The sequence below is a fragment of the Erithacus rubecula genome, assembly GCF_903797595.1.
Source record: "Erithacus rubecula genome assembly, chromosome: 8".
NCBI classification, from domain to species: domain Eukaryota; kingdom Metazoa; phylum Chordata; class Aves; order Passeriformes; family Muscicapidae; genus Erithacus; species Erithacus rubecula.
In genome coordinates, this window is record NC_136659.1 from 6,541,094 (window position 1) to 6,655,537 (window position 114,444).

At 36.7% G+C, this 114,444-nt stretch overlaps 1 long non-coding RNA gene across 2 annotated transcripts; it reads left to right on the top strand.

Annotated features, from left to right (window-relative positions):
• The first annotated feature begins 31,471 nt into the window (after positions 1 to 31,471).
• Positions 31,472 to 113,956, top strand: LOC306804326. Of its 2 annotated transcripts, XR_013774852.1 has the most exons (5): positions 31,472 to 31,520; positions 106,201 to 106,254; positions 106,987 to 107,045; positions 107,326 to 107,453; positions 113,903 to 113,956. It is a non-coding gene; the product is annotated as an uncharacterized lncRNA (long non-coding RNA). The 2 variants fall into 2 exon arrangements; XR_013774853.1 differs by lacking the exon at positions 113,903 to 113,956 and having other exon boundaries at positions 107,326 to 107,622.
• The last annotated feature ends 488 nt before the right edge of the window (positions 113,957 to 114,444 follow it).

The window sequence follows — 114,444 nt, forward strand, 5'->3', positions numbered from 1 at the left end:
CAGGTGTTAGTGCTCATTAGAGCATGTTGTTCATACAAAGCCTGGCTCTGGGTGTTGCAAGGCACTGACTGTGCTCACCACTTTGAATTCTGGAGCCTTACACTCAGCAAACACTTCATGACCTTGGCAATTATTTTCCAAAACTCTAGTATGGATATTGTTTATGTAAAACGTTCTTGATATTTGGCATCCTGGTTTAAAGTATTTCTACCTTTTTTATATTTTGTCAGAGGTGTCTTTTAATCTCTGTATTTACTACAGTAAATCAGTATCAGTGTATCTGTTGCTGAAAATGGGACTAAGATTTGTAAAATGTTACAGCTTATGCAATATAATAAAAATTTGAAAAAGGTCTCAATGCCTGAAGTTTTGAGTATCTTTAAAGCCATATGTTGCTTAGGGATATCTCTTAACACTTTCTTTCTAAGTATCATTAAATGTTTTTCTGTCATCACCATAATTCCCATGACAAAAGAATGTCATCCTCCTTCAGGTTACCAAATCTAATACAGTCACATTTTCTGGTCTGTTTCTTGTGAAGAAAAATTCCTTGTAGTGTTCAACTGGACCTTGGAGACAATTTCCTTGCAAACAAACAAAAGCACATCAACAGAGTAAGGGGCTAAGTTAAAAAGTTTTTAACCCTTTGTGATAAAATAATAGCTAAATTATTTATTTGGAAAAGGACAATCCAAATGCACACTACAGAATCATTTGGAGATGTATTGCACTAAAAGCAAGTTTTAAAACATCTGCTTTGTTTGCCATGGATGTTTGTTTAAAAAGCATATCTTGTCTATTCTTGGTAAAGTTGATGCCAAAAAGATTTTTGTTTTTTATACATTTTTCATAAATTTGTAGCTCTGTAGACTACAATTATATACTTATATAGTTCCCTAACTAACTCAAGTGCTTTTCCTACCCTTTCTCTTAGATTTTAGAACAGAAAGCTAACCTTCCTGGGATCTTACTTAGTCTTTCCTCTAGAGTGAACCAAGGACGTTTTGGTTTTTTTCCTGATATTGTGGAGCTAGAAGTGAGGGGGGGAGAACCACAAAGAGGGGAGGGGGGTTACTTAATTAACTGTTCCTCTAATTGGATCATTTCTGTTAAGTATGCTAATTTGTTCAACCTTTAAATATTCAGAGTCCTGTATCGTGTGCATTTTGCCACACTTGCACCTGAAGGACTTTCATTGAAGAGAGCCACATTTTATAATTTAATATTGTTTGGCTTGTGATTTTAGGCATCACAGTTACTTACAATAAGGCATAGAACTAAGTGACAAGCTATATGATATACTCAAATAGAGTAATAATAGAGTAATAGTAGACTCAAAGACTGTCAAAATACTGATTTAAAATATTTATTATTACAGAGATTTCCAAGGTGGTTCAGTCTTGTTTTCTCTGTTGCATTCACAAGTTGTTTAGTTTCTAAATTCTATTAGAATGAGAATAAGAAGTGCTCATTTTTCTCTGTAAAGTGGACACTTCACTGCAGAGCCATTCTCCAGTTAATCTTGGTGGTGTGCCCAAAGTTTTATGCATTAAATGTGAGCATTACCACAGATGTATCTGCAGAAAATGAATTCCAATTTCTGTTGTCTCTTCAAAAATAAGAAAAATCACATAGCAATACTAAACAGTCTTCCCTTTTGTTTTTTCCTTCTTCCTCTCCACCCACATTTTAGCTCCTAAGATTGCCACATTTTCCCAGACTGCAAAAGGGCTGTAACAACTGTCAGGTATTTTTCCTTGTGTATTTATTCTACCATTAAAAGTGCAGCAAGTCAGAGAAGAAATTTTATGCCTACCCTGTACTAAGGCAGCTGAAACATTTTCCTTAATAACACCTGACATATGGGACAAACATCCTCTTCATCAATTTCTCCCTGACCAATGCATCTGTCATTCTCTTCCTTGCAAGAGTCTTCAATTGCCAAAGTATTGATTATATGAGAGAAGCTGAGTAATCTTACTATAGCAAATTGTTTAACAAATTTCACTTTTTAAAAACGCCTCGCACCGCCCGGCCCTCTGCCCCCGCCGCTCCTGGAGCTTGAAATAGACGCGTTTTACTGACACACTACTGCTATTGAAACACGCCTGCTTTGTGAAGGCTGACAGCTCCAAAACAGCCAGCGCGGTTCCTGCTCTGCGCCGAGGGCGCTAGGGGGAGATGCTGCACTCCCTCCAGCCTCAAAAATGACATTATCGACCCTCTCCGGTGAATGTTTCTGACGGTTCTTCGAACAGGTGGCAGTTACGAGTCTTTGTAACAGAAGAGTAACTGATGTAGTTTTTACTGCATATGGTGTTTGTGTGTATAAATGCACATACATATATACGTATGTAACCTATAATAACAGTATATATAATATATAGTATACATTATAAAATATAAAATCTATAATATTTGTGGACATCATCTATTATATATAATGTTGGGAAAAGCCTCTCTCCTGTGAGGGCAGTGAGGCCCTGGCACAGGCTGCCCCATCCCTGGAATGGTCCAAGGCCAGGCTGGATGAGACTTGGCCCAACCTGGGATAGCAGAAGGTGTCCCTGCCCATGGCAGGGGGTTGGAACTCCATGGCCTTTAAGGTCAAACCAACCCAAACTATTCTATGGTAATGTGGTAATGGAGGTTTCACTCCCATGTGTGTTTTTTAAGATGTAAGAAATTCCTCCTGCCCTGTGCTTGGCTTCTCTGAAGTGCCTTTTTGTTTCAGAAGGGACTGAGTCCAGGTGGAACATGACTGAGATGGAGCTGAGCTCCCAGACAGGCAGGAAGGGTCAGGGATGCCAGGGGAGGTGGGATGAGGTCCTGGGACTGTCACTGTGCCCACCTGAATGGACAAAACCCTTCCTGTGCCAAACGGTGAAGGAAAAGTGATGAGGAGAGACTGATCAAGCTGCAGAATCCAGATCAGTACAGAGGTGAGAACAAAGCTTAGACAGAAAGTTTTTTGAGTACTTGACTCATGGAATAAACAGAGGGAGAGCTGTTGTGTGAAAGGCACTGACTGCACAGGGATTGGATACAGCCACAACAGGGAACAACTCAGGTGAGCTTGTCACAGCTGTGACTCGAGTCAGATCATCTAACTGGAACCATTCAAGTGGCTGCTTCTAAGTTGTGTATTGAATAGTCCTCAGAGTTAATTATTTCATCTAATTTTAAATAATCTTTAGACTAAACCTGCCAGCAGAATGAGGATAAAGGGAAGGGAGCTAGAAAAAGATCAGTAGACAACATCTTTAGGTGCAACATTCTTAAGCAAAATTGAGCTAGGTATCACAGACTTCTTGAAAAATCTCCTGGATCAGCTTGTTTATGTTCTTTTCCTTGTCTTTCACCACAGTGTCATCTCTCCTGAATCATGTTTTAGTAAATAAGAAATTATTTTTCACTTTTATTTATATTTCACTTTTATTTCCCTGCTAGATATGAGATGTTAGAGAGTTAACAGTCATGCAGAAATGTTTTGCACCTGCTGTGCAGGAAGAGGAATCCTAAGAGTGGATAAAATCAATCCATGATCTTGTGATTTATACAATTCTTAATCCTAGGTTTGAGTATGATACATAACAATGCTTGTACCTTGCAAAACTTTTGAAGCATGGAATTACAAATACTTTTAAAGGATTAAGTTACAAATTATTTTGAACTTCTTTACAGAAAGAGCTTTAGAGAAGATGCTGTTGCAGTAAATTTTACAGATTAACAGCTGTGTTGAGTATATTTTGGGCATGTTTTTTCCAGGTGATTGTATAGGGAGCCCTTTTAGTGAGAACCCAGGTAATGTTGTTCTATTTGTTTATTATATGTAACACATGACAAACAGTTACAAAATTACATGATGTGACACAGCATACATCACTTACAAACTGCCTCTTGAACTATTCCTGTACCAGAGCTGGTCTGGTATTTATTCACTTTTTGTTCTGTCTGGCTTTAGTGGCCTCAGAGAACAAGTGTTTTTAACCCTCAGTTCCTTGCAACATTACAGAATTTGAAATTGCTCTGGTTTATTCCCTATTAGAACAGATCAGCCTGTGTTGATTTTTGCTAGCAAAAATTGAGTATTCCAAATATGCACACCCCCATGCTTTGTCTCAGGATCCACTTGCATTAGTGATCTTTAGAAATAACTGTGTGTAAAAGTAATAACTGTTGTAGGTTTTGTCCTAATGTTTTGGGTTTTTTGTTGTTTTTGGTGGTTTTTTTTTGGTTTTTTTTGGGTTTTTTTTGTTTTTATTTTTGTTAAATGGCATGTGCTTCTTAATGTGTTTTATTACATTTTAAAACTTCATCTTCAATGTCACTGCACAAAAGCTTCCTGAACCCCTAGGGTTTGCTGCCGCTGTGAAATGTACAGCTGAGTGACAATAGCTGTCTGTGTTCATCTCTCTTAATTGGTACCATGAAGTGTTCAGGTAACAGTGGATTATTTTGTCCTCGTGGAATGCAATTTTCAATACTGTGGGATGCCAATTCTGAATTTCATTTTGAAATAGAAAGGAGGAAAAAAAAATCAGTTCCCACCTCTGTGGAAGGTCAAATCTCTATTTTCTGTATACTTGGGAAGTCCCTGATTTCCAGAACTTAAACTGTGTGAAATAATACAGGAAATGGAACTTTGGCCCCTCTCTTATCACCTTGTCAAGATTTATTGAGTCAGGGAGCAGAAAGATGACATTTTTACCTTGCTACTTTATATATCAGTCTGTGAACACTTGGACTTTTTTTGAGAAAGTCTATAGTAAACAAAATACGAGCAAGTAAAATCCAGATATATAATCCTAGTATTTCTGAAATCTCCTGCAACAATGGAAACAGAAGATACAACTCCTGTCAGAGATAGTAACTTAGTGGTGAAAAAACATAAGTATTGTGAGATTTAAAAAGCAAGATGACCTTGTGGTAGACCAGGACTAGGGAGAAGCTTTTCCTGGTTCTTTTATAGGCTTCCTGAGGGACCTTGAGCAAAATAGTTGAGTGCCTCAGTTCTTCTCTCAGGAGTGTTTCCTTTCTCCTCTCCCCTGCCTTGTCTGATAGACTGATCCCCCCTCTCAAGGAGGGGGAGTTCAGGGCTCTCAGTTCATATTGGCAGTGACACAGTGGAGGTCTGATCAGCTACTTCCTGCTCTACTAACAATCACTAAGCAATGGTCCTAAGTTTGGGATTTGGATTTGTCCAATAGAACACTGAGCTCCTGAAACTGGGCAGTAGTTTCTGAGCAAAGCCACGTGGGTGCAGGTCTCTGGCTGACATCAACCAGCTGCATTCTTTCCACATCATTTCAGAAGCTATAAATATAAGAAAAAAACCCAACAAAGACCCCATATCAGGAAAACAGACTTCTCCCTTTCCCCTCTACCAGAAATGTGAAGCTTGCATTGTGCCAGAGACCTGGAACAGAGTACAGCTTTGATAAATTGGGGCAGATTTGCAGTGGAACGTTGTGTGTTCGGTCCTGCTAATAAACTTGCCTGGATGTTATTTTAAAATAGATTTTTAAATAATATGGAGAATAATATTTACTCTTGCTTACATTCTTATATAGACACCATCAGAATGATCTCCAGTGCAATTTCATGACTCCTAAATTAATCAATCATTATTTAAGAGAACAAATGTCCTGAGTGTGAAACAAGATTTTCTTATATACTGTGTATTAATGCTGTTAAAGGGGCAACAAAAACCCACAGCAGATGAAAATCTTTTCTATGAAAAGATTGTGAAGCATTTCTGTTGCTGATGCTTCACCTGACATCTGCAGATTTGGTTGTTTTTGTTTTTTTTTTTTCTTTCAGTGATCTAAACTGAGCAATAGGGATTATACTTTTTTTCTCTTTTTTCCCCCTTGTATTCATCTCCAGTTGTATTAACTAGAAGTGTTCCCCAATTATGTCAGTGAAGATACTGAGAAGTTTCTTTTGAGTGGGTGTTGCCACAACCACAAAGTGAGCACATTAAAAGGAAGAATTGAGTTTCCTGGATCTCTGCTCATAATCTTTTCCTTGCATTTGTTATTAGTGTCTTGTTTGTTTTGTTTTTTCAACTATCATATAAAAATTCCAAGTGATTTTTTTTTTCTTGTATAACTTCTGTGTTTGTGCTGTTCAACTATTTTTGTGACTATATAGTAAAAGGTAAACCACATAGGTGTTTTATCCTTGTAAAACTGCATGATTCATATTACAAAATGTATATATTAGTGATGCCTACAGTACCTGGCAGGGCAGTAAGAACATATACTCTAACACTAGGCTTAAAATATATTTCTTATTATGCATGGGGTTTTTGTGGGGGTCATCCCATGATCTTTGCTGCAGTTCATCTAGAAAGCTTTGCAGAAAAACAAAACCCCCGAATGAACTGTTTAGTGGGAAAAGTTGTATATAATGTTTTCTACAGTACATGACCTTTAAAGCTTGACTTCAGAAAAGAGCCAGAGAAATAATCATGAAGAGCAGTTTATTTTGGCTCTGTAAAATGAAGCAGTCTTGATACTACTGACTACTGAGTGATATGTACTTAAGTTTAATGTGTGCTGTGCAGTTCTTCCTCTCCACTTTTACTTCAGTTCACTTTGTACAAATGACATTTTCTAGCAGGGACTCAGATTTGCAAAAGTATGTTTTTAATGACATTTCAGAAAGATTAGTACTGACAGGTTTTTTATATATATTTCCTATGTGGGGCCAACTCTTCCAGCCCATTTCCTTCAGTGATATCTGGAGAGGATCTGATAAGCTTTATACTGCTTTTCACAGTTCAAAGGGCATTGTCTTCCCCTTCACTCCAGCTGACAACAACAAAGCCAGACATGTGTTATCACCATCACAGAGGAAGCTGTGAGCCTGCTTGTGCTCAGCAAAGTACAAATGCAGGAAGAGCGTCAGGTTGGTTAAAAGCTGAGGGAGCTGTGCTAAGGTGCCATTGAGCTACTAGTCCCATAACCCAGCAGTCCCATGCTGTGTGCTGGGGGTGTTTCTGTTCAAGGGAGGGTGGTTAGCTATTGCTGACTGGTTTAATATTATTGTAACATAACTATAGGTGTCAATTTAAAACCTTTTACAGGTGGGATCATCTCCAGTGGGGGGACCACATTAGAAGAATAATTAGTTAGTAAAGAGCAAAGCTGCAGTGGGATTGAGTGGTAAAGAATTGAACATGAAGTTCTTCTGATCAGACACAATCTCACTGTCAATTAACAAGCAAGATGTAAGGTGCCTTACATTTGTTCTGAATTTTCTAATTCTAGCATACAGTGTGTTGTGTATCAAGATTAAAATGATTTACAATATATTAGCAAGCTAATCTAATGAAATGCTGTGGGTCATGACATCACAGTTCTGGGAAAAGTGCATTTTCCACCTCTCTGTAATTCTGGAATTTGAAAGGTGGCTTAAAAGAACCTTTATATTCCAGCACAGATATCCAGTATTTTGGAACCACAGTCATTAGTGCTAAATTTGGATCTGTTTGCAGCTTCTCTTGTGCTTCCGGTACATTGTTTACTGCTTCAGGAAAGTCTTCCCAATACATTATATTAACTCCTATCCTCTGGCTCTTGCTCAACACAGAACAAATCAGGTCAGCACACTGAGTTCCAGCTCCTGTCTCTAAGGACCACTTCAAGCTCTGCTACCTGGAATTTCTGGGCCACACCATGAATAACATACAGAGATATCTGTGGGAATAGAGTGCTGCAGAAGTAGAGTTATGGTGACTTCTTGTCCATGCCTTCAGGGGAGCCAGGAGTGGGGTCTTTGGTCTCACAGTGCCAGTGAGTGCCTTACTGCAATTTGTCCCATCTCTCTACTTGTTATACCTCTGTTTTCACACCATCTCTGGCTATGCTAAGAGCTTAACATACTTTCAGAAGGGCATTAAAATGGTTTGCTTCCTCTCTTGAGATCATTAGATTACTTTGAATGAGAAACCAGCACTTGAGCTTTTTCCATGCAGAAGTATAGATCCTGCTTCCAGTGTCCATCTCCTGCCACTTTGGAGTGCTGTGTGGATGGAAACAGCAAGCAGCTGTGGAAGTCTGGTGAAGAGGTGCAATAGATGAGTACATAGGATTGTGTTTTGACTTAAACACAACCATCTGCATTCCTAAGCTGCCTGTATATATAGAAATGGTGTATTGACAGAACCAGAAGCTCAGAGACACTGCTGGTAAAGCTCATCTCACACAAGGGATGGCAGCAGCTGGGCTCAGAGGTTGTCCCTAAAGACTAAAGGCATTAAGTACTGCTTAGGTCACTGCTCTGAGGTGGAGAATGAGGGTAACAATAATACTTGAGCATTTATTCCTGAAATGGACCATTGTGGCAACTCTTGCTGTTCCACTATGAAGTTGCTACTATGAATATAAACTGGCCATTGTCACATCTTGCTGTAATCCTGTCAGTCTCTTCTATTGTACTTGAAAGTGCTTGAATGATTTCACATTATTTTATATTAAGGTCTGTATCAATACTGCAGACTTTGTGTATGTATAAATGTCTGGGTTTATATCTCATCAGAAAGGTTTTTCAGGATTTTGTTGGGGGAAAAGAAGTGGGAGAGGAAGTAGATTGTTAATAGATGGAATATTTTCTACCAGCTGGAAGAGATATGTAACCACATGACATTACAGAGCTTGAGGCTGTGTAGACAATGATTAGAGATGCACCTGTACCAATGACAAGCATGGCTAGAGGTTGGCCAAGGGCAGGCTACAGAACTGAAGATAGGGTATTGAATGAAAAATTAAATGGCACTTACAGCTTTAGCCAAGCTTATTGCCATGTCATTATAGATCTGCTTTAAACTTGATTTAGAGCAATACATTTTCCATGACTTCAAACTGAATTATCCATTGCTAGAGCAATCTGTAAGTCATGCTTGGCATCCCTTTGTCTTAACTACAATCCAAGTGCTGAAAAACCTGTGCTCACTGATAGGGTAAAAGATAAAAGGTGTTAATGAGGAAATGACCAGAATTAAATAGAGAGTGAAACTAGAGAAACAAGAGAGGAGGCTGAGGGAAACCTTTTAGTGAATTGGCATTTAAACTGCCTATTTAGAGCAGGTACTTGGAGGACTATGCTTGTGGTTCTACAAGAAACATGATTGATAAAATTTTTCTCCTGCTGTCTTTGAATTTTTTTTGTGTGGTTAGTCTTTGAGCAAAGCCAGTCAATGGAGTAATTTCAGTTGAAGTGCTGGTACTTTAGTTTCAATATAGTCTGAGGTGAGTAGGTAGCCTGTTTTTATGTAGAACTGATCATCTTAATTAATCTGAAACTTTTGATCTTTGTCTATCTGCAGTTCACAGAAATGGCATTAAGCAATTCCAGTTCCAATATTCCAGAAGAATGATTCTTAGCAATTCTCTTCAAAGTTTTGTGCAGCTTAATAGAGGGCTCTGTAGTCTTCAGTGAAACTACTGAGATGCTCTGAACTACAGAGGGTTTTCAAACATATCTGTTGACTGCACTTCCCTGACTGTGCATTTTGGAAATTACTAAGAGTGCTTTCCTGCCTTCTAAGGGATGTATCTTTGTTATGAAGGATTATATTGGTAACTTTGGAATACCATCAGTGTTTGAGGGAGTGGCTCAGAGCATTTGTATTTGGAAAATTTTTAGAAAGTGATTTGCACTTTAAGTGTTGCTGTGCATTTGGATGCAATGGACTCTTGCCCAGTTATGCTCAGTAGAAGGTTTATTAGCTTGGACCATCATGTCTGTACAGAGTTGTCAGCTCAACACAGTTCTGATCATTGGTCATATTCAGGACCCCAAATGCTTCTTCAAGTCTGCACAGCAGAGACAAAACCCTTCTCTGCATCTGCAGAAATGTATTTTACCTACCTGTGGGTAAAATCCTGCACTATTATACAGGAAGGGTCAATTCAATCCTTTTGAACCATTAAGTTAACAATTAACCCTATGCTTGGGATCCTGCCTGAGTCCTGGAAGTTATTAGCTTTTTCATTGCTTCATTTGTAGAGTCCAGTCAGTGTAGTGTACCCTGATATTCTCTTCACTGAACTGTAATTTCTGAGATACAAAGTCTCCCAGTAGTTTTATGTATATATATCTAGACAGATGCATATACAGAGATACTTCAGACAGGTCAAAAATTACTGGGTATTTTGCCATGTGTTCTTGTCTTGTTCTTTGCCCTTTTGCCAACCATGTTCATGAAGAATTTATCCTAAAAGTGCTCTGATTAAAGAGAATTTGCTAATGCTGTGGTCCCAAAAGCTGTGCTTGTTTTGCATCACTGGAACAAGGTGTTATACCAAAATTAATTTTCATATTCAGTAGGCTTGACAGCTCTTAAGTGACAGAGGTGGAAGAAATTTGTGCTGGTTGGTAAAAAGAGCCTTCTTGTTCTTACTTGGTGCAATTTTATCTGAATTTTACCTTTCTACCTAAGTTAAGACAGAGAGGATTGCGGCTACAGGAAGCCAAATTATCTCCTTCCAGCCTCACAATCTTTTGAAAGGAATTGTATTGGGATGGAAGCAGCTTCAAACTGTGCAGTGTCACACGATGAAACTGTGCTTGTCTTCTGATGGTTTGTCACAAGAGGGGGCTGGAGTTCTTTGCAATGTCTAAAAGCTGATCCATTTTAACTGAGCATGTCCTAGTTGGTTGGTTGATTTTTTTTTTTTTTTTTTTTTTTTTTTTTTTTTTTTTTTGTGAGGATGAAGGAAGTCCTCATATGGGGTTTTTTGTTGCATTGTACTTTTTGTCAAGAATGGACTCAAAAATGATTGAAAAGCTGAAATAAAAATGGCACTCGCTAAGAAACCAGTTGTTCTATTCCAGTTTTTATTTTGTACCCTTATGCCAAATACATAATTGCAAAAATAATGATGTAAAAAGGATTCTTGGGCATGGTCATACTGTCTGGCAGTGCAACTCATAGAATAGGAGCTGTGAAAAGAATCTCTGTGAGAAACTGTACTTCTTTAGGGAACCACCAAGAGGTAAAACCCAAACTATGAACTATTCAAGCTGAAGTAAATGAAGTAATGATGTTTTGTCCACTTGAGACACTATCCCTGTTCTTACTGGTATTTTTAGCATGCTAGCATCCTTTTCAAAGGCTCTGTCCTTTCTTCGTAATGGGGTGATAAATATCATTGTTCTATTTTGGAGTGCTGTGAGCCAGTTTTGGAAAAAGTAATAGTAGAGCTCTAGATCCATTTTATTTGGTGAATAATCTCTGAAGGATCTGCAAGTTTGGAGGAGTCTATAAATCCTTGCCTCCTTCATTCCCATTTTAGCATGCAGACCTGGAAGGAGGAGTATATTTCATAACACACAGTGTGTGAATGGCTGGGAGAATGGCTGAGTCCCTACTTTTCTCAATGGAGCAGGATGATGTGACTGAGGAGGTGGTGTCATTTGCATCTAATGAATAAAAGGTCTGGAAGGGTATAATCTCCAGCTTTACAGGAGAGAAAAATAAACTTGTCTAAAATGGTAAATGATTGCAAAGTCTTTGTTTGCTCAGAAATGAATTATTATGATGCACGAAAGTAATGTAGAAGTCCTGTTACTGTCTGTGAGGAAATCTAAACTTTCTTGTTCTATCCAATTCTGGGAAGAGCTTGGCAATTTCTCTTTGGAATATTGGTTTACATATCCTTAATTCTTAGAAAACCATTCTCATTCATATCTGCATTAGACCCATTCTGAGTTTCTATTGTGTTGTATTAAATGCCTGTAAACATCACGAGGGTTGGACCTTTCTCTAGAAAATATCACCCTGAAGCAATAAACTGATTTCATATCTTGCACATCTGGCAGCAATTCAAGTGTTTTAAAACACCAACAATGCTCCTGGAAGATCTCTGTACAAAGCTGAGTGGCTTTGCAGGGTGGGGGCAGTGGCTTTTTAATTTCATGACTTAATGTTTTCAGTGCCTGAGAATGTTTATTGTGTGAGTTTTCCTAGAACTAAAATAATAGAATACAAAAAAATGCAGAAATTTTAGGAGAGAAGTGGTTTTCAAGGTAGTAGCATGTATGATTTGAGAAACGCTATTTTAATGAATGCAAAATGATGAAGATTAATTTTAAACACTGTTAACACATGAGAAAGATACTCCCTGCATCTCTTGTGAGGATCAGCAATATGGAGGGCCATTTTTTGTTCCTGAAGGAGAATACAACTTTTCCTTTTCAAATTTGTTTAGTCCATTTTGATATTCTGTTGAGAATTGCAACCAAAGAAGGAAAAATGAGGGAAGGGAAAAATATTCAAGGAAAAAAAATTAGAGGAAAAAAAAGAATAACGAAAAAAATCTCTTGGGCATTACACTGGTAAATAAAATAGCTCACACTTAAGTGGGTTTTGTCTTAGAATTACTGAAGAATTGAAGAGGGGTTATATCCTCACTGTTTTCTGCTGTTGTTATTGAATACAGAAGAGTTCACAAATCAAATTGAGGGCACCATAAATAATTGCCACAGTGTGAGCTGTGATTTGCTGTGTATTTACTCTTGGGAACTTTGAACAAAGGTCAGCACTAGTTTCATTGCCCTCCTATTTGTATTTTCCCACACTTTTCTTTTTCCCACAGCTGAAGGAATCTATCTGGTGCTCGATTATGTCCATGGTGTTGTTTCATGTTTGAAATGTGACACATAATATTAATGAACTGGAGTTTTATGAGATACTGTCATTAATTCTGTCATGTTTCTGTCAGTAAAATGAGGGCTCTTTCCTCCTCTTGTTTTCAAGTCAGAAATACCTTTTCTTTCGTTTGCAATCAATTATCTTCTGTAGAATTTTTTCCCCCCGACAGTGTTTTTTTATTTAGAACAGAGACTGGATGTGAAGATTTTTTTCAGCACTACTACATTGTGACCAAGAATTCAAAATATCTACCCCTAAGGCACTGGCTGTCCACCATGAATTGTAGAGTATACCCCATTTACCTCCTCCTGGCTTATTGTTTGTGTTTGTTCCTAGCTAAAAGGTGTGAAAAAGACTAAAAACCCTTTGTTTTTTTTGGTGGGGATTATTGCTGTTAAGAATAAGATCCATGGGGACAAAAAGAAAAGATATTTTGTTAATTTTTGGTTTTAATTTCTCTTCAAAGCATCAGGTAGAGACTTTGTGTTTTTCACTTCACTAAGTAAGAAATTCCTAGTTCTTTGTTATATGTGATAGAGTTTCAAATTGATAAAGCTTTTAAAAACAGCTGGCAATAGAGAAGATTCTTGTAGGTCAAGGTCTTCCCATCATAGTCTTTGCACTGCTCTTCAGCTGTTCAAATAAACATACCTCTGCTTCTTGCCTTCCTGCTGAGAAATTAATACATGAGTCCAAAGAAACAGGTGTCATACTACACTACCAAACAGAATAGCTTTTGTTTGGGAGACCTTTCTACTGATGCCATTCGTTCACTTTTTGTCTTCAATATTAAATACATCAAGTTTTAAAGAGCCTTAAAGGGTAAAAGTTAACAGTGAAACTTACTGGATTTGTGTATCTTTAAAGACAGATATATATATTTGCTGACACAGTTATTTCTGTTGACCGTGGTTTGAGCAGGAGGTTTCCATCCAGTTTGGATCCAGTTTATTCTATGCTGATGACAATTACTCCATGGTATGAGTAATCCTTTCATCCTAGACAGGTAAACCTGATAAAACACCAAATGGGCCTGTCAGCTGTGGCTCCTTTTGTGGAGTTATGGTTTTCATGTTGCCTTTTTGTTGTCTGCAGACAGAAAAACTGTCTCAGACAGTTTTTCTCAGGTACAATTCATCTACAGTCTGAGCAATGAACACCTAGAGTGACAGTGGCACAATTAAGTGTTCAGCTCTTATTCTAATGAATTTACATTGACACCAAAGCAATTTTACCCTGTAGTCTTGAATATCCTGTGGGAGAAACAATCTAAGCTGCTCTGGAATATAATACAAATAGCATTTAAAATATGAATTGTGCACTCCAGAGTGTGTATTTGAGAAAGTCCATTCAAAGAATATGCAGAAAAAGGCTGAGCTTTCTGAATTGTGCAGTTAGCTGCTAACTCAGTTTATAGCTGAACTCATTGTTGGCTCTTGGTCAATAATGGATATCCTCTCATATGCAAGAGATCAGACAAAACAAAGCTAGTTTTATTGTATCCTGTTCTGCTAAATAAACTTCTTTGCTCATTCTCAGCACAGCTGAGATGCCATTATAATAGCTCTAGTATTTTCCTAAGTAAAAATACATTCAGAAGGAAGGGTAAAAATAATCTCTGAAATATATTTTAGTGCTAAGATGAAAAAAGAAAAATCAGCAAGAAAAGCTGTCTATTGTTGCCCTGAAGCTTTTTAGATCACTATTCTTCTGACAGCCAAAAGTAATAAAAAAAAGTCTTCTCTGTGAAAAACATCATAGAAATTGGGCACTTCAGGCTTGGGGATTTGCTTTGGGTGGGCAGGGAGAGGGGGAAATCAATCAAGTCTTCTCAACCTCAATTTTAATGATAATAAAAATTAGTACTTTCTGAAGAAGAGCACTTAATAAAAATTTCCTGACCGTCTTTAGTTCCAGTTATTTTATTTGATATTGCTTGTAATACTGCAAAAGGATTCTCTGGGAAAAGAACAGGAAATTCATGACTGATTTGTCTGCTGACATTTATTAGCTGTGGGAAAGTCACCTTTTGGTAATTATAGTTTGCAAATGTAATTCCAGTAGCATAAAGATGGGAAGCACTGAGGTTTCTATAATTAAGGTTACCTTCACTTGCTCTTTATTGAATTAGATATATTTTTCTATTATAAGGGTGGTATTTCCAGTATTCTGTTCCCATGGGAAATTTTATTTATCAAGCCTCATCAGATGCCTTGTTATGAAAATGTATACCCAGCTCTTTGCTAAGTTAGCTGATTAGTTTGTATCAAATATCACCATCTGTTCTTATTATCTGACAGAAATGCAGATGACCAGGCTAGAGGTGCCAGTGTGAGTTGAAAGTTCAGATGTTAGATACACTGGCATCAGCTGTATCTTCCTTCCTACCATAGAATTTGAGTGAGAAAAGGATTTGAGGTGCTGCTTCTGTGGTTTGTTCCTGTTTCTTTGGGAAGGCACGCCCTCAGAATGTGGGAAAGCAGTGTCTTTCTCCTGAGTGCAGATTTGAGTGCTGTGGTTATCTTTGTTCCACCTGTAGGCTGTTTGCTTGCTGCAAACATGTGCTGTGTGCACATTGTGGGCCATAGTGAGAGTTAAAATCTGGGAGAAGAGCCTCTGCTGCTGCTCAGTTTCCCTTTTACTTGGCAGAGCTTTGTATGGAGCTATAAATCAGGTAGCCATAAAAAGAAGAATCGTCACAGAAGGAAGTGGAATATGATAAACCTCTGTTTACAGCCCAAGTGACTTCCTTTGGAGCTCTCTTCTTTTAGGAAAAGGAAATATCACCCCAAGCTATTTGGTGAATTAATGCCTATTGAATATATTCAATACATATTAATTCCTCTTGTGATGGAGAACAGACACTTGAGTTGGAGACTTGGGCTCTTTGTGCTGGGCACTGTCCAAGTGCATATTGAATAGACTGAGCTGGCTCTAAAGGTTTTACATACACAGGCAGGGAAAGCAAGAGCTTTATTTTTCCTCCCTCCTCCTCCAACTGTAGGATATTTGATGCATGTTTGTAATTCTAGCTAGATGCTTTTCTTGGTGGAGAACAATTTCAGAATGGCTATTCTGACTGCAAATGGACTTTCAGTAAAACTTGTAGGTAGTTGCTGCGCTTCATAAAAATACTAAAACTCTGCACAGCTTTTAAATCAATGCACAATGTGTTACATTCAAGGTGGACTGTAATATTCAGTTTGACCTTGTTCTGTCATTCATTCCAAGCTACGCTGATGCAGTTTGTTCATCAGGAAGCTACAGTTCAACTAATGACTGCCAGTTCTATTTCATGGTGTTATTGTAGTGCTTAGGACCTTGGCTCTTGGGCCCAGCATGCATTGTGCCATGCAGAATAACAAAAAAATCCAAGTGATTGGTCCTGTGTTAATAAGGTAAATTTACAGGCAAGGGAAAAAATTAGAGACACTAACATATAAGGAATTAAACAAATGCTCAAGATGACTGCTGAAAAATATCCTGTAAGAGCACATTTTTTTCCTGAATCCTAGAATGTCTTTTATTCCATTTTCCCAGGAACAGAAAACTGGTTAGCTACAGCATTTCAGTAAAACAAATTACTTAAAACCACTGAATCAGTCATTCAGAATCCAATATTTGAAAGTTTCTCATGGCCAGCCAAGAGTAAGCTTGATGATTCCATGTGATTTCTTACAGGTTTAGGGCTCTCTGCTTAACCACAGTATTAGAGAAGATGAAGGACTGAGTGGAGTTCTTATTGAGTTTTCTGCTTAGTCTTCAAATTATAGTCAGACCCCTGCCTAATGCTGTGAAAAGATGTGAGAAATGTTCAATGTTTTAATCATGTCTTGTCTACAGAGAATACAGGTTTTTTTTCATTCTCCCAAGCTGCTGTGTCTGCCCCTGTAAATTATGTTATTCTGACTAATAGAAACACATCACATTTTCCTTTATTAATAGTGCCCAGTGTTAGATGTGATAATAAAATACACATCTTTATTTGTAGCTTGGATTTTGGAAATCCCCATAGACCAATTGAGGAAGTGTAAAGAGACCAACCCGAAATGTCCTGGGAGAATTTCCAAAAAAAGCAAAGCAGCAAGAAATAGAAATCAAAATAATGTCTTTAATTTTTTATGCCCTAAAATCTTAGAACACAACTACTGTTTCACCTCTCTGGCAAAATCACAGTGTTATGATTTTGATATTTTGCAGCTACTGTAGACTGAAAATATTTAAGGCTGTAGTTAGTGATGTTCTCTGTTCCTGCCTCCTCAGCCCCTGTCCCCAGCTCTTTAATTCTGAATGCCTGTGTTCAGCTCACCTGGACAATAGGTCTGAAAACTGAGAAATTAAATATATGCAGCCAGCTGGAGCCTCCTTACTTTCCTTCCCAGTTCTGTGGAGTACTGGGACCTGTGCAGATTTGTTTGGATAGGGCTTGGTGATTTTCTTTCTGCTGCTACTCCTTTACTCTTGCCTATTCATGGCCTGCTTTGACTTCAAATCAGTTTGTGGTTCTGGCCGTACTTAAAGCAATACAATGTTCCAAAAGTTAAATTTTAAGAGATAATATAAGAAGAAAAAGTACTCCCAAGGGATTGTGCGGAAAACAGGCTTATAAATTTTGGGAAAGAGTTCCTTAATTCTTGTCTTTTTGAATAAATTTTTTACAGTTAAGAGACTTCAGAGACATCAGAGTATAATCTCACAGATCATGGTAACTTGTGATATCCAGAATAATAAAATTAATAGATCCTGTAGTTGCTTTCTCTACTAGGCAGAGTTAATTTGTATTAAGTGTGGGAAGGTGGGTCCATGGTGGGATCATATGTGGATAAAGAAAAAAAGAATTACAGGTTGTTATAATGAGTATTTAGAAGATTAACCTTGCCAAAATAATTAATCAACGACACACTTCTAGGCAATGGTTAATCCTTATACTCTACAAAGTTGTTGGTTTATAGCACATTATCCCTGAGCACACAATAATGCAGAGCTGGTGCTATGCAGGTAGGACTATTGATTAAATGCTTTATGGTTCTTAGTATCTGAGACCAAGGTCATCATTTCTTCCTTCTCTGATTTTCTGTGATTGTGTGTAACATTTTTGTGCTAATGCCCTCTCCCTTCCCAAAGGGGTATCACAGGGCTCATCTTGGTTTTTGCTCTGCTTCATGAGTAGTAAAGAGATTGTTCTGCTTCTCTTGTCTGACAGCTCTGGTGATATGAATGGCTGCTTCATGTACTCCTGTCCTTGTCTGTTTGGTGAACATATTGATCACATATTTGTATAAAAAGTTTTTACACTGTATAACAGATGAGAACCATATGAATAAATTATTATTAGATTCAGTTTAATCTCTCTCCTGGAAATACAGCATTAATAGTACTACATAATATATATTTTTTTTTAATGCCTGGCATAATACATGATACAAAACTGACATCTGGGTAACATTCATGAGAGATGCTTCAGAAGTTCTTTTCAGACTAAACATTTCTATGACCAAGCTCTGCAACCATTTAAATGAATATGCTTGAATCTCACAGAGTGAAAGGCAAATCTGAACATTTCTCCATCTCTCTGGGACACATTTTCACTCCTTCCACACATTTTTCTGGAAGACTATATTTCACTCTAACACCAGCACCTGCTCCTTTCAGTGGTTGTTTTTTTTGCCCTAGCAGCTATGGCTGGCAGCAACTGTGTTAAGCTACAGCACACACAAGAGAAGGCTTTTGAATTTGGGAGAGCTTTCATTGCTCAAGCAGCTGTTCCTGATGTTCCATCATAAATCTGGATGGAAGTCAGACCACATGGACTTAGGTGTCTTTCTTGTGAAGTTATTACATTATACTTTCTAAACAGTTCAAGCATCTTTTAAAGGTGATTTTAGAACAGGCTATTGGTTGTCACCTAAGGAAATTTCTAAACTGCCTTTTTTTCATCTGTTCTATGTGGGCATCTTTTTTTTTAAAAGTAATTTTTATTCAAAACTGCAAAACATTGGTCTAAAGAGATTTTGTTTATTAATCTTTTCCTTCATAATACCACATTTCAATTACAGTACTAGATCTAGAAATCTGTAATATGCTCATTTCTAGAAGCTCTTCATTTTAATATTTTGTTTCCTAAGACCAGAAATAACAGCCCACAAAGAAAATACAAGTGGCATAAAAAATGCATCAATATCCCATAGTAAGGAAAAAAATAAGCAAATTTCCACTCACTATTCTTGTCCAAGAGCTACTACAGCAGTCTAAAAGTAGCCTCACAGCCAAGCAATGGTTCAGCTAATTGATTTGTGATGTATACACTGTCATGTATGAATTTTCCTCAAGGCTAGATAATTCTAAAAGGGAAATTATTTCAGATTTATTTTGTGTGTGTGTAAATAACATAGTTCCATAATTTCAGACTGTTGTATATAATGCTATTAGATCTCACACACAATTGGGTTTTGGCACCATCATGTTATCCCCAGTGGGTACAAGCAAATTTAGTGTCTGTGCTGCTGGAAAGCCACTTGTGCCTGTCAGCACATATGTCCTGGACAGAAGGGAGGTGCTGACACCACACTTGCCTGCTGGTGTGTTCTCCCCAGTCTGGTGCCTTTTTCTCTATTGGTCTTCAGCATATTGGAAATGTTGCAGATGACTGAAGAAGTAATAGAAGGGTTTTCTTCCATACCCTCAAATATGTTTCTCTCTTTAAAATAATGAGTAGTTTATCTTGGTTGGTGATACAAAATGATTGCAAAAACCACCAAAAAAGCCTCACTGAATAACTGAATAAAGTCTGGCTTTGCATGAAAAGAATGAGTAAGGCAGAGGAAACAACAATGTCAGAAGATTAACTTGTGTTGAGTTGCATTGTGAGTTTTGGTATGAATGGTGCTTATTGTGCCTGGGCTTGTGCAGTGACCTGCACACATGCCAAGCTGCCTCTCTGACCCCTTCCCCCTACACATGTTTACTGTTGCTGGCTTAGAACTCTACTCAGGGTTTATCTTGAAGGCTGTCCAGAGTCTTGAGCCAGCTGTTCATGTCTTCTGCAGGTCAGTGGGAGTCCCTCAGAATATAGATGCTCTGGAGTGCTCACCAGGAGCCAGTAATGCTCTGAGAAAGTGCTGCCTTCTGAGATGAATTGTTTTGCTTTAGAAAGGAGCAGCAAGTTTTATCCTGTATTTAAAATGTTGTATTTATTGTCAGCAGCAGAGTCCACCTGCTCCTGAGTCATATACAGTGCAGTGTATGTTGGGTGGATGTAGATCAAAGACATTACTTCTGGTAGATTGTTTTCCTTGGCAATTTAGCTGCTAATATTTCAAGTTCTTTGTTAATGAACCGTACACATAGTTATATGTGTAGTAAGCTTCTCTACCAATGTAAAAGCTCAAACATTAATATCACTAGGTACTGAAAAGAGTCCTTTTTATTCCTTGAAGTGCCCTGTGAAATGCATCTCTGCAATACCTTAAAGGAGAATATCTGTAACAGTTCCTTCTCTTCAGATGGTGTCTACTTTCTCTTCAGTCTCCTTAGTACCTTCTCTTAAACTAAAGAGAAGCTTTTTTTATAAGCTTTGTGACATTTCCGAGAAGCTGTTAACTATTTATGTTAAAATAATTCTTAGGATGTAGAGTGGACACTCTGTAATAACTATAGTTTCTCTGAACCAATACATAGGGAATAATTTCTTCCTGCATTCTAATTTATGGGTTTGATAAGCTTTACGAATGGAATATGAATGTTCTCATGAGCTGTTGGTGGTTTTTAACAGTATCCATCAAAGCCTTTGGCTTATTTTTGTAAGGAATCTGAAAATATACCCTCAGGAGATTGAAGCTTGGTTAATTAGATTTTGAAATAATCCAGACACATGCAATGTTTTCTTAAGGTTCATTTTTTTTAATATTTCAGGATCAAAAAAAGGCATAGATTTTTTTGCCCTTTTTTTCTACCCTGTAGACATATGCACATCTGGAGCATTTGAAAAAATCTATTAAATTTGAAGTCAAGCAAATGTCTAACATTAATACTAGAAATCTTTGTAGTGGTGTTTAGCCTGCAGTTTGTAAAGAAACCTTATGATGTTTGTACCAAATGCAAAATCATTGCTATCATCACACCACCTTTAGATTCTCTTTCCTGGGAAGTTTTATTTTCTAAATTAGAGATTGCAAATTACATTTTTCTGAACATCTGGTCTAAACCATGGAAGACCACTAGTGAAATTTTCCAAATAAGTTAGAACCACTACAAAAGAATTTTCCATGTCTCTTCCTTCAGAGAATTCTGACAGGTGTGTCACATTCAGCGAAATGCGGATTCAAGTGGCAGATTCAGCAAATGGAAACTGGCACTCTTTGAAGAGTTTGAGGCTTCAAAATCCCTTGGCTGTCTCTGGGTATGTACCATATTCCATAGCTCCAAGGATTTGGTGTGCAGGGCTGGCTGGGTCAGAATGCAGCTCCTTGTCCTTCTCTTCTCCTGACAGCTCTCTTTGGCTGTGTACCCAGGATGCTCGTGCCTGGGATACCTTGTGGATATGTGCAGGGCTGCCTTTGTGATGCCATTTTCACCAGGGCATTGACAGGAGCCACAGAGAGTGTTGTGACTGATGTGAGAGCACAGGCATGTCCTCTGCACTCTCCTGAAAGGCAGAAAAATAGAGTGAGCACCTCTGAAATGGCTGAGGGGCAGAGACAGGGGTACACTAAGAGCTGACTCACAGCTGATCCAAAGAAAACACCCACAGCTGTATGTGCAATAATTGTACATAGAAAAGATTGTAGTTTTGTTAAGGTACTAGTAGTTCTGTGTTCACTACTACTTCCATGTATTTGTGTTGGTCATTGAAATTATTTGTTCTGTTAGCATTAAATGCCAGGTAGCTTCCCCACACCCTTCTATAGCTTTTTGAGGCCCATTTGTGTTTTAAAATCAAAGATACACATGCAAAGCCAGCAACAAGCATATCAGGATTATATATTTATTTCACAACAGCCAATTTCAAATGTCATTCATAGAGAACAATTAATATTGTTTACCTATATAGGTTTACACTGCTTGTGAAAGCCAGGGAAGAATTATCTTTGACTTAAATGACAACCATCTACATTTTGCTTTTTTACCAGTAAGTTCTTCACTGCCTTCTCATTCTTATTGCACTGAAGATAATGCCTAGCAGTTAAGAGAAACAGTGTTTTAGAGGTTTTTTCCAAATTGTTCCAATTATCTTAATTTCTCTAATGGCATCATGCTTTTCAAATGTGGCTATCAGTGTATTTCATTGTGTAAAATATTAGATGTCCTTGTATGTAATTATTTGAATTGTGAAACCCTGTGCAGATTGCTTACATGGAAGATAAGCATTTTCAATAAAAGACAAGAAGGTTTTTAACAGACAGGTTTTATCCTGAGGGCCTCTATTGTGAAGTTAGCATATATACTAATTAAAGACATGCAATTAGATTGCTCAGCAAAGCCTCAGCATTTTCAAGCCTCTTTTATCTTAAAACATACCACAAAAATGGGCTGTACCCTTTGTTGCTCAACTAGATATTAAGCCATACAATCCCTTACTGATTAAATTTCTTAATTAAATAATGAAGCTTTGCAAAATACTTGTGACCACAACTAAAGCCAGATGAATTTTGCTTCGGTTTGGCTTGTGTATTTTTTTTTGTTTGTTTGTTTGTTTTGTTTTTAAGAAAGGCACAAAATTCAAAAGCAGATTCCTTGGACTGTGAGAAGTCTTTTGAGTAATCCTTGAATAATTAAAGATTCTGCATCAAACTCCAGCAGTTAAAAAAAAAAAATTATGATAATATATTGGTATTTTGAATTTGACCAGCTATTCAGGGAATCTTTAGTAAAGTCATCAAAAAATCCATCTTGCAGTGCATATTTAATTTCTGGTTGACCCATTTCTCTGGCTGAGACAGCTGTCTTTCAAATTAGTCACTTAAATTCAAGAAAGTCTAAACTAGTGATTTAATAGAATCTACTTTCCAACAAATGTAAGGTTATTTAAAAGGAAATATTAATTATGTATAGGAAGAACAGTTATGAAAATGTGGAATGCAGTTTTAAGCATAAATATTAAAGGCAAAGATTGAGCAAGCATGTAAAAAGACATCTTTATTATCTGTAGGGAAGTTCTTAGCTTTACAGTTCCAGTTTTTATGTTTATTGAAATACAGATTTTTATGTGTAAGCTATGAGTTCCTCCTATCAAAGTTTATGACTTACAGTAGATGTTTACATGAGTATCAGCAAAATAAAACTTTTACAATTCAGTAGTTTAGTAATCACACGCTTACACAAGCTGCAATAGCTTGAAATGCATTCCTTTTACATGCCATAGTGCTGTTTCTGAAGGAGAAATGCTCTTTAAAACCAGCCATATCTGATCAAACCCCACCCAGTCCAGCCCTTGTGAAGATGCTGTGGAGCTCTCCTGAAAGGATATCTTTAATTAAAGAGATGCCTGGCTCTGCAAAATGATCTCCTAACCCTGCAGGGCCAGAACAATGAGTGACAGGAAAGAAGCAGCTCTATTTTGATATGGGGGACTCCTATGCAGAGGAAGGAAAAGTCTCATCAGGAGAGCTTCCATCTGCTTCAGGATGTACTGAAATTGAAAGGACTGCGTGTGCCAAGGACACGCTTTACATACTTTTGGCTGTGCTGTGTGAAGGGGTTTCTTTGTGTTACTAGGGTTTACAGTAGATTTCTAGAAATCTGATGGTTTAAGAGATTACTGGAAATTCTGCTTATGATCAGCTTGATTTAATATCCTAACCACATCCTATACTGAATTCTGGTCTCAGCCTCCTAGAATTTCTGGGCTGCTGCTGTTTCATGTTCCATCAGTAACTAATCACTGTGAATGAAAGTGGCTTAGGATTACCATGGTGGCACAAATGCTCCTTTGGAAATAGGTCACCGTGGCCTACTCTTTCACTTACCAGTGTAATTTGTGAAATTAGCATTGCTGACAATTGATTCAAAACTAAGTAGGTCTAAAATTTTTCTCTTAGTTTGTGCACATGTTTTATTCAACCCCTGGGTAAGATATTAATTGCAAATGGATATATTTATTTATGTAATTTTCTTTGTGGTTTGCCTACAAAACTAGGAGCTAAAATTCATATATAATCAGTAGACCCAAAGTAATTATAATTTGGGACTGGGAGATAATTATTTTTTGTAAAAAGGACTATTTGTTCAATCTACTTAACACAAGACTTTTCTGTTTTCGAAGTTGATGTCCCTTACTATTGCACAATGCAGCCTGGAGATACTGTAACAACATTCTAATTAAAAACAACCTGAATTGCCATGGAGACCAAAAAATAGAAGTGCTTGCCTTAGACTAAGTAAGGAATAAGCCAGACTGGGAATGTCAGGATACCATTTCTGGAATTTTTATATATGTAAGCATAGTTACATGTAGTTGAGGCTCTGATGTACACATACACACACCCATGGCCTGGGCTGTGTCAGCAGAAGTGTAAGAAGGTATTAAGGGATGTGGTTATTATGCTCTACTCTACCACTTGTTAGGCCACACATGGGACACAGTTTTGGTCTCCCCATTTCAGGAGACATTATAAAGCAGGAAAGAATACAGCAGGGAATTACCAGGATGATTTTCAAGTCCTAGAACTTGAAAAAGGAAGGAAAATGGAAGGAAATTGGTTTGTTGAACCTAAAGAAAAGGCTGCTCAGGGGAGGGAATCTTATCGCAGTGTTGCAATATTGGAGAGTATTTATAGGCATGAGGGAGATCCTTTTGTCACTCTTCTTCATGAGAACAATTAGACACTGGAACAGGTTACCCAGAGAACTGGTGGAGTGTCTCTCACATGAAATATTTAAGGCCTTTCTTGTGTGGTATGGCAGACCTGCTATATGTAAATAGAAGCAGATCTGTTAAAGAAAATCGAGGGCTTTATTACACCACTGTCTTGTTTAAAACCTATCTTAGGGTCACATTTTTACTGACAACCATCTCACATTTCTGGTATCTCCCATGGAGATGTTGTCACTCCAAATAATTAATTCCTTGTCTCCTTTCTAGTTCTCTCTTCCTCATTTTGGTTCTGTGTCTGTTTTTCCTCCAAATGTCTTATCTGGGCAACTGCTGGCCTTTCTTTAAAGTTCATCTTTTTCTTCTCACTATTTTTATAAAATGCTGCATGGATGATTGCTTATATGAACCCTTTTAATAATTTCTGAATCTCCTGTTAGTTTATTGATCTGCAACAAACTAGTTATTTGACTCATTTTTCCAGCCTCTGCCCTTTCAAGGTAAGCCTCAATCTTGTTCTTTTTTATAACAGTAAAGCTATTCTCAACCTGTTGACTTTTGAAGAGAAATTAATTCCTTTCTTTTTGATACTAACATAAAAAATAAGAACAACAACAAAACCCCCACAAGATATAGCCATAAGACACAGATAGATTTTCATTTGAGAAGCAGTAAAGATAAGGAAGTGAGCTGGCTTCACACTGGAAGGGGAAGAAATTTTAATCTTACTGACACAATGCTCCTTACACCTAACAGCTTGGACACTTTTGTGAACTCTTTCAAAACAACAATTGCCATAGAAGGAAAAAGCCAGCTTGCAGACAATACCTTCTGTGACCTCAACACCCAAATCCTAGCCCAGAAAACAAATGTTTCTTTACTGCTCAGATGTTCTCAGCAGAATCACAGAAATTAGCCAGGCCCTTATGCTGAGGGCCAATGTCCTTTGGGAAGCAAATCTTGTATTTCAGAAATCTGAGACGTGTTCTGCTGACAAAATTAATGATGTTACAAAACATTATTATAATTACTCATGCAGAACTTGATTGATGCAGTATGTTCTGAAAGTTCCCATCATATTATTCATAATTGTCTTCTTTCGAAGAGCAGTGAGATATTCTGACTATACAGTTTCCCTTCTGGGAAAGGAGAACTTTGTGTTTTGCAAGTTTTTTTAAAAAGTATTTATGCACATACCAATAACACAAAAGGATAATTGTGGTTTAGAATTGCTGAAGTATGTCAGCTGGGATGGGCTGCTTTACTTATTAGGGCTGCAGAGCAACATATTTTGAAGTGCAAAGAGGTTCTAATGTATTTCAGCGTATTTACACTCTGTAAGCAATCCCAGCAAAGCTTTATCAATCTGTTCACAACACCACAGTTTTAATATCACATTATGAAGTCTCAGAAATCAGAGGTGGGTGTTCTATCTCATCATAGAGGTATATGCATTCATATAAACCCCTATACTCTTCTTTCATCCCTCTTTTGTTCTTAGTTTTTATTTTAAGATTCATGTAGCTTTAGCTATGGTTAGAGGGAGCCTAATTTGATCAATGTTGCATTTTCTAAATATTTATTTTCTAGATTTGCTCAAATTTAGAAACTTTCCTGCATTGTTTTGTTGCCTTGAGGTAAAAAATAAGCCTGGAATGAAAACATCACCTATTTTTTGCAGTCCCAGGCAGAGGTACACTAAAGACAGCTTTACATGTGAACATTCTTTATGGTGCACTAAATCAGCAATAACTGGCTAACCAGTCTCACTTCTGTGATAATTTGCTCTTCTTTGATAAAGGCATTCTTAATACTTTTTTGGAGAACCTGTGTCTCTCTTTTATAGAGCTTTGGAGTTGCTGTGGTTTTACTTTGTTTTGTGGACACTTCTCTATCCCACTCAAAAGCATGGTATTTTTTTAATATCTATATCCCAGTTATCTCATTCTAGGGTATTTCTCTTCACTCTCAATAATTTAGTACCTGAGTGTCACAATATTTTTTGCGAATGTTTATTGTATTACATTTTCATAACAAAGGGAATACTAGTCTGTGTTAGATGAACTAGACTATAAAGGGTCTGGTTACATTACACAGTACAGAACAGTCCTGAGATCCCCAGATAGCTCCACTAAATTTTATTATGGAAATATGCAGCATAAAGCTATTAGAAATACCAGCTGGAGTCTTGGAAATGATACAGTTGTCTTGTTATAGCCCTACTGCAGGACTCATTAGCACTATTTCTCAAATGAAGAAATCTGTTATACCTTCAGGTTTAGAGTTTGAATGTCTCAGCCCAGTGCTGTCCTGAAAGAATGAGCAGTGAGAATACTCCCAGTGGCTCTGGTTCCATGGAAGAGGTATAGAGGGTGTGAACTCTCCTTTGGAATAGGTTTGGGACATGGAGAAGGAAAGCCAATTGACTAAGAGCACAGAACCAATCCAAAATAACACATTAACATTCTAGACTCAGCTTGTGTAATTTGCCCAAAATTACTCCAGGAGTTTCAGGAGTTCAGTTCCTCTCCTCTCTCCAAGCCCTAAGCACACACATGCTAGAACATGCTTTGTGTTCCTTACTCTCTGTGTAGTCTACAAGGTATATTGCTAATCATATTGCTGTGTGGTTCTTTGGACTTTTGTGGTTTCTTAGTGTTAACAGGATTGTCTGAAAAGAGAAACAATGCCAGGATTTTCAAGAATTCCAGCAAGGACACAGGGGAGTTGGATGGAACATTTCCTCTGTTGTATGTCATGGATTTTAATGCTCAGCTTTGATAGTCTGGTGTTCAGGCTCCACATTTGCCACTCAGGGTAGTGAAGCAATACTCTGGTTCAGATTCCAGCTACAGTATGAAAATTTTAGCATCTTTCCAAAATTACAGGAATGTAGAAAAATAGGTTGGAAGAAGCCTCAAGAAACCATTTAGGCTATCCCCCTGACAAAATCTGTTTGTTCCATAATCTGACAGCATTAGAAATTATTAGGTAATAGCCTGAAACAAAATAAATCATATAAAAAAATCACATTCTGGGTGAAATTTGCTCTTATGCAGAAGCCAGCAGAAAATATCCAATTTTCTCTCTTATTGTTGCATTAAGATTTAGGCTGACACAATCCTTTATAATCAATGTGGGTGGGCAGTTCCTGGCAAAGAAGGGTTAGATCCAGAAAGGAATTAATCTAATGGGAATGAGCCTTTTACCTCTTAGTCCACAATGTGGTGTGCTTGACTTAGTAGTTTTCTTCTAATGGATTTAACTTGCTTTACCTCATAAATCACATATTTCCACATTGCTGTCAGTATAACAAGTCAAACTGAGGTTAATGTATGAATGATTAGCCCATAGCTGGCCATAGGATGGAAAACTGTGATTCAGAGCTGCTCGGGCTCCTGGATTTTAAAGTAAAATACCAATACTTTAAAGTTTCCTAGCTTCATCTAATGAGAATTCTCTAGAAGAGCTAAGAACATAAAATTCCAGAAAGTGTATGCTGCAAATAAGGTGTTCTGTGAAAGATGAAGCACTGTAACTTTTAATGCCTATTTGGCTTTGTGCTTTCTTATTTTAAGGGCTATATCTGGGGGTTGTAGGTATGATATATTTATGACAGTAATAACTATTCATTGAGCATACTTAAACTTAAAAGAGTAGTGTTAACTTTATTATAAAAAATCTATATTAAGGATTTTAAAAGGATGGGAATAGAGGCTGATATGAATAATTATATTACTCACTCCTGTACCTATGAAAATTCAGTTCATACCAGGTGGATCTCCCTTTCTCTGAAGAGCATGAGGATAAACTGGCAGCAAAATTGCAATGCCTCTGGTGGTCTTTGTGTGCCAAGAACATGCATAGATGGTAGATGTCCTTCTTCACCATGAACATGCATTTACATTTATATCAGAGATAAGGTATAATATTTGGGTGGGGAAGTACAGCAACTGTACTGTTTGTTTAAAATCATACCAGGCTTGGAATATACAAAATACCAAATTTTATAGTAGTGTAAACAAATCCCAACAGGATTTTAAATAACTACATTTACTTCTTTGGAGGCAGAAAAATCATCCTTCCTAAAGATTTGGATGTCCGAGAAATGATATATATATATATATATTTTTTTTTACTTAACCCCTTAGAGATCTCTCTAAACTGGATTTCTAATATTTTTTTTTTACTAGTGCACACAAATTATGAAATGCAGTTGCCACAATGGAGCAATTTAGACACAGAACCACCTGCTTTTCTTGGAATAGTTATGTTGTACCTTCCCAAAAAATTATTTGTTACTTTAATGCTGTAGGTAGGGTGAGTTAGGGAGACTTCCCTAAAGAGGTTAATATGAAACATAATTATATTTCATTGTGAAGTGGATGGAAGGCAGCTGTGGTAAATGGCAGTAAATTAGTGTTATTATTTCTATCAAATATTTTCACAATAAAGCCTTCTTTAATATGCTTGGAGAAATGCAGGCAAGAGCTTCTCAATTTCTTTGTGGCACAGAGTTACCTCAGGGGAAAAGGAATAAGTCCAGTTACTGCAACACCTGTTCCATTTTATAAGCTCAGGAAGGGCTGGAAAGAAAAGTTGTCTAGAATTTCAAGCAGTCATTTAAGCCTAGATTTCTATTCAGAATTACATATAAATTACAACTATGCCTGGAAGCTGATGAGAAAAAACAATCACCAATGTGAAATCATTACCTCTTGGTTAAATAATTCTTCTGAAACAGATTAAGATGTTCCACACACTGGATGCTTTGCCTTTTTAAGGCTTGTGTTTTATTATTTGTTGAAGCTCCTGCACTATAGCAAAGTGACTATAGAGTTTCCTGACACTGTGATCTCTGCTCACCAGAGTATAAGACCCTGCATACTTTTCCTATGATATAGAGTGGAGCTATAAATACTCAAAAGCCAACATGATGAGGCTTGTAAGGTATTGCTATAATGTGAATTTAGGCTATTATAGAACTGGTTTGAAAAACAGTCTGGTGGGAATTTTTGGATTTACCTTTTTTTTTTTTTTTCTCACTTCACAGAATTATAAGATTAGACACACACTCCCAAATCATTTATGTTTGGAACATCAAGGTCACACTCTAACTCCCATATTAGGTGACCTCTGGATTTTTCCAATCAACAAGCTCCAGAAGCAGAATCTTTCCTGGGAATCCTCAGGGGAGTGAAAATGGGAAGTCTGGTAGTTTGGTTTTGTTTTAAGGTAAGAGTTTGTATTATCTGGTCTATAAGTATAGGAGCTGTTGCTAAAACAGTAAAGCCTGGTGGGGCAATGTGGAGTAAGGTGCACTTTGGCACTGAAAATCCTGGGAAGTGATTGGCAGCAGGGATATTGCTTCTCTGTAGTGAAAACAGCACACATGCAATGATTAATTTACAGATTAATTTGCCAAATCTCTTCTGATTAAATATTTCCTCCCTAAACCTTTTTTCCATCTGTTTCTCTGGAAGTCTTTAAATATTACCAGTTTCACTTTAAAATAACCAGTGAGCTGGTTTTTGTCCATATGCAGGTTTATAAAAGGAAGAGAATAGACTGATCATTTACAAGTGCTGATCTGTTTCTCCAAGTCTCCTTCCTTTGTGTGGTTTAAAAGCAAAGAAATCAAAGAATATTTTATATGTAAATCATTAGTGAAAAGACATAAAGAGTAGTAAGAAATTATGTAGTCAATTGGAATGTCTGATTCCCTTTCTTTCATAGGGAAGATAAAAGTTCTTACGGCACTTTAACATAAAATAGACATAAAATGTGATGGAATTCCTTTGATTCTTTTTCCTGGATCTGGGCAGTTATGCAGGTTTCTTAGGTTCACATTTAACTTCAGGAAGTGAAAAATCTAACTGCTCCAGGTGGAATAAATATCAAGAAATTCAATTATTTCTGGCATGCTAAGATTATATTTAATATTGGATTGACAGTTTTGGCTTCTGGTCATATCTTATAACCTTTTTTTTTCTATCCTCATCTTTGAAGGTAATTTAAATTTACAAAACGTGGTACTGATGTGACATTAGCTATACCTATAATGTGGTATTTATTCATACATTAAAATATAATATAGACATCTGTGCAGTTTAAACTACTTTAAATAGGCCTTTTTGCTTTTTAAAAGTAATTTTAATTATTTACTTTTTAAACGTAATTTTAATAGACCTTTTTAGTTGTCTTTAAAATGTTTTCTTGTTTTAGTTTGTGAGAGGATAGAAATACATTATCAGAATTTTTAAATCATAATCATGAGCCAGTATGAGTTTCTTCATCATGGGGATCATTTAAATTTTCCAGGTTACCTGTAGTCCCTGTGTTGAAGAAATGCACATTTCGTCTGAGTCACGTGCAAGAGAGCTGAATGTGATTTTTGTTGTGAATTTTCCAAGATAAACTGAATAAATTTGAAAAAGCAGAGACACAAGTATTGGCTGTAATAGTACACTATTGAGGTCAGGAGGGGTTGACTCTGCATTCTTCTGAAATAGAGACCAATTTTTTCTTTTTTATTTTCCAACACGGTTCTTATAATTGAGGTTTGAAGTTTCCTGTTTTCTCCTGAACACATTGAAATCATTTGCCTCAGTCCCTCAATACCATTTTTTCACCCAAGAGATAAATCACACTGGGAAAAAGTAAAGTGGGAAGAAAAGTGGAAGAGGGCACATAGCTCTGCTTGCCACAGGAATGTCCTCCTGCAGAAACCCTCTTTGCTCTTCCCTCCCTCCTGCATTAATTCCAAATTAAGAATTTTAAATTTCCAAGGTAGGGCAGAGCTCTTAGGACTTTGTCATTTAATCCCTGACTGTGGGGTGAGAGCACAAGTGTCTGTTCTGCCAGCAGCCCCACAGCTGTTCCTCCTGCTCAGGTGTTTTCAGTTTCAGAGAATGATCCCTCACAGCCAATTAGTTACCTGCTGGGAGCACTTTTCTTTCCACTCACATTTGGTGATGTTGCAGTGGGAGAAGGAGCTGGGGAATGGCAGGAAGAGACAGTGAACATATTTTTCAATTGATAATACTGGTAAGGGGATTTTAAAATTGAGCTAAATGCTTGGAATGGGATGCTAAAGCATTTTTTTCAAGTATTCATGTCTCACCAAAATAAGATATTTCCTTGTTTTCTGTGCCTGCACTGGTATAAATAAAATCATTCTAAAATAGTATTGTTTGAAAAGCTGATGTAATTATTTTACTTATTTTTCAAAATTTAGGTTGGAGGATTTTAGTGAATTTTCCATATGTTATCAAAACTTGAAAAATTCTTTCCTGTATGTTCCCTTCCCCTTCAAATTTTGCAGAAGCAAAAATGACTAAGATGAATCCTTGGAAATATTTAGATGTGTAATTTTGCCCATGTTCCCTTAAAAAGAAAGCCTTCCTTTTTAGGAAGGAAACATGAACTCTCTAAAGGTAAATTCTTGCTTAATGCTCAGGCCAAAAATTTTAGATAAAGAAGCAGCTATGTTTGCTTTTCTGTTTAAATGACTATATATGTGTCCATAAGTGTGCTATTATGGTTAGTATGTCCTAAAATTCTTGAGGCACAGTGGTGAACAGATGAAGAGCTCAGAAACAGCAAATTGATCTCGTGTTTCAGGCAGCTGAACCTCTGAGTGTTGAAATGTTGAAGGTACACTGATCCTGAGAGATGTGATTAAAAACATACTTTTATTTTATTTTTTTTTTTTTTTTAAGCAGTATCAGACTCTTGTCACAGAGTGTGTGCCTGTGGCAAATATCATAAGCTCAGGGTGAGGATGGCAAAAATAAAGGAGTGGGAATGATGGAGTTGCCTGGAAAAGAAACACTTTAATTGGAAACAAAACAGGGACGGTGCCCAGAAACTGAATGCCTCTCCCAATGTTTTACATTTCTAGCCAAATTAAATGTGTTTAACCTTTGAAGTTTGCTTGTTACCTCTGTTTTTTCATGGTTTTAGTTTGTTGGCATGTGTGGGAATTTGTGCAGTATGTTTTTGGTAGGCTTTTTGTGGAACACCAATAATCTACATGCACTAATTTTCCTCCTGATTTGTCTACAACCAAAAAACCAGAAAGCAATAAAGACTAAACAAATAGTTATATAAGCACACCCTGCGGTACCTCTACTGTTCCTGTATGTTCTATTTACCCTTCATTTTTAAGACTGGGCTGCTAAGATGAGGCTATAATTGTGGGAAGTGTGCAGATGTTCATTTCTCTGGTCTCTGCATGTAGTAGTGAAGCTGACTCATTAAGGACATATTAAGAAGTCCTGTGTCAGGCCAGCAGTCTCTCTCCAGGAGTGGCAAATAGATGAGCATGTGCACCTGGCCCCTAACTGCAAATCATCTCCCTTTGTGCTGCTGAATCCATTGGTGTAAGAGGTAACTATTCTGTTTTTCGTTTTTGTAACAGTTTCCAAGTTTAGCTTTAGTGAAAGGCTTCATTTGCTATTTTTCCTAAGCAGAGCCAAAGGTAAATTCTGTTTGTTATGGGAAAAGTTGGATGTGCTATATTTTTTATATGTTGAAGAAATTGCCTGCTGAACTACATGTTTCTGTGTGCAGCCTGACATGATTTCTCTTGTGGGTTTAGAGGACATCAATTAGTAGTTCTACATGGAAAACATACTTTATTGCCAACACACAGGTGATTTCTGAATCACTTGGAAGTTTTCTGTAAAACTGCATGTTTCACTTGTCAAGCTGCAGATATTTTAATATCTACTTGTGTTGATCAGTTTAAATAGGAATGATAGTCAAGCTGGCTGTGAATAACTCCTAAGTTGTCAAGCTAATCACTTTTCTCAGTATTTAGCCATTAAGGTTTTCAGGGCCAAATTGATTACCAGCTTTATACACTCAACCCAGTTCAGTCATAGGCAGGAATTTGTTAGTTTTGTCTGAGTTTATGAGTTCTTAATTAATTTTTAATATCTGTAACTGAATCAGTCAATGTTATCGCTTACAAAATCTGGAGCTGGAGCAATCTGAATTCTCCATAATGAATGTTTGTGCACACTCAGCTTGTTCCATTTCATATTTTTTTGTTCCATGAGCTTCTTTTATCTCTCTTATAGTTTATTTCTTTTGCATCCTGTTTCCTAATCGCTTTAATATTCCCACCCTTCTATTTTTCACTTTATTTTTATCTCTATTTGGTTCCTTATCCTCTTTTCTGTCTTACTGCAGAACTGAGCATCCATAGAAAAGTTGCATTTCTTTGCCTTTTTTTTTGTTTTTTACCCCCTGCTCTGGTTTCTCCTGCTGTAACTTGGTGTGGATGCTTATGTACATCTGAACCCTGCTAATGTGATAACATGTGCTGACTCACTGCAAAAGCTCAGGATCAGCTTTCTATAGTCCCAGTTGGTTTTAATGGGAGTGCAAGCTAGGGCTGTGGCATTGTTTTCCTATGATTTCTGCTGGTATATGGATCCAGCACCATTAGTTGCCAGTATATTCTACAAGAAAAGTGCCTTTTGTCAGAAAACTGGAACAACTAAAGTTGTTTAGACCAATTCTGTTCTAATCCCTTGTCTCTGGTTACCCAGTAATTACTAGATCCAGCAGATAGCCTGGCCTTGGGGATGTGTAATTCCTTCTGTGGTGAAGAGAGATCAGACTTTTCCCAGGTTAAGGATATGCATGAAATGATAGGAAAATTGGAAAATTAATTCCTCATGTATTGTAAATATTACTTTCTTTCCTTCTCCCTGACTCCAGCAACAGGGGCTGTTTTGGGAAGGATTATGTCAGGCCAAGTACTAGGTTGTTACATTTCTTTTCATTTTCTGTGATCTTTGAATAGCTGTTACTTAGAGGTTGATTCTTTCTAGCACAAGTAACTGTTGGTGGAAAAGATATTGTAATTGGGGAACTGTGTGAAATGGACTATGTCTCTGATGGCATGCAACTTTCAAGAAATTTTGTGTGTTATAAATAACCTGATAACAGAACAAAGATTCTCTGGAATATAATTCCATGGAATACCTTGATTTTTCAATTCTAACAAATGAAACTGTATCTGCTAGCTTAATATAAGTAGTCTCATTCTAAAGAATGGGAACTGAGATAGTGAGTGCAGGCCTGTCACTTGACAGAATATCTTGGGGAAGAACCATGTGACTTAAGTTTAAACAATTTATGATTAGAACTAACAGAACAACACCACCTTTCCCTTGAAGGCTGTCTGGATTAGTCTACTACTTATCCTAGAGTTTTAAATCTTAACAATTTTCAAGTTGTGTTTATAAAGTTTATTAAACAAATGCACTCCCTTTAAGCTTCAGTGCTTTGATTGATATCCTTTTGTTCCATCACAGCTAAGTTTAACCATATACAGGCATTGCCAGCCAGTTATTTCAATTTCTAGTTAAAGCAGGGGGCAAGCACAGCCTTGGGATGGCTAGGCAGGCTGCTGGGCACAAGGAGCTGGATAAAGAGAGCCCAGGATGAGGCAGGGGCTGCTGGTGGAGGCTCAGCTGAGGAGCAGCTCCCAGGGGAAGGGGCTTTGGCCCAGGCTGTGCAGGCAGGGAGGGAGGGGGACAGGCTGGAGAGGCTGCAGCTGCACTCCCTGCCTTGGCCCCCTGCCCAGGCACACGAGCCTCCAGGACAGACCCTCCTAGGGCCCTTGCACACGCTTTACAGTCTTTAAACTTGTAAGAGCTGTTGAATGCTGATATATTTGCTTATTCTGTTCTCTGGTAAGGTTTCTAAATCCATATGCAGAATCTTGATTTTTTTTTTTTTTTTTTTTTTTCCTTTAGACTACTGGAGGCTGAAAATCTGACAAAATCCTGTAGATTGTTGTGTGTGTTCATGGGACTTGGACTTTTCTTCTCTGTTTTATCTCTTCCAAGTTCATTACTGTTATTTTCCTGTTGCACTGATACTTGAAGCATTGTCACCTGAGGTATGACCCATGCCAAATGACATATGTAATTTATCTTTTGTTTATTCTGTGCTGTTCCATTTTATTGGTATTTAGTAGGGACATCTGTGGGAAATGTCACCAGCTGTGCAGAGCAACAAAGCTGTAATGCAGGACTTGTTTTCTCACTTGTGTTCTGTTTAGTTCCACAAGATGCCTTTTTTTGTAGCAAAGCTGTCTTAAAAATGTTCTGATCACAGTTTTCCTTGCTTCAGGTCTGACAGAGAAAGTAGAGCTTTTGCAGAACTTTGTAAATTCAATGTCTGAGTTAATTCAGGGTGAAAGCAGCACATAAAGAAAGAAGACTTAACATTTTTAAACTCTTTAAACTTTTAAATAAGTGGGAGTAGGAAAATGGGGTGCATGTGGAAAGGCTGTGAGCACCAGGGAAGGCTGCTGAAGCCAGAATTTCAACTATCCACCTGCTGGGTGCCTGGGTTGTTAATTTGGAAGCATTTAGTGCTAGTATCATTTGAAAGTACTCTTTCCATCCACCAACTCTGCCCTTGCTGCTTCCTCTGTGACGTGGTATGCCAACACTTCTGTGAAAATCAACTGGCTTGAGGGGATCAAGGAATGTGTGGGTAGCAGGAGCACCTTGGGATGATTTCCCTACTTGAAACCATGTGTCTGGAATGTACATAATTAACTATGGAAGCACTAGTTGTATGCTCTGCATGGGAAAACCATATCGGATTCCAGTTATAGATTCTTAATAATATTTCTGATGTGGAAAAAAAGAAGTTTAGGAGAAATGTGAAGAAATCAGTCAGAAATGCTTCTAATTTAGCTTTCTAAATCCTTTTGCTTTGAATCTGATATTTTAAATGTGACTACTGTCACATTGCATACAAAATAAATAGTGTATCAATTAAAACATATTTTTATTCCCTGCTTGTTTTAGCCTTCTCCACAGCAGTTGGTATTTGCTGTAACTACACAACTTGTATTAAAACAATTTTGAGTCTGCCACCTGTCATTCTTTTTTCTTTCCACATTGCATACATAATTTCTTTTTTTTCTTGATGCAAACACTGTAAGTCTTCTGGATTATATTTCTCTTTATGTAATATAGAGCTGATAACTCACTGAGATTGTATTTCTCATGCAAAGACAGACAGAATCATACTCTGCCACAGAACAACAAATTCACCATATTTTACCCATATTTTAGTTGTGGCATAAATTCTCATGCTGTCTGTTAAGAAGCTGATTTATTAAGGCTGTAAGTTTCTTTAAAAAAGGGTATTTGGAAGCTTTCAGTAATTCAGTGCACAGCACTTGATAGAATTGTCAGTCCTTTTATCTGCATAAACAGTTTTATGACTACAAGGGTGAGACAAATGGGGATTTAGTCCTGCTGTTCCAAGTTCCTTTGCTATTGTTGGCTCCTTGCCAGAATAGCATGGAGCAAACATACAGGATTTCTATCCTTATTCCTGGAATTTGATAAAAGTGGCTCCAAACTGATTTTTGCAGCTAGCAAGCATTTGATGACCCACTGGAATTCCTAAATTTGTATGCAGTGGCCTATGGAATTCTTAATGGAGAAGCAGTATGGATTTACTTAGACTTACTTTGTTGGAGAGGGTGATTATTGCTTGTTAATTTTACTCTGACCTTATCTAAATATTTTAAAAGGTCAAAATAAAACAACAGTTATTACAGTAAGGCAAATCTATTTCATATTTCTACCACCTGCATATATCTTTTTTTCTAGTGTATGACAAAAATAATTTGTCCTGCCATGAAGATTAACTAGCTTTTTATGCTTTTCAGCTTTTGTGGAATATTTTTAGAGCCTAGGCATTATACAAGAACTTTAGAGAAAATGAATCTAGGATTGAGTTGTGCAGCCCTGTCATGAGTTGATGCCAATAAAGTTTTGAAGAAGTTTGCTTAACAATTGGATCCTGATCCCAGGGCTGTGAGCATGAAAAGGGCATGTGAAAGTTTCTGTGGTTAGTTGGAGCTCTAACTATATTTGAAAGCAATGAACTCTTTCTGTGTCTCTCTGCATGGATGGTACCTTAATTATAACATTTCCAAAATATGTGAACTTCAAAAAATGCCTTAAAGTATCATTAGTGATCTATTAGATTGTTTTATCCTTGATTTTGAAGAATGTATGGCACTGAAGGATAGTTTTGATGTATGTTTTCCAGAGTGTGTGCACTACTCTTTTTAGTAATTTCTTACTGGAATTAAGTGAAATGAATATAGATATTAAAATACTTTTCCTACATCAGTGTTTTGGATGGTGACAGAGACAGGTTTGAAAATGAGTAATTGTGTGTTTCAGAAAGCACCTTGACTGAAACAGAACTGTAAATGTTATACTGCAGAATTTTTTATTCTGGCTATATCTGTATGACCCAATCCAACAGAATGCCCCCACATGGCCTCCTGTCACACTGTTCTTAGAAGAGCTAAATCCTACATCCCAGGTATTTTTAGTCTCTAGGGTTATATTAGTGCTGATTTTCTAATTAGATTTATTCCCAGAAGGCAAATTTCTGTACTACCAACTTCTATGATACTTAGTCCAAGCTATCATTGAGAAGTAGGTTCTTCACTTCTCCAAGTATCTGTGTGCCTTCTGCAAAAATGGGGTTGCAGAGAGGTGATAAATATGTTGTCTTGGATTTCATTTGAAGATCAAAGCTTAGTGCAGGCAGTTAGAATGACTGTCAGAAAAAAAATTGTTGAAGTCGTTACCCTCCTGCCCTTCCCTTAAATGATATAACATCTGCTACTAGTTTTGTACTGTCACTCCTAAGTTCTATCTTGGGGTAAAAATGACAAGTAAAAAGATAAAACATATCCCCAAGTTAATCCTTGACAAAGTCTCTAATTACAGGATGATTGAGAAACTACGGTCACCCAAAAAATAGTATTATTTTTTTTTTCCTCTTTTTATAGCACTGATAATGTTAAAGCAATTGATCTTTTTTTAATTGTTATTTTTACTCACATGAAAACTTGGGGAATTTTTGCACCCATGGAATTTCAGTTCTTGAATTGCCTGTGCAAGAATTGGGAGCTGGTTTTCTCTCTGTGTGTTCTTGATATCAAAGCCAGTCAGGCTGATAGGCAGACAGAACCTGCCCTGGTTCTGTGTTAATTATCCAATCTTTTGTCACTTTGTTATTCATCTTCGGGAGTGTGTTTCTCTGTGTAGACCCCACCTGCATTCATATAGAAATTCAGAGTCACAAAAATCAGATAATACGAGAATCTATTATATCTGCTCAACAACTGAAGTTTTTTATTTTTGCTCTCTTGTAAGTTGAGATCACTTCCTAAGTTGGCATTGCCTCATTCATTGAACCTTGGGTAACCTTCCTTCTTAATTAACTTTGAGAAAGCATGTAAGTATAAGCCTACAGATTAATTTTTATTTCTGTGTGTACTTTACTGTCTGCCAGAAGAAACATTTAATTTCCTGGTGACAGGAAGTCCTCTTTGAGCAAAGAATCCCATTCTTTCTGCTGTTGTTATGAGGTCCAATACTTAATTACTTTCTGAAACATGAACAAACAAGGCATCTCTGTGAATTTGAATGAAATAAATACATAGAGGCAATATTGTCCATCACCAGCTTGTATTCTTTGCACAAATGCAATAATCTGGCTGAAAGGGCAAGTAGCATTGCTAGAATTTGTAAAATACTGTCTTGGAGAGCCATAAATGTCTCTTATGCTTCCAAAAGAGATAAACCATCTCAGAAGCATTTGCAAGTTCAAGTGTATTAAAGCTTCCAAAGAGTTACTGTTTGTCAGTAGGTGTCTGATGTCTCTTGACTTCTGGCAAAGGGTAAAATTGGAGGCTGGCTCTGTGTCAACTTCTGCTGATGGAATCTGCCATAGCTTCCTATAGATAGTAGTCTGTAAAGCCTCTGTAATATAAGCTGTTACCCAATAAAAAAGTGAAATCCCTTCCTGCCAGTGCCAACTATGACAGTCCAGTGATTTGAGCCAGCTCTTAGCTTTTTCTTTTGCTCTTAATAAAGGTTCATGTCTCATCCTTCATTTGTTTGGGGCTCCTCATTGCTTGGACTATGCTTGTCTGCTTTGTTTGCTTGGATGACATGTGCAGGAGTTTTTAGGTGAACAACTTCTAAGAAACACAGGATTTTTAATAGTTTGGAGCAGACTATTAAGTTATGAGGTTGCAACTTAGCTATTGATGTGTCTTTCTTCTAAAGAGAAATCCTATTTCTCAGTCAAAAGTGATTTTTTTTTCTAGTTTTTCCTAATTGTGCTTTTATGCAGAAGGTATGTGAAGTAGCAATCAGGAATTGAAGCAAAACATGAAACTAATTATATTGTACTCTGAGAACAACTACAGTCCTACTTAGAGATAAATGCTAATAGAATGAGTGTTGCATTTTAAGCCTCAGCTCTTTTACACAGGTCTTTCCCTTTGAAAAATTTTCCATTTTGATCTCTCTCTGCTTAAACATGGGTGACTAAAGACTAAGTTTTTATACTTTGGCTGGAATATAGACTATTTTTCACATATTGTTTTTCTGAAAAGTGGTACCAAACAAGGGAAACTGGATTAATCTTAAGAAACTGTGCTAATGGTTGAGGAACTGACAGTGGGTTGGTCTCTGTAAATATCAGTGGGAGCTTCTCTTGGATGCATAAAAGGGGATGCAGTGCCATGGGGAATAGACATTAGCAGTGTGCAGAGGAAAAGACTGGTTGGCAATAAAAGAAGGTCAATGCAAACATTAAAATGATATACAGGTAATTAATCAGATCTTAAGTGCCTTTTTGTTAGTATCAGAAGTTTGTCTTAATCTGGCATCAATAGGTGATGTTTACTCTGGCACGTTTTGGCACACAAAAAAACAAAACAGAAAATTGTAGGTTCAATAGTAGCAAATTGTTGCTTTATTCATGTTTTGTCATTGACCATCTGCTTGATAACTGCCCACTGTGAATGGGCAGAATTTGATTTAAAATTGAAAAAAACAAAAAATTGTTGGAGTAGATAGCCAGCTACTTGTGGCCATGGCACACTGCCCTCTCAGATTCAAGGCAAACAGGTTTTTATTGCTCGTGTGAATCCAAGCGAATTATTGAAATATTAAATGTGAATTATTTATTCATTATGTGTTAATAAGAAGTTGATGTTAAGGGACTAAATGATTTGAAAGAGATGCCAGATTTTTAAAGGTAAGACTTCAAAGGTAGAATTGATGGAGTTATATAAATGTTAAATACTGGTCAGAAAAGTGAATCCTGTGGAACTGTCTGATGAAAAAGGATGTTGCCTAAATTACTTACTCTAGAGAGGCAAGTTACATGTTATCTAGGGGAGAATTCCTTTGCAAACCTATGAGTTCTTGAAATCTACTTGAATAGTGTAAAGAAAAATGCCCGTGATTTCAGTAGAATTTAAATAGTTATTTTAAGCATTTTTTTCACTTGAAGATATTTATTTAGCCATTCTTTTGGATGCATCCAATTGGATGCAGAAAGAGATATTGCTCACCTTGTGCTTCTGAAGTACAATATGAAACTACATTGAACCAGTGGAAGAACACACATTCTTTGTTTCAACAATGCACAGTGAAAGAAATCAAAGCTTTTTAGGTTGCGTGTGGGTGTTTTTTGTGTTTTTGTTGTTCTTTTTTTGTTTGCTTGTTTTGGTTTTTTTGTGGTGGGTGTTGTTTGGTTTTTAGGTTTGTTTATTTTTTTTTTTTTGGAAGGAAACAATGAAGAGGACTTATCTGTGTGCATATCCAGTCTTGAATGGCCAATGAAAAACATGTTCACAGTCATGTAAGCAACTGGTAATTGATAATCATTGTGGTAAATTTCTCATTTTGATGCACAGAATTATTTTTCTATGATTCACTGTAGTCAAAGGAATTATTTCTGGAGTAAGGAGTTGAGGCTGATTGAAATATATATTTATTGCTAGTCCTTTGCTATTTAAGTAAATTGTGAAAGCTGAAGGATGCCTGACTTCCAGGTGTGCCATGATAAAGATAGATTAGCCTGAAGTAGCTTTACTGAAAAGACAAATCAAATCAGTACCATCTCATTTTCATCTTCTATTATGTTATGTGTTCTTGTCACATTTCCAGTGTTTCACTGAAAAATATACTTATATTTGTTGTTCAGAAGTAAGCAGTAAAATTTTAGATATTGTAGAAAGTATTAATATCCTAATGATGTAGAAATTCCATTATTGCACAGGAGAGTCTGAATGTCTGCTTCTAGGTTGAACTAAAAATTAAGGTTTTTATCATAGGCCTTCTTCAGCCAGTAAAGAGAATATAATGAGAAAATGGGTGGATGATAATTAAGATACACTAGATGAGTTAGATGGAAAGTTAAAATGCCTTGTGTAGGAAAAGGAGTCTCTGAAGCACAAAGAATTCTTGGATACCACAGAAGTAATTTTGTTTTTACATTTCTGCAAATAAATAAGATTTTTCTTCTTACTGGAGAATTGTTATTAGAGAAATAAGAGTCAAGAAGTTGTTCCTGGGATCTGAAGTCTGAACTGCTTAAAGTGGTGGTAGCTCAGTAGTTTGCAAAGTTCAAGGTAAATAGAATAATGTCCTACTTGAGATAAAAGCCTCAGTGTAACATAAATATTGTATACTTAATTTAAGTTCTGAATGGATTATCTGAACCACTTCTGGACCTGACCATAGCAACATATCAAATATATGCTACAAAATGTGCTGAAAATTTCCAGTGTAGCTGAACACCCAAGCAATAGATTCTTTCTTGACTATCTGAATTTTTCAGGTCCATGTAGTTAAGTTGAATGTCCCTTGAGAAACAGGTTTTTATTGGTATTTCCTGCTTTTGGAATTACTGGAAATGTGAGCCTTTCTCATAGTACATCACAGTTCTGACTCCAAAAATCCCAAACTAGAGAGCTATGAGGGTGCACAACACCAAAAGTAATATCTAGGCTTTTTATCCCTTTGCTTAATAAAGGCACAGATGACTGGAGCTAAGCAATACCTGTTGTAGCTCATAAAATGACAAACTCTTGAAGATGAGAAGAATGGTGTAGAGGAGTGCCAGGTATTGGTGCACAAGGCAGAATAAGCACATGGTCAGCTCCTCATGATTAAGGCTCCAATGTGTAAGGAACCCTTTGGAGGAGGGCAGAAGGTGAAAGACTGCCCAGGCTGAGAAAGGTTTGCCTTTGCTAGTTTAGCAGCACAGTGTCAGAGCAGTTATGCTTGGTTCTAATCCTCCCAACAATTCACTTTATTCAGGATGTCAGTTTGCCACTTGAAGAATAGGGTTGGTATATTCTGACTTTTCTGGGCTGCTGTGAGGATAAATTGGAATGAATTTCAGAAAGCCGCTCTGATGCTACAGTGTTGGCTGTGTTAGATATAAAGAGCAGCACTGTGGTTGAATAAGTTTAAAAATGACAATGGGATTCATGTAGGCAGATGATAGATTTCTATGATTTTCTCATAGGAAAACCATGAAAATTTAATTGTGTTTATTAATCCAATTAATAAATGTGATGCAAAAGCATAAAGAACCTAATAAAACCTCCTGATGTTGACTATTTGTAGGATAAATATTTTATGTAATATTTGGCAGTATCTGACATTTGAATGAGGATGATTGCAGGGTGAAAAACAGGGAAATTAGAGACATTTCTTTCAAGGCAATTCCCCTGCCCTAATTGCATTCACAAAGTTAATCTTGTGTTTAACCTGGATGGATTCTAGGCTAACATTTGTTGAATTATATGTAGGGCTTAGATTAGAAAAAGTGGAAGATCATCATGTGGCTATCAACTATTTATAAACTTTATTAAGAGGTACTTCCTCATAAGATTTTGTGGTTCACTGTAGGACAAGACCTGTAACCAATTTTCTTTTGTCCCTATTAATGTATATTTTGGCTTCTTATGATGAACTTTAACCTGATAACAAAACCAGACTATTTAACATTTTTTTACATGAAGGAAACCCATAAAAATGCTTATAAGATTGCCTTATGATCTCAAAATAAGAGACATTTTTAAATAAAATTTCTCATCACAATATTTGCCTGTCCATTTCTAGAAATGGCCACTGCACCTTTTGCAAGCTGTAGTTCATGTTATTTGCTCAGACTGGAAGCATTGGGCACCACAAACAAAAGAGATATTTTGCAATAACTTGTTAGGCCTAACCTAATTATTCTTGCATGATATTTGGACAGATATCCAGCTTAGACTTGGTAATAATTGTTCTTGTTTCTTTTTAGAGTATGGAACAATTTCTTCCCCTCAAATAATTTAATTAACAGTCAAAATACCTATTGCAGGATATTCCCACTGGAATCAGTGACAAAACCCACCAAAATTTTACTGCATTAGAATGTATAGTTAGATTTAAATAGCTGGTGATTCCTTAATGCTTACCTGAGTCGTATAATTGGGCTAAAATTCTAGGGGCAATCAGTGCATTCTTACTGGTTTCCCAATTTGATATTTTGTTGGGCATTTTGGTTTGTTTGGGGGGATTTTTTAAGCAAGACAAGTCTGGTATGTATTTAGAGATATATCAAACATGGAGGAAGTTAACTGCATAGAGAGATTAAGTGGTTAGTGATCTTCATTTTTTTAAGAAGTTTGTTGATTGTGGATTGTGTCATTGTGGATTTAATGTCTGTCACTTTAGTGAAAAAGCTGACAGTGTTTTTCTTGGCATTTCATCCATGTGAGGACTGATTTTTTTTCATGCGTTTCCAAGCAAAGCTGTCTGGAGCAATTTAGTGCCTTGCACATATAATTGTCATGAACAGAACTTTCCTCATGACTAAAAGGCTGCATGCTCCAAGAAAATTGGAACAAGGTGTTGGGCATCATAGGAACACCTGCAAAGAGAAAACCCATAATAAATTAGTCTCATATCAAAGAAACCATGATCTAGGGGGACAGGATAAGGAGTTGGGCAAAACTAAATGTTAACAGATGTGACAATAATTGTTCTGGTATATAACAAATTTGTCATAATTAACTATTTTTTGATTTTTATATTTGGAAATTGGATTCAAGTTTAAAGAAAACCAGGTGAAACATTTGAGAAATTATTTTTAGAATTTGGGGTTTTTTTTCTCTACATCTCAGAAAGGATGACCATCAATGAAGTAACGAAGGTCACCAAGTTTTCAACTCGCACAACACACAACTGGCTTTTTCTAACATCTTCCCTCAAAATAACATAATCTTTTTTTAGTTATTGCTGTTCATATTCAAAGAGCCACAGCAGTGTGTGATGGGCAGCAGACAGATGAAAATTCCATGATTTTTATTGCAGCCAGGAGCAGATCTTTGTGTTCTAAATGCAGCACTGTGCTCAGAACCAATGCAGTGAAGCGATGCTCTTAGGAGCAGAGTGCTTTTCTGTCTCAGCACTGCAGCTCCCTTCCAGCAGGCTGCATTCTCCCATCTAAGCTTTCATCTAGGCCTTGCTTCTGCCATGCAAAGAGAGAAGAAAATTAAAGTTTCTGAGCTGTTCTATCAAAAAGAAGCTTTTCTTGTTTATGTAATAGAATATTGACTTCCTTCAAAGACATTCTTTTGCTTAGAGCTGCCCTGCCTTTGCACTGTTCTTCCCCACGTCAATGTCAAATGTGCCCACAAAGGGCTGGAAGTTTAAAATATTTGCTTATGCAATAGTATCTGGGGGGTTAATTACTGCATGTAATAAGGGATCAGAACACTCTGAAGTGGTTGAAGTGTTTGAGAAATTTAGCTGTTGTTCTCTCTGTATTACGATAAGAAACGACGACAAATTCCTGGTACTGCAGTTCTGAGTTTCCTATGGCATCAAACAAATGAATAGATCCAAAAGGGGAAAAAAAAGGTGGAATGCACTGAAAGGTAGTGATGTACTTAACTGTCAAGTCTCAAAGAGCTACTTGGCATCAAGAAAAATGAAAAGGCAAAAGAATAAGAAGATGCAAAAGGGAAAAACTTTGAGTACTTCTTTTTCTTCCTGGTATTTTTGCTCTCAAAAAATAGATATTCTGTTTTTTTATAATTTTTTATTAGTTCTCTAAGGATTTGTTTTCTAGAAAAGATTTTATTTATAAGAATATCTTGATGTGGCAATTTTCAGTGAATGGTTCATAATGCTGCCTGAGTAGTAAAGTTACACACATTCCATACTTCCCAGCAACACTGCTGGAACAAATAAGTTGCCTTAATGGGACAATTTGAGGAAGAATTGAAGGTGATGAAGAGGCTTGCACTTTGATTACTTGTAGTTCTTGTAGCAGGCACAATGAGACAAAGTTGGAAATGACTGAAATGAGGAGTGATTTTAGTCCATAGGTTACAGGAAAATAGAGTGGAAGTAAACTTGAAAAAAAATTGCAATGCAGAAAATTAGTATGTAGGGCAGCGTTTTATAATTTATTCATCAAATCTCTATATCTGAAATCTTAAAGTAGAATGGCATGAACAGAATCAATTGCAATTGTTTAGGTAATTTATAAAAAATACGTTTCTCTGTGCAAAATTTTAATGGTAATGGTTACTAATGCTTACAGCATTCACAGCTAGAATGTCTTACAATAGAATTCTAATGCAGTTTTTTTTTCTTCCCTGTGTCTTACCACAGCAGTTAATATTGCTATTCTAATTCAGGTATATCAGAGCACCAACAGAGATAAGCAGGTGGTAGCCTCATTCTGTGCCTGCAAGCAGAATGGTTTCTCTTGCATCTGGCTGGGAAAAAAAGGACTGTTATCATTTCAGCAGGTTATATCAAGGCTGTTATCATACCAGTCAGAGTTTAATAAAAATAGAGCATTTTCAACTTGTCCTCTCAGCAGAGAGAATCAGTTACTCATTTTCACAGTTAAATGCCTAATAAAAAGTCTATTCATGCAGCATTTTTTATGCCCTGTTCTTATTCCTCTTGGAGTTTGGGCTGTACCAGCAACCAGGAGACCATTTTACCAAGTTGGCCCAGTTTCTATTTGCTGAAAAGAACCAGGCAGTGTCTCAGAATTCCTGCTGGGTTCCAGCTCCTGGGTATAGTGTGCTACCAGCAAAGTCATGTCACAGAAAGTGAGAATTGATTTATGGAAAATATCCTATATGCTGCTTGCAAGACTTGAGAGCTATATTGTTGCAGTGTTTTAGGAGATGAGGCTTAGTAATGTTAAAAAGGAAGAAACATGGTTTGCACATTTGCAGAACCACAGACTTGACTCTTTATAATATATAATGAACTCATGTTCTGTCTTATTGATCAGCTGTAAATATTTAGCTAGGCTGACTTTTCCCATAATCCTGACATCCTAGAAACATTGCATTTGGGATTCTTTAATAAGAAGCATGGGACTTGCATTTTGTTTTCTTTCTCCATCTCATCAAGTGCTTTTTTACTAGAAATAGCATATTTTTAAAACAAAAAGAAAGGAGAAAGCTGGTTCCTTTTTTGTTTTTTGCTCTTTCATTTGAGAGTCTTCTTCATTGGAGAAACCCAAAGTGTTTGGGAATAGGGTCGCCTGAAGTTCACCTGCTGGTTTACAGCACAGAAGTTGCTTTGTGCCGTGGTTTCTTTGGGGGTGGGAAAAGAGGTACTTCAACTTTACTTTAGTTAGTCTGCACTGCTCAAATCCATACCAATAGCTTTAACTTTCTTGGAATAAAGTTTCAAGGATATTGAGTACTTGTTGGAATATGAAATATGTTCTGTATTATTACTTTTCTTTTGTATGGGTAATTAATTTTGAATGACATACTGGAGTCTTTTTTTTCCCCCTATTACTATGCCAAGTTGAAAGAATCCAAGTTGAAAGAGTACAAATAAAACTGGGACTTGGATGGTCAAATATATTTTAAAATAAATTCTTCATGAATATTTGTTGTTTTAGAAGACAACAGATAATGTGCAGAGAGGAACATAATCTGGTAGATGGAAATCAAACATTCTGTTTTGAACAGTAATTTGCTGAAATTCCTGAATGTCAAATATGCTGTTTGAATGTCACTCACTTCAGGAAAAAAAAAGGTATAGAACATTTTATTACAATTCTGTGTAATATTCTATATGCTTTCAAAAATTGAATTTATCAAGATTCATACAATAGTTGGAAAATAATTGAAGCAAGGCTTCTATTCAAAGTCTAAGATTAGCATATGCCTTCAGTGTCCTCAGTGAGTTTTTAAAGCCACTTTTACTTCTTTTGAAAGAAAGAGGCATTTGAATTTTTTTGGGGCAGAAACAAACTTCAAGAAAAATACTGAGGGATACCTTGTACATAATAACATCAGATTGATTTACGTTTTTCGTTCATGGTTATCTTTCAAGGGGAAAATAGTGTGAGAGCAGAATTCTCATCTGCTTCTCCAAGAAAATAAATCAGAGCTTTGCGAAAAAAATCGGTAAACACCCTTGTAAGTGGAAACTTGTTTTCTGGCCTCCTACCTGGATCTCTCCCAAATAGGGCAGAGTGTGTCTGGAGACAGGAAAGGTAATTAACATTTCTGAAAAGGCTGGATGCTCCAATGAAAAACACTTTGCCTTGCTAAGGTTCCTGACAGGACTGTGCTCTTTTCTGTCCCTCGCCACCCTTAGTGGTTATCCCAAGGGAACATTTCCTCTTCTCTGCTAGTAGTAGATTTAATGCTTTGGAAAGATTTCTGTATTCCTAACCAGACATTTAAAAGCAGTGTTTGTTAGAAGCTTTCCAGCTCGTTAAACAAATTGAATTAACTTATTTAGTCCTCAGGCCTGGAGATGGCAAAATTCGATTCTGAAGAGGTGGCAGCCTGGTCAATCTTCAGCCTCCCCTTCTCTGTGCTTCACTTCTCCTCTTCATGCCCAACCCTTTTGGAGAGATGCCTGACAGCTGCATGGTCTTTTCCCCTGAGCTTCCCACACAACCTCTGCTTTTATGGTGGTTTTTCCTGTCCCTTTTGAGACCTTATGCAAATATCTTTGACTGTCAAAACTGATACAAGGGTTCAGCCCTGTTTAGAACAAAATTCTCCTTACAGAAAACAATTATTTGAGACACAGTGTGTGCTGGGAAAATATTTCTCAGGAGGTGAAGATGAAAACCCAGCTTCCATGTAAATCTGTCTGATCCCATGTGTTAATTAAATGATTCTATTGAGAAGAAACATATGGTATTGTTTGGTATCATGAATTAATTACTCAAATGCAGCAAGCATACTTTTCATTGCTGTATGTCTGCATGCACATTCATTTCAAAGACATATTTCAATTAAGAGTTTAAAATAAATGCAGATAATTGTGGCCTAGACAAAATCTGACCCAGCCAAACGCATTCTGTAGCTTGTCACAAGATGGTGACATCATTCATAACATACAAATACATCCCTGCCAAATTTTTTCAAAACACAACAGCTGCAAGTTTTCTTTTAGATGAGAAAATTATTGAAATAGTATTTTAAGGAAATTTATAGCTATGGGAACTTCTATTACAAGTGCTTTGGTCAATCTTTAAAATAGACATTGAAACATTATTTTGTTAGACTATGTCAAAAGGTAGAAAGATAAGGTGGTTTTATTTTCACACCTTTACAAATATATTTTAATTTGAGTGCAAATGGAGGTTGTGTGCTGGTGGAAATTCAAATGCTATTATAAGTCTGGGGACTGACAATTCCTTCTGGAGAATAGTAATTAAGATGTTCAAAACTTGGTAAGAAAGAGTATTACAATTCTGTTGTAATGGATAACCATTTCATTTGGATTTTTAAAATGCTAATTACCTCAGCCATTTAAAATTCTTGTGGGGTCAGCACACACACTTAGGTAAGGCAAATGTAGATAAATGAATTTTGCAGAAACTTCATACATGAAATCAAGGTGTCATCAGAGCTCTGAACAAATACATATATTCATATTTGCCTCAGGCCATGGTTTTGATTTAAAGGAGCCTTGACATATTTCATGGCTGACAGCATAGTCAAACTCCCATAAAATTACTTACTGTGTAAAGCCCATGGGTGCCTCCAACAGTGTCAAGGAGAGGCCAGTGAGAATGAACAGAGATTGGATTATTCCTGCTCTCTCTGTCTTTTGGACTGGAGTTTGGTAGCAGGGACACTTCAGGGAGAACTCTGTGCATGTGGGTCAGAGGCTGTCTGTGCCAGACACTCCTGGCTCTGCAATGGACTGGCCCAGGCAGGAATCTGTGGTGCTTCTGGAAAATGTGTTTAAGAAAGGACAGTATCTCTTTGGCAAAAGAAACATGGCATGCGTAGAGAGAATGCCAGGGCAAAGGAGAAACAAGAAGCACGCCTGGGCAGGAGGAGTAGAGAACAAGAGATATCAAGGAAAGGAGGAGAAACAGGAGAGATGCAAGGCTTGGAGGGGGTGTCTGAGCAGGGGCAGGAATTAAAACCTCTCTGAGAGAGTGAGCATAGGAGAAGGTGCCACATCCAAAGTGACAGTGGCCAGTGGAGGAGCCCACACCAAAGAAGTGGAGTAAGAACTGAGGAGCAGCAAAGCAGAAGGAGCTATTGCTAATTCACAAACAAATTATTAGGAACTCCCCAACCTTTTTCTTTTTTTCTTTTTTTTTTTTTCCTTTTCTGTGTCAGAATGCCCTTCCTCAGCCTTCAGAACTCTTGTTTTGGCATCTTAGAGTTCAGCTCTGTCCTATCTTTGTGTCTGGGTTGCACATCATAAATTTGTTGAAAGTTTCTCTGAACCTTGATTATATTTGTACCATTCCAGTCTTCTCTTTTTGCCCTAAATTTTCCCAGCCTGTTAAGTCTGTCCTTATAAGGCAGTTATTGCACCCACTTGGCATTTTCAGCTGCTTTTCTTGGGCCTCTTCTAAGGTGATTGCATCTTTTTCCTTAGTTGCTCTTCTCCAAGATGGCCGGACGTACACTCAGAATGTGAATATAGTAAGATTTTTACCATCACAAAATGAAGGACTTGTTTTTCATACTTTTCCTGAAGACATCTGATGATCTGTTAGCATTTTTGGCTGTCACTGTCTGAGTCACTGATTTCAGAGAAGAGCCAGTGATGATTCCAGTGTCCTTTTTCTTAAGCTGTAACTGCCTGTCCCAATTTCAGTGTCATCATGGTGTGGTTTAGATTCTCTGCCTCCACCCCATCCGTGTTTCCCACTGCCCTTCTTCCAGTATCTTCTATTCCACTTATTTATGTGGAAGTTTTTCTGGCATGCTGTTCCCTGTTCACAGAGTTTGGTGACTTGAACTATTTGGCAGGGCATGGCATTTGTCTGCATAAAAGAGTGTGATGATATCCACAGTCTGGGAAATTCTCCCTTCTCCAGGTGATTGATTAATAAGAGAAAAATTCCTTCTATGGCCCACTCAGTTGTGTATCCTCATGACCCTCTTCTGTCCTGAGAATTGTCTTTTAGTCTGTATGTTTTATGCCTTTGGGAAAGACTATAGAAGATTATTTCAGGCTTGTGATTGTTTAATTTCTTTAATAACTTAACAACATAAAGCAAGATCTGTGCAAATTGCGGATATATATTCATATATACACTTGTGGGGCCACAATCTAATTGTTCATGTGCTTGCTGTATTTGTTTGTGAGATTTGTCAAAAGAGGGAGCACATTAATGTGAATCAAATATTGCCTGAAGCATGTCATGTATGTATTCCTGGAAGTATTTCTGACTAAGGGGGCATGGCCACTGGAGGATATATTGAGGGGTTTTTTTACCCCTTTCTATTAGAATTAATTTAAGTGATGACAGTTATAACATGTATGGCAAATAAAATTTCCTGTCACATTTGGAACAAGCCTAAGTCACATAAAAATTTTGCAGTGATGTACACTAATGAATAAAGAGAGATAATATTAAATGGAAGTACCTTTCATAAACGTTTTTCTTTGAGACAGCTTTGTTGAATCATATTAAACTGTGGTTTATAATTAGTCATATCACATGGGTGTCATATACAATACAAGAGCTATCCAGTTATGGTAAGAAATGAAAAGATAGCCTGTCAAAGCTAAAGGAAATTTGGCCATTGAGTGGAACAATCATCCTGATTGCCAGTGTGTGCTGAGACCACTGTCATACCCTTCCAGAAGAGCTGGCAGCCAAGCCATGGACACTGCACTGAGAACAGTGTTGCCTTTTCCCTTGTACTCTTGTTATTTCAGGTGAAGTAGTAGTCTAAGATCACACCCAAGTTTAATATATTGCCTGCTCCCTCTTAATTGCTAGCATTTCTATGAAGGCACGTAATAACCAATGATCTGTTTTAGAGTCAAATTCTTAAAAATGTGATGCTATTAGAACAAAGCAGTATTGGGCAAATGTCAATCTCCCTTAACTACAAACCCTACTGGTAAACACTCTTAAACTCCATAAACTTTTGTATTTACATCTGGACACACAATGTTGGGCTGCAAGACAAAAGGATTGTTGCAATAAAATTGAATCTGTGCTTTGCCACAGCCACAGGCAAAACAGATATGAGAATCATTTTATTTATGAGTTGTGTCAAGAGCTATTAATCTTCAGAAAGATTCATGTGGTGCTGGACACAGTAGCTACTGAATTTTGCCATTTCCATATTCATCTGATTATTTGCAGGTTTGCAGCAGATGATGCATTGGAGCAACAGCTTACAAGAACAAAAAGCTTTTGCTACCCTTGTAACACTGCAGAACTTATAAAATATAGAGGTTTAATTCTCAGGAATTTTTGCCAAATTGCAAATAAATATAGCATGACCATTTGTAGAGATTTTCTTCAATGTTTCACTGAAGTACTCTGCTTGTTAATCTGGTAGCTTTCTCGTTTGTTATGAATTTTCCTAGTTCAAGGACTTGTTAGATATTAATGGCATTTCTCCAGTGTAATCAGTAGTATTTTAATGATGTATACCAGCTGGGGAATGGGTCTCATGAATTAAACTACTTGTTCTCAGACATTCAAAGGAATGTAAAATAAAATTATTAAAGCTAATGTTCTTTCTTTTTTTTTAAAAAAAAATCATTCTGATGGAGAGCTAAATGTACAGAAAAAAGAGGAAAAATAATAAAATATTAATAAAATTTGTTTAATGTAGTAAACCCAAGAATGTTTTAGGAAAAAAATGGCTAAAATAAATGTTATCTCTAGATATCTTCCCTCCTTTTTTTTTGGTCTGATAGTAATCCTGAAAATTTTGGTGCAATTTCCACGGTTTCGCAGCTGCAATTTCTAATCTATGTTGACATAACAAAAGGGAAATATATTCCTGTATGTGGTTTTTTTTTTTTTTTTTTAATGCATATGGAATGTTGAGCTTTACTTTGTAATCTAATTGGGATTAAGTCATCAGTTATTAGTCACAATTTATAACAAACGCATGTAAGCCTTGAGTTACACAAAAATCTTACATGATGATTCAGATGAATTCCATTGCTCTTTAAAAACTAGACTGATCCTGATGATGGCTGCATCCTGTATGAAAAGCCAGGATGGAGGATTCTGGTTGGTTTGGATATTTTCATCTTTTTGTTCTTCTTGTGCCATGACATATTTATTACAATATAAAAAAACATACTTCAAAACATCTTTCAGATCTCAGTGTTTCTGAAAGGCTAGATATTTAAGTGATTCTCTACAGTTTGGGTAAATTAACAGTAATTATGTCCCTCACAAAAAATAAGGCTTTGGTTTCTCTGAGTGGGTGGTAAGAGTAGCTAATTTAGATCCAAGACTGACTCCTGCACAAGATTTGCCTCTCTATGGAAAGACATTAAAGAAAGCAGCAAACAGCCCTAATAATTTTGAAAATAAAACCTGAGAAAGTTGAGAGGTACGTTCAGTACTCTATGAAAAATGTTCTGTTCTCTGGCAATTTTAGTTTTAATATTGTGTAGAATAACCAGATGTTTTATCTAGATATTGGCATTAAATTAAAACAAAACCAAAAACAACAACAACAAAAAGAAAATAATTTTGGCTTCTACCTTCTCAATAAATCTAGCAAGGGAGTAAAAGCCAAGTATTGTGTTCAACTGTTTGTTTCTGCACAAATGCTATTCTCTTCCTTGATTTTGTAATGTACTTAGTTTGAAGGGATTTGAATTTTTTTTATTAATGTGGATACTATTGTGCCGAGCAAAATCACGAGCTTGTCCAGATGATGGATGTTGAGAAAGATGGGCTGTTTCTTTGTGCTGACACAGAAAAAGATTTTGAACAAAAGAACACAAGTCTGAAATTTAGGAGAATACTTGTTTCTAACTTGTCTAGTCATTCTACTCCTCCAATACAGGGTCTGTGTCTCAATTACTGAAATGATGAAGTTGTTGTGAGGGTTGTTAGTATATAAAGCATAAAAATACAATAAATTACAATGCATTTGAATTAAAAAATTAAATTGGAGGAAAAAGTAAGGCTCTAAAAACTTGTCAGGGTATGAATGTCCTGCAGAAGAAACCAAAGTTCAACAACCAAAACCAAGCACAAGTAAGCTTTACTTAAATAAAACATTCTCTTCACAGTGGAACAAAGTAGAAAAAGAATAATTTTTCCATGTGATTTTATTTTGTCATATTTTTTAATAAATATAAAAATTTCCATTTGTATCTTTTTTCTCTAGTACTGTCACTCTCTTTAGCTTGTCTGCTGATGTCCCAGAGTTTTTGGTTTCTTCAGTGCACTGCCTTCATATTCTTCACAGTTGTGTCTTTGGATTTCCTTCGAATGATCTTTAAATATATAAGGGTTCTAAAAAGCTCTTGTTTGACTTCTGTACCATCCACCTGAAGAAAAGCAGGAGAAAGAGTTGTTTTCTGAAAGAGCACCAAAACCAACAGGGAAGAAGCAGCAAGCCCAGGCCACCACCCTCAATAAATAGAAAAGTAGCTTTTGCATCTTCAAGACTGACCAGCATACAAAGGGTTTTTAACACTGTGCCAATGAGGACTTTGCTCACAGTGGCCACTGTTGTGGTTTTCCAGCACTCATCTCACCAGAGTGAATTAATGTGTTGTCCCTTACATCTTTGCTTCAAAATCTGGGGGTGGAACTGCTGCCTGAGCAATTGTGCCTGATGGAAGGATTTTCTCAGCTGAGGGGAGATGAGTTCCTGACCTGTGTTCCAGTGCAGTGCTGACATGGACTGAGTGCAGTGTCTTCCAAACCATCCCCCTGTTCCCAAAAAAACAGATCCTGTGTACAGGCTGGGGCTGGGACTGGCTCTCCCCCACCTCTTAGTGCCAGAAATAATCAAGCTTGATTCAAATGGGCTCCCTGGTAAGAAACGTGGATGTAAATACCAGCAGTGAAAACTGGGGAGTTGGAGAGCTAAGTCATTATCAGGCCCTTCTAATGTTTAGAAAATAAATGTTCCTTACTTTATCTGAACATGTGACATGATGGCTTATGTGAAGAAAATACTAGGATGAAGTCCAGGTTTGGCTGTAACTAAAACAAGTCAGTAATTAGTTGTACTTATATTCCCATATGGCTCTGTTCTTGTTTGCCCTATTTATGAGCTGAACTGACAGAACTCACTGAGTCACGAAGGGGAAGATAGCCTGCAAAATGACACTCTCAGATGGTCCTTATAAAGATGTGAGCAGCAGACAATGAAAACATCCTTAAACTAGGGAAATGATAAGTTCAAAGACAGTGGAAACAACACTTAATCTCTTGAGAATGTGTTTCCCCCCCCCCTCCAAAAACCCTTGTGCTATATTCCATGAAATTTTGGGTTTACATGAATCATCTCCTTCTGGAAACTATTTTCTCAGTCAAAAATCATCAGTCAAGTGCACCATTCAGGAGTGATCATATCCTGTAAGTTGAAAATATTTTCATGGATTTTTTTTTTTTTTTTTTTTTTTTTGTAATCAGTGCTGAGGGAATTATATTGCTTAATGGTTGAGAAATACTGAGATTAGGCAAGATTTTTCCCATTGATACTAGATAGGTGTTAAATATCTATAACATATCCCAGCTTTCAGTCAGTGAATAACATATAGTTCTATATAAAAAAAGTCTAAGAAATTTGGTATAAGCTTGATGGTGCTTATCCGAAATAAAATGAGCTGTCAGTGTCTGGATATATATATTTTTTTTTCTTTCTTGGTCTTTATCAGTTTCTGAAGAGTGGGTTTGAATTTCTTGGCACTTTTTGTTTATTAATTTCTTTAAACTACTCTCTGTTTCATACCATGGTTCTGAAGTGCACTGCTCTATGCAGCCCAGCTGCATGCAAAAGTAGCCAGATTGGAAGATAAGAGCAAATTCTGACTTTAAAGAGTGAAAATTTTACTAAGTATTAAGGCTTGGTCATCTTACTTTATTATTGCATAAGATGCTTGAGGCAATGGGATTTTTAAAATTTAAAATATGCATAGAAGATTGTCTCTTGTATTTGAAAATGTTAGCTGTCTGTGAAAATTAGGATAGTCTCTTTCAACTTCAACATTTCATAATGCACAATATACATTACACTTTCTTGGTTTGGAGAATTTCTTAAATCATAAAGATCACAATGGATCTCTGTTGCCTCAACAGGGGGAAGTGTCTTTCACATGTTTTTGTTGAATTAAGATGGACCAAAGGAAACAAAAAAGATTAAATCTCTTATCTTTCATGCTGCATACAATGTAATGTTTTTAGCCCTATGTGCAAGTGCATGTTATTCTTGCCTAGGAAAATATTTGCTTCAAGAAAATGCCACTGAAGTCCAGAGACTCTAAAATGAAGCAAAAATGCAATTGATTTTGTTGTGATTCTTTTTCCCTCATTCAAAAGATAAAATGACCTTGAAATCCCATCTGAAAGATTTTCATCTTGCTTCAAAGGTTAAATCTAAAATTTGTAATCAAAGGCTTGTGCCCGTGTGCCAAGTTGTGTGAATAGTAAAGAGAACTAAGATGAGTAAGTGACTAAACAAGTCCAGTAATGGGGGCTAGTTTAGTTACATGTTCTATTATAAAAACATCACTGTCTTCAAACTTTGAAATAGGAGTTGTGTAAGATACTGTGTTAAGACTTTCACAGGAGGCAGGCTTGATTAAGACAGATGGCATTTTATTTTTTAGTAAGTGTTTAAATTATTATTGTCTTGCTAGTGATTATTTTGGATTATGTATCATTCCCATTTTTCTGTACCTGTGTGTAGAAAACCAGAAGACTAATAATTGATGTGAGCAAGCAAATACAACCTTTTTGCAGGACTAAGAATTTTCATTTTCTTATCTGTCAGGTTTGGGCAATGCTTTCTGTGGCTGGTAAATCCATTTTATTCAGTCTGTGGTACTTGATGTATATTTGATGTTTATTTTGAAACTTTGCTGCAGAGAGATTTCAGGACAGGCACCAGGGTTAACATTAAGCATGTGCTTGGGTGTGTGGAGCTTTGCAAGTGGGGAAGAGCTGAAAATGATACCAGTGTTAAAAGGCTTGTGGAATAGGGGGATGGTGGAATTGTTGACAGTTACAGCAAAACAGGAGGGAAGGAGCTGGGAGGAGAGAAGAGATGGTTTTGACACATTGATTTTCATTTGGCAAAATGACATCTGGAGAAGATTCTGTAGAAGCAGTTTGAATTACAAGTGTGAACAAAAGGGAAGTGAGTGAGGAGGAAAGAAATCTGGGAATCATTGACACAGATTGTAATTCAAATCCTTGAGAATATCTAAGGTTGCACAAGGACAGCCTAGATGAGTTGTGTGCATACTACAGAGCCTATTCCTACTTAAACATATAAATCATCTCACTTGGATACTAATTTTCTGAAAAATGAAATAATAATCTTGAAATATGGCTGCTATTCAAAACTTATAATATTTATTTCTAATAAAAGCATGAATAATCACAGAAATTTATAATTTGAAAATATATTTTCATTGGACTGTAGCATGTCTTCAGAATTACAAAGGAAAACAACCAAGAGAACTTCATTATGCAAAATTTCACTGAACACAGAATGAGCAACATGGTAAAACAATTCTCATTTTAGCAAGGGAGCATCAAAACAATTCTTTTGCACAGTATTTCCTTAAAGCAAACAAACAAAAACAACAACAACAAAAAAAAAGGCCAGTCATTTCCCATGTATAAGTTGCTTTTTAAGTATGAGAAATTTTTGTTACTATGATTGTCTGAGAACTGCATCTAATTCTGAGTTTCACACGCCTGGAAGTTACTGTTCACGCCCAGTGATAAAGGCCATGCAAAATACTGACATAACTGGGTGTACTCTAGTTCATCTGCTGACGTGTCTGACTTTTGGATTCAGAAAACATCAGCTGTTCTGAACACTGCAGTTAATAATAAATAGAGAAAAGTATCAAGAGAGTCTGTTTCTTCAGACATTCAGGCTTGTGATAAAGAGTTAGGTTATCTGCTTCTCATTAGAGTTTAGTTTTTCACAGAATTAAAAAAAAAAAGTCCTACAGCCTGCCATTCTTGCATAAATATTTTAATGATAGACAGGGTGTCATTTTTTCCCTTCTGTCTAGTCCAGGCTGCCTTTTTTTAGTTATTTTACAATCCATGAGTTGTATACTTTATCTGCCTTCTGTTTCTGTAGCAAGGGTACACAGCCTGGTGTTTATAACATACCTCACAGGGAACATAGTAAATTTTAAGTAAATATAGATGTTTCTTTAGAACATAATAATGGTTTTCTTAGTCTGTGACTGTTATTGATGTATGGCTTATGGTTTTAGGGATTTGGATTTTTTCCCTTGATGTTCCTCACACGAGGAATAACTGATCAGAAAAAGGAATATTTTTAAAAATATTTTTCAAAATATGCAGTGTCAAGAAATCAGCTATAGAACTGATACTGATGGTTTCTGTTTTGACTTAATGCCCCAGTTTACACTGAAATCAATCCAGTTGCATGGAGAAATATTGTCTCCAGTTAGATTTCAGAAAAGGACCTAAAGTAAATTCAAAGAATCATCATGTGGTTGCCATCTTTGGCATAAATGTGGGTGGATATTCAGAGATCTGTTAGTATTCAAAAATCCATAGCTCTGTTATGGGTTGTTACCTGAAGGTCTTTGTTATTCTGAGAAGTGATTCTCAAGCTGTGAATCAGATAAAAACAATCCCCAAAGCTCTGGCATTCAAATTCAGACCTGCATCCCAACTTCCCCCAGCCTCTGAAGGTCAACTTTTGTCTCTTGTCAGTTCAATTCTTGTGTCTCCTTTCTGAGCCTGGCAGTGGAATTGAAAGGAACATTGGCTCAGAACTAGAAGTTTATAAATAGAAGCCACTCTGTTTATTTATATCCCTTCATAAAAGGTAGTTATTAGAGGCTTCATTCAACAGCTGCCTGCACCCCCATAAAATGGATTAACCTCCTCCTTCAGTGTATGATTAAATTGAATAACTGAACTCTGAAGTGAGGTTTATCTGACTAACAAAAATGTAATACCCGGTACTTTGGAAAAGCTATATGAAAACTGGAGCATTCTACTGTTGTTCCTAAATGCCAGAGGATCTGGTTACAATGTAAAAAGCACGCAAGAGACCAACCCACTTTGTTCTTTACTATTTTTTTTTTTCTGGATAATTGGGAAGGCTATATAGTACTCAATGAATCCTTAAATAGAAATATTGGTAACTCAGAAACTTCTTGGATGTTAATGTGGACACAGTTACCTCCAACGGTTTCAGAGATTTTCATGCTGATAGGTGACATGTATTTACCACCCATGTGGTAGATGTCTGTACCTGCTGAAGTTTCTGGATAAACTGCTCTCCTGAGAGCATTTTAGTGGCTCCTTTTAGCCAGGATATTTGGATGTGCAAGCCCCAGTGTTTACAGAGAGCATGGACCTGTAGTATTGAAAACATTATTCCAAGAATCAGTAGGTAGTCACGATTGTGCAAAGACTTAATGCTGAAGCAAACCACAAATGTATTCTAATAACACCCAGCTCTTTTCCCAGATTGCTCTGAGCATCCTTAACCACTTAGTCTACTCAGGCATTCTCTCTCTGGTTTTGTAGTATCTGATATCTCAGCATACATCAGGCAACAACCACCCTCTACTCTGCAAATTGCAGCTCATGATCCTTGTTGGTTTGGCAGCTGCTGTTTCTGGCAGCAAAACAGTCTCACTTCTGTCCTTCAAAACTGAGAGGGTGGGGTAACACCAAGGACAAATCCATCGGTACCATAGAACTCTGCCATCCTGTTTTGCTTTTTAGTTTGGATCTGGTTTGGATTTACCACTGAGATAGGTCAAATCTGGACCCAATATCCCCAGTTTGGTTTAATCATTTGTCTGTGAAGAAGAGACAAATGGTGCAATGCCACATGATTTTGTTTCTCATATCCTCCAGTTTTCACATTTTTTATTTTCTCATTTAATAATTTTCTTGACATTTCTTTGAAGCACAGCGTGTTTTAGGATTTCTGTAGTCTATAGTTTGAGATACCAGCAGATAAGAAGTTTGGCAACAAAAATTCACATGGAATTTCCCTTCAGATTCTCCTTACACATAAGAAAATCATACAGTATGGTAGGGCAGAAACAAAACAGTAGTACTGTATATGGAGTAACCAATGCTAATGTATTTTTTTTTTTTCACTTGACTCCTTACTTGCACAGTGTTATACAAAAAAGCTCCTTCATTTCATCCTGAGATTTTGTTCCTGCTGGGATTAACTTGTTCCTTTTCTGGCCCAAGCATTAGTCATTAGATTAGAACAGGGTCTGTGTTAGGCAGAAGAAAAAGGAAAAATCTGCAATTAAATTAGTCCCAGAGCTCTCCTCAGAGAGCAAAAAGCCAACATTTCACTTCATTGCTCATGGCATAAGAAGGAGACAAATCTTGTCTGCAGATGTTTTTTCAGTACTCAGGGCCACACCTGGTGGGAAGAGTTACACTATGCTTGACTATTAATCTCCAGCTAAGAGGGGAAAACTACACCCAACCCACTGGAGGGAGGAAAGCCCAAAAGTTCTGAGCAATTCTGTGTAGCTGTACCACGTCCCACAGGTGCCCTATCATTGCTGACAGACTGGGAGAGGGTCCTGTCATGAGTGTTTAGTGTCATGGGAAAATTAGGGAGAAGAAAATGTAATTGGATTATTGATATATTTTAGTTTTAGCTGTGTGGGAGCATCACTTATCATGAAACATAACCATGAACTCACAAAAATGTCTTCATTTTATTATTGTTTTTCTGTTCCATGTTGTTCAACATTAATAATAAGCCAGTAGATTGTGAACCTCATTTTCAAGGCAGTTTCTGACTGGTTGCTGCTGTGAGAATTCTTGTGGAATAAGCTGCTCTCCAGGAGCTGTGTATTTAATCTAAGGGGACTGAAAATCTTAATTGTTGACCTCTGTTCCCAGCCCTTAATGTGTGGCCTTGTATGAGACTTAAGCTCTGCATTTCAGCCTCAAATTCTTTATGATGAGCATAAAAATCAGATTTTCTCTGGGTATGAGAGTGCATCTGGAGACGGAATGCAAAAGTACTGCTAAAATGCAAAGTGACTTTATTGATAATTATGCCAAATATTTAAATTATTTTTGCTATTATTTAGTTATTAATGATTGATAACTAAACTGAGCTTACCTGTTAAATGCCTGCAGCATGTAAATGCCAAATAGTCCTGGTGTTGAGCACAGCCTGGCTATATAAAGCTTTGGAGAAGTGTTGCTGCTAACTCCCTAAAGCTCATTGATGTGGTGAAAGTCTACTATTCTATCTTGAATATCTGTTGTTGTTTCTAGTAGGAAATAGTCAATCAGCATAGTGCTGAGCCTGGGACAACTGAACAAAACTAATCCTGAATTTGGAATAGCTCATTGTACCTTAAATTAGGGAGTGTTAAAGTCACATTTAGGATATACACATCCAAAGTACTCTGTTGCTTATCGTGGACATAATAGGATTTGTGCATTGCAGTGTCAGCCTCTGTCATTTATAAAGGCAAAATATTAATATTGGGAGCATAGAATATTATTCTAGATCAGTATAAGTTTGGAAAGAGAGCAGATAAATGTTTTGGAAACAACAGTTTAAGAGGTAAAGCACACTCAGCTAAACTTCCAGGCTAAAGTTAGAACTGGTATGTCTGGCTGAATGTGATTAAAGGAGGAAATCTAGTTTTGACCAGAGATTTTATTTCTCTGAGCAGACACTTAAAACAGGAAGACATGTAGAAATGTCTGTGCTGTAGCCTGACAAGTGGCAATACCATATGTAATCTATTATAAGATGAATGGCATGTTGAGAAATGATTCAAGCTGGCTAATTTACAGAGCTTAATTCTGCAGCAATGTCCTGGGGAATACCAGAGGAAACAGCAAGACCCATGTTAGAACACTGTAGTGTGTGTGCATGTGTGTTGATATTTAGTTGTCATATTACAACAGGAATAATGATGGAGATTCAAGCCATTTCCTGGGACTCAGAGGTCAGCTGGGATCAGCTGAAGCACAGCCAGGTGCCATCAGCTCTCACCAAACAGTCATTAATCCCCAGGCAATGCCTTGACCTTCAATCACTATTCCTTAGCTGAAAGTTTTCTTGTTAAGGTTTCAGCTGTGTCTTAGGATCTTGTTAATAATTACTTTTCCATAGGAACTAATAGATTGCAATAAAATATAACATTTGATCCCTGGTTTTTTAACACTTAATGACCTTTCTATTAGAAATAACTTGTGAAGTTGAGGGTTTGTGTTAACTGAGAATTTAGCCCCATACTGGGGTGTTCTGTAATAGTTTTGTATCCTCAGGCAGTGAACTTGTTAGGAGTTTGGTTGATTTCCATAATGGATGTCTTATCTCTTTCCCTTCAAAGTTTCTCTTCCTGTATTTATAGCATTTCCATGCAACAGCTTTTATCCGTTCCAATGAATGTGTTTGGAGCATTTTTGGGTGCCTCTTTTTCATGCTCACATAGTAAAGTTTCTGTGGAATACCACGAGTGGGTTAATAGGGAAAAGCACAGGATATGTTAGAGGAAGGTGCATCCGGGGAGGGTATTTGCCCATCCCTTTTAGGAAGTGACAATCTAGTTCTCTGTCATGTCAGTCAGCTTAAATCCACTTGATGCAACCAGTTTCCTCCAATTCATGGCTGTGTAAGTAGAGCACTGATAGGTGTTTCTTTTCTAAGTTTCAAAGTCCCCTTCTAGGGGAAGAAAAAAAAAAGTTCTAATTCCACCATTTCCTGCAATTGTTCTACCTTAAGCTGAAGAAGATATGTGCATAGCTGAGAAAAGGCAGATTCCAGAAACTCTTAATTGCTGTTGTTACCTGATTTGTTGCCAGAGGGAGGGGGGATAGGATAAGCGGTGACATCTTCATTGATAATGCAATTTTACAGTGGTGTATGATACTGAACAGCCAACTGAACACCAAGAATTTAAGTATCTCTCCTTTCATAGAAAGCAGAACTATATTGCCACTCTTCTGCAAGCCCATTCTGTTATTTTTGACACAGTGGGATTAAAATTTATCAGATGGGTGTCTGATGTTCAGCCATTCCTTAGCCTGATTTGCTTGGCAACTTGAAAACACTGCTGAGCTGTTGGTAGCTTCTATGTGTGTCCAAAGCACGGTGCTAGAGGGATATCTGTTTTCTTACTCCATGGAATAAAACTCCTTTCAGCTGCACACTACTGAAAATAGCAAACAGGGAACAATTCTATTTTACTTTGGAGAAAGTATCTTGAGGTAACTATTGTGTTAGGGTAAAGTATTGTTTGGAACTGAGTGGGCATGTTTATAGAGCTCAGAGTTATTTGGTTGTGTAAATTTAAGGTAGAAAGATAAACACAATTTCTGTCTGGATTGTAGTGCCAAATTTAGCCCAGAGTTCACAGATGAGAATTTCTGGAAAAAAAAAAAAACCCAACAGGTCTATAGTCAGAAACAGGAAAAAAAAAATCACCTCTCCTGTCTGTGCAGACAGGGGAAAAACAAAATGGCTTGACTTTCTTAATGAAAAGCTGACAGTTCTTCCAAGCTTCTTAGCAGTGATGAAATGCAATCATTTTCATGTGGTTGAGTGCCAGTGCCTTTGGAAAGGGTGGAAGCCACAGAATGACCCGTTTACCTCTCAGTCAGTGACCCTGAGGGATGTCAGTAGAGAAGAGCTATTAGCTCAAGATTGACATTCCAGCTTGTTTTGCATTCCTCTGGCTAGGCAAGCCCTTAAATGAGATTGTTTTGATGAGTGGGAATCAAGGTATGGATCTTGTTAGGTTTTGCAAGCTGTCAAGTCCATGAAATTGTTGCTGGTGTTTTTCTATGCAAAGTCTTTGAAATACAAGGAATCAGTGCTAATCTGCAGTGGCAGTACTCCAGGTTTCCGCTTTCACATCTCAGTCAAAGTTAGGGAGGGTAGTGAAAAGTTGCATGTAGACGAAGCTAAAAATAAGTAAAATAACTGTAAGTGTTGCTGAGGATTTTGATATCCTTACTCTGGGACAGAAATCATTATTATATCCTAGCTAGTTTGGTTTTTTTTTGTGTGTTTGTGTGGATTTTGTTTTTCGTATTTTCCCTTTATAAAACTTAGAGGTAATGAAGAATTACTGGAGGTTTTTGGCATTCTTCTCACTTTGTTTTCCTTTGGAAAACAGTCGTGTGCTTCATCTAATCAACTTTTAAAATTAACTTCTAGTGACTGTTTTAAGGAATATTTGTTTTATAGTTCAAAACTTTGCTTTATCTGTGGAGTAATATTTTCTGAGGAATATGTAAGGGAATTGCTCTCTGTTCTTATCTAGATGAGCCAGCAGGGAGCAGCATCTTTCTTGGCATTAGTTTTATATTCTCAGCACTTGCTGGGTGCACTGTAGCTCCCTTTCTGTTTGTGGGACTGCAAACACTTGGAAGCAAATATCCTCACAAATAAATTGCCATTATGAGAAACAGATTCCATCTTGGCACATCAGCAGAACAGGTGGAGATTCAAAACAGAACAATTTTTTTGACAAGTTGGCTTGACGTTGCTTTTTATTATTAAGTTTGCTCCTACTCAGCTACCTGTAGGAAGTGAAGTTTTATGGTGTTAATTATGAAGTGAAATGTCATGGGATTCCTTGATTAAAACACTCACAGATGTAGATGCTTGCAGGAATGAAGCATAAATGCAAGGCTGCTGCTGGTAATTTCTGTGAAATCTGAAGCACTTTTATTAATAAATGAACAAGGATTTAATCCTTCTTGAAGTCGGACAGTGGAGAGAAGAAATTAATTTGGAAGCAGAGTTTACAAACAAAATAAGTTCATGATTTAACTTGAGTTTGGTTTTTCTTCTTTTACTCTTAGTATGTTAATTCCTTCACCATTATTAACAGAATGAAATTTTGAGATTATATATTTTCTCACCCAATATTGCAATAACTTATTACTTTAACATATAAAACATATAAACATATTATTTAAAAAGTGATAGATAGAGAACTAAAATTCCTCACTCCCAGTTTGCTTGCTTTTTGTCTCTGCCACCACTCTTGTATATGCTGCCTTAACCTTTTCAATGCTAGGTAATCTTAGCAGTTTCATGCTCTCAGTTTTGAAGCTCTATGATATTGTAACATATCACTGAGAGAGTATTTCTTTATTTTTGCTTGAAAAATAAGTGCATCATGAGGCCACATATGGTAAATGCAGTAATGAAGAACATTTAATCCAGATTTGGATGAAAATAGTGATTTTTCTGCATTAAAGTAGCTGGGTTTGAAGGATGTGAAGTCAAGGGTTCAAATTTGTCTTTAGATTGCATGTTTTACTTAGTTTGTAACTGATGAGCATGGAAGGGATGTCCTTCTCTCCCTCTACCTGTGATATTTAATTTAGTACTCCTGCATCCCTTTGTCTCTCTCCTCCTTTTTGTCTGTGTTTTTAAAATTTACTTTTCTTTGTTGATCACTGTCCTCTATTTGTCTTGGCCAGCACTTCTCTTTGCTTGTTTATTTTTACTCTCATCTTTTATTGTATTCCTGTTTTACCTTTGTCAGTATTCTTTTTCTGCCTGTCATTCCCCCACCACCTCCACTTTGCCAATCAATGCTAAACCTCTTCTCATATTTTAATGACAACTTTCAGATCCCATGTTTGATTATTCCTTTCTCTAAAGAAGTTACAGTGGGGAGCAAACACAGTTCTTAAACCCTTCTAAAACTACAGGTAACCATCCCAAAGGCAAAAGTGTTTTGTTTTGACTTCTTTGTTCAAGGTGGTGGCAGTCAGGGGAAGTAGGAAAAGAGATGCTGATGGCAAATTCTGAGAATTTGTAGGAAAGGGAATTTTTTAGTGCTATTTTCATTTTGCTTTTGTGCTCCCCCCTCTACCTTTTCCTGCCTTACCAGCATTTCTACCATCCTGGTGAGATCACTGCCTGTAAAGCAGCAGACAGGGAGGAGCCAAGCAGGCACTGTCACTGGCTCAGGCCAAATGAAATCCTGATAAGATATTCTCCTGAATAGCCACTTGATCAGCTGCAGTGCACAACTACTGGTACAGGAATCAACTGCCTCTCTGAGTCCAGAAAAAACACTGAAGGAAGACCTTGGTGAACCCTTCCAGTTCAATTTCAGCAGATTCCCAGGCAGCAGCTTCTTGATTTGGATACCTTTCCTAAGAGATCTCTTGGATGTCTCTTCCACAGAAGCAGAAAATCCATGATGTCAAGACACTAGAGCAGGATTGAGAAATGATTTGCCTAAGTTTGGAGCTTCTTGGTTGTGTGCATATAGCCTTACATTTATTTAATACTGTCTTAGGAAAAAATGCCTCCAGGCTTACAGCTCCTAAAACTGCTGTAGGCCTGGTCTTAAGCCAAATCTTTAATTACCTTCCTGTCTTTTGATTGTTGACTCTGCCCTGTAACAACAAAACAGAGCCTCTATTTTGGATTTGATAGTGCTGGTTAGATCGTGACCTTGCTACTTAAATACAGTTTCTTCTAATGTTTCAAAACCAAATAATCCTTAGAAATATAGGTTAATAAAGGCAACATCCTTTTCATATTAATCCCTCCACAGATGTCAAAATACAGAGCAAATTTTTCATGTGAATAATGTCCAAACTTGGTATTTTTGTGTTTTTATTCAAATAAAAAACAAGGCTTCATCCTCTGATTTGCAAGGATGCAATCTCTCTTCCACAGATTTTCAGTAGCATTTCAATAAGCATTGTGTTTGAAATGCTTAGGTATGATGATGTTTCCTTTCTGCAATTTGGTATTTTTACTTTCTGACTGATAGTTTTCTTGGTACCAAATAGCTGACCTTTACCACTTGTCCTAAAGGATACCATCCTAATTTGGCACCACTCTTGGTAATTGCATTGCATGTAGCATATGCTAACTTAAATGATAGTTCCACAGTGAGCTCCAGAGATTTGATTACAGATTAAACTCATCTCAATGCTGCTTCCCAGCTGATTGTGGTAAAAGGGAGTATCTAATTGGAAATCTAGTGCTTTCTTGATATGTGGCAAGTAATTTGGATAATGGAAATATCAGAGTATGTGTGAGGAGTTAGCTATATTAAAAGGTTCTTACCAAGGTAAGATATGGCAGAAGCAGCAGCATACAAATAAATCATGGTGATGGGTGAGCTGACAGAGCTGTTGAGATGGAAAATTGTAAAGGATTTGGACAAGTGAGTAAGTATGGGGCAAATGGGAAATGGTTTTCACTTGCTAGAGCAGAAGTGAGTCTCTGTGTAATCTCAGAGGGGTATTATTGTGAGGTGAAAGAGTGGAGGAATAAATGAAAGGCATTGGAAAGGGATCACCAGAGTGAGAAGGGTTCAAATTTCCAGTATGAACAGCAAAGTCTCATACATAATTACTTGATAGCTTGAAACTTTAATGTTTGTGAATATAGTTCAGACCACATCATTCTGGAATTGCTCCATTCCACCCTTATGAGTATGCCTCAGTTTTGTCTTTTCTTGATTCTCTGGATAAATAGGGAAAATTTGTTTCATAGTGCAATGAAAATGGGCCTTGATAAATTGATATGCTCTTGGGCCTGATTTTTGCTTACAGACTATGCTGAGACCTTTGAAATGTCAGTAGAGCTCTTGTAGAGAAAAATTAACAGAATCATTTTACAATAGCAGGAAGGAATTATAAGATTGCTATTAGCAAACACAGATGCATTATTGTTATTATTGCTTTGAAAGGCAATTTAAACAGAATAAGTGCCAGATGTCCACCCAAAAGAAGGAGGTTTTTAAAATAAAAAAGCAGTTGCCATTTTCTGAAAGATTTATTCACTTCTCATTGTTTTGTCTGAAATTGCAAGAATTAAAAGTGATACTTGAAATTTAAATAATGAAAAAATGTGATAAGTACTTATATTAAAAGTCAGAAGATTTCTGTACTTAGACTAGTTGTGTTGTTTGCTCACATAAGGGAAACTCCTGAGCTAATATTGTAGCAAAAATTAGAAAAATATATCTTTAGCTCTACTCAGAAGCAGAAAAGGTCTTCCCCCTTCCAGCCTAGTGTCTGTACAGTCTGTGTCAATTCAATTGACCCCCTAGTCTCAGAAAAAAGCCTGTACCATTACACTTTGAAGCAACCTATTCACCACCGTAGTGACAGACACATAATACAGAATCAGTTTTTCTAAAGAGAATAATTTGATATCCCAAGTGATACAAAACATCAGTGTGTTCCTTTAAATTTTATTTAGGTACAAGTGGAAGCAGAAAACAAATGCAGTGAGCTTTGTTTCAAAAGGAAAGGAGCTCATAGGTCTTGTTTTAGCTGGCAGAGCTGATTGTGCCTAAATGGGAGGCACACTGAACCTCTGCAATTATGTACAGGCACTAGGAGCTCCTTGAGTGAAAGTGGCTTGTTTATTTCTTGAGGAATACAAACTTTGAGGAGCTTTTTAACCCTGGTTAGTGAACAGCTAAAATAAAACTTGTTTGTGTTTCCTGACCAATTATATATTTTGTTATAGTCTTGAAATTCTTCTGTGGCACAATATTTGGTGGTGAATTTTTCAGATACAGAATTGTGGCCATACACCTCTGAATAAAAAGTAATGTTCAAATCATTTTTCAGTGCTGTTGCTATGTCCTTATCAGTGATCAGGTTTTAAAGATGTCATATGCAAAGCCTTTAGGATAGAAGCTGCATTTTTTTCTAGTGTGATAGCAATGCATGTATGTAGTTGGAAGGGACATTAGGAAGTTAAGATGCAGTGATTCTTTGGCAAGAAGCAGAAACATTGTGTTGTTTAGAATTGCATGATCTTGGAAGTCTTTACTGATTTCTTAGGAATTCAATCATGTTCTGCTGCTCCTAAGTGGGGGGAGAGAATATAACCTGAAATCTCATTGGTAAGGTTTTAAAAGAGGTGTATTTGGACATGGAAGCAAGGCATAAGAAAATATTAATTTTTATAACTGGAATGTGATTTAATCTGAGAGAAGTGAGACAGAATATACTTTTTAAAATATCACTAAATGTGTTGGAACTTTTGACACGTGGAATCACACCCTATTTCTGCTGACAGGTGCAGTGTAACAGTGGATCAGAATGGTTCAGGCTCATTTGCTGTGGCAGTCCAGCTTTCCCATTTGCAAAGGCAGTGAAAGCAATATTTCGGTTCAGAAAGCTCCTATTTCACTTGAGCCATTGTATTCCTAAGAAGGGGTCTAATGTATCAAGTAGGTTTTCCTGTTGCTTCTCTGGTTTTGGGAAAAGGGAGTGGTGAAGGAGGAAAATGTTTTGTGCTGTGCTCAAGGACAGGTTTGATGTCCAGCAGTTTAACCAGTAAAGCTTTGAGCTAATTTTGCAGTTTAACTACAAATCATTGTGTTGACACTGTCCCCAGATGAGACAAAAATATCTTTCATGTGAAATCCCACAAAGCTTAACACTAACATTTTAAAACTCCTTAATATATTTTTGTTTGCTTGTGGACACATTGTAGGATTTAATGCACAAGGGCAGGGGGAAAAAAGCTATACAGAAATTTTCACCACTAAAATGAAAACATCTTTATATAAATTTCTTTAGACTAGTAGGTGATTGCAAATGGGATTAATCTCTGTGGATATATATTCTTTTCTTATGCTTACAGAAGGTTTTAGGATGAAGGGCATTGAATTGCTGAGACCTTAGACTAGGCTTTCTGGGATTACATCAAGCCAAAGATTCACAAGCATTTAATATGTAGTGCTTACAGAATATTATTTTAGTTTTAAGAGTGTAAGGGAATTTTGGTTGTACCTCTGCATGCTGCTTAGTATGTATTTAACACAGAATTCACCTTAGCCACCACACACTGATCCCAAATTGCCTGATAGCCTGGAGTATTGGTTCCCCATGTGTTATTGAGCTCAGTAAACCAAGCCTTTGAAGGCCTTATATCATAAAATAGGAGTCTTGGAATTTTGCTGGTGTAAAACATCTGGGATGTATATTTTGTTGGCAAATCTGTTTTTGAGAACTAGAACTGCTTCTGTCATCAGAGAATTCAGTCCTCTTCATTTGTAGGTGAAAGCCCTTCTTCCATGAACTGCATTTTGCTCCCACAGATTTTAGGATTGTTAGTCAGGATTTTAGGTCATATATTTTGCATTTTCAAACCATGCAATACCATGACTAACTTTTAAATGGGCTTGACAAATCAAGTGAAGAGTTCAGTTTTATGGTGTCTGCTATTTTTTAACCTACAAAGAGAGATCACCAAAGCTTAACCTGGAAAAATACATGCAGGGGCTTCTCTTTTCCTGTTACTTTAAATCTCTCTCTCCCCCTTCATGTAGCTGTTGAGAGTAGTATTATCTAAACTAAACTACATATTGGTAATGGTCACATAAATGTACTATCCATTAACAAATTTCATCTCTAAATTAGCTGGTTTCTAATCATCATCTAATTAGTGCAGAGAGAATCTCCCAGCTTCTTATGATGCATTATGAATAGTTTGTGAATAGGGATATATTCAGGATTGTTTAAATGAGGCAAGGCTTGGTGGCTTGATGAATCTCTTTTTACTCCCTTCTCTATCTTGCTAAATGCTGAGCTTTAACTTTGATATTTCAGAATTCTTATCAATAGCATTAGATTCATGATTGCAGATGGATATTCTGTATCAATTTAAATCAATGCATGGTCAGACACTGGAAAGGATCTTTTCCAGCTTTGTTTTCAGTTTGTATCTCTGTTGTTGCCTTTTTTCATGTTTGTATTGGATAGAAACTAAATCTGGATGTGCCCTGACTCTGACAGTCCAAAAGTGGTTTCTGGAAAACCTAATTAAAGAATTGGGAAAGTGTTGCTTGATATCATTTCAAAGCCTGGCTAAATGAAACTTTAACAATCTCAGCCTCTAGTAGTGAAGCTGTTATGGAAATCAGAGACAAAAATCAGGAATACAGTGTGATGATTCTCAAAGGGACATATGAAACCCAACATTAAACCATTAACTAATACAATACTAATCAGAACACTGAAGTATTCACTAGGTGAATATCTACCCATATTTCCTGCACTTTGAAGTTGTTTGTAATACAGTCAAAGATCAGGCCAGAGCAATGGCTTAAATAAAAAGGCAAAGTCTTGCCTTTTTTGATAACATTTTTAAATGTCGGAGTATTTCTTTACATTGAGTATAATTTCATTAAGAAACTACCAAATGCTTTTTAACATAGGAGAAACTGGAGTGTTTATCAAAGTAAACAAATACACATGGGGCTAATCCAAAGCCCAAGATGTCAGTTAAAATATTTCTACAGCTTTAACTAAGCTGTAGGTCAGGCCAGTGGATTCCCCCAGCACACAGTACAAATGGGACTTTTGTATGGCCAAACTGTGTTTGGAATGCTTCCAGCAGAGTTTGGCTTTGATTTGACATTAATTTATTTCAGCTTGTTAAGCCACTACTGTATGATTTAAATAAATGTTATTTTAATGGATGCTGATAAAAAGAGATGGACTTCATGACATGGAGTTCAATTTTGGAGCCTGGCTGCTTAAAAACTTCAGTTTTGCCAGCACATAAAATAAGTTTTCATTAACAAAAACCCCCATGGATAGCTTGTAAACATCTGAAAAGCCTAGGAGTGTGTCTTGGGGGGAAAAAAATAATTTCAGTTCAAAGTTTGAACTCGGTCGAGTGACTTTCACATGACTGTTTCATCTAGAAACCATTTGGGAAAGTTTATTTTTTGTGTTTCTTGAATGTTGAATTTTAATTGCAGTTTAGATCTCCATGGATTTAATGGAAACAAACTTTATAGTAGTTCATGTGAAGGAAGAAGGTTACACTTTAAGGACATAAACAGAGATTGTCCACCAGAAACTAACAGTCCACCAGTCTCACCAAAAGTCTAGGTAGCAAAAAAAATTAAATTAATATTTAGAAATTATGGTGGTTTTATTTTTTAAAACCATTTAGAGTTTTGACAGGAGTCAGTATTGGGTCAAGATAAAGGTTTTCTAAGGGGTGCAGTTTAAATTGAAGGGATTCTCCCACTTTTCTGTGTAATATGTTGCAATGTTCAGTTGTTCTCAGGATGAGGAATTTCTTATGTCTGTATGGATTTCTCCTGGAGGTACTTGTGTCTATTTCCTCTTGTCCTGTTACCATTTATCCTTGTCAAGAGAGCATCTCTACCTTCTCCATAACTACCTTTGGAATATCACAAGATATTTGTTCAGAGCCTTCCTTCCTTTTGGCTGAACAAACCCTTTCCTTCAGCCTCTCCCCATGCTTCCAGGTGTCCAGCCATCTCTTGGGCTTGGTGGCCCTCCATGGCCCTCTGCAGGTTGCCAGTGCCTTTCAAAGCGGGGTAATTCCACGGAGACCCAGAGTTCTGGGTGTGGCAGAGTGAAATCATGACATCCCTTGATCTGCTGAACACACCTTCACCCGCACAGGACAGGGTTTGCCCTCATCCTTGCTGTGGGACAGGGGCTGATTTGTGCTCAGCTTTCTGTCCACCAGCACTTCCACAGCCACGCCTGAGTGACTGAGAGCCCAGCCTCAGTCACTGCTTGGGTTTATTTCACCCCACATGCAAAGCTTTACACTTATTTTTGCTAAAGCTCATGCTTTTCTTGTTTACCCAGGCCTCCAGCCTGCTCTGCTTTCCTCTTCCTAAGGAGGCTCTTGTCCCTGCTGTATGTGCTTCTAATTCCATCATTCCAGTCATTTATGTGTTTATCATTTATTGAACACTGTGTGCATTCACTTTGGACATCTAGTCAGGGGTGGCAATCTTCTAAGCATAAAAAAAACCCAAAAAACCCACCTGCTTTGTACAGGTTTACAGCATTTCTAAATCAAACATGGCTGTGACATGTGAAATATAAATGTACAAAGGCATATTTACCAGCCATCTGGCAGCTGTTTCCTAGACAATAACTTACATAAGATTGATGCTTTCCAGAACATTTGGAATTCTCTAGAGACATATAGTAAAAGCCTAAACTGTACTTTGAAGCAATGCATGTCTGTCAGGATATTTTATTCACACACTTATTTTTCTAAATTCAATCATTTCTGAGGGATATAGACAAGAATAGTCATTAAAGTGTCAGATAAAGGAGATGTTAATTCATTTGAATGCTTCTTGGCACAACATATTTTGTATCTCAGCTCTTGTTGTTTCAGCATGGAATGGACTGACTTTAGTCTTGACTTGCATGCCATATTAAAAGTTGTGTTATTTTGTACTGCTCATAAAGGTTATTTCAGGAATCTTATTAAAACAGCAGGATATTGGGACAGCCTGATGTAAATGGGCTTGTATCAATGTTCTTCAGCTCATTTTGAGAGGGGGGAAAAATAAAGAATTTGCATTAGAGGACTTAAAATCTGTCTCTAGATTTTAGGTTTACAGGCTTGGTAATCATGAGTGGAAAGAATCTTCACTTGAATAGAGAAGTTTTTAATGCCAAGTTACAAACAAACTTGAAAAGAAAAATGGCTTCCAAGTAACATGCCCAGAGGCCTTATTTTTAATAATGTTATTAAAGACTTGGCCATGAGAGTTTTACTGTAACTGCCATCTGTCTCTTTCTTCTCTCTTCTCTCTCTTAAATGTTTCTCATTCGTTTATTCCCCATTCCAGGTGAAATCTCTCTGAAAGTATCTATTTATTTTCTCCCCAGTTAATTCACTAGGAAATCTTAGCTTGGCTTTGGGATGGAACTTTGATCTCCTTGTGTGGCAGCTGAGCACTGATGATTCCTGGGATGAGTTTCAAATGACAGAAGCATGTCACTTGCTTTTTGATCTTTAGTTTCAGGACCAGATGGGAAAGATATAATTGTCTAATCTTTTTTCTAAGTATAAACCCCTTAAAAATAAGAATTAACATGCAGAAGGGTAAAACTGCTAATGCAGTAACCAAGCAGGGTGTTGTGAAGCTGGACAAACATCCTGCCTATATCTTAGGAAGAATATTTTTTCACTTTTCTGTTCAGCTGATTTATTACAATCAGTCGTGTTGGAGGGTGCCTGAACTTGCTTCCTCTTTCCTTTGCAGCTTCCTTATTTTAGCTCAGATGGGACTTTGCTTTAAATCACATAATATGGTAGAAGGTCTGTTATTTGACCTGGGACTAGGGTCACACAACCAATCTTGGCTAGTTTAAAACTAAATGTAAACAATGCTAAAATACATTGAATAATTCTCTGCTTAAACTTGGGAACTGCCAAGTAGAACAGTGCTTTATTATTGCACAATAAAACACATTTAGAATAATGGTTGTTAATGTTTCAAGCTCTTTTTTTTTTATTTGAATATAGCAAAACTTTCATTCCACAATACTATTATTGCAGCTGGTACTCTGTTTGCTGAGGACTTGAGGAGACACTTCCTATTTTGTTTGATTTATAGCCTTATAACATCACAAATAAGAATTTTCAACTGCACAATGGATGGAAAAGACAAAATTATTTTTAAAATTGATCATGTTTGAGAAATTAACTCTACTTCATAGTCAAGTATTTCCTACTTCTAGATAACTCCCCCCTCTCTCAATTCCTTAACAATTAGAATTGTATTTCCAGTTAGATTTCAAATTAATACACCAATATGATAATTTTTTATTATGAAATTCATTTTTAGGAAAGCTGAAGTTAAAAAAATACCCATGGACTATGCTTTTAGAGACACAAGCTATAAAAACTTTATCTAGATTAAATTGTTTGAGGCTGTGTTTTTTTTATTTTTGTTTCATTTGGTTCAAATCTGTAGCTGCAGCAGTTTGAACAATTCCATGATAAATTGCCATTAAAGGCTAAGAAACTCTAGGAAATGTTATGCATCTCCATAAATACTCCATGGGGGCACTTGGATTCTTTAGGAGAACATATCTCAGGTTTCTGTGAATTAATTCTACTTCTTTGATGAAACCTCATGAGTCCAGCACTGTGTTCACTTTTGTTACAGAATATTTCCAAATATATTTGATACAGGTATTCAGGCATATTTCTCACTGTATCATGTGTCCTAAGAACATCTGTGGTTGTTTTTCTCCTAATCTGGCATGGGATTAATTCACATTCAGATCTTTCTTTGATGGATGTGTGTGGTGAGCAAGATGTTTTAGGATTTTACTTGGTTACTGTAATTCATTTGGGATGGACAGAAAAGAGAAAAAGATCTTTTCACTTGGAAAAAAAAATCAGAAATATTAAAAAAAAAAAAGGAAATTACATGAGAAGATGTGAAACCTCTTTGTTTAGTTGCTTTAGAGATTTCAAATACTCTGCCTTAACAGGGAGAATTTCAAGCTCTTTTGTCAACATTTTGTATTGGTTATAGAGTCACACAAGTGCAGGAGATCATCACAGGCCCAAACAGATATAAACTGCTTTTTTCTACAGTTTAGTGTCACTCTTTTCACTTGTGCTGTTCAATACAGCACTGTTCTGAGAGACTCATAAAAAGCCAAAACTAAACTACTGTTGTTTGGGAGGCTGCCTGTGCCAGAAATGGTGCTTTCCTTAAAATAACCTTCATGTGACTGTGATTCACAGAAATTTCTCTTTAAAAAAAAAAAAGAAAAGAAAAGAAAAAAAAAACCTGTTAAAGGTTACAAGCCATTCACCTCAGTGTATTAGCCATGCTGTGTGGAGGGAGTAAGAGGTTAATGGTCAGCATGTTCTCCTTGCTTGCAAGGAGGTTTTGAAGGGAAATCTGTGGATTCAGTGTAAGAGGATGAGCTCAGTCTCACAGCCTAACATGGGCGAAGCTTTCATAACCTTCACTCACTTATTGCATAAGCTGAGATGGGGAGTGGCACTTGTAGCAGGGCCAAGGCATCAAGACACTATCTCTGTTTTCAGGAAAAAAAAAAAAAAAGAATATCTATATTATATGTTGTCATTATCCCCATTTGGTTTTATCTGTTTCATTACAAGTTTCTCTAAAAAGTTCAGGGGAAAGTCAACGCATTTGTGTGTGTTCCCATGCATGTGTTCTTCCTCTGTAATGTATTTATCTTTAATTTGCTGTAGTTTAGAATAAAATAAACCTCAGAGCAAAATGGTGAAAGCTTGGACAGCAGATTTGAGTGCCTCTAAGTTTCACAAACTGCTATTGTGAATTATAATTATGCAAAACCCTGGTTTATGTAATTTGAAAAGAATAGAAAATTTCTGCACTAAATATAAAGTTTTAAACAGCCTAAACCCCAGATTTTGGAATGGATGGCATTTAAACATACAGATTAAAACTGGATCATTCTTAGAGCTTTTACCTCTAGAATATTTGCATGACAGCTTATCTTTTGTTTAGAAGTTAAAATACATCATAGATTGTCTTTTATAGAAAATCAATACATTTAGAACAGAAAGACAAAACAACTTTGTGTTAATCTTTAGAATAAAATTTGAAGTTTTGAAATACACATTTTTCCAAGCCACCAGAAATATTCAGTATAGTGTACTTAAAAGAGACACTGATGTAACATTTAGTTTTTATGAAGAGCTTCAAGAAGCATTAATTTTTTGGATGGTGGTCAGTTACTTTGATTTTTAAGTTTATGGTAGGCAAAATATTAGAAGAATCTTGCTTTGTGCTGAAGATTATAAAAGCTGAATTTTCATTTGGCTGAAGCTCATAGTACTGCACCTGCAAAAAAGAATATGAATCTGTATTGTTCTTGCAGATGAAGGGTGGTTGGGCAATTCAGCATCTGTTCATTAAATATGTGCTCTTGTGCCTGGAGGCAAGTACAAAACCAGGAGTTCTGCTTCATATGACCTGCTCTGTTCTAGAAACCTCATCTGTATTGCTCAGTCTTGCAACACTGGCTACAGTCTTTTGTGAATTGAGATTTTTTGGAACAAATTTAACATTTAGTAAGATTTAGAAGTCTCAGCATGTGGGACATGTGATGAAAAGCCTTTGAGAAAAGTAGGAACATAGTCAACGTAATCCAAGAAGTCTTTTCAGTCAGGACACAACCTTTTGCTTACCAAGCTTTAATATATTACATTAACTATGAAATTAGCTAAAACTCAGTAAGTTATTAGTAGCAGAGTTGACTTAGTTGATTTAAAAATAGATTGATTAATCTATTCCTTAAGATTGCATAGAAACTCTTTGTCCAGGAAAAAAATAACTTCATTTTGCAGAAGATAAACAATACAAAGAGGCTATACTGGAGAAAAACAAATGTTGGTATATGCTGACAGAAGTAGAGGAAACTTTCCCAGGACATGAAAACACAGTGCAGTTTGGAGGTGCTGATAGGATTTGAATGTTTGTTTGTGTTTGGCAGTTCTTAACTTCAACATGAATGCATACTTCCTTAGGTGTCAGATTGTTTTCTTCCCACTGAGAAAGGATTTTTATCCTGACCTAGTAAATATAATGGTAGTAATTCACAAATTGAGTATCTTTAAAAAGAATATCAAGTGTGGAATATTAATATAAGCAGTGGTGTAAATGGCTTAAAGATCTATTAAAGCTGTGTTTTTAAGGAGTAAGATTTCTTACCAATTTATCCCCATTTAAAAGACTAGAGAATGAACTGTGTAATATTTGATTTAATGGTATAACATCTATATGTGTCTTGCTAAATGTAAAGTCAATCTATGTGGTTTCATTGCTAATTAGTCAGAACAACCATAAAACTGGTATTTATTGTAGGAAATTTCACCAGGACTTTGAAATATCAGAAGAAGCACAATTTGCTGCTATTCAGCTTCTTGTTTTGATCCCTATTGTAAAAATAGCTCATCATTTAATCTGTTGTTAATTGTAAAAATAGAATCTTGGTGTTTTGATTGGTGAATTGGTGTTTCATAACTCCCTAGATAAAAAAAAAAAACAAACACCTGCCCTCAGGAAAAAGGAGAAAATGTTGTACTTTAAATAAAGCAAGGGAAAAAATTATTGTGGAAAGATAGGCAAAGTCCTATCTCTGCCTATATCCCTATATTTAAATAATACCTTTTTTGACTAGTTACTACAACACTCTGCTCCCTGACTTCAGCAGGTGACAGTCTTGCAGATTTCTTTGAAGTACTATCACCAGAAAAAGGTTCAAGTTATCTGCCTGGCTGGTCTGAGGACTGAACAACAGCCCATATCTTGGGTGATTTTCACTTTTGCTAAATATTCAAGGGAATAACCAGATATAATCTCAGCTCTAACAGGAAAACTTGTTACAAGTATTCAAGTCTCTGTAATAACATAAAAAGAGAGTGCATCTTCACCAAGTCTTTGCTTTAGATCAGGAATGTGGTTTTGAGGTGAATCTCCCTTGTTCACCCTTACTGTGCAATGGCTCATATTGCAGAGCAACCAATGCCTAACAAAAAAAAAAAAAAAAAAAAGGAAAATGTGCTCAGAAGCACATTGGAAAAAATTACTATTGTGTTTACATTTGTATAACCATTTTGAGGCCAATGTGGGAACCCAAGGAGGGGCTGAGAACTTTTCAACTTGCTTGCTGATTCTGAGTTGCTTTGAAACGTGCTGAGTGGATTGCCCTGGAAGTCTGCCAAAGCTACAGCCAAAGTTGCAGCAAATGGCCCAGAATATTTTTCTGGAGAGGTACATGTTTTTTTTACTGGATAAACCAAGAGCATATTCAAAGAAAATAGCACAGAGACACTATGCTCTGTTTTCGTGGAAAAGCTGGCAGCTTTTCAGGTAATTCAAAGGCTGAAAAAGTGGTGTGAACATTGAGTAACAAATATCTTCTGGTGTTTATTTTCAGGGAAACAATTTTTTTAGACAGGATTTTATTAAGGAAATATGAAACACTTTTAACATACTTACTCCTAGTAGTAGTACTATTTCTCCCCTGCCCATATAACTATGAATAGGGGTCAAAGAAGCCTATATGACCCCAGTCTGAATTTTCTCTGCATAGATCCACACACACAGTGTGGCACCAGTCCCTGTGCTAAAGAGGCTCCATTTGCATCTGACTAGCAGCTCCAAACAATCCCCTCCTGACCCAAGTGTTTTGGATCAGTAGGAAAGGAAGAATTACAGAATTATTTGAAAATAACTGGAAAACTTTTGACTTTTCTTTTGCCTTTCCCCTTTTCATTTTTGTTCTAATGTGCTAGAACAGCAGTTTTGAAGCATAAGGCGTCTTTGTGACTCAGTTGTCAAATAGCACGTCAGAGAAACCAAGTGCTGGGCAGCACTTCCTTACCTTTGCTCTACCTCTCATGGTCTTCCAAAACCCAGAGTGTGAGCAGCTAGATATATAAGTAAAAGTTTGGACATCTCATTTAGTGAGTGTTTCATGGGGACGTGAAGTCTGCTACACTTTGTTGCTTAATAGCTTCTTCTGAACTTTGGATCTGGGGTCAGCATGGGTCTGTACAGCTGTGTTAGTGCTCTCCAGTCCTGTGGCCAGGCCCAAGGCAGGGCACTGGCCAGTGCTTGGGTGAGAGCTGAGCTTTCTGTGTCCCCTGTGCTGAGTTGGCTCCTTGGGGTCCTTTTATGCAGAGCCCACTGAACCATGAGCCATGCTTCACAAACAGCAGCGTCTCTGGCGGTTCTGCCATCCGTGCACCCAAGTCCCATGGGTAAATCTGTGTTCTGCTGAAATGTCCTCTGTGGGACAAAATACCTCCAAGTTTTCCTCTTCATTGTTGCTAAGAAGTTAGTTTTAATTGAGTTAGTAAGACTTAACTGTTTATGGTGCCTGCCACATGTTGCCTTTTGGCCACTGACAGTAGCATGAAGACATTATGATGATGCTGCTGACTGACTTTTAGCACATTGCTTTGAATTGATGTGAGACAGGAAATTAAAGAATCCACTACTGTAATTGCTTTGAAACATCACTTTAGATTTAGAAGAATAAATATGCCAGTGGATTTCTTGAAGACATCAATGTCATTAATAGAATTTATGTGGGACTTTCTTGTTGTCTGTGCTTTCTGCACTTAATTGCCTAATTTGTGTTGGGACTATTCATTAAAAAGAATAATGTCATATTTCTGTGATGCCTTTATAAATCCTGTATAATCTGTCAAGTAACAGATTTTATCTTAGTTTCAAGCACAGATTTCTCCTGTATTATTTAATTATAAAACTCTTATACAACTTGATATCAAAATTAAATTAGTTAAATGTTATTACTGTTTCTTCTTTCCCGAAAGTGAATTGTGAACTGCCTCTTTCAGTTTTAAACTTCTGTCTTGGAGGAAGTTAATTCCATTACAGCAGTTCTGATGCATCTTTAGGCTGATAAGTGATGAAATCACTCTGAATCTCAGGGGAGAAATCCTTACAATCAACCACAAACCAAACAAGTGTTCTGTTTGATACAAGAGTTGAAACTGGATATTTTAAACTACCTTAAAATACCTACCATCCTTACAAATCCTGTCCTTGTTGTAGAATCCTTTGTAATTAGTTGTCCTGAGGAGCCTTTCAAAAATACTCTGTTTAAACTTTTATTGCCATTACTTAATTTGTTGCTTTATTAGCATGACACAAGCATTGGTGAGTGGGTGCTACAATTAATTTTGATAAGTCATTGTGATCATAGAATAAAAGGATGGCCTTTATTCCTATATCTTCCTTCACTTAATCTGTAGTATCTCATGTGCAGACTTTAACTACTAGGAAACTGAATAGGTGCTATTTGTGGTATTCTTTCTATTTAATTTCTGTTTCATGCTTGAATGTTTGCTTTTAATATTAGCAAATGGATTTTATTCACTGTGCAGTCACTAGGGCTCTGATCCTAAGGAGTGTTGGATGTAGTGATCTTGGGAACAACTGTAAGAGAAATGAGGAAGATCTACATATCAGCTGAATGCTATTTATCAAAGCTTCCAGATTATGCATAAGAATGTTTTTGCTCATGATTTCCAAAAAACAGACAAGCTGGGTATGATTATAAGGAACATAAAATATAAATAAAAAAAGGGGGAAAATACTCTTTAGTCATAGAGCTAAGCTAATCACATTTACCATGGAAAGCGTGAAAAATGAAAAGCAGAAAGTAAATTGTAATCAAAGAGATGAATCCCCTGGCAGAATCTGATGGCCATGAGAAATAGCTTAGAAATGGTAACTACTCTTTGTAAGCAATTCTGCATATTTTAAGGTATTAATGAATCTTTCCAAACAATTTAAAATTATTTAAGTCAGCTCTTTGTTCTCACTTCACAGAGCTGCAGAATGCTCTGTTTGTTATATATTCACCCATATAAGTCAATTGTATCGAAGAGATTTTTTGTGCTGTACTTGCAAAATTTCTGGGAGCAGCCCCAGCTCCAAGTGCACTTCCTACGGTTGTTATAAATCACTAGCTAGATGTTTTGCCTTACTTGGGAAATTCTTTAGTAAATCAGTGGTTGCACTAAAATCTGTTGCTTTTGAAAGTACAGTGAGAGCTGTGCTCTGAGGTTTTTAGTTTCACTGCAAGTCACACAACATATTTAGTTTCTTCCTCTCCATCCAGTTTGTGATATTTGGGTTTTGTAATTATTGATGCTTCAGTAGTAAGCTTGGAGCAGACTAGTGTTGGTTAATTTTGTAATAAAATACTCTAATTATATTTTTTTAAACTCTTACCACTGCTTCTGTCTATTTTGAAATGTAGATTGTTTTGCTGTTAAATAACTTTTAATTACAAAGTTATGCAGATGTAATTTCAAGTTTAAAGCTTTCATTTCTTTGCTAGGTGACTTTTAAAATGTACCCACCACGATTAAACCTTGGGTAACAAGGGTTCTGGGCAGGAATTGTCATTGTAAAGTGCAGTTTATTTGTTCATTTAGTATTTGACTGTGTTGAGAGGGGGTCATAGAAATCAGAAACATAAAACATAACTAATCACAGCTGATCATATTTTAGGACCAAAGTTCCTATAAGTCCAGCTGTTTGTCCTGCTCTATTTCTTTTGAAATAAGCCTGAATCCTACAGAGTCCTCACTGCTATTTTAGTGAAATATGAATCGTGCTTTAAAGTTTTTTGAATTATTAATAGATATGATTGACATTGAGAATCGTCACTGATATGTTTTTAACTGTGACAAATTCTCTTCTCAGTTGTATGTTTGCATTTCCCAGCATATATTTAACAGTATAATGTATTTAATTAATTATAATTCATTAATTAGCAGATGCATAAAAGACTGAACCAATGCAAATGAGGAAGCAATAACATCCAGAATAGTTGAGTCAGAAAGATGGAAGATCTTGGAACATATGCAGTTCAGAATAAATTTTGATGGACATAAAAAATACCCTTTATAACATCTTGGTTTGTCATTCCCTTTGGATATATTACTGATCAGAGCAAGCACTTATTCCTTGGGACTTTATCCTGTTTTTATTCAGATAACAGCAGTTCCTGTTATCTCAAGTTTTTTCCAGTCTGTTTCCACAGTGCATTTAGGGATATTATTGTAGCCTAAGAAGACAAGTTGTTTTCCATAGAGAGGAATGTGTTTTAATCTGTGACTTCACACGTGGAAGCATTTAATGATGTACTTGTAGATTCATTGAGAGCATGTAATGAAAAGAAGGGGGCAGATAGATTCAGACCATCAGAATATGATTCCCAGAGCTTCAAACAGTTGAACTCTGTTCCTGACTGTAATTTCAGGAGCTGTCAGACTGCCTGCTCTCTCTGGTGTACTAAGTAGTTTAAATCATTGGACAGTATTTATTAAGAGGGGTCTCTTCACAGGGTAAAATAACACTTTCTGAGAACACTGTGAATCTTACAATGTCTTGACAGACACTATTTTGAAAATGCATATTTCAAATAAAGCTAAGAAAAATAAAATAGTGACATAAGGATTCTTCATAACTTGAAAATGTCAGGTATAATTTCACATGTTTTCATGTTATGCATCTCTTTTTGTCAAGCATCAAAGCTTTGACACTAACAGAATAACCCCACAGGCAGTGTAAATTACCAGTAATAATTTGGAAAAAAATGTGAATAGTAATAAATTTTAAAAACTTATTTCTGCTGCTTCTGAGGATTCTGTAATTCCTCGTTGTCCTCCTAGTCAGTAATGGAATGTATAATGGAAGACTTTTCCAGAACAGAGGTTATTGAAATTAGCCTTAAAATTAATTATTTCATTCATTAGTGCTTCTTCACATTTATTGGAAAATTGGTGCATTAAAAAAAAAAAAAAAAGCCTTTTGTGATTCTGCTGTGAACTCTAATGGCTTTCACACTAATATAACTATAAAATGTTGCATCTATCCAAATCCTCCACGGAATTGAAATCATCAGAATGTGACCTGCTGCTTTATTATCTCAGAGGACAGCTAGTAAGCAAAAATCAGAGTAAGGAGTGTGAAATGTAAAGCTTTGGCAGAATAAGCCTGAGGCTTATTGAAGAACTCTCTGCCTTTTCGTTCAGGGTCTGAGCTGAAATTTTCCTAAGAAAATACATACATTTCTAAAATACTTCTTCAGAAATACTCAGAAATTGAAGCATTTCCTTTCCACGTTTTCAATGCTCCCTCTCATAGAAAATCAATTGGTCAGGTGAGTACTTTTCCTTAGAGCCAAATTTAATATTAATGAGAGGGAAAATATGCTTCTGTGAATTCAGCTGGGTCAAGTAGGCTCATTTTGTTCCAGGCCTGCAGCAACACTTTGCCTTGTGATTCATTTTATCACAAAGGTTTGTCAAAAATTATTCACTTCCAGTTTTTCTTTCCTGCTTCAAATAAAAAAAACCCCAAAAACAAACAAACAAACAAACAAAAAAAAAAAACAAAAACAAAAACAAAAACCTTCATGAGGTGGATGAAAGGAGCAAAGTTTTTTAAGCCACTTCTAAATTATTTTAATGGAAATTTTTACAGTGGACAGTAGGGAGAAACTGGATTCTGTCATCTGCCTTCTCCCTAGAGCACTGCCCTGTATATGGTGCAAATTAATACTTCATTTCTCCATCCTGCAGGCCAAATATGAACAGTGATGCTACAAGTCTTTTTGATAGCAGAGCTTTTTTATCTTTGAATTTCAGAAAAGGGGCATTAAATATTACTGAGGGAGCAGTGTAGTTTTGATGAAACTCCTCTAACATGTTAATTTTGGAGGTTAAGGCATCTTGTTTTGCACTCATTGTGCCTGGGGGTTTGGAAATACATCTCTGTGTCACCTGTTACACTGAAGTCACTGGCTCACTTTGTACTGTCTCTCAGGTGCTGGTGTGCTGACCTAAAGGTTTATTCAAGGCTGTAGTTAGAGACTAAATGTTGCATACTTGTCTTTTATCTGTCTCAATGTATGTTTCTGTAGTGATGGCACTTTAAGAAATTTAATGTTCAGGGAGGTCACCTGGCCTGCTGTTCAGAATACATCTGCACCTGAATGTGCTCTGAAGCAGGCTCATGGTGACTATTGCATTATTGTTATTAGTAAAAGTAAAACAAACATTTTACTACTATGAAGTTGAATGAATATAAAAGCCATATTTAATCACAGGTTTGCATTCAAGAGTGCAACTACCTGTTGAAAACCTATGGATTTGCAGTTCTGATTGGGAATTCAGCAGGATTTCTAAAATTCGTTTTTCCTGCCAAAATTGAACATACACAGAATACCACTACTCCCAAAACATTACACTGCTGATAATGTTTGGATCCAGAAAATGTGAAAAGTATGGTAAAGTAACACTCACCAGCACTTCTGTACCCTCCTGCCTTTTGGAATTTCTCTGTGTCACTCAGAACTGGTTTCTCCAGATGGGGAAAATTATTAGGATCAGAAAAGTATGAGCTACAGGTGTATTTTTCTGTGCCCTAAAAATTGGTCTTACAGGATTCTGGTTTGAATATTTATTCTTAGGCCTGGTACTTCCTATTTTTCCCTGTGCCTTGGTACTTTTCCCTGTGAAGTTGAATTGCAGTCGATAAATTCTTCAGAGATCTAAACAAAGACCTAAAGTTTCAACCAACTTATTATCTAATTTAACAGTTGCAATCTAGCACTTGCAATCTTGAAAGGCACAACAAAGTATTGAGGATTTATCTTTTAGACCACAGCTCTGTAACACCCTGACCATAAGATTCAACAGCTAATAAAAATAAAAAAAATAATTTGCTGTAGGCATTATCTTTCTGAAGCTGACTTCTCACAAGATGTTTTGTTATTAATGCTCTGTTTGGAGAATTTTCTGTTACATCAGTTTGACTTGGATTTGAACTCGGTTCCAGAGGTGAATATTCAGTGCTGCAAAGTGAGTGCTCCACCCAATGCACTGATTATTCAGGTTCAAGAGATTTCCAAATTTTCCACCCAATGTGTAGGGACAGAACACAGGGGATGACACAACTACTTTCTGTATTTGTGGGAACTGTTGCTATGAGCAGATCTGAATCCCATATGTAATGTTTTATTTTCAGAAAACAAAAAAAATTAAAAACTCCCGACACACTACCCAAATAACAGAGAATTATTTATGACTGTTTTTAAATCATTTGAGTTTGTTCAGAGCATTTGTTTGCTTGATAACCTCAAAACAACCTGAAGATATTAGCTTATTCAATAACCTGTGTGAATGCTCTTGTCTCAGGCTGAGCCTTCACAGCTAAAAAAAAAAAAAAAAAAGTTGGACCTATAAACTCACATAATTCCTGCTTTAACTGATGGATTTAGTAGCCACAGTAAGAGAAATTTCCCTTTCTCTTCAGTACTTACTCCTCAGACCATGATTGGGAAGCTATGCAATTGTCAAAATGTTGAACTTAGCAGATGAAAATGCTGACTTCTAGGCATCTTAAATCTAAATTTGTGCCAAGTGCAGCTGGGTTTAGCTGAGTGAAGCAAAATCTCAAATCTGTGGATTGTGCAGCCTTGGAGATGAGCAAAATCCAGGCAGACAAGGCCCTGGACAGCCTACTCTGTTGATGCAGCTTTTACAGGACAATTGAACTGAATGATCTTGAGAAGTCCCTTCCTACCTCAACCATTCTGTGCATCTGTGATTAATTTTCTGTATAATTGAATTTTTTTTTCCCTGTGCAGGAATATGTGAAATTGTATGTGATCCTTTCACTGTGCAGCTGGTGTAATGCAAAAAAGATATGTGATGAAGATGGAGAAGTAAGTAAAAAAGACCATTAGTAGAACATGGTTACATTTTACTGTCCAACTTCTTTACTTTCACAGGGTTTCAATGTCCAAGATATTTAAGGTGATGTTATCCTCTCTGTGAGGCCATAATACAGACAGAATTTCATGAAGCCCACAACACCTGTTTTCCTAGACCCTATTTTAACATGCTCAGCCCTGAACCTAAAATACTGCCCTAAAAGCATAATTAGTGACTTACCATTGTACAAAAAGCCACACTCAGGAGAGCCTGTAGAAATGGCCTTGGAAACTGCAATAATGGACATGTCTTTCAGTAATGCTTTGGAAAGCAAAAGTGTGCTAATAGAGGGTGTTATTTGCTAATTGCCATAATTGGTGTAATTTTGTTCCTTATTTAATACTAAATCCAGGGGGAATAGAACGAAAATGGTTGATGCATGTACTTTATGGAATAGAACCTTAGCATTTAAGTTGTCTGAATATAATGTTTTAATGTGAGATCTTAATGTTAGTTTTTTTGGTGGGTTTTTTTTTTTTTAAGAACTCTGTTATTACAAGTTTGACAAGTTCCCTTGTGATTTGAATGTCTCAGTGGAAACTCTGTGACCTGCATACACATTATTGGAAGTGGGAAATGACAGATTCTCACTAGGAACTAATCACAATCATTTTAATATTCCTTCACAATTAAGGTCTTTTGGGCACCTGCTGTAATTTTAATCTTGGGGTATCCTTCACTCTCTGTGTGTATTTTAAATAGTCTCTTTAGTTGAAGTTTACTTTAGCACTGTATCAATTAAATGGCCATTAAAAGTAAGAGTTCCACTGTATCTGGTAAATTTAGGTAATGAGGATGATAGTTCTCGCTTGTCTTTTTTTTTTTTTTTAAGCATTTGAAAAAGTTACAATTGTAAGCAGTTTCTCATACTGAGTTACAGTATTTTGAAACCCAGTATACTTTAAAAAAAAATTTGAGTAGTTATTTTTTAAAATAATAATTGCCTGACTTTAGTTTCAGTTAAATGTTAATTTTCATAATTCCATTTCTGGAAGTGTCACTGGCATGATAAACATATTTCATGGTATTTGGGGTTTTTTTCATTCTGTTTTTCTAAAACTCTTTCCAAACTCTTATTTTCAATATCAGACTGTGGGTAATATGGGAGCAATACCAGAACCCATGAGGTGAGAGAAATAGACTATTCAGAAGTATTTTGGATTTATTTTTGGTGCCTGGACTTTCAAGATTAGCCCTTAATGTAACCATCTTGCTTCTGGGTCTTGTGTGTGTTTCTCAGTTGGGCTTTGCTTGAGAGGCTTGCACAGATAAAGTGTGAGGGTTTGCTCTGATTCTTGGATAAAGATGGTGTTTCTGAGCTAAGCTTAAATTTCTACAACCATGGACTAGCTGGTGTGGAATAGGGATTAGAAATGTCTCTTCTAATTGGAATGAGAAAAGCCTAAGGAGTTGAAACACAGAAGTAAGGAAGAGATGCCTTTCTTCTCTTTTTCAGTGATTTCTGAAATGTTTGATATATTTCTGTTAGGATGAGTTATTAACTGTGAAAAGTAGAGTTATATTTAAATAAAGTTACTACAGAATTTTCAGCCTATTGCAACAGATGAAGCTCAGACCTTTGCCCAAGAAGTTCTGCCAGAGAGTGCCCAAGGCTTTGCTCAGGGAAATGTTGGCTGATGCCAGCAACAGCAGAGTGGTAGGAGGCAAAAGTTAAAGAGAGTGGGGAAAAGGCAAGCTATTCCTGCAAAAGTTCCAACAATAACATCTTAGTGATCACACTCCCCCACCAGAGCCTGGAGTGCTGAGTGCATCTTCTTGGTGTCCTTACCCAAAAGGAGTATAATGAGGCAAATGAGGATACTTGGAGGGAAGGAGTTACAGAGAAATATATAGCCAGCTCTCCTAGGTTTGATACCAACTGTTGAAACTTGACAAAAACTGTGAAATAACAATTAAGACAGTTGGTTTCATTCCATCCCGTAACTGCAAAGAAAAGTGACAGCTTGAGGCTTCACTTTGCTACCCTTGTGTTGCTTAAGATAGCAAGACTTTTTGCTGGTTTCTAGGTAAGTCAGTTTTCAAATGGACTTAATGCTTTTCCTTTTTCTAGTATATTAGAGAATGTGAGCAATCGAGGAAGGAATGAATTGTGCAATAAGTCCAGTGACTGAGGAACAGATCTAAAGAGTGGAAATAGACTTAGAGGGATCCAAACCATCTAAATTTTAAAGTGAAACTAACAGTTAAAAATGGTCAGCTGGACCAAGATGGGGTGTGTGAGACAGAGGAAGCAGTTATTTTGATCAGCTTTCTCTTCATCTTTTAATTATGCAGGCCATCCATAATCTAGTATCCAAATATTTCCAAAGTATAACTGAATGGTCTAAGCTCTACATTTTGTTAATCAGGTTTTATTATTTATTTGTTGTGTATTAGGTCATTGACACATGCCAGTGCTAAAGACTCTCATGGTTAATTCTAGAAGTGATCTTTGTATAACTTCTGATTTGAATTCCAGTAAAACCCTCAGATGCAGGTGTTGATGTGACTCATGGAGCTGATTTCTCTGATTCATATCAGTGTTCCTGATGGTGATTGCTCATGGTGGGATGGACTGCCTGCACTATGGTGCCTGATAATGAGTTTGGGTAGCCTTGGTTAAGTGAGCCATGGCTGATTTGTTGATGCCTTGCATGACTATTCCAAGCTGTGTCAAAGCTTGAGCCTCAGACGCAGATATTTTATAAACAGTCTCAGCCCTTCTGTTTTCTGCTTTCATGTCAGTTGTTCAAATGAAAGTGAATATCCCCAGACACATGTCCAAAATATTACATTCTATTCTCCCAGCATCCTGTTTTTGATAGTATCAGAAGTGTTTTGTTCTTAATGCAGATGAATAAGTTTCCTGCATAGAGACAGCCTCCACGAATAGAATATTTTTATTACCTATCTCATTTGCTTTGTAGTAGACCATAAGAGCAGTGGATGTATACTTTGGGTTGTGCTAATTTTGTAGTACAAAATGGGTTACTGGGCAATAAGAATGTCTGGAAAAGTGACTTCAAAATGTGCTTTCAAAAAGTACAGAGTAGTGATAATTTATGCATGGTTGTAGGTATTGGTTTTGCTACTTTGAGTATTTTAAGTTACTTACACAGTTACCTCTTGGTTTGCAAAATTAGCCACTCTTGCTAAGAACCAAACTTGAATCCTTCAGATATCTAAAGCTGAACACACCAAGCCAGAGGGAGAAAGCTGTAGGTTGTTTGGTATTAGTGTGTCAAAAATGGTATGGTTATATAAATAGAAGTAAATATCAGCTATAAATATCAGCTATTAAACTGAGTTCTGAATTGCTGATCTATGAATCTCTTTTACTTGAGACACTTGAGTTTCAAAGTATTTCAAGAGAATAGCAAAATACTTCTTACTGCTGTAACGATTTGGCATAGCTTTTGACTTTTGGATGATCAGCTTTCCTTGGCAAATGACCTTTGCTTATTGGTGAACAGGGATGGATAACAGAGCTTTCCATGGACTTTTAAATAACATTTTAAATTCAGACCAAAGTTAATGACTTATAAAGCTAAGTCATGCATGAGTAATATTCACAATGGAGAAGAATTGGGGGAGTTCTTTACATTTTTGAACCTTTAAGTCTTTTCCTTGTGTTGGTTATTTGCATGAAAAGCTAAGAAACTCCTACAGCTGAACTGAACAATAAGGAACTCATGTCTTATTCTTCAGCTCAGCTATCAGTTTGTAGTGAAATTAAAAATATTCTTTGAACTGCACCGGAATTTTACCAGTATCTACAGACAACTTATTTTGCTCCGCATACTGTATCACATGGAAATGTTTCTTTTGTTTTACTTTTCTTGAATCCATAATTATGCTTGCTTCTTCATGGAGAGCATGGGGAAGCCTCATTATTGAGAAGGTTGCTTGTTTAATTGTTTGCCTAACAGGTACCAAAGGAAAAAAATAAAATCAGAGGTTACATATGCTCTGAAATATTTCTGTCAGTGTGACAGTCAGTAGACCTAAAGCACTGTCATGTCATGGGTCTTCTTTAGGTTAATACTTCATCTAGAACACATTTTTTACAAAAAATTAACCTTAATATCCTAGATATAACCCAGGATGAATGTATACATAGAGTGAATGGAATATATATGTAGAGACAGTACTTTTTAGTGTGGGGTATTTTTGTATGTGTGGAATGCATCAGTTTTGAGGATTTAAAAAAAAAATGCATCTAGAAAACTATAAGAGTAAAATCAGACTACCAAAGTACATGAGTTATCCTCCCCAATATCAAGTAAAATCTCATCAGTAAATGTGCTTGTTTATGTCTGATTATAACATGGGAAATTCAAGGTCAAAACAAGCTAATTGCTAAAAATGGAAATGTAGGGGGAACCATTTCCCTCATGTCTTTTATTTAGTTTGGGAGTTTTTCTCCCAACATGGAGCTTTTTAGAAAAATATATTCTCAAATATACTGTAATGCAAGTCAGGGTCATCTTAGGGTCATAAATGAAGATAAAAGTGCCTCTCCACTATTCTGGATTTGGTGTCTGAGAGCCCTTCCTTTATAATTAATGTGGTTGAGGTTGCAAGCGACCTGTTGAGATTAATTAGTTAAGTGATCCCAATCTTTATGCAAAGATGATTTTTAACCTTTTCTTTTATATACCTTTTATCTAACTTTTATGTATCCTTGGTATTTTTAGCATGCATACTTCTAATTCCTTAAGTCTGATAACTCAGCATAGTCCTGGTATTCTGTTAGGCCAGGAGACCAAATATCCTGAAGGCTGGAAAACCCTACACTATCCTGGGCAACCAAGGTCCTCTCTAGAACATATCCTGTAAACTAGAGATTTGTCCCATCCAGGGGGGAATTCCTTGGATGGGAGAATATCACACCATACATCCAGGCCTCCCTTTTGGCATCCTTGGTAGATAAGCTCATTTGTAAGGTCTGCAAATTGTTTATGTGATCTATTGTGTGTGTGCATTGTGGTGCATCCCACCTTGAAGTGGTACACCATAAGGATCCCTATTAAATACTTATTAAATACTGAGATAAAATCCCTTATCCCTTAACTGTGTCTGTTAAGACCAGGGAAAGGCATCACTCAGAGGAGCATCAACTAGACCAGGTTGTGCAGGGCCAGCTCCACTTTGTGTCCAAGGATGGAGATTACCCAGCTCTTTGATCAACCCATTCCAGTGTTCAGGTGCCTGAAAACAAGGAGCTAAACCTAAGTGAAATACTTGAAGCTGGTCTGTCATCTGTCAATCTCTTGAATATGGAAAATGGATTAAGAATATGGATTCCGTATCTTTCAGAATATATTTGTAGCAAAGCTCTGTTAGTTTTGCAGTTGGACAGTATGGTGTGGATTAAACTGTAGATTTGCTTAAGTTAAGTGGCTTTACAAGCAGCCATTTGTACCACTTGCATAAATGGTAACTTCAGTATTTAAATATTGTTTGATATTTCTGTTTTTTTAAAAATTTTTCTTCCTGCTCCGGCTTGGCCTTGCTTTATTAGCTACAGGAAGTTGAATTTAAATTCCCAAAAGCACCCAGTTTGCTGTTTATTTGTACTTTTTCACAATGTGAACTTTCCAACTATCTTGAGATGACGTAGCTGTACTATAAACACGGGAACTGGTTTTGTTAGGCATGACTGCTTTCGGCCCGATAGGACGGGGTGTTAGGCGTGCAGGGCTCGTGCAGAAGGAAGGCTGGAAAATCCCAGGGGAGCCTTGGCCTGGGACAGCTTTATTGCTTCTGCCCAAGGAGAGATTGAGCAATCTCTGCGTTGGTGGGAGCACAGCACTGGGTTGTTTCTGTGTTTGAGCCCACCTGGCACAAACTGAAGGAAAACAGGTAGCGGTGAGGAAAAGCCTTCCCCACCCTGTGGGGACTGGCACACGGCAGGCAAATTGTGGCAGAGCAACAGGGCTGTGATTTGATAAAAGATCCAGCAACTCATTACACTCTCTCCTTTCATTCCCCCCTTCTCCTTCAGCATAAATGTGTAGAACTTTGTGTCAGTTGTAGGGAGAAGGTCACCCTTTGTTGTCAGTCTTGTGGCACCACACTTCAGGGACGGCTTAGGAAGGTATTATTGCTCCAAAGTCAGTGCAGATCTGAAGCCACTGAGTCTTTGTTATGGTTAGTTCTTCAGTCTGGCTATAAATGCAATGGAAAAGAATTGAAACTAAACTGAATAGCATTTTGATTTTACAATGTAAGGGACACGCAACTTCAGTGTTTGTGTTATGCATGTGAAAATTACACGGGGATATTAAAAAAAAAAAAATAGAGCAACTTCATGATTTAATTTAACTGCATTTTTAACAGCATGTGCTTTTTGGTCAGCACACTCTGGTTTAGATAAACACTGTGTTGGCAAATAGTGAGTGACAAGGAGTGGCCAGTTAGCATTTAGCATGTAATCACTGAATGAGTCATGAAACCAATATTATAATTATGCCACTATGAGATCAGGTTTGCAAAGGCCCAGATTTGCAAATATACAAACCAGAAGACTGAGAAGGTTTGTTGTTTGGTTAGGGTTTTCTCAAGGTAAATAATTTTTGAAAAAGGTACCTTCAAAATAAATTAGTCATAGAAAATTGGGAGATGAAATTTGAGTGCCTTCTAGCTGCAGGTTATAGATGTGCTGACTGTTGGTTTTGCAGGTGTTACGTGAAACAATGAAAAATACCTGTTGTACTTGTGGTTACAAACGTGTTGCTGAGGTTGTAAGGTCAAGCAAGGATTTTTGTGCCATCCTGGTAGAGGAGAAATTCCAGAAATCTCACATATATGTTTTTTCTCTTTCTCTGAGGAAAATCCCTTAATGGTAACAGCCAACAAGGCTCATGACGTGTATGATGTCAGCCTGCAGTATATAATTACATATGAGAAGGATAAAAGGGGGTATTTAAAGGACTAGTGAGCAGAAGAAGGGACAATGCAGCCCCTCAGGACTGAGCCTTGGCTCAAGAATATTTGATCAATATCTCACCCTTAGCATTGCAGTTTTGTAATGACAGATAATGACACTGTGTGTAATGCCATAAGAAGGGTCCCAGTAGAATTACTGACTCTGTCTCCAGATTGATCAATAATATAAAATCCTGAATATTTGAAAAGAGATGTTTGCATTTCTGACCTGAAACTTTATTTCTGGGTCTCTGTATATTTAGGAGAGCTTTTGACATGAATTTTGATTTTATTTTAAATTGAATATGCCTGTTCAGAATCCAACTCTGATTATATTTGTAGGAATTCTACGGATGAAAATAGAAGGAAAAAGTAAAAGTCTCCTTATTCATCCTCTAATTATTATCCAAATTTAAAAAAAATCATGTAGTGGTGAGGGAATGGATTTAAAACCTTCATCCCACCCATATTTTAGTTTAACTTATTATAAGTAAGCAAACCTCTGAATTTCTAAAATATGCCTGTTCTGGTGTGCTAGTAATTGCCAATGCACACTTTCAATATTTAGTGATCCAAATGTGTAAAAAAACTGTTGGAGCTTTTAAAATCTTTGAAAATCCATTTACAGATCATTTTGACTTGGGAGGGCTTCTCTGTGGCTAAATCTTATCCCTGAAGGGTACAAGTGAGATGGAGAATAGCTAAATAAGAAACACAAATGTTAGATGTGAAATCAAAATTAGGTATTCAAATTTAATGCTTCGTTCTCTGTTTGGTTGAATGAAAGTTGTGTCTGTTTACAAAGAAGCAATTAGGTTTAGAGATCTACTTATTCCCCTCATTAAATCATATTTGTCAAAACAGAATCATTTACATAGTGATTAATTTTGATACTGCTTACAGTGGGCTGCTATTTTGGTTGAGAAATAGGCAGGCCCCTGGAACAGATGTGTTCTTGCTGAGAAATAAGCCTCCTTTTGGAACCACAACTAAGGCACATGTGGAAAAAATAATGTAGAAAAGACTCTCTAAACAATTGTTATATAATAAATTGTTTGACTAATTTGTTTTGAAATATATGAAGAGCAAATTGACCAGCTGCATCTTTGCTTGTTTAATCAAGGGTTTCATGGCCTCTTGGATGACAGGTCAAGTGCCAATTTTTTCTTTATCTTAATTCAGAAAGGCCCAAAAACTTCATACCAAGCAACAACTTACTGTTAGAAAAGTGACTTAGATGCTTGGAGAAGTGTCTGCATCACATTATTTCTATCTTGTGGTTGTATTTCATGTCTGGTGATTAATTGCATAGACAAGGGGTTATCAAAGGAAGCAGAAAGTCAAGTGGCAGTTGGTTTTGTTTCTTTTCCAAAAATTACACAAATTGCATATCATTGGAAATGCTGGCATAGTTATGCATTGGTTGCAAGCATTAAAACCTCAGTTACTGAGCACAGTTTTTGAAGACTACAATTCCAAGAGCTGCCATTATTTCTGCCTTTTGGAATAAATGCATCAGTTCCTGTAGTGGTGAAAGTTTTTAAACCAGGAGGAGTTCATCAAGGAGGGTATTCAGAAGCAGAATCACACCAGTTTGTTCAGGACAAGCCATTACTTAAGGAATAATTGATTGGTAAATATGAATTAATGTGTTCAAAAATAACAAGCTTGTAGTGATTACTGCAAGAAGGCTTTGCACAAACTGTCTCCCTGCAGTTTCTGGGGAAATGGGAGCACTGGAGGAGGTGCTCCAGTGAATAGGAAACAGAGTGAGAAGGCTTCTTCAGCATCAGTGCATCAGTAATCCAGCTTACTTTCTTCTTTTGGGCTGGGCTCTTTTTCACATGAGCTGGAAGCCAACAGCTATGAAAGCAACTTAACTCTTGCTTCACTCTTTGTTCTACTGATTCCCTTTTTTACACCTTGAGGAAGTGCTTCACAGTCCCAGTCCTGTGATCTAGTGAGAGGCAGAAAGCAAGTCTGTTTCCTGGTTTGTAACTGATTTTTTTATTCTGCTGTCTGGCCTTCTCCTTGCCCAGAGTGGAGAGCTTGGCTTTTCAGCACGTCAGCTGATTTATGTCATTTGCTTAAAGCTTGGAAATTATAACTGTCATTCTTCACTGCCTGATTTTTGCTTTCCAGGAATCTCATTTCAAGAGAAAGAATTATTATTTCTTGTGCGTTTGCCATCCTAGTTTGAAATAAGGACATCAGAATATGAACAGTAGAGAATTTTGTCTGGTTCAAAACATCTTTTGTATAGACATGCCCTGACAGTCTGAAATTTCCTCTTTCAGTTTATGAAATTTCTCTTTTGTTCCTAAGGAATATTAGGGCTCCTCCTTTCCCTATAATAAGAAGAAAGAAAAAAATATAGCCCTGCTGTTGAAATATTTTGAGATGTTCTAGTTGTGAAATGATCCAGAGAACATAAAGACAGTCATTTACTTGGCTGGGAAGGCAAAGAAAAGTAAATAAAAAGACTGTAACAACAAATAAAAACATTACACTTTAAGTAAACATTTGGAAGTCTTTTTAAAATTCAGAGAATGAGACTTAGAAATAATTAAAAATAAAGTAATGTGTTTATCTCTTTTCCTAATGTTTTTATTTATCATATTATAAACTTTTGAAGGTTTTTTTTTGTCTAGATTTTAGGTTTTTTGTTGTTCTAGCAGGTTTTAAGTAATTTTGAAGTGTGGGATACTGTCAGGTTGATTGGTTTTCAAAAGATGTTTTACTCTTCACTATAAAATTATAGTAATAGGAACTGAGCAAACCACAAAATTCAAATGTTTTTATTCAGGCTGCAACCAAAGACAATTATTGGGATGTGAACATAATCTAGAATTTAGTGGAATATTTAGTTGAACCACCTTTCTCATTAACTTTGAAATATTCAAATAGGTTTTTTCAATCACTTTCTTTTAGAGTTGAGGAGGCAAATACATTAGTGTTTTTCAAATCAATGATCATGAACATGCTGTTTGCTCTACATGTGAATGAATGAGCTACTTTGCTTTAAAGCCTTTAAAAGATACCTAGTCCTAGGAAGCTGGAGCCTGCAATTTTCTGTATACCAACTTTAATAATGATTAATGAAATCTGGCTGTGGTGAAGCAGCTTGTCTTGTGTAAGCAAGATATCTTAATATAAACAGCTCACTTTTCTCATTAAAGTAATTATTGAATCAAAGCCAAAGCAATTGTCTCAAATACGTTGCAGTTCTGCTCTGGAGTGCTGCTCAGAATCAATGCAGCAGAACACTAAGATATTTTACCAATGAATTTTCAAAAAATATTGGAACCTGCCTGGAGAATCCTTATAGACATCAGGATCTTTGGACAGAAGTTCTGTGTTTGTTTGCAAGTTCCCTTCTTCCTTTGCTGGTCACCTTTGGTTTCTTGAAGCACAGATCCTGGAGGGCTGTGCAGTGAGAAAGCTTCCTGCTGCCTTCTCTAGATAATAATTCCATCTCTTTGGATGAGGTGCAGAGAAAACTGCAGCAGTTCAGGTAAAATTACCTCAGGTGTTGAATGCAGGAAGTTTGGCAGGAGAACATCACTGTGAGGGATGGAAAGCAATTAATTGGCTGTTTTTCCTCTTCAAAAGCAGCCAGGTAATAGGCACAGGGTTCTAGCAAAGGGATGTCTTTAAAATGATGGGAAGAGAAGGTTGAGGACACAGATGGACCACTCTTTTTCACTGCTGTGTTTAATTTGTATTTCAATAGAAAACCGTGTCTCTACATGCAAGAAACCAAACAACCTGCTCCCTGACAACAGAAACCAACCTCTCCCAAAGCACATAGCTAGCTCAAAAACCAACACCCAACAACAGCACATGCAATTAACTCATACATTTTCTGATTTATAAGCAATATTGAAAGAGATAATGAATCTTAAAACAAGTCTTAAATAGAAAAAGCAAGAACGTTCACAAGCAAGGAGGATTTAGTCTTTGAAATGCCTGAACTTTTCTGCCATTCATTGCTCCCTTTTTTATAGCAGCAGTCTAGAAACACTTATTTTCAGTTGCACATAGGCAAGCTTATGTAGATCATGCTTTTTGTGACATAATTGGAATAAGAAATGATCTGGAAAACCTTTGATGTCATTTGAATATCGTGTGTGCTTACTGCTGAAAGCCCAGTGAAAGCAATGGGAATTATCCTGGGCTTCAGTATGCAAATAATAAAGTCAGGGATTGTCTGGAGCACAGGAGATCTGTCTGGAACGTACTAAAATAAGAGATAAATGTAGCAAAACGTGACATCTGGTACCTGACAAGGGAAAAATTAATAGCAAATTTAAATGCTAATTAAGAACAGCAAGGAACAATGAAGTAGCTTATAAGTAATGATCTTCACAGCATTTGGAGAAATCTGAAGAACCATTTCTTCTTCACAACTCAAATCAGCCAGATTTCTCCTAGAACAGAGCGACCGTGTGAATGTTACCAAAAGTGACGAAGGAGAACAGCATGCTAGAAATGTCATTGGATGTTTAAGAAGTGTGAAAGCACAGGAGTGGGTGCTCTAATGCACCTGCCAGGGTAGAGATGGGTATCATGCTGTTTTGTGAGGCTTCAGAGATGGCAGCTCTGTGTTGGTAGTGCTGAGCAGCTTGGGAAAAGCCGTATCTGCTGTCCTGGTTCAAACAGGTCATTATTATCCATGAACAAATACAGAGCTGACAATTTGTGATTGCTAAGCTTCCTTTTACTTATGCTTTTGGCCTGCATCCTAAAGACACTACATTACCAGTGTAGAAATGGAATCTTGGGGATTGTTTTAAGTGCTGAAGACTCCCTCCCTTAACTTACTTCCTCCTTTATCAGAGCCACAGCTGATTAGATAGGAAAGCTGCTGGCTGGCGCCTTCCCATCCCGTTTGTTTTTGTACCTCACTGCTCTGTGGTGCTGGGTCATGCTCCTATTCATTTTTCATGACCTTACTTCATTACACCCTTTCCAATTGCAGCTTGTTTCTCTGACCTTGAAGTCCTACAGGCCAATACAAAAGATCTGGGACTGTGTTTTTAAGTTATTTTCTGGAAGGGCTGGGAACATGAGGACATTTTTCAGCAAAGAAGTTTGTGTGTGTGTACAGTTTTACTTGTGTATTTTTTACTATTTTATCATGTAGTATTTGTCTCAGTGCTGTAGACTGGTTTTGCAGCCCCACTAGCACCTTCATGAATTCTGGTGTTCAATGATTCTTGTTTACAAACATCTTCATTGGTATAAGTGTATAAAAAAAGTGGATAATCAACTAACATGGTAGGAATGTCATATTGTCAGTCCCACTGCTTTGCTGCTTATTTCTATATTGACTTTGTGTGTTTCTACCCATCTAAAAATCATGTAATTGTACTGTCTTAGAACTCACACCTGTTTATTGCAGCCACAATGGATCATGTGCTGAACTTATGCTATGGGCAATTGAAAATTTACATATATGCATTTTGATGTGCTTTACCACATTTAGATGCCTTTGAATAGATGTTTCATTTTGATTGTTGGGTTTGTTTAATGTTTGATTCACAGGTTTCCTATGCAAACTTCCAGTGGGTACTCAAGTAGTTGAACAAGTGTTATGATCCCTTATTGATGACAAAGTGGATTATGGCTCACTAAAACTTCCTCCCTGTCTAAAATCATCTTCCTATCAGGTTCAGAGCCTGAAGAGAGATGGAAGGTATATGCAGTGTTTTGAGAAAATATGAAATAGACTACCTGTGTGAGTGTACAAGGACAAATTGTTATAGGTGTGCCCTCCCTGTGTACCATGGACTGGATCTGAGGCACTTCTGGCCTGCAGTTGTGTAACCTCACTTGTGTGGCACTGAGCCCCTCAGGATCCAGGGAAAGCTGCTTCCCACAGGAGCCTTCTCAGAACCTGTAGGTTGGATGGAATGGGTACACAATCATCCAGACACAGACCTGGCAACATGCACTTGATGCTCCCTCAAAGGCTGGAGGCTGAGCTTGGAGTGTGTAATGCACAGACAGTGCAAGCCTCATCAAAGCATTGTCTGTAGGTCACAGTATTTAATATTGGTACATGCCCTTAGGTACATGCTGCTTGCATGCCCTGGGTCCTGACAGCTCTCTTTAAAGCTGGGAAAGGAAAAACAAAACCTGGATTCAGCCACATGCTTTATTCATTGATTTAACATAGGAATTCATTGGTGTAACTTCGGAATTTAAATCCTTCAGTTCTGGTGTTGATGTATTTTATTATTAAATCCTGTACTAAATGCGGAGGCAGATGGAACCTAGATGTAAATGGGAGGATTTCTGAAGCTAAATGTCCTATTTTATTGATATCTGTACCTCAGAGACAAGTTGCACTGGTTTGTACCTCACCAGTGTTGTCACTTTTCCCTATATTCTCTTGATTACCTTGATAATCTTCGGAAGGAAATTGGCCAGGATGCTTTGTCCTCTTTTGCTGCAGTTTCAGTTCTTTGGAGCCATTGACTGCTGCTGAAAATCAGAGTAGTCTTGGGACTGAAGTAGGAGGACAGTGGTCATGTGTTACTTTTTATTTTCTTTTTTCTCTTTAGTCAGAGTCGGGATTGAATGCACAAGAGGTAGAGTTTTGTGTTCAGACTTAGCTGTTTATTAATTCTTATTTATGTTACAATTAGTGCTACAGCACTTCTAGTTAACAAGTTAAAAATGAAGAAATGGTGGTGTATCTTGCTTGTTACAAGGTCTTTTGAGGCTTAATTGTCCAATTAAAAACTAACACCTAAATTATTTTTACTTTTGACTTAATGACCAAACACCCATGATCCATAATGCAGCATTTTCTATTTAATTAACAGCTACTACCTATACTCAAGAAGAAGAGGGACAAGAAGAAAGACATCTGCCCTAAAACCTCCATCTATTCATACATCCTATATATCAGCTTTATTTCTTAACATAATATTGGCTCTATAACAGTACATATGTTAAGTACCTGCTCCCTCAAAAAATTTAATTCCACTGACTCAGAGGTTTTGTTACTGCAGCTGCAAAGCATTGCTTGACCTGCAGCTAAGGCATAAATAGAAAATTACAGGCAGAATATTGAAGATAATTTAGGGTTAATAAAGATACATTGCTGCTGAAGCTGAAAAGAAGTTTATCTTCTATTTCAGCTGAAATGTAAAAAGTGCCATGTCAACAGCTTTTGAATATCTCTATGAGAAGATGAAAAGTATTTAAAAGAAATGGAATTGTATGTTCTGTCAACCCTTCATTTTTTCCTTTGCAACTTGTAAAACCTATTGAACTTGATGAAAAAAACAACAAAAGATTTGGTTCATTAAGTGCCTTCAGCTCAAGGTCTTTCACTGCCTAGGCACTGTTGCAGGCTCCTACTAATTAAGCATGTAAAGAACACATGATTTGTGCTTAGAAAGTATTTTTTTGCTATTAATTAAGGCAATCTAATTAAAAAGAGTAATTTTTCTAGTAGGAGATCTCACTTTTTGGAATGTTGGATAAGTAAGGGAAGTGAGTAATGTTTGATAAATCTAATTATTTTCATTTTTGCAAAAAGAATGTGAAAAACATACCTCTTAAACTGTTTTTATAACACTTGATTTGGTGTAAGCCAAGTTTATGTTGAAGCAAGAAATGGTGTCTGTTTTTAGGCTGCGAAAGCATCATTTCTTGTAATGGCATTGTAGAAACAGAGGCTAAAAATGAGTAATTACCTACTGCTTAAGATGCTGCAATGGCAGCCACTGCATCAAGGGATAATCTAAACAAAGGTTTCCTCATCATTCCCGGAAACTGCTCCCATTGTTCTTGCCGTGGCTGCTGCTGCTGATGGAAGGTGGTAATTGGCACTAATGCTTGTCATGCTGAACATTTTCAAGAGTCCTACATTTGTGAGAGAGACTGAAAAGTTGTAAGAAAATCAGAAGTTTAGAGTGTTTTCTCACCCAGTCCCCAGCATGGCTGAGCACATCTCTTGGGCAGGCAGAATTAAGACTAGGTTTGATTTCTGCAGAAGACATAAATACAGAGCCTAAGTAAAGTGGGCTGCACATAAACAACAGTGAGACTCGAGGGTAATTTCCTTCAAGTGAGTGGATAGTAGAAATATGACTTACTCCTGCATAGATTGATTTTGTTTTTATGAATGCAATTTATTTTAATATCTACCAAAAAGAGGCAAATTTATTTCCCATAAAATGTTAATGTTTTGTTCAATCTTCTATATTTTTTTACTACCCAGTTCAGCCAGCTACAATAGAAATGAAGAAGCTGTTCAAAACAAGCAGTCAGGGACACTTTATTTCTGTCTTCAACGTGGTACACAAGAGGTTCATGGGGTGGTCTGAGATTTGATATTGGTTCTGCATTAATGCTTGGTGCTTTCATTCTTTGGTGTAATGAATGTATTTGCATTTCATCTAAAATAGGGTAATTTCTGCAGGAGGGATTGCTTGCTTTAGTGTATACTGTAGAGTATAAGGATCTCCTGTAGGAGACCAAGAGCTCAAGAGGATTGTTTTATTGGAATATTTGTTCTGACTGGTGTGCTGAGAAGCACTGACCTGAAGCCCCAAATATCCTGGCTCTGCCATTTGATCTTTGAATTGTAATGTGCAAGGTGAACAGCAACACTTTGCTTTCATTTTTTTAATAGTTTTATTGATTTAGTTCCTCAAAATGAGACTCATTTCAACACTTTCACTCCTCCTCTCCCTTCTTCCCTCCTTTCTTTCTTCTCTCTCTTTTTCTTTTCATCTCTTTCCATATTCAGCAGATAAAAATCAAACACATGAATATTTTCAGTTAATTTTTTGACTTTTTAGCATTTTTACTCAGCTGTAAAATTATTGTGGCTATAAGTAATGTTTATGAGTATATTATACATACCCATAGTGAATGCCTAATTTAATAAAGACAGGCATTGTAGGCAGAGTTGCCCATCACTTTTATTACTTCATTTATATTTTTCTTTGTTATTTTATAGTCTTTTTCCACCAATAAAAGTGGTCACTGCTACACAATAGAAATTGTCTATTGTTCGGATTTTAGGCACTGCAAGATTTAATTGATTAATTTAATTGAAATGCTTGAAACTAGCAACATCAGAATGTTGTTTGCTTTTCAACATTAGATGCTTAATTAGTGATTTGGCAGATAGGACAAATAGGGAGGGTATTTCCTGATGGTGGATAATTCATTAAGTTGAGTGCCAACAGAAAATCTAAAATCCCCTAACTGCCATTAATTAATTACCAGGAAATACCTGGCTCGGGTGGAGCGGGTCATTATGCTTGTATTCCACGTAAAACTGTGAAAGGTGAAAAGAAATCAAAATAACTTAGGCAGTGTATTGTGCAAAGGCAGTACTCTGTCCTGGCTCTGGGGCTGTGCAGTGACACAAACAGGCCACCACATCTGTCCTGGTAACAAGCACAGCTCAGACACAAACCAGAACTTCACGGTGCCTTTGGGTTTGGCAGTGCACTGTGACCAGGATTTATGTTTACAGCAGGGTAGTGCTTCTATATTCGTATTTGAGAATGGTTTGGCTTGTTAATACCTCAAAGCAAAGGCCTCTGGAATGGTCTAAGAATGTTTAGGCAGTGGCTTCTCCCCTAACACACATTCACATGGGATAAAACTAGGTTACAAAACATGATGCAAGATATCAGGTTGCTAAAGTGTGTCCCTGAATTTTCGTCTGTGTTACAATCTACAGTTGCCCATTTGTTACTTTAAATTGCTTTACTAATAGAGACAAAAGAATAGATAGTCCTTGATAACAAACCATGTATATTTCACTCTGATTATACCATTATTTTCCAATATTTCAGAGGAAAAGGGAGGAGAAAGCAATTTTTCCCCCCCCAGCACTTCCTTTCCTGAGATGTCTATGTAATTGCTAACCAAGAGAAGTCTTGTTTTTCATTGAAAGAGAATTTTTAGTCTAAGATGTGGTGAACATTGATTCACAAACTTCATGGTTCTGGGATAGGAGGGCTGTATTACATTTATTTCTGCTCACACAAGTCCAAGTGAGAGGAGGACCAAGCCCAGAGAGGCAGCTTTAGTTTCCTTCTAATGAGCATAGCCATCCTTCTGGTGACAATAAACACAGGTAAATAAAATTGGAATCTGGTGCTATTTCAAATTAGTTCAAACTCTGTAAAGGCTTTTTTTTTTCTTTTGTGGATGTTTTGTTGGTTACCTGAGCATTTCAAAGTAGGTTGCAATTTACTATTTTTTTTTTTTAATTTGTTAATGTTATAATTGTCAGAGGAGATTTCCACTCTCTTCTTCCCTCCTTCAGCAGCAATTCAGATTTATATTTGGAAGGTACTTAGATGCATATGATCAAAGTTCAGCATTTCAGGTGCTTTGGGACCCCAAACCTTTTTCAAGTTAGAGTAATAAAGATTATTAAAGAGAAGAAACATAATCATCTCTAACATATTTCATATCAGGAGAGAGTATATGTGCAATTATACTGATACATTTCTTTCCATTTTTTAAACTCCCATTAGTGTGTACAAACTCTTCTTAAATACAACAAATCCTGAAGTGTAATTTAGACAATGAACATTCTAAATACTCAGGGCTTTCATCTAAATTTTAATTTAATAAAAATTGGAGTTTGGTGGGGATTTTGTGAGTTCAGTTTGTGTACACAAGGATTCTTCATACTGTTCAGAAGTAGGCTTGACAGAACATTTTGATTTGCTTTAGCCAAGGAACTTTTCCACCCCTTTTCTTCACCAGGCTGTGCAATAATTTTTTTCCACATCCTGACACCATCAACAGCTGATGGGTGAGCCCTGCAATTTTTCCACCATTGGACTTTCAAGAAAATGTGTGTGCAGAGATAGGAAAGTCACTTTAGGCCGTGGTGCAGAAGGTGGAGACTCAAATGGGACCAAGAAAGAAAGGGGGAACTATAGGAAGTGTACAGCAAAGTAGTTCATTTCCTTATATTTGTTAAATGAGTGAGTTCCCACACATTCACTTTGACCAGACTTATGTTACATTTTTAAGTACCCTTGAGAATCAGTTGATACCAGGCTTAGATAACTTATTGAGCCACTTTGTCTTTTCTTTAATAAAATAAATCAGATTTTTTTCCCCCAGGATGCTGTGTCTCAGCAAAATTTTAACGCCTTTAGAAGAATAGGAATTCTAATATATCTTAGAAACCCTGGCCAGGATTATTCAATGGCTACTTGTTTAAATTTAAACAGTGTTCCCAAGGGACAGGAAAAACTCCTGATAAGAAACAATGTAGTCTAATGGTAAAGATCTTATGATTGTGAGCTTTTCAGTGATCATTCTAATAATTCATGTACTTTCATAACAGAACAAGATATCTTGTACTTACAAATGAAGGGTGGATATTACTGCATAAACTACATACAATGCCTTTCAAGCTTTTTGTTTAGATGCTGTCTAAATACACAGCACAAATCCCTCTATCACTGAGATGAGTGGTACAACTTCAAAGGGAGAAAGAACATACCCACTTTATCTCATCTAGCAGAAATACAATAGGACAATGAATACAAGAACATTTCTATTTTTTCAGGTGTAAACCTAAGGACAAGAAAAGAATGTATTTTATTGCTCTTCTTCCCTGTGGGACACACCTAGGAAACATTATAGTGTACTAATTTTTTTAAAGTGAAGAGGAAATTGCAGATTTTGCTTGCAACCAGATCCCATTCAGATGATACAGCCATATTTCTTTCCAGCTAGACAACTAAATTATATTTCTGATTAAAAAGCTAATATCACATGGCCTTAAATTCAGAGCTGCTGATAGCCTTGTCCAAGAGGATCACCAAAGTTGTTGACATAATGCAGTTCTCAGGAAACCTGTTTTTAATGGAAATCACCTTTAGAAGTTAATATGCATAGAAAATTAAAAATTCTCTGACAGTAATTGCAATACATTCTTAATGAGGAAAACCGACCAAATATTTGAAATTTATTTGTTTCCTGGAAAATATAGAGAGGGTTTGAATGCCATTGGAAAGAAAAAATAATTAATTGTTTGATTTAAGGCAATTTATTATGCTTTGCATTACATAAAAAATAAAGTTCCCCAAGTTTCTTGTAGGTAGTACTTGGTTCCAACTAAAATGGCCTAAAGGTTTGCCAGCAGAGCTTCTGATTAGATATTATAAAAAGATTTTCACTGGAAGAGTGGTCAGCAGTTGGAATGAGTTGCTCAGGGTGGTGGTGGTGTCCAGGATCCATCTGGGTGCAGCACTTGGGTTAGGGGTGCCTCTTGTGGGATGAGTTAGGTTGGTGCCTGGGGCTGGGTGGTGTTGAAAGCCTCTTCCAAACTTTGGTGATTCTTGTGTGAATCTGGGATCTACACCGTGCAAAGGAATGGTGCAGTCCTTAATATACAGTGGTCAGATACTCTTTTCATGTCCTTAAGTTTGCAAATGATGATTTAACTGTGACTTGGACAAAAACTGAGCATGTGAGATTGAGGCATGTAGAGAGACATGGTTGTAACTTACCAGTACAGCTGCTAGAGCTGTTAGAAGAGTTCTTGCTGAGACAATAAACCACAAAAGGGCCCTCAAATTGCTAAAGGGAATCTTGAAATTGGAGTTCTTACAGATTCCTTTGGTTGTCTTAGCATTTTATTTCATTATTGCACGCTGAAGCTTGCTAGGAAATTAGATAATATGTGGATTTTATTTATTATGCCCATTGTAATAAAATTAAGTCTTTATGATTCAGTTTGCAATTATAATATTGGGGGAGGGTTATATGAAATTTCAGTTCAGCTTCCCATGTGAGTGTGTGGGAGGAATATGAGAATATTATTTCATTTTTTTATATGTACTCTTATTCAGTACCTTTCCCATCATATTGATTTTGTACATTAAATTGTATATTTAGCTTAGTTTACATTTAGCAAATTGCCCTGGCACTTAAATGAGTCAGTGAATGCAAAGTTTTCAAGCCCCTTTTTCTTTAAACGTGCCTTTGCTAAGAATCTTTACTAAGATTTTTCAGCTTTATCTTCACCAGTAGCACATGCTTTTGCATAGCATAAATGATGATATATGCAGTAAAATACTTGGGTTTTTCTTTTTGATAGTTGGTAAAGTTATATTCTATTCAAATGACACATAGAATAAGTCTTTCAAATAAAAGCTTTTTAATGAAACTTCATTTTAAGCCAGTGCTTTAATGTCTATCTAATACTGAGAGCTCCTGCACCTATCAAAGACCTGAGAATAAGAATAATTATGCTTTAAAAGAATTGACTTCCCTCTCAGGTCTTCAAATTTACTCATGATCTCTTCTCCACTGTAGGCTTGTACAAAATAATGCTGTTACACAGATCAGTGTGTGTCATGTCTATCCAAGGTAATGCAGAATGGAGCAAATGTGAAGTTTGTTCTAGTGTATCTTACTTTAGTGCTAGATTTCAGATGATAATTGTTCTTCAGATTTTTTTATTTTTATTGGAATCTACAGTGACAGGCCAATCAGAACACACTGGGTATATTTCCAAGAAAAACATTTTTTTCTTCAGCACCTTTAATACTGAAAAGACATGAGTCTGCACAGCTGGAGTTTCAGGTATTGGGGTGCTTGCAGAGTTGGAAGTCATGGTTTGTGTTGTTTTCATCAGTGAACCAGACAGCCTGAAGAGACATATCATTTGCACTTGCTGTCAAGACAGTGTCAAGGCATAGTTTCTTGTACTAAAAGGAAATTATATGGTTTTTTAAATTTAATTCAGCCAACCATTTTTTATGGATTATACTATTTTGATACATTTTTAATGTATAAAACACTGATTATTTCGAAAAAAGGTTTGTGACTTGATGTAATTTGCCATCTGCAAATTGTTTTTAATTACTCTGCATATTTTACTGACTTCCAATTCCACTCTTTTTCATCTACTATTCATAACTCTTGTCTGAAGGAACTCTGCTTGCTTTACAGACAATTGCAATTGTCTGGTATTACTTCTGACTTTTAAACAAAGCCAAGCAGTAGCCTTTCTCCTTCCAAAACACCATTGTATTTATTGTATGACAAATTATATATATTAACAAAACTTCAGGACTAATCTGGAGCTCTATTCCACAGGATTATGGGGATGCATATGCATGTCAAAGTTAATCTCACTAGAAATAACACAAGCAGAAGTAAGTCTTCACATCTCTAAATTAGCCTTTTAGCTCAAAGTAAAAAAAATGTGATGGTATTTCTGAGAAGATAAAAAGATTGAGATGTGCTTTTAGTACTTGCTTACATTTGTAAGGGCTAAAGTCATCATGGCACTAGTTCTGCCTGAGAATTAAATTCTCAAAGTTCACTCTAGCCATAAGGATAACTTAGCACAAAATACAAACATCTTGAAGAAGTGACAGAATGAGAGCCAAATGTCAGAATTTACAGGACAAACATTTAATTTCTGATTCCTAGATTTCATTAGATAAACACTGCACTGGAAGTGAAGAGGAAGCTTCTCTGAACTGTGGATGCTCTGGAGCTGGATACAGAAACCTGTCACTTGTGTCAATGTACAGACCCCTCTGGTTTCAGGAACAAAAGTATTTCCAACATCAGCTTGAAATTTAAATGACTTGACTCCATACAGTTCTTCCACAGGGTTCAGAGATCTTTTTAATAGCATAGAAACTGTGATGTTGCTGATGTTATTTGGTGTTTTCTGGTTTTATAGAACATCAATATCAGCTCTTCATCCCAAACCAGATCCTAAAAGTTTCCCCCCTGATGGTATTTCTGATTCTTAAAAACTAATCACTTATTCAGGATGCAGAGACTTCCACTGAGGTTTTACATTTGTCATGTAATTGAAGAGCACCTATGTCACACACATGTCACATACAATGTATGTGACTAACACTTGGATGAGAAGCAGAGGGAATCTTTGCTTTTGGGGCAGGTTCTTTCTTGATATGAAAAAGATCTGCAGCATTCACTGATGATCTCACAACTGACATGTGTCCCATCCTATTGCCAATGTTTCCTTGTTTTACTTCATCAGTTATGTCACTCTTCGACGCTTTTCCTATTGCATTCACATCACTTTTCTTATCTCTTTCCACATTTGTTTCCTTGTGGCATTGCCTCATTCAGTACATTACATTCTCCAAGTTTCTTCTAGATTAATCTTTTCTTCTTCTATGTAAAGGTTTTGTTTAGCCTTTGATTTATTTTCCTCTTGTGCCAGTTCCTTTCCTGCAATTTCAGTTGCACAGTTCTCTTTCAGGGTATTAACAATTCCCTGCCCTTATTGGCTTGCACACAATTAGGATTTTTCAGTCACTTTCTGGGATTTTACATTCTTCTATTTCTAGCATTTCTTATTACATCTGGACTTAAATTCATGTTAACCTCAACTGCAATTGATTCAGGACAAGCCTGAGTTTTAAGCATACTAAGGGAATCAATCTAATCAAAACTTAATTTTCAAGTTATTTCTCCAGCAAAGTTCTTTTGAATGCTGCTCCAGGCTCTCTGTCTTTCTCCACCAGCACATAACCATATGTGATTTTTTCTTTCTTAAACTGCTTTTTATAATTTCTGTACTTCATACAAAAAAAGAGGATAGTTTCCCATGACACTTGTACTTTCAGTATAAATTTTTGTCACAGGATAGTTTTTAAGGTTGGCATGATGTTGTGTTATCTCCAGAGAATTGCTTTGAACTCTTGTTTCAAAAAATCTTCTTTCCATTGTTCTAAGTTATTTTTCTAGGTTTATTAGAAGTTCATTTGACTATTTGCATTAAAAGTTAGGAAAAAAGCATGTCTAACCAAATATATGAAAATATAAACATTTGTATTTATTTTTGCTATTGTGAAAATTCTATATTTGAGCAAAATTTCCTGAAATCAATGAATTTGGTGAAAGTAAATACAACTTTCAGAGGACTCGAGCTTAGTCTGAGTTGTCACCAAAATGAAGGGAAATCTTTTTCATTCAGAGCTTCTCAATACTGCAGTTTACTGTCAGTAAAGTAAATATTTTACTTTTTCTACAGCCTTAAGAATAACATAGCATAATTAATATTAAGTTAGTGTACTTTTCCATTAAAAGATAATTTATAGAGAAAATCGCACCTTCCCTGTCATTAGGAAGGCTGAGCAAATTAGTTAGAATTTATAATCTAGGTTTGAATTCAAATAATTTTTTCACCTTTCTTATGATGGCTATAAACTTACATTTTAAACTGGAATTGGAGGGAGAAGTTAATTTTCAGAAGTGAGTAATTCTGTAGATTAAACCAGTGTGTACATAGTGCCTGATACTTCCTAAGTAGAACAGACAATGTTTTATTAATTTCTTTTGTTTCTTTAATTTTTGAAATATTGTGGCATTTTTTCTGTCTTTATTTACTTTTATCTAATTGTAGGGCAGATGAAAAGGCAATGCAGAAGCTGGGGAGAGAGGTAAATCTTCTTTCTAGCTGTAGACACAGAATTTAACCTGTGGAAGGGACACTTCCACCTTTTCATGCTCTGTTTCTTCCCTCTGGAGACATCTTAGACCAGACCAGTCAGGACTAAAAATGGCATTAAATTTGGAATCTCTACTCGTATTCACCCAAGTTATCCTGAGGTACAGCTGTTTATCAGAAAATTTGCTGCTCTCAAATTCTTTATTGCATTAGGTACAAGGAATTATTTTCCTTCAGAATTAGACTTTTCTTCTTTAATATTTATTGCATTCTGTTTTTGTACTTTTTGGTTTGTATTCTAAGTTTTGGAAGAGGAACGAATGATTTTATTGTTACAGAAAACAAATTTCACCAATTTTAATGCAGCCATTGTTTTTTGATTTGTGTCTAATTTTAGCTTTTGTCATTTTCTCCCTTTCTTATTCAGTTTTCAGAGTGGGACACACCCCTATACAGTGTGTTATATAGCTTACACTTACATAGTAAACTATAACTGCAAATCCCAGGGAAAGGCAGTGGTAATAAGGGATAAACACAGTATCCTGTTAGGAAATGGTGCTTTGTAGGCAAAAGCTTCCTTCTCCTTAGATTGATATTGGACAAAGAAAATTGGTTGTGCTTATATTTGAAACCAGTCTCTAGCAGGCCAGTTCACTTGCCCCTGCACTGGGCTGTGTCTCAGTTTTCTGTGCTGATCTCTGTTTCTGTTTGATGTTTTGTGCCTGGCAGTGCAGCTGCATTGGCAGCACTTTAATTGGTATGAGAGGGCAAAAGTCAAATCTTCCCTGTTCCAAGCTGTAGTCCCTAAAGACAGGAAGTTTGTGCCCTGTGAGGCAGGAACCTTGTTCAGTCCCAGAGGCTCAGGTAAGAAAGCAGAGCAAGCAGTAAATATATGCTAAAGTCTGACCAACTGCAGCCTGAATCTCAGCTGGGAAGGTGGACTGACCCCATTTTCTTCATCAGAAATAAAACCCATGCCTACGTGCCTGTGCAGTCTGAGAAACAGAGTGAATATTCTCTCAACACAGAGGGACCAACATGAGCCCTTTTTCCTGCCTGAAAGCCACAATTTGTGCTGAAGCCTTGCAGGGCTGATCCCTAATGGCAATATCTGGCCCAGAATACAGATTAGGTGCTGCTCCACTGCTTTGGCTTTGGTAGTGAGCAGTGTGTCAGCTGTAAAAAGAGCTGATTTACACACCTCCACTAATCCCCTGGACAAGGCTCTAATGAAATATGCTAATTGGAGCTTCCATTAATTTTAATGAGATTTCCCCTTGGGAGTGTTAGCCCATGAAGACACCAGTATTTTTTGTGTGCTCAGTGTGATGTTTCTGAAGGCTACTGACAGTACCCATAATGGAGATACATGAACAGCAACCAGAATTAGGATTGCCATGTATCCTGAGGCGTCCTCATTTCCATGCAGGTTCTCAGTGTAGGCAGGAAAGCCTCACTAGGGTTCCCATGAAGCAAAAGTAGACATGCTCTGAAGAAAACCAGATGATGAAGACAATTCTGAGAATGTGCTCTTGAGTGAATACAACTTGGTGTTTGTTTTTAATATGTGTAACCATGAAGGGATTTTAAAAAAAGGGCCTGAATGAGAACTATTGTTAGTAAAAGCAAAACTCACTGCAGAATAGGAAAAAACAACTAAAGAACCAAAACAAACAAAGGGTAAGCAGGTGCAGAAGAAGAAAAAAATATGTAGTTCATTTAAACATTTTAAATTTTGAAAATAAATCTGTTTCCTCATTGTTCTGAAGAACCTGAGCATAATTACACAGATTTACTGTCCTTCTCTTTGATGATTTTGACTGCCAAGTTGCAACAGAAAGTGAATAATTTTGCTAATGAGAGGGGAATTTTCCTCTAAGTTTGAATTCTTTCCTTTATCTTTACCTATTTTTTAATGGGTGTCTACTTCTTTCTTATTTAGGCAGCTTTAGGGACTTTATTGCAAATTTTAGCCTTAAAAATGCATACTGCAATGAATTCCACTGTCATTAGTAAACCAAGGAATCATTTAGAAAACCCAAACAAAATCCAAGGTACAGGGGAGTTAGACATATATAGTAAGAATGGGCTTCTGTCACGGTGAGCTTATACTTGGAAGGGACCAAATAATAAGAGAAATGTTATTATCTCATTTAAGAATGTGGGATGAAGAACAGAGCAATGATGTGACTTGACTAATGGTGTAGGTCTGAGCTGGGAACAGAATCCAGACTGCCTGACTCCCTAGGCAGAGCATTAAACAGATTGCCTTTCTCTCCTCCTTGAGAAATAAGTGAGGGCTACCTCTTTAACAGCCTGGATTTGATGAAATATACACTGTACATTTGATTTAGTGAATTATCTTTTATCACAATGATGATATTTTCTAAAAGAATCTATAGTGGAATTCACTAATTATAAATTATTTATAGGTTCAGTGTGTCACTACCATAATGATACTTCTTGCTAATCAAAGTGACTGTATCATGTCAGAAGACACTGGTGTTTATCTTTCAGGGGAATAAGCACCAGAAAATGCTGCACAGGATTTCTGTTCTTTGTAAGCAGCCCTTGTTAACATTTAACCCTGAAACACATGGTCTTAGTCTCAAGGAGCAAAAATAAATCTGTTGCCTCGAAAATGGTTTTAAATATATATGCAAAAGTTTATATTTTTTGACTTAGTATGATCTACTGTGCACTGCAGAATACCCCTTTAGAACCAACCATGGTGATAGAGCAGATTTCTTTCAACCATGGTGGTATACATGTCCAAAAGAAATGTTCTTACAGTTTACCTCTATAAAATACATTGTTCATTTGTAAATGAGAATCCCAGTCCTACTGGAGGCTGAATTGGGTAGAGCTAAGCCTGAGATGCACAACTTGGTAAAAGCAAATTACCTAAAATTAAACCAATCCATGTTTAGAGTGGACTAGAACTCACAAAAGAAAAGAAATATGTTGCTTAACTCCATAGAAGGTGTATAAAAGGGTGAGCAGTATGATCTGTAGAAATGGGGGTTAAAGTGGAATTTTCCTTACTCAGTACACTCACTGTGACAAAAGCTGGAGCTTGCACATTATGTATTCCCAGACATGTCCCTAAGCTATCTTTAATGAATGCTCTTCTCATTAATTTAAATGCTGCTAACATGCAGCTAGCAATAAGATAATTGAAGAAGTTCCTAATTTAGAAGCAGGCTCTCTGGTTATTCCACATGAAGTAGCAGAGCTATACATTGTTAAATTCAGGGCAGAAATATGAGTTTTCAGAGATGTTTTTAACAGCACTGGGGAGGGGGAGAGGAGTAGGAAAGAGAAATACTGGTTTTTAGAGGAGGAAAGTGACTGTGGGCTTGAAGGACTATAAATTTATTTTCCTCAGGCCTACTGTCTTCCAGGAGAGATTTTGTCTTCATGGTAATTAAAGTTTTTGGGGCAGGAGCTTTCCTTTTGTTTTCTACTTGCACAGATTAAGGGTAACAAAGTTCTGGAGCAGTAAATTGGGGGACCACAGCAATTCACTAGGAAGAACATTAGGAAGACTATAACATGAATGCAAGTAATACATTATTTCAAGGACATTCTAGCAAAGGAGGAAAATTCCTTCTTTCTTCTGCTGGTGAATTCAGGAGCTTCCCATATCTGTTGCTAGGACACCTGCCATCCAAAACAGCTTTGTGCAGAGGGTAACCTCTTTTCTCATTCCTTTGGATAGTTTTCCCTGGATTCAATCCTGAGTTTTCTGTCAGTTACCTCTAATTTCCATTTTAGTAGATATGTGAGAGTGACCCAGCACTGTAAAGTAGCTCATGCTGACATATTTTTCTGTAAAAACTTATAGATGTAGGGAAGTTGAGAGGCTTCAATACAAAACCATAAAACCTGTCTGCTTCCTTTACTGGAGTTTGCTCCAAAGCATTATGAACTGAAGATTAGAACTTTTATGTCTATGGAAGCTGAATTTAGCTGGCTTTGGTTTTGTGGCATTTCATGTCAAAGCTGTAGAGAAATTATTTAATTCTTCATTTTGAAATATTTTAGCAGAAGGAGGCCTTATTATAAGTGAATATGCAACATCTGATAATTGATTTCTGCCTCTGTGCATCAAAATCAGTGGTGTAGTGACTTCTTCAAAAATGTTTAAAATTAGAACAACTCTGGATTTTGTTTGGTTTTTAAAACAGGAAAAAGCCCCATACTTCTGTAGTTTGTTTTTATAATAAACCAGGAAAAAGAGTTCAATTAAAATATTGTGTGAGGTAAAATAACTGAATTTCAGCAAAACTGGCTTCTAGCCTGGCTTTGTATGACCATATTTGTCTAATACAAATAATCCAAAATTTAATATTGTACTGAAACTACATTTTTAATTGCATAGTTCTTTATATCTAAGAAAAAAATCCCAAATTAAAAAAAAATGGAAAAAGTCAGGTTTAATGTTGTTAGTTTAATATCCAAGCATAATAAACCTATAGATAATAAACAGATATTTTAATGTTTAATATGTAAGGAAGCTCTTGTCCCAGCCATGTGTACCTAAATGTTTCAAATGTTCTATTTTTTCTTTAGGAGCCTGATTCATCAGCTGCTCTCAGCCAAGCACTGCTGACTGAACACTGTGTGCTTGTGCAGGTGGGTACAACTCTGACCATTTAAAATGGCTCTAAAGGCTTTCTTACACTGTGAGGGTAAGGAATAGAAGATTTTCTGAATTCCAAGTTAGATTAATCTCCTATATATATATGTATATATATGTGTGTATATATATATAAGCCTAACATTAGCAGGAGTCAGAGTCACCAGTGAAATTTTTGTCTTTTTTTTTTTTTTTTGTCTTATTTTTAAACAATTCTCTTGTTTTCAGCAGCATATAAATTCCTGTAAATTTTATAATTTTAACTTTTCTTGGAGATTATTTGAAAAGTCTCTTGGATATACACAACTCATGCAGTTGGATGTTGAGCAGCTGCTATAAAACTCAAAAAACTAAAGAAATCACAGCAGCCATAGAATTCCCAGTCTTTTTGATGAATGATTCAAAGGAAATCTTTGTGCTTGTAATTCAAAACCACAGTGATTAATTCTCAGCTTTTTGGAGGTAATATTGTTAG